Source organism: Arvicanthis niloticus, chromosome 12 (assembly GCF_011762505.2).
Source record: "Arvicanthis niloticus isolate mArvNil1 chromosome 12, mArvNil1.pat.X, whole genome shotgun sequence".
Lineage (NCBI taxonomy): Eukaryota > Metazoa > Chordata > Mammalia > Rodentia > Muridae > Arvicanthis > Arvicanthis niloticus.
Window position 1 is genome coordinate 3,351,604 of NC_047669.1, and position 142,561 is coordinate 3,494,164.

At 45.9% G+C, this 142,561-nt stretch overlaps 3 protein-coding genes and 1 pseudogene across 23 annotated transcripts; 2 read left to right on the forward strand and 2 right to left on the reverse strand.

Moving 5' to 3' along the window:
• The first annotated feature begins 4,561 nt into the window (after positions 1-4,561).
• Smpd4 (sphingomyelin phosphodiesterase 4) lies at positions 4,562-29,709 on the forward strand. Of its 6 annotated transcripts, XM_076942574.1 has the most exons (21): positions 4,741-4,918; positions 6,818-6,901; positions 9,521-9,607; positions 11,283-11,425; positions 11,504-11,579; positions 12,005-12,113; positions 12,218-12,270; positions 12,382-12,533; positions 14,042-14,171; positions 16,915-16,986; positions 20,215-20,301; positions 23,211-23,356; positions 24,026-24,116; positions 24,518-24,618; positions 25,120-25,283; positions 25,881-26,077; positions 26,367-26,600; positions 26,697-26,828; positions 26,933-27,061; positions 27,268-27,626; positions 27,956-29,709. In XM_076942574.1, the coding sequence occupies exons 1-20, from the start codon at positions 4,874-4,876 to the stop codon at positions 27,595-27,597; spliced, it is 2,562 nt and encodes an 853-aa protein (XP_076798689.1). In that variant the 5' UTR covers positions 4,741-4,873; the 3' UTR covers positions 27,598-27,626; positions 27,956-29,709. The 6 variants fall into 6 exon arrangements, with proteins under 6 accessions (XP_034371075.1, XP_034371079.1, XP_034371078.1 ...); XM_034515184.2 differs by lacking the exon at positions 4,741-4,918 and adding an exon at positions 4,562-4,695 and having other exon boundaries at positions 27,268-29,709; XM_034515188.2 differs by lacking the exons at positions 4,741-4,918; positions 20,215-20,301 and adding an exon at positions 4,585-4,695.
• A 1,553-nt stretch (positions 29,710-31,262) lies between these two features.
• Ccdc74b (coiled-coil domain containing 74B) lies at positions 31,263-35,633 on the forward strand. 4 transcript variants are annotated; one of them, XM_034515498.2, is made up of 8 exons: positions 31,268-31,562; positions 32,337-32,381; positions 32,812-32,871; positions 33,666-33,831; positions 34,613-34,796; positions 34,878-34,957; positions 35,032-35,088; positions 35,264-35,633. In XM_034515498.2, exons 1-8 carry the CDS (start codon positions 31,304-31,306, stop codon positions 35,505-35,507), a joined length of 1,095 nt encoding a protein of 364 aa, XP_034371389.1. In that variant the 5' UTR covers positions 31,268-31,303; the 3' UTR covers positions 35,508-35,633. The 4 variants fall into 4 exon arrangements, with proteins under 4 accessions (XP_076798703.1, XP_076798702.1, XP_076798701.1 ...); XM_076942588.1 differs by lacking the exon at positions 34,613-34,796 and having other exon boundaries at positions 31,263-31,562; positions 35,264-35,404; XM_076942587.1 differs by lacking the exon at positions 34,613-34,796 and having other exon boundaries at positions 31,266-31,562; positions 35,293-35,633.
• A 430-nt stretch (positions 35,634-36,063) lies between these two features.
• Med15 (mediator complex subunit 15) lies at positions 36,064-106,678 on the reverse strand. 13 transcript variants are annotated; one of them, XM_076942577.1, is made up of 19 exons: positions 106,505-106,677; positions 81,216-81,303; positions 70,908-70,959; positions 67,920-67,949; positions 64,751-64,963; positions 58,905-59,164; positions 57,552-57,896; positions 55,818-55,946; positions 47,464-47,583; positions 42,786-42,881; positions 40,421-40,548; positions 40,188-40,315; positions 39,888-40,022; positions 39,755-39,818; positions 38,776-38,842; positions 38,285-38,445; positions 38,069-38,208; positions 37,523-37,621; positions 36,064-37,090 (listed from the first exon to the last, which is right to left on the reverse strand). In XM_076942577.1, exons 1-19 carry the CDS (start codon positions 106,570-106,572, stop codon positions 36,954-36,956), a joined length of 2,460 nt encoding a protein of 819 aa, XP_076798692.1. In that variant the 5' UTR covers positions 106,573-106,677; the 3' UTR covers positions 36,064-36,953. The 13 variants fall into 13 exon arrangements, with proteins under 13 accessions (XP_076798692.1, XP_076798691.1, XP_076798694.1 ...); XM_076942576.1 differs by having other exon boundaries at positions 38,042-38,208; positions 106,505-106,676; XM_076942579.1 differs by lacking the exon at positions 64,751-64,963 and having other exon boundaries at positions 38,042-38,208; positions 106,505-106,676.
• Positions 64,970-66,969, reverse strand: LOC117717737 (small ribosomal subunit protein eS26 pseudogene; annotated as a pseudogene).
• Positions 106,679-142,561: the final 35,883 nt, after the last annotated feature.

Consider the following 142,561-nt stretch of genomic DNA (forward strand, 5'->3'; position numbering starts at 1 on the left):
CTATACAACTGGAAGATGCAGAATCCCAAGTTTTCAGAGAAACCCTCCGTCCTCATAGACATATTAGACTCTGTGATGGCCACTCATGAGCCCAGTTGGGGTGATGGCCAACAGCTGTCCCAGGTACTCTTTACCATGGAGGAACAAGAATGGGTGATAGCAGCAGCCCAGAAACTTGTTCTGTGTGCAAATGTTCAGCCCACCACTGTACAAGCTGATATTGATGTGACTTTTCCCATGATTTGTCCTGACTAGGATCCCAACAACCCTTTTGATGAGGAGAGGCTAAAACTCTACTGACAGATTCCTATGAAGGGTCTCTGTGAGGCCCCTAGGAGGCTCACAAATTTGTCTAAGATAGGACAAGTTATACAATGTGAGGAAGAGAGTCCAGGAGTATCTCTCAAGAGGTTGCTGGAAGTCTGCCACACCTGGACCCAGAGGTGAGGGAAAACCAATCTGCTGTGAACCTGGCATTTGTCAACCAGGCAGCACCAGACATCTGCTGACAACTCCAGCGGTTTGAAGTATTTGAAGGTAAGTGCATGGCTGAGCTCCTGGCAATAGCCAAACAATTTTTTAACAACAGGGAGGCTCTGGAGGATAGGCAGGCCAGGGGACTCTCCAAGGTGCTTCTAGAAGCTACTGGAAGAGGGAGATCTGATGTTGAAGAATATAGCATATGGAAAAGGAGGGGAGAAGCAGGCCCTTCCCAGAAAGGACGGACAATCTCATCTGTAGGGGAGGCCCCATCTCCAAAAGGATCGATGTGCATACTGTAGAGAAACAGGTCACTGGAAGAAAGAATGCTCCAGGAGACATAAAAGGAAAAATCAAAGGTGTTGGAGATAAAAGCACGGAGTGACTGAGGGTGTTGGGGCTCATGCCCCCTCCATGAACTCTGGGTAACTCTAAAGGTGGAGGGGAAGCCAACTGATTTCCTGGTAGATACCAGGACACAACTTTCATTCCTGAAACAACCCACAGGTCCCTTAGCCAATAAAAAATCATGGGTCCAAGGGGCTACTGGGACCAATCAATAATCATGGACTACTCGAAGAAAAGTAGATCTAGAAATGGGACATGTAACACACTCTTTTATGGTGATCCCAGGCTGCCCATATCAGCTCTTAGGGAGAGACCTCCTAACCAAATGGGGGCACAGACACATTTCAGCCCCGAGGGAGTACAGGTCCTAAACAAGAATGGCCCTATACATGCACTAACTGTGGCATTAGAAGAATATAAACTCTATGTCACACCTCCTCCAGACATTAATAAGGACCCATACCTAGAGAGGTCATGAGAAGTAATCCCAGGGGTATGGGTGGAGAAGAATCCCACAGGGCTGGCCAGACATCATGCCCCAATCCTGGTGCAGTGAAAGATCAATGCCAGCCCAACTAGAGTCCGCCAATACTTCATGCCTAGGGAGGTGAGATTGGGAATAGTGCCACACATAATTGGACTCTGGGAGCAGGGGATACTGGTCTCTTGCCAATCACCTGGCACACACTCAGTCTGCCAGTAAGAAAACCCCACTTCAAATGACTACCAGCTTGTACAAGACTTAAGGGAAGTCAACAAAAGGGTAGAAGGTATTCACCCCATGGTGCCCAACCCTTACACCCTGCTGAGCTGTCTGCCTCCCAAAGGAGACATCTATACAGTATTGGACCTTAAGGATGGCTTCTTTAGTGTGCCACTAGCAGTAGCTAGTGAACCTTTGTTCACTCTCTGGAGTGACCCAGAGCATCGGTTCAATGGGCACCTAACATGGACCAGACTGCCACAAGAATCCAAGAACTCGAGTACTATCTTTGCTGAGGCACTGCATGAAGACATGGGTGAGTACAGGCAAGCTCACCCCCAAATAACTGTCTTGCCATTTATTGATGACTTGCTCATAGCTGCCCCAAATGAAGATACTTGCTGTTTGGCAACTGATGCCTTGCTCAGAGAGCTAGACTGGATGGGATATCAAGTGTCTGCAAAGAAGGCTCTGCCAAAAGGAGGTTACATACCACCTCGGGTACATACTTAAGGGCAGGTGGGGGGCAACATCTGCTATCCCAGGCTAGAAAAGAAATGATTCTCAACATTTCTGTCCCCAAGAACCGGCATCAAATTCATGAGTTCCTGGGTACAGCAGGTTTCTGTAGACTTTGGGTCCCAGGATTCACAGAAATTACAAAGCATCTTACGAGGCTGCTAGGGGGCAGGAGAGTACCTTAAACTGGACTTCCAAGATGGACCAAGCTTTTCATAGGCTCAAGGAAGCACGACTTGAGGTCCCAGCATTTGCCCTGCCAGACATCTATAAGCCTTTCCACTCTTATGTAGATGAAAACAAAGGCATAGCCAAAGGGGTATTGACTCAGATCCTGGATCCTTGGAAGAGGCCAGTGGCCTGTCTAAGAAATTGGACTCTGTTGCACAAGGGTGGCCAGCTTGTCTACGTATTGTGACAGCTGCTACTTTGCTGGTCAAGGATGTAGATACAAACAATCACCATGGGGCAAGAACTGACTATAATCACCCCTCATGCCATCGAGGGAGTACTCAACCCCCACCCCCAGACCCCTGGATATCTAATGCCCAGCTGGTACATTATCAGTCCCTGCTCCTAAACCCTCCCCACATTAAATACCACTCTGCCTCCACCTTAAACTTGGCTACTCTGCTCCCAAACTCGGACCTGGACCTTATGCATGACTGCTCGATAGTGCTGAGCTACATCCAGAACCTGAGGCCAGACCTGACAGGCATCCTTTGGCAGGATACAAAAATGATCTTCTTCACAGATGGGAGCAGTTTCCTGAAAAGTGGAATCAGGTATGCGGGTGCAGCAGTGGTGGCTCCTGACTCTATAGTGTGAGCTTTGGCCCTACTGCCTTGAATTTCGTCTCAAAAAGTTGAATTAATTACCTTGACTCTGTAGGATTTCAAGTCTCAGTTCCAACTTAAAATTGAAAGAATCCCACTGTCCCAGGACACATCCCAGGAGGAGCACATTCCTTAGTCAGAGGACATTTGCTGGATTAACATTCAGAGGAAGAAGGGGGAGGCTGATTAACTTTCCTCAGACTACAGGGGAGGGAACCCACCTTTGGGTGAGGAAAGCCCAGAGCACATAGAAACATTCCAGGGGAACCAAGATGAGAGGCAATCAGAGAGCTGGGCCCTTAATGTGGTAAACCTGGGCAAATGGAAGACACTCATTGTCATAAAATAATGTGCAAACCTGAGTCACCTAGAGACCGGACCTGGGAAGAGCAGCCTTTGTGGTTGCCCTCGTGAACTCTGTATAAAAACTGCTCCCAACTTCGGCTCGGGTTCCTCTTACCTGCGTGCAAGAGAGCCTCAATGCACTGGCTAATATCATTAAACCTCATGTTTTTGCAGCGAATTCCCTGTCTGTGAGTGTTTCTTTGGGAGCACATCCCGTGGTTTTGGATCTTTGGGTCTAACAGTTCCAGAAAAGAAAAAAGACCCCCCCCCAAAACAACAACAACAACAACAAAACAAAACAAAAGCCTAAACAAACAAACAAACAAACAAAAACAACAAAAATAAATGGAGAGAGGAGGAGGGAGCAAGATCGAGAAGAGGGAGAGAGAAAACATGGACAGAGGTATGTATGGTAGTGGTGGTGGGGCTTTCTCAGAGTAGCAGATGAGGTTTGGAGGGGTCCCAAGCCAGGCTTGTCTGCAGAGAATATGATCTAGATCTATAGTCCAGACTTGCAGCCTGCCCAAGCTGGTACAGGTCTATCTCCTCGGTGCCCAGCATCTTCTTCCATTCATGCCCCAGCTTCTGCAGCGCCACCTCCTTCTGTCCACCAGCTGCCAGCTGAGCAGCCTGAAGTGCCCCCACACCCCCCACTTCACTTCCACCCTGTAGCAGCATAGCTGGTGAAGATTCTCCACAGCGCCAGCTACTGACCATCCATTTCCTTGCCAGGCCCTGCCGCACAGTCGGCTGCAGCTCCAGCACCCAGGGCAAGCATCCTGAGAGGTTTTTACATTAGTTGCTTGACTTGTTCTGAGTGCTTAATATACACCGGGCAGTGTGCTAGCCATGGGCATGTTGTGGTGCAAAGCTGTCCCGCTGCGTGACGATCAGATCCTTTACAGACCGATGGTTTAGGTAGCAGCACCCAGAAACAGTGCCTGGCATATGCTGGGTACTTGGTAAATCCTGTTGGATGATGGGAATTCATGATTGGGTGTACTTACCTATTTTGTGCAGGTTTCGTACTTGAAGTACTCTTTAAGGGCTCTAACAAACGGCTTTTAACATTTTTAATTAGCTTATGAAGTACGAGGATTTTTTTTGTTTGTTTGTTTTGTTTTTTTGAGACAGGGCTTCTCTGTGTAGCCCTGTCTGTCCAGGAACTCACTCTGTAGACCAGGCTGGCCTCAGACTCAGAGATCCGCCTGCCTCTGCCTCCCAAGTGATGGGATTAAAGGCGTGTGCCACCACCGCCCGGCTTATATCTATTTTTTTTTTTTTTTTTTGACGTATATTCCTGCTGTCCTCTGCATTTCAGACCTTACTTTGATCCTCTCGGATTCCCGCCAAGATAAGAGGGCGGCGCTCCAGGCGCAGCTTGATGACGACATTAGGCGCCGAGTGGCCGAATGGCTGCTCCCATTTCTGAGAACCTCGAGATTTGTGCTATCTGAACGGCAGGTGAGTGGCGGGAGCCGCGCGCGAGGCATCCCAGCACCGTGCGGTTTTCTCGGGTCCTCCCCGAGGCTGTCTCCGTTCCTCCTCGAGCTGTGGGACTCGGGCCTCCCGGCCGCTCGGCCTGAGCGGGGCCGGCCGGGAGCCCAGGGCCCAGCTGCACCCTCCACCGCCCTCCAGGGTCATGGCTTTCTGCCGCCTTCCTGCGTGGTCCTCGCAGACAGTCCGGGTAGGGGCCTGATGAACGCTCGATGCGGGAGTTGAGGGAGGGGGACTTGGAGGGAAATTTGAACCTTGGGCTCAGCTAACGATATTGGTCGTAGAACTCGCGGTAGGCCCGGGTTCTGCTTTCCTCCTCTCCATTGAAATAGGGTAGTCTCGAAATTTTGGCGGTATGGAACAGTTGTGATCAACAAATGAGGGCGAGCCGCAGCTTCTCAGAGGTCTTGACAGAGGCGCGATAAGCTTGGTCGGAGTGCGTTGACTCCAAGCTTGGCTGGAGCTCATAGTCATTAGAAACCTCAAAAAAAAAAAAAAAAAAAAAAAAAAAGTCGGAAGCAGCTCTTGAAGAAAATGGGCTTTGAGGGGTTGGCTGAAGCGAAGGCCGTAGGCACTGCAGGCTCACTGGCGTGGGGCGTTTCTGACAGGGCCTAAAAGTGAGTGTGTCGGTCGTTAGACATCTCTGGTCTTTCAGCTGCCTGCGGCTTGTGAGGAGGGACTTAATTACTTGTCTCCTCTAGAGCTCTGCCTTTATCCAGTAGTTCACAATTTTATGCTGCCCTGATCATTTCAGGGTAGTTTGCAATGTAGGACTGAAACATTTAAAATTTTCCTTAACACTGAGACTGAATTAAGAATTGGAAAAAAAAAAAAAAACTCTGAGAATTGTTTCTCTTGCCAAATGGCAAAGATTGGTGGTCTCCTTTCAAAACCACAACTGCCTTAAACTCCTGTTGCCAGCTTCTCTCCTCACAGACTGGCATTGCCAGCTTAGCACCTTTCCTCCTGTAGTGAGCAGAGCTGAGACAGAAAAGCTATCACTAGTCCATCAGTGGCACATAGGAGGCTTCCTCTCTCTCTGCTCTTTCCAACTCTGAGTATTTTGTGTTTCTCACCACAGGGACTGGGTGGTAGGATGCTGCAGAGCTATGCCTAATTTTTGGTGTCGAGTGCACATGCTTCCTTCATAGAATTTGCTTTTCATTTGTTGCAAGAAGCACACGTTCCTTGCTTTACCCTTACAGATGCGAGATTCTTAAGGAGCTTACTGAAATCTGATTGTTAGGTGGGTGTTTAGAAATCTTGTGCTGTTTCTTACCCGTTTCCTTATTTGCATCAGTCTTGTGGGCTTATTGTGAAGGTGTATTTCCTAGTCATGACTTTTTTTTTTTTTTTGGTTTTTCGAGACAGGGTTTCTCTGTATAGCCTTGGCTGTCCTGGAACTCAGTAGACCAGGCTGGCCTCGAACTCAGAAATCCGCCTGCCTCTGCCTCCCAAGTGCTGGGATTAAAGGCGTGCACCACTGCCGCCCTCCTAGTCATGACTTACCACTCTTTGTATGCTTTCTCATAGTTACATAGTGACTAGTCCAGACAGACACTGAGTTATCTGCTTAGGGTATTAGAAGGCCCAGATCAAGACTTGGTCTAGGGAAGAATATGCTTCCAAGCTTATTCAAGTTGCTGTCAGAATCCAGTTTCTTTAAGGTCTTGAATTCTAGCTAAGCTCTGCTGTATCTTAAAGTCCACTGACATTGTACTGTAGTTGGTTCTTTTAAAGTCTCTTTAGAATAGCACTTAGATGGGTGTTTGATTGAATTGATAAGCAAGGAGAGTCTTGGGGGATAGTCAGAAATTCTGCCTGTCACTGGTAATTAGGTAAGGAAATAAATGAAAAGTTCTCGGAGTCACCCTGGCATCTAAGAAGTGCATGTAAGCATTATCCAGGAGTTGCCACTACAAAGCTAGTTCTGAAGCTGGCTACTGTGGTCTGTATGAGTTTGCATTTTAGAAATCAAAGGAATATGTGGTGTGATTTGTGCTAAGTTCAACAAATGTTCTGGGCATCGTGAAATTGTATAATTTTGTGGTATAGACAATATTGAGATTTTGTCTCTGTTTTTCCACAGTGGTTCCCTAAGGCAGCCATTTCTTGCTTGCCCTGGAAGGCTACTATGGCGTTCCCTCACTTACAACAGCCTAGTTTCCTCCTGGTAAGTATCAGCTGCCTTTGGAAGTGTTGATGATAGTAATTCTATAGCTGAGGGACTTAGAACTTCTTCCCACTGATTTGAAGGACTCATTTTTAAGAGATAAGCTGCCTGCCCCCTATTTCTTTGATTTTTGAGATAGGGTTTCTCTGTATAACCCTGGCTGTCCTGGAACTCACTCTGAGACCAGACTGGCTTTGAAGGGATCCAACTGCCTCTGCCTCCTGAGTGCTGGGAGTATGCTACCATACCTGGCTGTGCAGGCCTCTTGAACTCAAGTCCCTGCCTCAGCTCCTCAGGTGCTGGGATTATTGTGGGCAGGTGCCACCATACTCAGCAGATTTGAAAACCCTTACTGGGTTTTTGGTTTTGTTTTCTTATAGGAAACAATCCCAGAATCAGCATTAGAATGCTTACCATGCCTTCTGTGAGTGCAGGGTACAGGGTATGTTCAGTCTCTGAGCTCTGATTTCATTACCAGGACTGGGGAGGCTGAGACAGGAAGGTCATTGAGAGTTCATGGCCTTGGTGGCATACACCTTTAATTCCAGCACTTGGGAGGCAGAGGCAGGTAGATCTCCTGTGAGTTCAAAGTCAGTCTGGTCTCAGAGTGAGTTCCAAGTCAGCCAGAGCTACACAGTCAAACTTCATCTGAAAACAAAAACAAAACAATAGTTGAAAGAAACCAAAACCAATAATTGATGCAAATGTTATTTTCCTTAGTTTCCAAAGTGAGAAAAACATTTACCAGAGTGATGCATAAGCTCTGTGTATGTATGAAATATCCTAATTATAGTTGTTGATGAAGCACAGAGGGGTGCTGCTCCCTGTTAGTGTAAGGCCCCCACGAATGGAGGACCTCACCCAAGTCTCAGGAATTCACGGCCACCCATTAACTGTAAGACACCAAACTTGATGTAATCAGCAGGAGGCATATTTTAATCAGTGTACTGAGGTCAAGACCCATGACCCACGCAGGGGCAGTGGGGTCTGACCCCGGGGCTTTGGAGACAGAATTTAAAGCCCAAAACCACAACTCAGGGGGGAAACCACAACCCAGGGGGAGTAAGGGAGGGCTATTGGAGAGCACCTGTGGAAAGTCCCAGCCCATTATTCAGTTTGTGACAGGGTACAAGGAACAGGCTATTCTCTAAGAGCCTGTTTGTAATCAGCCATCTATCTTGTGGTCAGCCAAGTTCCTGGTATCCAGGGTGCGCAGGCACGCTAACTTGAACTCCCAGCTCAAACCCTATTCAATCTATCTTATGGTCTGTTTTTAGTTTCTGGTACCCATGGTGCATGGTCACGCTGACCTGAACTCTCAGCTCTGAACCCCTATCTTACCTATTTTGTCTTGTGGATAGCTAGTTTCCTAGGACCCAGAGCGCAGAACAAGCTGATCTTCAGTCTTGACTCCATCTGTGGAAGGTTTAAAAAATTTTAACTCTTTCATTAGGGCTTTATGTTAAGTATTAGAGTATGAAGCTGGGGGAGCAGGTAGAAAGAGATTCTTCACCGCAGTTGCCAGAAGATTTATTTTTTGTTTTTGTTGTTTTTGTGTTTCAAGATGGTTTCTTTGTGTAGCCATGGCTGTCCTGGAACTCTCTTTGTAGACCAGGCTGTCCTCAAACTTAGATCTGCCTGGCTCTCACTCCTAAGAGCTGGGATTAAAATTGTGAGCCACCTTGCCTGGCTTTTTTTTTTTTTTTTTTTTTTTTTTTAAAGAATATTTATTTCTTAGTATACCCCTCTGGAGCCAGGTGGCTTGGCCCATGGCCTGAAGTGTCAGATTTCCCTTTCTGAGACAGGGCTCTTGCAATCCCTAGTTGTTTAGAGGTGGTCAGGGCATTAGGTACCCTTGGTCCAATCCTTCTTGTTGAATGACTAGCATCTCTGATCTCAGTCTGTTTGCCCAGATGCCACTTCTCCATTGAGTCCCATTGTGCCCACATCCCAGGACCTTTGGTAGATCTCCTTGGCTTCTGTTCTGAGTGTTTTGCTGGCTTATTTGTTATCTCAATGAATATTGAGTTGGCTGAGGCCATCTGTAGTTTTAGACTACCTTATATTTTGTGATTTTTAAAAAAATTATTTCTCTTATTTTTAGAGTTTATAATTATATCATTTCCCACTTCTGTTTCCTCCCTCCAAATCCTCTCCTGACTGCATTAGTTTTTAGGTGGTGATTCCTTTAAGTTGCTATGCTATGCGTTTTTAGCAGTCGTGGGTTGTTGAGGAGGTGGGAAGTTTGCACCTTCTGGGAATGAACTCAACACTTGAGGACTCAGTAAGGTTTCTCCATACAACAGGGATCCTGTCCTGACTGCAGGGCTGATCCTAGTGCTGACCCCTATTTGTTGGCCGGTGGGAGTCAATTTCCTTTTGCGGCACTTTGAGGTAACAGTATGCTTAAAGGAGAGCACCTGAGAATTTCTGGTCTAAACGTGATAGAATTATAGCTTCTCTCTTCTAGAAGCTTCCTGTGGGCCTCTGGCATATGCATGAAATACTGGAACAATGCAACATGTCATGTATTTGTGTTGCTTGTGCTTCTGTTTTGGTTAGCCACAGACTGCAGCTGCATAGCAAGTCTCTTCATGACTCTTTCACATTGTCTCCTAGGCTAGCCTGAAAGCTGACTCTATAAATAAGCCCTTTGCTCAGCGTTGCCAAGATTTGGTGAAAGTCATTGAGGATTTTCCAGCCAAGGTACAGCTTTGCCAGCGGTTCCCTCTCCCTCTCCATGTCACTTTTGCTTGTTATCTGTGGTGGGCAGAAGCCGGGAATGCTAGAAACATTCTACAATACACACGACAACTCCTTGCAACAATAGGAATCCAACTGAAAGCCTGGCAGAGTAGTGTATATTGTAGTCCCAGCACTTGGGAGGCAGGAAGATCTGGAGTTCAAGACCAGCACACACAGCAAGAGTACTACAAGGTTGTATGAGAACTTGTCTCAAAACAGCAACAACACAGTATCCAGCCACAAACATACATGGTGCTAAGATTGAGAACCTCTGATATAAATACTTTGAGAATATGTATTAAATATATATTTAGAATTGTTGAGCCTAAGAAATTTGCCTGGACAATGAATTAATACGCTGTTATGTTTCAGTGATTTGATTTTAAAAGATAGTTTTCCTTTTAAATAGATGTCTGTTAAGATCAGAAGGGTTTTAGGGAGTGGTGTTCATGTGTGTCAAGGTACACAGGTGTTTGTGTGTATATGTGTGTGGGAAGGTATACGTGTATGTGTGTGTGTGTGTGTGTGTATGTGTATGTGTGTGTGTGTGTGTATGTGTGTGTGTGTATGTGTGTGTGTGTGTGTGTGTGTATGTGTGTGTGTGTATGTGTGTGTGTGTGTGCGTGCGTGTGCGTGCGTGCGTGTGTGTGTGCGTGTGTGTGTGTGTGTGTGCTCATGTGTATGCCAAAGGTTTGTTGCTTATCAGCTGTCCATCCTTTTTTTTTGAGGTCTCACTGGGACTCGGGCCTTGCTGTTTAGGCCAGACTGGGTGGCTAGCCAACTCCTGGGATTCTCTTGTCTCTGCCTTCTTAGCACTGGGATTTAACACCTCTATTTTTGTATGGGTGCTGAGTTTCTGATCAAACTCAGGTTTTCATGCTTGTCCAAGCGCACACTGTTTTTCTACCCCACTACAAAAGTTTGTTTGTTGTTGTTGTTAGTGTTTTGTGATATGGGGACCTGATGCTGGGCTTCGTACATGATGTGCAAGTGCTCTGTCACTGAATTACATCACCAGTCATAAAAATGGTACACTTGGCTGGGTATGATGGTGCACACTAACAGTAGTCTCAGCAATTGGGAGGCTAAGGCAGAAGGATTTCTGTGAGTTGGAGGCCATCCTATAACATAGGAAGACTCTGTCTCAAAAAAGCAAAGCAAAATAAGACAAAACCATTGGTGGAGGGAGCGAGGGAGACTGAAGAGATGGCTCAGTGCTTAAGAGCACTTGCTACTCTTTCAGAGAAGTCTGCCTTTAGTTTTCAGTACCCGTGTCAGGCAGCTCCCAGCCATGTGTGACTGTAAGTCCAGCTCCAGGAGATCTGACATCTGCTCTGACCTCCACTGATACCAGCACTCATGTGCACACACTCATGCATATACACATAATTTTTAAAGTAATAAAAATATTTTTTAAAAAAGATTTTAGTCAAAGGGCAACTTACTTAGCACAAATATAAGGTTAGTATGTTATGTGCTAGTGGGAGAATTCAGTTATTCTTCACCATTGGAACAGAGCTTCTGTGAGTCTGTATCAGAGTGACCTCCAGTGGGCAGTGTGTGGTGAAACTGGAGCACCATCATGGATGGGCGGTCCTCGGTGAGCGTTCAGCTGCCTCACTGTGCATTGTTTCAGGAATTGCATGCCATCTTCCCATGGCTGGTGGAGAGCATCTTTGGCAGCCTGGACGGTGTCCTTGTTGGTTGGAATCTTCGATGCCTACAGGGACGTGTGAACCCTGTGGAGTACAGCATAGCAATGGAATTTCTAGACCCAAGGTATGTAGGTTTACTACTTGAGAAGGGCTGAGTGCTTCTTCATGTGACACACTCCTCTGTTTTAAATTTTATGTTTAGTGGCCCAATGATGAAGCTGGTTTATAAGCTTCAAGCTGAAGACTATAACTTTGACTTTCCTGTCTCCTGTCTTCCTGTAAGTAAGCCCTGGTGGTGAGTAGCACTAAGGGAAGAGGGCCCAGATGGGAAGCTGTGCTGCGTGGGTGAGCAGAGAGTATTGTTCTAAAAAGCTCATTAGAATCGTGGGCGGAGATGTTGCTCTGTGGTCTGAGGAGCAAGAAGCCTGAATGACTGCAGTGCTTTGCTTTCCTGAGGCTTAAGACCTTCGGGGCAAGTTGAAGTGTGATGCTCAGGAGGAGATAGATTCAAAAACCCCCAGTTCTTACCCTTGTGTGTGTGAAACTTTATGACTAGAGGAAAAGTTCTAAACCATTCTCTCCGCAGCGGATGGACACTGTTTCCATAAAGCAGGGTCTATGTGTTGGTGTCTGCCTCAGCAGCCTCCCCCATAGTGCCAGAACAGCTGAAGGTCACCGTGCTGTTAACTGCCTCTGTTTGCAGGGCCCTGTGAAGGCATCCATTCAAGAGAATGTACTCCCTGACAGTCCTCTGTACCACAACAAGGTCCAGTTTCCCCCAACCGGAGGCCTTGGTCTGAACCTGGCCCTCAGTATCCTTTGATGACCCAAGGTGTGGGAGGTTGTGAGGGGCCAGCATCCTGTGGATGGTGACTCACTCACTACCTCTGCGTTTGCCCCTTGACACTCTGATCAGATCCATTCGAATACTATATGTTCTACTTTGCTTTGAGCCTCATCTCTCAAAAGGTACAGAAGGGATAACTCTTGAGTGTGGCTTGTTGTACAGATCCCACAGTAAAGGGCCAGGGCCTGTGATGGCCACTGATTGGAGCACTAACAACAATGTTTGTTTACTAGCCAATGCCTATGTCCCTCCATGTTCGTACTTCGGACTGTGCCTATTTCATCCTGGTGGACAGGTACCTATCGTGGTTCCTGCCCACTGAAGGCAGTGTGCCTCCACCACTCTGCTCCAGTCCAGGAGGCTCCAGCCCCTCACCAGCTCCCAGGTAAGGCTGCCTTGACTATTAAGACCTGGTTCTTCTATAGGGAGTGGCCTCATTAAAGGCATTGCCCAGTTAAGTATTGGCATCCATGTTCAAGGTTCAATTCTCAACTTCTCTTGCCCTGCCAAAGACAGAAGTGGGTAAAACTTGTCTCTGGCCTCATTGACATAGCCATGAGCCCTCAACAGCGGATGGGGTCTGAGTCCTACCAAAGCAGTGAGTTGAGTGGAGGTGGAGGGATGATTGTAGAAATCAGTGGGATAGCCTGGGCTGAAAAGCCGTTTGTGCCAGGCCACACAAGATAAGCCTTATGCTGCATGCACAGTTGGAGACGTGTTACCCCTGTAACTGAGAGTGGCTCGGTGCCTCTCTAGCTGCTTGTTCTAAGCTTTTGGTGAGCCTTTAGCCCAGAGCCTCTAGGTCCATTCTCCTTAGGAACCCTTCTGCCACAACAGGAGTTGTTGAAGCTCCTCTGCTCCCTCCCTGACTTCACTGTCCCACTACCTGCTCTAGGAGGCTGTAGGCAGGCACTGGTGCAGGGTTTTGGTCCAGCCCATGTACCAAGCATGCCTTTATCTAAAACTCACTGTGTGTGGAGATGCCCTCAAAATATGGAGAGACACCTGGGAAGTGAGGCTTCTGAGGTGGTCATGGCCCGTAGCTGGTGACGTAACCCTGATACTCTGGTAGTGCTATAGCTGGGGAGGGGGGCTTCAACGTCAAGGCAGGAACAGAAGCACAAGCCTTGGAGGAACGCTTCTTACTAGCTTGCTCCTTGTGGCTTATTCAGCCTGCTTCCTCATTTACCTGAGGACCATCTGCATGGGGGTGGCACCCCTCACCCCAATTGTCTGGGATCTCCTGTACCAACTATTGAACAAGAAAATACATGACAGACTTGCTTTTGGCAGCTCGATTGGGGGCATTTTTTCACTTGAGGTTCCTCAAGTTGACGAAAACTCAATAAGGACAGAGGTCATCTTTGTGGTCCTTTGGTTCTTATTCTCCCTATACTTGACTGTGGCAGAGGTCCCTAGGCATGTTTGGCAGGGTGGGTGCAATCTCTCTCTCCTTGGCTATCTGCTCATGCCTAAGCCCAGCTTGGGCTGAGTAAGGAGGAGAGGATCAGTCACCACACTTGTAACTCCAAGCTCTTCCCAGTGTCCTGCCGGGTCTTTGCTGTTGCTGGACTGCATTGGTGGTGATAGGTGCTTAATCATCAGTGACCAGGTTTTCCTAATGTAAATTCAGATATGTGCTTTGTACCTGACTTGAGGGCTTGGTGGGAAAGAATGTCAAACCATCATTTATGTTCGCATCCTTTGTTCTCAGTTAGTTACTAATTGAGCATGTTGTAAGCTGTGACCTCATTGCATCCCCAATGTGGACAGTCTATAACCAGGATGTCAGGTGTACCGACAGACCTTGTGTCACTGTGATTCAGTGTGTTGTATTGACTGTTGGTGCCAGCAGAGGAACCTAATGAACTATTGTTCTGTCTGTCCTGTCAGGACACCAGCCATGCCTTTTGCCTCCTATGGCCTCCACACTAGCCTCTTGAAGCGACACATCTCTCATCAGACATCTGTGAATGCAGACCCTGCATCCCATGAGATCTGGCGGTCAGAAACTCTCCTCCAGGTAAGAAAGCCCAGTCCCTGCTTCTGTTTCAAAACAGACTGTTTAGCTACCTTCCACTCCGAGAGGCAGAATCCCAAATGCCCGTGACTGAGTCTAAATGGCATTTTCTTGCTGTGGCATTTAGAAAGCAGATGAGGAGACACTGGTGTACACTTGTAAGCTAAATGTCATGGTTAGTATTTTTTGTCTCGGCTTCCCTTGTCCACAGTAGTGTCCTCACAGGGTCTGGTCATTCAGCACTCCTCTGTCTCCCAGCAGACCCATCCATGCATGTGTGCCCTGCCTTGGCCTCCTCTGACTCTTCCTATGTTGCTAGTGTTCGTTTCCAGTGATTTCCATCTGCTAGGTGTCAGGTCCTGCTGCAGAAGTGTCTTGTGCTGGATAGTGAGGGCCCTCAGACCCTCCACTTGTGCTCAGCAGTGAGCTTCCACCCATTGAGCAGCGGATGTCTGGTGTCTGGAGAGAATCAGCTGGTTCCAGTGCTGCGTTCTGAGGCTGGTGTAGTAGCTAGTGTTGATCTTGACAGAGAAAACTGGATAGGCTGGAATTCCGTCCCCAGCTGTGCACTAGCTGGAACCCACCAGCCACCCTAGTGAAGACAAGGAGACTTTAATATGAAATCTTGGCTTGAGTTTGGTAGACTCTCAACTGTTGATCTAAGTAAACCCGACTACCTAGCTGTGTTCTGCCACAGACTTATTACCTCTCCTCAGTACTGGCACCTGTTTTCTTCCTCCATGTCTGGCTGACAAATCCCCCACCTCTGACTCTCTCCCAGAGTTCCTGGCTCTGCTGGGAAGTTCTGCTTATCCTCTTATTTTGCCATGAGCCATTCAACTTTTGATTAAGCCAATCAGAAGGTGATGGAGATGTTTGCAGTACACTGAGACAGGTGATGCTTCATAGAAATAACAGTACCAAAGTGGCCTGTACTTAGCTCAAAATCAGCATTTGAATAATGCAAAGATAGCCTTTATTCAGTGCAGGAGGTTATCCCATCGTGTACCTCTGAAGTGTGGGCCCTGCTGCACTCCCTGTAGGTCATTGTTGCCAGTATTCCCATAGGAGTCTATGTTGGCACAGCTGGACACTGTGTGGACTCTGTTGCCATGAGAACAGATAACAAAGACAGCTTGCAAAAAGGCCTAGAGTATTCTGTTTCCTGAAGCACAGCACCAGCCTGTTTGCTCGTCCTTCCTTCCTTCCTTCCTTCCTTCCTTCCTTCCTTCCTTCCTTCCTTCCTTCCTTTTGTTTCTTTTTCTTTTCTTTTCTTTTCTTTTCTTTTCTTTTTTTTCTAGACAGAGTTTCTCTGTGTAGTCCTGGCTGTCCTGGAACTCACTCTGTAGACCAGGCTGGCCTCGAACTCAGAAATCCGGCTGCCTCTGCCTCCCAAGTGCTGGGATTAAAGGCGTGTGCCACCACTGCCCGGTGTTTGTTTCTTTTTCAAGACAGGGTTTCTCTGTGTAGCCCTGGCTGTCCTCACTGTTAGACCAGGCTGGCTTCAGACTCAGAGATCGACCTGCCTCTACCTCCTGAGAGCTGGAATTAAAGGCCTGTGCCACCACTTCCCACATCTTAATTTTTTTTTTTTTTTTTTAGTAAAAAGTTTTTAGGGGGCTGGAAAGATGACTCAGAGGTTAAAAACACTGACTGCTTTTCCAGAGGCCCCAGGTTCACCAGCACCCACATGGCGGCTCACAGCCGCCTTTAACTGTGTTTCTAAGTGATCTGATACCATTATGGAGGCAAAACACCAATGCATGTGAAATAAAAATAAGTAAGTTTAAAAAGAAAAAAATTATAGAAAAGTATGTGTAGTATGAATTTTATCATCTTGACTTTTTTCCTTTTAGTTTTTTGAGGCACTCTTTCTGTGTAGTTCAGGCTGGCTTAGAATTTCATATTAATGTACCTCAGGTTCCTGTGTGTAGTGTTAAGTACATTCGATTGCTGTGCGTGTGTGTGCCTGTGTGGGTTTATGTGCACCACATGCATGCAGTTACCTGCAGAGTCAGGAGAGGGCATTAGATTCCTTTGAACTAGAGTTACAGATGGATATAAGCCACTATGTAGGTGCTGAGAACTAAACCACTGCAGGAGTAGCAAGTGCTCTTCACTGCTGAGCCCCTCCAAACTGCATTAAACATAGAGTTTTAGTTAGTTCTCTGAGAATTCCATATAAGCATATAATGCATTTGGATCATTTTCATCCCACCATTCCTCCCAGAGTCACTCCCCATCCCTACATCTCTTAGCTTCCTGTGCTTGCCCTTTCTTCCCTCCCTCTCCCCTTTCTTCTCTCTTCCCTCTCTCCCTCCCCTGTTCTTTCCTTTTTTTCCCTTTGTAACTCAGAGTCCAGTCTGCACTGCCATGTACTCATGGGTATGGGCTCTCCCTGGGAGCTCAGTTGACCTACCAGAGGTACAACGTTAAAGACCCTTACACACACACACACACACACACACACACACAGAGAGAGAGAGAGAGAGAGAGAGAGAGAGAGAGAGAGAGAGAGATCAATTGTTAGTTCCAGAGCTTTGCCCTGTGTTTTCTTCTGAGTGTTGTGGTTTCAGCTCTTGTCATTGTTCAGTTTTGTCTTGATTCTTGTGTGGGATCAGGTACTTTGCAGCTTTCTTTGGTGTGTGTGCAGCTTGGTTCCAGCACCATTTGTTGGAAAGACTTCCTCACCATTGCATGGTCTAGTGCCCTGCTGACAGTTTGATCAGTTACTGTCCTTTTGCAGGTTTTTGTGGAAATGTGGCTTCATCATTACTCCCTGGAGATTTATCAAAAAATGCAGTCCCCTCATGCCAAGGTATGTCTCTATGCTCATCATTCCTTCGGTCTTGAGCCCTGGCTAGCCTGCTGTATCTTGTCCTCAGTAGGAGTCACTTGTCTCAGATTGGATGGGAGGAAGCAGAATTTCACTGTTCACCTTCACTCAGATAATGTACAGAAAAGGTGACCCTGTCCTTTCTGAGGTCCTCCCTGTGCAGCTACACAGCCCCTTCCCGTCGCTGGGGAACGACTCAGGTCTGATGCTCTGTCGTTCTGGGACAAGGCAAGCTGTTGCTCCCTTTGGGATTCATGCCCAATTTCTTCACTGTCATCAGCAGTGCCCTGATACTTTCAGGTGGCCCTGAGTAGGCCCCTGCATGCTGTGTTGACCATATACCTCTTTGGCCTGCTTGCTGCTCTGAATTGTGGCCATTTGTGGTGTGTGGGCTCTGGGACCTTCCTGCATGTGGCCTAGCCTGCTCCCTTCTCCTCTCCTCTTCTTCAGCCTTTCCCTTGCCTTCCTCCCTGGGTAGCTCACTTGTTTGCAGAGATATGAAAGTGGCAGGATCCCTGGATTCTCCCGGTGGTGGTGTCCCTTTCTACTGGGCAGGTTAGAGTAAAACTGTTCTGTTCAGTTAGTGAATGGCCTGGTGGGTATTGAGAGTCATGACGGAGCCATACACAGGCGGCGTCAACAGACACTGCTGTTGTATCTCCTCACTCTGTAGACTGATCGTGTCACTGCTAGGTGGATTCTCAAGCACTTTAAAATGGAGTGTGCACATGATGCTATTCACACTGAGTCTGTGACTCAGTAGTGCACCCTGGCTTCTGCTACCACAGAGTCCCTGGAGCCACTGTGACTCCAATCTTTTGCAGTGTTGAAGATGGAGATTCTCTTCTACTCTGAGTGCAGAGCTCCACAAACCTCTAGTCATGGTGTCACAGTGGAGAGGGAGGGCAGGGAAAGGCTGAAGACTCCTGGGCCCTGTACACCACAGAGAGCCTGTGACACCCTTCCTGCTTTCAGCCAGAGTTACTCATGGTATGGGCTGGCACGTGGAAGTCTGGAACTGGGCTTCCGCAGGTTCCCAGAGCCCCCAAGCTGGCTCAGCCTTGTCCACGTGGCTTGACCTTGCTGAGGCGAGCTTGCTTTGCTGTTGCGTCTTCCTTGTTGTGCCTGCTGTCTTTCCAGTGAATGGAAGCCACACTTGCTTTCGAGAGTCAACCAGAAAGGCCCTTCAGGATGGTCTCCTCTGACAAGTCTGTCTTCTGTGGTCAGAGGGAAGGGTCAGTGGCTGTCTTTGTGTTGGGAATGAGGTACTTCCCTCTTGTCCCCACAATGCTTCCTCTTGGCCAGACCTCAGGTGGGTGAGGTGTGCTGGGAAGGTCGGTGCTCCCTGGCCAGACAGAACACCCCAGCCACTGGACACCAGGACAGATGGCTGCACAAATTGCCCTCTTCCACAGCACCCATTACTGGGGTCTGCATCGTCCCTTCCAGAGAGCCTTTCTAGCGCCCACCAAGCCCTGACTGCTACATGCAGAATAGTCGACACCTGAGATTACACTCTGATCAGACTGTGTGCAGGGTACGAGTTCACTGCCAGGACTGCGAGCAGTGCTAGGTGTGGCCTATGGGAGGCTGAGACCTGTCCTGGGTTTCTCTTAGCACTGCAGCTGAGCCTGGGGTCTGGCACAGAGGAACCTGTGTGGAAGGCCTTAGCTCCCCTCACTGGAGGATCAGTGTCTAGCCAGACTGTTCTTTCCTCTCCTGTTGCAGTTGATGGGCATGCTGGTAGGGCGTGGCCTTTGTGTGCTGGCCATGGGCTGTGCTTTGATGAAGGAACTTTAGCTAGCAGGCAGTGAGCGGTGCTACAGGGAGGTAGGGTAGGAGGTTCTTGAGTGGGGCTGGGAGGCTTGGCTGTTAGCTCTGCTGCCCTGGGCTGTCCCTGCCCCTAGGAGGATGGGACTGCAGGTTCTTGAGGGTTCCTTCCCTTGGGAGCCCTGTGTGCTGAGACATAAGAAGTAGCAAAGGCTGTCTTCCCAGTTAGAACTAGTAAGCACCTTTAGCAGTTTCCAGTGTAGGGACAGAACAGCCTGGTAGACTAAGCCTGTGCCTGGGCCCGTCTCCTTAGATCTGAAAGAGCCATTAATGGAGGGATATCTATGGATTTAGATGTATGACAGTTGATTCTTTCATATATTTACCCCTGATTTGGTCAATATATATATTCCCTCTTCTCCCTTTCCTGGTACTGGGAGTTCAACCTAGAGCCTCATACATGCTAGGCAGTCTCTCTGTCACTAAGCTATATTCCCCACAAATTTGATAAAAATTCTTGTCAGCCGGCTGACTGAAGTCCCTCAGTGCTCCTCACTCAGTATCTGAGGGATGGCCTCAGGGCCTGCTCCCTCGTACTCCCAGGTCTTTGCATCATTAATTCCCTTGTATAAAATATCCTGCACGTGACTTACCTGTCCTGCTTTACGGTTTCCCCTACATGGCCTGTAATCCGAGCACTCCAGAGGCTGAGGCAGAAGAATTAAAAGTTCCAGGCCCACATAGACTGCCATGTGAGACCTTGTCTGAAGACAAAGTCCTTCAAGATTACTTAACACCTCATCCATACAATCCTCATCGACACACTTGGGACAGATGCCTTTCTAAAATATTTTAAATTATGTTGGCCAGGTCCATGTGGAAGCTATGTATACATCACTATATATACTGAGGGGCAGCTGAACTTCTCTTCCTGCAGAGTCCTGTGCTTTATGCTCAGGTTTGCTCTCGCTCTTGTTTTTCTGAGCCTCGAGACTTCCTAGGCCTTGGTGGCAGCAGCATGTTCCAGTAACGATGAGATTCTGGGTTTTAGGCCCAGAATGTGTGACATTGTCATATATATAACTACATATTATTATCTTAGGGTCAGTGTTATACTTCTGGAAAAACAGACTTGGGCAGATTTCAGGGAGGCCGAGGTCCTCAGCCCCAGTAGCCTAGGAGCGCCTGGTGACCTTGAGGGCCCTCTCTCAGCTGGGGCTCACTGTGGGGCTCAGGGCTGCTGGGCAGTGTTTGTTGGGTATTGCCACTGATGAACTTTTGTTCTTGTTTTTTGTTTTTTCTCCTTTGTTCTTTCTCCTGGGCTCCTCCTGTTTTGTCTTTCCCTACCCCCCTTTCCCTTCCTTGTCTTATCCCTTCCCTTCCCCACCCTGTATGTCCTCCAATCTGCCTCTTGGCCTTTCTCTGTTTGTTGTCTCTCAGTTGGAGGTTCTGCACTACCGACTCAATGTCTCCAGCGCCCTCCACAGCCCTGCCCAACCCAGCCTCCAGGCCCTCCACGCCTATCAAGTACTGGCCTTTCCTTCCCTTCCCCTGCCCCAAGGTGGTCTCAGAGTGTGTGTTGGTACAGTGCCAGAGTACGGGTCTCCCAGAAATCTGCTATGGTCCTTAAGAGGCAAATCCTGAGCAAAATGAAACCCATGTGTTAGAGGCAGGCCTGATTGAGCCTGCGGATTGACTTGCCCTTCAGGTTTGCATGCTAGCCTCGTTTTGGTGTATGACTGTATATCTATGTTAAGGCACACAGCCTGGCAGGGCATAGATTATGGAATCTTCCTCTAAGCCCCTAGCCTGAAGAGCTGTCTCAGCTTCTCCAGTTTTGCAGAAGAGCCTTGCAGTGGTCTGACTTACCCTTACTCTTCAGAGGACTAATGTATGATATGGCTGCTGTCATGTTCAGAATTGTTACTCAGCCTGAAGGATGCAGCTGTATCACAAGATACAGAGTCCCCCAGAGTCCTTAGAGCTGTCAGTCCTTCTGGTGAGCTCAGCCACTTACAGACTTCTTCAGAGGCATTGAGAGCAAGTGGTGACCTCGTGGAGATTGCTACCAGCTTAGGCAGAAATGACCAGTGTATGAACATATTTGAGGTCAGTAGAGTGTCGGTCAGACCTCAGATATTTGGGGGAATGGAGTTAGCTGATTTGTGAGAATTCGAGGGAATGGGGGAGATGTGCTTCCAAACAGGGCTGTGTCTTATCCTGGGGAAGAACACATAACGGTTGAAACTGAATTTGAACAAAGATGAGAGACCAATGCTTGCACACTGAGTGTTGCTGGCATGGGATGGTAAATGCTTCTCACAGTGGGGTTTCTACTCAGAAGCAGCAGCTAGTGAGGAGATCCCATGCGAGGGTCAACAGTTACCCAGTTTCCTGGGAAGACCCCAGAGCAGGAGAGTTGTGACGATGACCTGGGGCTGGGCATAGTGGGAACTGCTATAGGTTTTGGGAGCACAGTCTTATGTCATTACAAAGTGAAGATGGCATTAGGGACACATGAGTGCCCCCACTCAACACTCTAGGAGAGGGGAGATTGATAGGATATTTATCTGACCAGGAAGAGTGGGCAGGGCTGGCCATCTAGAACCTCCATAAAAAGTTGGGTAAGATGAAGCAGTGCTTGTGGCTGGGGGAGTGGGGCTCCCATGAAGCTGCCACTTATTTCTAAACTGAGGGATTGAGCAGATGGCACTGCTCAGGAGAGATGCTGTGTGCAGAGAGGAGAGGATGGGTCGGCTAGCCTGGCCTGATGGTCTTTAGTATTGATTAGTCTGTGTGGTTATTGTATGTTCTAATCCATTTTCTATTAAGTGTCACAGACTAGTCAGTTATAAAGACAAAAGTTTTTTGCTTTTTTTGCTTTTTTTTTTTTTTCTCCTCAGTGCTGGTCCAGAGTGGGGGTGAGGGGTTGGATCTGATGACGGCTTTACTGCTGGCTGACATCATGGTAGGAGACAAGTTGTGTTGTTGAGACCAAAGTAGATCTGCGCTTCTAAGGAGGTTGTGGTCAGATTGCCATTCAAGGCCAGTCTGAGCTGCATAGTGCAACTGTCTCAAAAAGCACGGGGCTGTGGGTGTAGCTCAGTGCCCCAAGGCCTTGCAAACCCTACTCAAGGCCTGGTTTTAGTCCCCAGAGGCCAGACTGGCTTTATGGCACTCACTCAGGAGATGACCCATTAACCCACTGATTATGTGACGGGATTGATTCCCTCCTGAGGCATCCCTGATCAGAATTAAGTGGCACCACCTCGTAATACTGCATTGTGGGATTGGGTTAGCTCTCATGTGCAGAAGGGGGTAGGCTTTGTTACTGTGTTTAGTCTGTTCTTCCTTAGAAGCGGCAAAAAGTCCCTTCAGGAAGACTTTAAAGTTCCAATAAGCAGAAGAGGACAGGCCCTCCTTAGGTTTAGCTGGTGTGGTGCCACCTGGACCATAGGGCCTTTTCTCTCCCTTTCTTTCTTATGGAGCCAGTTTTATTATATAGCCTTGGCTGACATGCTATATAGGCTGTGATGGCCTGGAACTTATGGCGGTCCTCCTGTCTCTGCCTCCCAAGTGCTAGGATTGCAGGCATGTGCCACCATGCAAAGCTGTTAGGAAAGGAAGGCCTGAGTAGACAGAGCTCTGTGGACTCGTGTGTCACAGGGCCAGGCCCTTTACCAGCCCCACAAGTCATCAAGGCCCAACAGATGCAGGGGATGGGGATGTGTCTGACTGGACTCAGGCCTGCCTCCAGGTGGTATCATAAGGCATTCCAAGCACCACCTAAATGCATGCTCAACAACCTGAGAGCCCATAAAAGGCTCGGCTTGGCTCAGAGACCGTGTGGTTATGTATAAAGCTCAGCTGACAAGCTTGAGGATGCTCTTGTCCTAGGGACTCTGGGTCTCCTGGCAGTGCTGGGTGTAACTCCCTGGCTTCCTCATCAGGCTGTGACCAGGACAGGCAGCCGGGAGGGGCAGGGATTGTGGCTGGAGAAGGAACTGGGGAGGAAAACACTCCTGCTTGAGCAAGGTGAGTCCTGGTGAGCTTTTTGCACATGTTGGGAAGCAGGCAGACTAGGTTGGATCCAGAGCGTAAGTGGGCTAGGAGCCTACTCTGTTCTCACCCTCTGGCTTAGCAGGAGGCAGAGCCCTGAGGCCCAGCATAGCCTGCAATGTCTGCTGGTGTGTGGCCAGATGTTGCCAAGGTGGGGTATAAACTGCTCTTTGCTGACTTGTTTGCTCTCACCAGCCCACCCAGGGCAGGCACAAGGCCACATGTTCCCATGCGTGAGCTGGTGTCAGTTCAGATCTGGCAACATGAGGTGACATGCCTGGCCTGGTGCTTGTCTCCTGTGGGGCTCCAAAACCACTAGATATGAGCAGAAGGTACTGTAGGTCTCATCTGGCCATGACACCCTGCCTCCTTCCTAGGAGTCCTTCACGCCTACTGAGGAGCACGTGCTGGTGGTCCGCCTTCTGCTGAAGCACCTGCATGCCTTTGCCAACAGTCTGAAGCCAGACCAGGCTTCACCATCAGCGCACTCCCATGCCACCAGTCCCCTGGAGGAATTCAAACGGTGGGTGTGGGGTGAGTGGGGTTCTGGGCCTTGCTTTCCTTATGCCTGCTCTGACTGATCCCTATTGGCCTGTTTGCTTTTGGCTGCTTCTGCTTTGAAGACCTTCCCTCTTAGATCAGTGGGTCTCACCCTTCTTATTGCTGTGTGTGATCCTTTAATACAGTTACTCATGTTGTGGTGACTTCCAACCATAACATTATTTTATGTTAATATGTCACCATATTATTATGTGGTGACTTCCAACATATAACTATATTATTTCGTTGCTACTTTATAACTAATTTTGCTACTGTTGTGAGCTGTAATATAAATATCTGATATGCAATTTCTTTGGGGGTCTCGACCCACAAGTTGAGAGCTACTGCTCTGGGTGTTCCCTGTGCTGTGGAAAGAGCCAGCTGAACAGAGATTACAGCCTTGCTGTTCTATCTTATCCTGTTCCTTAATCAGGAGGAGGGCTCATGCCACTGACTTCACAGGCAACTTAAAATCTGTGTTCTTGCCCTTGTTGGTTTCTACTGGAGAATCAGAGTAGGAACAGATTTTACCCCACGGGAATGTGTTCAGGGTTCCCTACTGGCAGAACAGACTCACTAGCCAGAGCTGGTCCCTGTGAGCAGGCACACACTTCTGGGCAAGTAACAGCTCATGCCTCTTGTATCCCCACAGGGCTGCAGTGCCTCGGTTTGTCCAGCAGAAGCTGTATGTCTTCCTGCAGCACTGTTTTGGCCACTGGCCTCTGGATGCATCCTTCAGAGCTGTGAGCACAGACACCTGCTCTTGCCCTCTTCCTCACTCTTGTCCTCTATGACATGCTGTTGGCAGCCTATGGGGTGGGCTGACAGGACAGGGCAGGCTGTTATCACAGACCTTAGAGATGACGCCTTGGTTTGTCTTGTCATTCTGTTGGGCATACTCTGCCCTAAGGGGCTGGCATGAGGTGCTTAAGTTCCTGTAGGATGTTTTTGGGAGGTTGCAAGAGGACTTGTTCACTCACTGGCACCTACACTGAAGTCAGGGGGAAAGAGTCTAGAGCCCGGCATTGCATCAGCCCTTCGACTAGGGCGCAGATCGTTTTAGCCAGGTCCAGATCACCAGTAGGTGAACCTGAAAGTCAGGTGCACCAGCTTACAAGCTTCAGGGCACATATGTTCCTCATAGGTCTTGGAGATGTGGCTGAGCTACCTGCAGCCATGGAGGTATGCCCCCGAGAAACAGGCTCAGGGCAGTGATTCCCAGCCACGGTGTGTGTCGGAGAAGTGGTGAGTGTCCCCAGCCTGCCTGCCTCAGCGATGCCATTACCGTCTGGAGCAGAAGTTGCCTGAGCTAGACACACTGTGCTTCAGGTCTTGAGTACACAGGCTCCATGGTCACCCTAGAGCCTTGATGTTACCAGCACAGAGTAACTGCTGTGTTCCTATTTTCTTATACTCCTGTGGTACTGGGGTCACTGTAGCCTCTCCTTCCTGGGGTCCCAGGCTTGCGCTTCCCACCCTGCTCTAGCAGACCTTGCTGAGGTGTCCATGGCCCTCTGGAGAAAGGTCATCTGTTTGAAGCTTACTCATACATACCAGAGGACTGTGGTGTTCCCCTGCCAAATGTCCGTGACTCCCTTGTATGGCAGCAGAAGCAGGGGTAGGGTGGGAGGGGGCATCAGGAAGGGTCGGCCGTAGGGAATAAGGACCAGTGTGGCCCTGCCTCCAACAAGAGGTCTCCACCATGGTCTTACTCCAGCTGGCCCCCATCTTGCTATCTGTCTCCAGGGGATCCTTCATCCAGGAAAACCTGCTGATGTACACCAAGCTGTTCGTGAGTTTCCTGAACCGTGCCCTACGCACAGACCTTGTCAGCCCCAAGAACGCACTCATGGTCTTCCGAGTGGCCAAGGTCTTTGCCCAGCCCAACCTGACTGAGATGATCCAGAAAGGTGGGTCTTCTTTAGCTCTGGGCAGGCTCCACTGAGCGAGCTAGGACCGTAGCTGCTGAGAAGCGGCACACAGAGGAACCTGGGGATGCTGCATGCCTCAAGGAGGTTCTTTGCGGCTTGGAGACTGCACATTTGATGTAGTGACAGTGCTTAGTTTGTTCAACGTCCCCTCCTAGTGCTGTCAGGCAGGCAATGGCTGTACTGCGCTCAGACATGGGCATCAGAGCTCTAAGCTGTAGCTCTCAGAAGTGCTGTTTTCCCTATTGAAAGCAGTGGGCAGTGGCAGGCAGTGGCTGCTGTCAGTCTGCTAGCACAGTGTCTGCTGTAGGCCACTGCTGAGGCTCCCAAGCATTAGAGCTGGGCCCTGGAGTGCCTGCGCCAGATATTCTGGGTATGTCCCTCTGTGAGGGTCTCAGTCAGTGGGGCGAGGAGCTCTCCCTTCATCCCTTGAGATTGAAAGCAGAGGCCTTCCTCTCCAGCCTGGAGCCTGGGGGGCAGCATTGCCACAGCTTCTCAGAAGCCAGAGAACATTTTCTGGAGTCCCGCCAGGGGCCCCTGGAAGCAAGCGGCAGACTTAGCTTGCATCTCGCCTTCTAGGTGAGCAGCTGTTCCTGGAGCCAGAGCTCATCATTCCCCACCGCCAACATCGGCTCTTCACAGTTACAACCAGCTTTCTGTCACCGTGGCCCCCTGTTGTGACAGATGCCTCATTCAAAGTGAAGAGCCATGTCTACAGCCTGGAGGGCCAAGACTGCAAATATACCCCAATGTTTGGTCCTGAAGTCCGAACCCTGGTGAGTGGCCAAAAATCCTCCTGAAGCTGTGAGGACCAGCAGAACCAAGGAAGGGATTTTCAGTGCAGAGAAGAAGGGAGAAAGACTGGGTACTGAGTGGATGCTCTATGTAAAATGGCTAGTTTTTTTCATGATGAAGACTGTCCACCCTAATAAGATGTCCCTTTTCCCTCTGGGTGGGCATTTCTCCTAGAGCTGGTTCCTCAGGACCACCTTGCCCACATAGCAGTGACACCACCTCCTTTGGTGGGCACTTGAGCTATTTGTAGTGCCTGTGTCTTTCTTGCAGGTATTGCGCCTTGCTCAGCTCATCACACAGGCCAAGCAGACTGCCAAGTCTATCTCCGATCAGTATGTGGAGAGCCCAGCTGGCCGCTCCTTCCTGTCATGGCTGGGCTTTGGCTCCACAGACACGAATAGCTGCTACCCAGCCAATGACCTGGATGAAATGGGTCAGGACAGCATCCGCAAGACAGACGAGTACCTAGAGAAGGCCCTGGAGTACCTGCGCCAAATATTCCGGGTATGTCCTGTCCAGGTCCCTTTGTGAGGGTCTCAGTCAGTGGGGCGAGGATCTCTCCCTTCCTTTGAAATTGAAAGCAGAGGCCTTCCTCTCCAGCTCAGCGAAGCCCAGCTGGCTCAGCTCACACTTGCCCTGGGAAGTGCTCGGGACGAGAATGGGAAGCAGCAGCTCCCAGACTGCATTGTTGGGGAAGAAGGACTCATCCTTACACCCTTGGGCCGATATCAGGTACACCCTCTCTGTCACAAGGGGCATAGGATGGTCACATGATCTGTCCTTGCACAAGTCATTTGCAAAATTTTTGGAATTATTCCCACTGCTTGGATTTCTAGATCATTAATGGTCTGCGAAAGTTCGAGATTGAGTACCAGGGGGACTTAGAGCTGCAGCCCATCAGGAGCTATGAAATCACCAGTCTGGTCCGTGCGCTCTTCCGGCTGTCTTCTGCCATCAACCGCAGAGTACGTGAGCAGAGGGACAGCTGGGATGCCCCTAGACATAGCTTCCAGAGAACACTCCTGCTCTAGGCAGCATCTTCCCCTTCACTGCCCTGCGTGATCCTTCGAGACTTGGAGAGTGAACCTGTGAGAATCTATTGGTCCCAGAGGCACCCAGGAAGAGAGGGTGCTCTGTATCCCCAGCTGCTGAGTCCTTATTTGTTTTCCAGTTTGCAGGCCAGATGGCAGCTCTGTGTTCCCGGAATGATTTCCTTGGCAGCTTCTGTCGGTACCACCTCACTGAGCCTACCTCGAGCAACAGACACCTGCTGAGCCCTGTAGGACGGAGGCAGGTCACCAACCCTGCACGGGGCCCCAGGCTCAGCCTCCGTTTCCTGGGCAGTTACCGGACACTGCTTCTGCTCCTGATGGCCTTCTTTGTGGCTTCTCTGTTCTGCATTGGGCCCCTGCCCTGCTCCTTACTCCTGGTCCTAGGATACATCCTCTATGCCATAGCTATGACACTACTCACTGAGCGGGGGAAACTGCACCAGTTGTGAGCTAGCCATTCTCTCCTGAGCAGACTATGGTAGGTCATCTTCAGAGTTCTTGGGAGTGGTTTCCCTGCAATGGTTGGAAGTGAGAGTGATCCAGGCAGGCCTGACATGGAAGGAAGGGTCAGTGTCAGAAGGTTTATTATGAAAGACAATCAGTACTGGCCATGGATCTGCACCTTGTCCAAGGGCCCACAGCAGTTGAGCTAGTATTCAAGGACTTTGTGACCATTTCACGACTCTGCTGTACAGAGCTCAGGAACTAGTGTGCCCACAGCAGGCCCTAGTTCTAGGCTCTGTGGGAGCTGGTCCTGTGTAGGTCTCTCTGAGGTGGGCAGAATGGGTTGTGATCTTTTCTCTCTAGGGCATAAAGCACCAGGATGGCAGCTCAGTATTCACTCCAGAGGAGACGCAGTCTGCAGGAGACTGAGCTTCGGGGTGGAGCTGGGTGCCTTCAGGCTCTGGACAGAGCTCGGCGGCATTGGCTTTGCCTGTAACACTAAGGAGTTTAAGGGAACATCACGTTTGTAACAACACCCGCATGAAAGAAACACCTTCACATCAAAGCTAAGATACCAAAGGGCTTGAATTCACCCTGCAAGTGATGCTGGCAACAATGCCATCTCCATGGTGTTCTTAAACCAGCCCCTTGGTTTGGGTGTGTATAGCTGTTTTTAAAGAAATCAAAACAAAACAAAACTGTTTTTCTTCAAGCTTATCACCAGGCTTTGTATTTTGACGTAACTTCAGAATACATCATGGGACCCATGACCAAAAGTCAACCCAAAACACAACTGACCAAGGATCCGAATAAACCACTCTTGATTCGGAGGATTGGGCTGAATCTGTAGCATATTCAGCTGCCGAGGGACTCTGGGCACTTGGGAACTGTGGAGGAAGCTCCTGGACATGGCACCTCCTTCCCTTGTGATGCAGTTCTTTCTGACTGAAAGTCCTGTTTCCTGCCTAAGGCGTGTTGAATTCAACTGCAGAAACGAGCAGGCAGACTAACCCAGAGGTTGGGGCAGGCCCTATGGAGCCCGAAACTGACTTCCCTGTTCAACGCCTCAGAACTGGCTCTAATTGTTATCCAGAACAAATACCACGTCGGCTTCCAGAAACTTTTTAAAACGATGTCATTTTTATTTTATGTGAGTGAACGTTGCATGTGTGCGCTCATTACATGGATACATTGCTGAAGGAGGCCAGAAGAGGGAGGTGGTGGTGCTGGAGACAAACTCCAGGCTTCTGCAGTGCTCTTAACCAAGTGCTGAGCCGTCTCTTCTGCCTCCAGATCTATACTGGCCAGCTCCAGGCCAGCATCTTCCCAGGAGTGCAGCGCCCTATGGTGGGAGGGGCAGTTGCCATTCGAGACGCCCCCTGTTCCTAGTTCCTCTGCTCAGAGCAGAATGACTAGCTCCTATCAATAACCCTATCAATATTTATGTTTTGTGTGTGGGGTAGAGATAGGCTGGCCTTGAACTCAGAGACCCTCCTGCTTATGCCTCTCAAGTATTTGGATCAAAGGCTTGTGCCACTACTTTACCTGGCCTATCAGTATTTACGAGTCTTTTTTATTTTTTTTAAACTCTTGACAGTTTCTGTCTCTTTCTCGCTGTCTGTCACACACACATGTATTGGTCACATCTACCACTCCAAAGTCCCCCTGGATTTTAATTTTTTAGATTGACTTATAGGGGGTTGGGGGAATGCAGTGCATGCATATGTGCCATGGTATATGTATGTAGGTCAGAGTAGAAGTGGAAGGAGACAGCTCTCCTAGCACATGGGATTGAGGAATGTTAGGCTTTGAAGCAAGTCACCTGCTTTCACAGCTTTCAGTTGTCAACCTGATTTACCGAGGAAAGGGACCTTTTCTTGATGGATCCCTAGGCAGGTGGGTCTGGGCTGTATAAGAAAGGTAGCTGAAAGTGAGCTGGGGAGAAAATCCCAAGCAGTATTCTTTCTTTGGTTCCTGCTCAAGCTCCTGCCTTGAGTTCTTTCTTAGTGTCTGTCCATGATAGACCTGTAAGTTAAACCCTCTCGTGTCCATTTTGCTTTTCTTTTGCTCATGGTGTTTATCAAAGCAACAAAAAATAAAATAGGACACTCAACTAAGCCATCTTCCTGTTTTGACTTATTTTTAGGATAAGATCTCACTGATGTCTGTGGTGAAATTTTGTATCCTAGGCTAGGATTCTATAATGAGCTTCAAGGGTCAGTTTGAAATGATCGTTTTATTATTCTTTGTGTGTTTGTTTTGAAGACAGGAGGATCTCACTATGTAGCTCTGGCTGGCCTGGAACTCACTATGCAGATCAGGCTTTTTGCTATGCAAAGGATGGACCTCTGGGGCACGGACATGGTAGGCTAGTGCCAAACTCTGACCCATTGGGAGGTGACTTTTGCATAGCCTCTTAGAAATTTAGTTTCCAAATTCAAAACCAGTCATTAATCTCAGGATTTAGAAAGGAAATCAGAGGCAGATCTCTTGAGCTTGAAGCCTGGCCAATGTAGCTAAACTAAATAAACTATGTCTCAAACAAATTATGTCTCAAATAAATAAGTAATAAATAAAATAATCTGCCATGTCATAAGTAAGTAAATTGGCCTAGTTTTCAAGTGGGTAAGAGATGAGCCAGCAGTTAAGAGAGCTTCCTGCTCTCCCAGAGAACCTAAGTTTGGTTCCCAGCACACAACTGCCTGTAACTCCAGCTCCGGGGCTCAGTGCCCACACATGCACACCCACAGTATACACTCATACAGGTACACATAAATGAACAAAACAAACCTAAACCCCAGCAAGCTAGGACTTTCTTGTCAGATCCTGCTGGCTGGGTTCTCTAGGCAAAAGCAAGCACTTCCTTCAAAGACCCCTCCTGGGCTTTTGTTTTCTTGACTGTTTTGTTTTCTCTAACTGTTCTGGAACTATGTAGATCAGACTGACCTCAAACTCTTGAAGATCTGCCTGCCTCTGTCTCCAAGTACTGGGATTTAAGAAGTGCACTGGCCAGCTCTTGTGTGTGTTCAGACAGTTTCCTCTCCCCCTTTCTATTTATACCCACAAAGATGTTATGAGTGTTGGAAGGTTTTTGAAGCTATTACTATGTATCCAAAAATTTGAACTATTAAAATCAAAGCCTAAGACTCACTTTAAAAGCCAGTGCTTTGACATCCCGGTTTTACACAATGAATTCCAAACTAGCTTGTGCTATAGAGTGAGACCCGAGTTCAAAAGTACAAGCGGGGGTGATGGCTCAGAAGGTAAAGTGGTTTCTGCCTAAGCAGGAGGACCTAAATTCGGGTCTCTAGCACCCACATGAGAAGTGGGGAGGGAAGGCACACACCTGGGATCTTAGCTCTGGAAGCCAGGGAGATGCGAAGATCCTGGAGCTCACAGCCCAGCCCAGCTTGTGGCTACAAGACGAAACCTCTTCTCAAAAGCTATGAGGTGGGGAGCGAGACCCGACGTCGAGCGCTGGTCTCCGTTCACACACGCACAGGGACGCACACACCGCACACAGAGCACTGTAATTAGAACTACGGTTCCGACGGGTTCGTGAGTTAGGCGCCTTGGTTTCTGCCGAACGCGGCCACAGGCTCCGCCCCGCGGCGCGGCGCGCCCCGCCCACCCTGCTCTCTGGCGCGCCCGTTCCCACGGCGACCGGGTGCCAGGCTCCAGCAGCCAGTACTGAGCCGCGGCGACGCCTTCATGAGCGGGGCCGGGCTGGCGGCCGGGGCGCGGCCCCTCAGCTCCGCGGCCCCAGGCTCCCGGGGTGCGGCCCGCCTACGCCCGCGCCCTCCCGCCAGCCTGCAGCACGCGGGGACGCAGCCGCCTCCGCTCGGGCTCAGCGAGGCACAGAAGCGGATCCTGGACCTGGAAAAGAGCCTGCAGTTCCTACAGCAGCAGCACTCGGAGACGCTAGTCAAACTCCACGAGGAGATCGAGCACCTGAAGCGGGAGAACAAGGGTGAGCCTCTGGGTGCTGGCCCAGCATTTACAACCTGAAGGTCACGGCCATCAACTCTGAACAGTCTCCAGGTGCGGGGAGCACTGTGCACTCTGTGCAGGGTAGGGTGTGGTCCAGCTCGTTATTTAAAACCGTTGCCGAAGTTAAACAGCACAACAAATTCCAGTGAATGGTCACCAACTAAGCACATCCAGATTTTAGGGATTGCCAGGATGCTGTTTCACATCCCTTAAAGCCGGAGCACCCCTTTATGCTCCCCACCCCCAAAGCTTGGCCTACCCAGAACTTCAGGCTACCCTAAGACATACTGTGGTCTTCACATCTACATCTCAGCTAGGGTTCCTCTGCTTCCTCCCACTCCATGCCTGTGCCTCGGTTTTTCCCTCTTTCTGGTGCTGTCTTTACCTGGACTGCCAATGACTCTCTCACTGGGCATCTTACTACATTAGGACGCTGTTTGCTTGAGGCTCACCCCACGTCCGACTGGCCAGGCCCATGTCACACCCCATTTACCATTGCCAGGGGCTCCTGGAAGGCTAGCCATCCTGTGTCACTTCAGCAGCCTGCAGCCCTGCCCCTGCCTGGCCTAGTGGATGGGCACCTTGCAGGTGTTGGGGATGACAGGGATCAGCTAGACGCATTTCTGGTCTGAGATGCCTGAGGTAAAGACTGGGGTGGAAAAAGCTGGTGGGACCCATGGGAAGAACAGGCCGCACGTGTGCTCTGAGTGGCTTTAGTTTTGAAGTATGATAAGGAGTATTTGCTTGCTTTCAGATCTCCACTACAAGCTAATCATGAATGAGAAGCCTCAGAAAAAAGGTAGGACTCAGTTCTTGCAGGAAGTTATCACTCATGCCTATCTGGCAGCACCGAGCCCTGCATGCTAACCCAGAAGGGATCAGTTCTGGGCACTTGGACTGCTGGCACTTTCCTCAGCCACAGCTGGCTGGCTTGCTCTCAACACCAAAGGCATGAGGTCTGTGTAGTAGGGACAGTGAGGAGGGTGCGCACCCTCCATGGAGCAGAGCTCCTGAGATAGGAGTGGCCTGGGCAGCCCCATCCCCTGGGAGGCTGATGGCCGCTGTGGTGCCTGTCTCTGGGTCCCCAGCCCTGTACCACTGATTCCTTACACTTGAGTGAGGTGTTTCTTAGCATACTCCCTGTGTGGAACACAGCCCTGCTTGAGCACGGAGTGCCAGGTAGCAGGCAGAAGCCGGTTCTCAGGCTGAGCCCTGCATCTTCCCCACAGGCAGCACCTCCACTTGGAGCCTTCACTCTGGCAAGTCTGCCTCCAATTCCACAACGTCCGGTGAGCCAGGGCCCAGGCTGGGCAGTCAGCGGGAGGGGGCCGAGAGCTGAAAACTCTCTCTCGAAAAGGGGGTGGCCCTGATATCCTATGTACAGAAACAACCAAGAAGGAGACTGGGCCAGGAGTCCTTGAGGGGACGCTCTACAAGCAAGACAAGGCCTGGCTGTCAGTGTAGCGCAGCCAGATGATGTAGCAGGCCCACCCAGGTAGGGTAGTGAGTGAGTAGCTGAGCCGTTTAACAAAGGAACTCAAGTACCTTCCAAGTCTTCTCCCCATTTTTCTCCTGGGAGGAGGGTATGTGCTCCACCAAAGGCCCCACGCCCTACCCATGACATCTCCGGGACAAACACGCCCTACCCATGACATCTCCGGGACAAACACGCCCTACCCATGACATCTCCGGGACAAACACGCCCTACCCATGACATCTCAGGGACAAACACGCCCTACCCATGACATCTCAGGGACAGACTTGTCCCCCACCAGCTCCTATGGGAGGGCACACAACTTCACTAGCAGCAGCCCCAGCTGACCAGCAGGCCAGATGCCAGGCCCCTAGTTTGTTCTGCCCCAAATGGAAGGCAGCAGCCCCCACTGTGGCTTTTCTGGCCCAGGCAGCCGGTGCCGGCACAGGCTTCACTCCACTTGCTTCTCTGCAGCCCTCCTGAGAGTGCTCAGTACAGCAGAGGGAACTGATACAGGGTCAGGGCCTCTTGGGGACATTGGTTGATTCTAGAGAATGGGTCTGTGGCTCCCAAGGCCTTTAGTGATAGCTCTGTTGGTGTGCCCTGCAGCCAACTCTCAAGGCAAGACCAGGCCCCAGCCCAGCTCCTTCAAGAAACAAGAGCTGAAGTCTGACGCCCTCCAAAAGACAGACCTGGAAGAGCAGTCACTCAGCAGTGCTGCCCTGTCCCACAGCAGCAAGCTGGACAGAGTCCCTGGGGCTCAGGGACAGGCCAAGTAAGGCCTGCTTGCACCTGAGGACCAGGCCTGCACCCTGAGGGCCCCAAGCTTACCCTTAATAGGTTTCCACCCTGGGACCAGCAGCCTACCTTATTTCCATCTTGATGGACCTGACTCCATTATGATGAAAATGGGGTTCAGGGAGCTGCCAGGTTGCTGTCCATATGCTGGGTACTACTTTGCTCTCTCTCCTGGGAGTCCTGCAGAGACCCCTGGCTAACCTCACCTACAGGGGACCAGCGGAAACCCCTAAGTTACTGTTTTCTTAGAGAAGAGACCGAGACACAAAGTGACTTGGTCTTCTGTTTGCTTGGCAGAGGGCTGGAGGGGCGACCAGGGTCTCAGCTTAGGATGCGGTCCTGGCGGGCTTGGAGCTTCCTCCTGAGGCTTTTAGCCTCAGCAAGTCACCTGCCTTTAAAACCCAAACCAAGACCAGAGCTGAATTCCTGGGCTGCCTGTGTCTCATCAGTCTGTCTGTGGGAGGCACGGGCTTCCTCAGAAGTAACCAGACAGGCTCACACTCTGCAGTCCCAGTTCCGAGAACTTCTCTGGGCAACAAACAAGCTGGATGGGGTTGCCTGGCAGCTAGCTGGTTGCTTCTTCAACATAGAGGGCAGAGACAGAGCCAGGCTACAGCTGGCTCCAGAGCACCCTGGCTAGTGGGCAATGGAAACGGGCCTCTTCCACACTGGCAGGCATGGGTGCTGCCCCAGGGAGGTGGTGGGTGGGTGATTAGACCACTCCCACAGTTTGCCTCTGGGCTGCTGTAATGTTTCAGAGACGAGGATGCAGAGGCCTCTAATTCAGGGGCCACGTTGGTGGGGGGCAGCCATGGTCGGCAAGGGACAGGGATGGCCCGCTTAATGAGCCTGCCCCCGCACCTGCGCAAGCCTACCACAGTGCAGCAGTGTGAGGTGATCATCCGTCAGCTGTGGAATGCCAACCTCCTGCAGGCCCAGGAGGTGAGGCCCTGGGCAGGCACATGACCCTGAATGCCTGTGGCACAGGACACTGTACCCACCCCGTCTCTCCCTGCCTTTCAGCTACGGCACCTCAAGTCACTCCTGGAAGGGAAGCAGAGGCCCAAAGCTGCAGCTGAGGAAGCTGGGCTGGGCTCTCCAAAGTGAGTGCCCTGTGTCCAGCGCCCTGCCCCAGCCCAGAGGGGGTGTGGGCCTCACAGCTAACTTCCTTTCTCAGGGACCAGGACTCCATGCAGTTCCCCAAGGTCACCGCCAAGAGCCTTAGTAAGAAGTGGTGAGTCCCAGGCACAGGGAATGGGTGTCGACACAGCTTGGTGCTACAGGAGGAGCGAGGGACAGGAGGAGAGGGTGCTCAGAGAAAAAGCCAGGCAGGGCCTGCTCCCAGCCCAGCCATTGGTGCAGGGCACTGTTGAGGCAGCTGGCAGACACTATCTTGTCCTCCACCCTAGCCTAATTCTGAGCCCAATGCCTGCTGCAGAGCGTGGCATCCTGCCTGCGTTGAAACAGAGCCTGAAAAACAACTTTGCTGAGCGGCAGAAAAGGCTGCAAGTGGTGCAGAGTCGCCGCCTGCACCGCTCTGTGCTGCTGAGCCGGCGCCCTGGAGCCCGGCCATCCTCTCTTGATAGCGGCTCACATCAACCCTATCTTGCAGCCACACGCAATTCCAAGACAGACAGAACCCACGACAGATAAAAGCACTTGCTCTCAGAAAGGAGACTATTTTCTCTATTTTACTATTCCTGCATTTATGCAAAGGCACATAATAGAATGTTACTGTCCCTTCTACCTGTAGACTGAAAATAAAAATTGTTTCTCCAAGTCCTTTTTCACGGATATCAGATGTCTCCTAAGCCAAGCGTCCCTGCTACTCTGGAAGTGCCCTATCTAGGCAGCCAAGGCTGGTGGATCCTAGGAGTGGTGTGCACCAGCTATTCTAAATGGCATTCTGGGGCCAGCTGGCCTGAGGGCTGCCTTCTACTAGGCACATGGGCACCCAATGCTACTGACAACAGTCATGCTGGACTGAACTGCTTGAGGCCTCACAGGATGACAACTGAGAGACCTGCCGTCCACAGCTGTGCACCCCTGGAAGGTCAGTCTGTGCCTACTCCTCTGGCAGCACAGGTCTCACACCACTGCCCACTTCTCAGTAGTCAGACCAGGCCTGGGCAGGAATCATGTTGTGATGTCAGAGAGGGGATCAAGTCCAACGTTCCCAGATGGACAGGGGGACATGCAAACAGGTAGATGCAGGAAACTCCTGACAAACACAGGAATAATAAATTTATTATAAGAATCATATGACAGAGTAGTGCACATATAAAAAGGGGAACTTATTTTCACCAGAGTGCTACCCACTGCCACCCAGTAGGCAAGTGCCATCTGGCAGCATTCTGAAGGAAACTTTCCCCCACTCTTGGTGGTGTACAGAGAATAAGAGAATATGGTCTTGAGGCTGGTGGGTCCCAATGACAGTATCTGGCTAGCTGCCTGTGTCTCATAGTACTGACGCCCCCTGCCCCAGCTGGTTCTCCTCCTCACATGATTGGGAAGAGGCCCACACAGTGGAGGTTCTGCTGGAGGCAGAGATGCCTTATCACCCTTTCTTCCAAACTGAAATCTGTGCCCTAGATTCCTCCGTATTCCTGTGATGTGTTCACATGCCTTAGGAGGTACAGCCTGAACCCCAGTGTGACTGGAGAACTGTATACAGAGTGAGGGTTCCCTATGCCCTCCGCATTCTCCAGATATGAGGACAATGCATTGTAACACAGAGATGCTCTGATGGGACCCTGAGTTCTCATGCTGCTGAGTGGACATGGAAGCCCAGAAAGGCTGTAGGAAGAAGCATGGCCTTAGGAAGGGGGTGGGGCTGATCTCTAGAAAAAACGAACCAACAAAACAAAAACAGTGGAAAATCTTCCGGGGAACATCCCAGGCCCTCATGCAGCCAGTTCCACAGCTGCCCGGTCAGTAGTGCACAAGAATGGGGAAACAGCTGGCAGGTCCCCAAGAAAGGAGAAAGCAGGAAAGCTAACCTAACCCAGGCCCTCTAAGAAGCCAACACCTAGTAATGTCTGGTAAGCGGTGTGAGATCTTCAGCCGGAAGGGCTGCTGCTGTCCGGAAGTTCAAGTTTGCTAGGCAGCTGAGAGGCAGGCCTGCCGGATGCTCTGGGCCCAGGTGTTGAGCAGGGCTGTGACCGAGTGCTTGTCAGGGAGCTGCAGCAGCCTTGAGGTCATGCACCGGTGCACTGACTGCAGAAAGGGGTTGGCATCTGCAACACAGCAGCAACTGTGAGTGCCAAGCCTGGCAAAGCAGCAGCCGCCAGGGCTGGCTCTTGGAGAACTTCTGGGAAGGCACACCACTGCTTCGTGTCCTGCACTCTACAGTGGTGAGATCTTCTAGTCAAACTTTTCAGTTAAGAGCTGGGATTTCTATGGGGTCTAGGGCCCCAGATGGGCTCTGCTATGTGACAGCAGAACCCAGGTACTGTTCCCGCCTAACAGACTATCACACAGACAGACCTACATGAGTTCCTGCTGGTGGCCCTGGGACACGTTGTAGACCTTCAGAGGAATGTCATGAACTTGACTGCCCTCCCCCACTTGACAGGTGTCCTGGAGCAGTTGTAGGCAAAGGGCAGAGGACACAGTGGCTCTTCTATCTGTCCACTGGGTCCCTGGATGGCTTCTCTAGGCTCACCTACCATATTGCCACTGACGGTCGATCCACATTGGGCTCTGGGCAGGGTAGTCAGCAGGCACACTGAGCTCCAATGGCGGCACACTAGGGAGGTCCTTGTCATCTGTGACACAAAAACTGCTCACGTGACCTGACTGACAGCCTGGCAAGCACCAACACAACCCTGCCCGCCTCACCCCTGCTCTCTACACTCTATAGCATTCCAGTGAAGCCTGCTACAGACCTAGAGGCTTCTCATGTCCTCAGGCTTCCAAAGGCAGGAAACACCTTGTGCAGACAGGATGCTGCCAATGGTTGCCCCAGGACCATGGTTACTTTTGTGGAGAAAGATAGATAAATGTACAGGGTCAGGGACTGGGGGATCTGGGGAGTTGGGGGAGGGATACCCCATGGAATGACAAGTGAGGGAGAGCAGCAGTGAGCAGGCCATGTGAGCATAGGACAAGCTGTGAGCGTGCAGGCCCTGGTGACGGGCCTCCAGCATGGATGGCAAACTGCCCTACCCCCAACCCTGGCCACTCACCCAGCTTGCAGATCAGGTGGACAGTACCGTTGTTGCTGCAGTGAGAAGGGTCCAAGTTCACCAGGAATTTGGGATCCAGCCTTGCCACTTCACCTTGCAGCACATTGGGTATGCTCTGCCGGTCATCCTCCTCAAACCTGCGCTTCCGGGAACACACCACTGGGGACCTGGAGGGAGGGAACCAAGTGATTACACAGCCTCTGGGCTGCTGGTTCTCACTAGACTCAACCTGAGTGTACATACGTGATAGGTGGGCCATGGATGGCCATCATGGCTGGCACAAACGTGCGGTACAGGGAATGGTTGAAGACAGGTGAACGGATGTTAGCCAGGACTGCATCTAGGAGTGGTTGGCACAGGTCCTGCTGTTTGGTTGGAAGAACTGGGGGTGGTGGAGGTGTGGGCTAGAGACAAAACAGAACAGGGTCAGTGGTATGAGCTCAAGGCCTCATCTGTTCTGAGGAGTCTTCCAAGGCTCAGGTCTTTCTTAGTGCTCATGCTCCCGAGGCTTCGCCTACAGCCTCCACCCTGACAGTGCACACACTGGCGGCTGGTTTGGAATGGATTCCCAGCCTTGCAGCCTCTCTCCTGAACACGACTGCAGATGCAGGGGATAAGGTGGGGTGCAGAGTGACTTCTCCCCTCCACATCCCCCTGGCTAGACTTGGTCAGGCCCTGCCTTTAGCAGTGCTAACAACTCCTTCCAACAGGGTGGGTCCTTGGCCTCCACTCACCACTGCCATGTCATTCTTGAGCTTCTCCAGGGCAATCTCACACTTCTGCAGGGTCTTCAGGGGACACCTAAAGGGAAGCCACATGAGCTGACATTCTGCTGGAGGGACAGGGTAGGTAACTCTTGTCCCGACCACCATCCTGGTAGCTTTTTGGGCCTTAGACACTGAAACCATCCCAAGAATCCCAGCTACCTCACCACCTTCTTTCAGAACAGCCCGGCCCCAGCAGGCGTCATTCTCATCAGGACCAGCTCTCAACACATCTTGGCCCTGTGCCTCTAAGGATCTAACCTCTGGAGGCCTGGAAGACTGAGCAGCTGTAGCAGGCCCACTCTGCAGTGGCCACTAGACATCTGGGAGGACTTTCCTGAAGGACAGCAGAACCTAAGGTGTGCTGAGCTGTGACACTCGGCAGGTGTGGAGACACACCCATGTACAGCCCCGAACACCAGTGTTAGCAGCATCTTATGGCTGGTGGGTAGGAGTTGGAAGCCTGGCAGCTCACTGTCATCCGGGAGCTTCTCACAGGCTCCATTTGGGTTCATCTATACAACTAGTGCACACAGCTACAGCTGGGCCTAGAGCCCACGGGGTGAGTGAGACAAAGCTGTCTGCCAAAGGCCAGTGGGTAGTCAGGAAGAGTCCAGGGCAGACTCGGCTAACCTGTCATGTGCAGCTGAAGGGATGAGACACTACAAGCTAGCACCTAGCATTGTGACCCAGGAGCCAGGCTATGACAACCACAGGTCAAAGTGTGAGGACCACAAATCCTTGAACAGGGTTGAAAGGTGGGTTCTGGAAAGGTGTAGGCAGGGTGGAAGTTTCTGCGTACACCTTACTTGTAAAGTCATCTGAGCCTCAAGCACGGTCACAGAGAGCTGCTGGACCTTTTGTTAGACCCACACCGTCACCATGTCTTGGGGACCCTCTGAGTGCTGTGGCACGACAGCCCTGCCCAAGGCCCTGGGCCAGTGCTCACCGCTTAGAGGGATCAGTGAGAATGTCCAGTAGACTCTTCATCTTACTTAAGTCCTTTTTTCTGTCTGGGAAAGAAAGGGACACTAAGAACAGGCCCTGGGCATCCGGCCCCACCCTGCTCTTGGCCAGCCTACCTTCGTTCTTGTCAATTTTGTTGATCATGCGTCGCAGGGGCTCAATGTACTTGGACAACTGCTTCAGCTTGTCCAGGTACTGCTGTTCCTCAGCATGGCTGGAGCCAGCTGGGCTCATGACGGAGCTGGGGTTCACTATAGGGGACAGGGTGGGTAAGATGGATGGCTACAAACTGTGGGGCAGGTGTCACAAGAGGTCTGAAGGTTCCACTGAGCCCTTCACACAATCTGAGCCCTTGGGAGGAGAAAGGGGATTTAGGCACCTTGTGAAGCTGTCCACCCAGCCCAGGCCCAACTTACCAGGGGTGTTTAAAGGTCCAGGGGAAGGGACGCTGAAGTTCTGTGGGGTGCGTGCTGTCACTGGGCTCTGAGAGGGCTGTGGTGAGGGGCTAGGCAGGAAGCTGCTGGGAGATGGGGCAGGGCCGGAGCTGCAGCCAAGTGAACAAAGCAGGTATGAGGCCAGAACACGATGCCAGCCCTGAGGCCAAATGGGGTAAAGGAGGCTGGGGAAACCATGCATCCCAGCAGCCTACCTGACATTGGAGTTGGGCTGTGACCCAGGTTGTGGGGATGGCTGTGGGGGAGGGGGCATTGACTGTGGGGTCTGCACCTGCTGGCCTGGTGACGGTGAGGATAGCATGGTGAGGCTGCTCTGGCTGACCTGGAAGTGGAAAGACTTAGCCAGCTTCATGCTGCACACACCTTCACAAACCCCACTGCTCAGACCTCCCATCTTATCCACCCCGACTTCCTTCACCCAGGCACACGCCTCATCTCTGGATACACACAACACATGGCATCCAAGGGGCCAGAAGAAAGGCCAGGTGGGCAGCCTGGCTCCTTGGTGGGGGCCCACAGGATTTCAGGTTTCTGGGCTGGTATAGATATGGTAATGGTCTGCTTCTCAAGCACTGGTGTGTAAGGAGGGTCGGTAAAGCCCCCCCCCACCTCGATAGCCCAGTCTTCCTCTATGCCTTCATCGGTCTCCCAGGAGGACAGCTCTAAGGTCAAAGTGGCTGTGGCATGTGCAGGCTGCTGCCTCACCTGATCCTAATTGGGGCAAGGTGCCCAAGGAGCCACACGCACATCCATGAGTGGCACTGCACCAACTCCACAGCACCCGTCTAGTCTGGCAGAGCTGACTTGAAGGGGTGAATGACTGCTATCAAAGACCCCTGGACTCAGAGCACCTACAGCTTCAGAGGCTTGGCGCCGTCACAGAGCCGGCGATGGCCCCCTGCTGTCAGTGTACTTCAGACCACAGCTAGCAACTCCAGGGCTGACATCACAGAACCAAGCAAAGGGGCAGGGTGTGTGCACAGGGTGTGTACACTCCCAGCCTTCATCAAAGAAGGGTATGACTGAGCTCTAGACAGAGAAGACAGGTGCCTGTTGGTATCTTGCCATCCTGGGACACCCTAGAGGCCATACCAACTCCAAAGGTTCCTAAGTATCCAAGGTAGCCCCCCGTTCTACCCGAGTCAATCACTGTGTACCAAGCAACCCCTTCAGCCTGCCTTTCATGGCTCAGCAGCCTGCCAGTTCTGCAGAGCAAGTCACTCAGGTGCCTCTTCCAGGGGACCAGGCGCTGGTGCCATGTGGGGACACACCTCCACATCTTCCCACACCATTTCTGAGTAGGCTCTTAGCTTCTCAAATTGAGAACAGGTGCAGATTCAACAAGGAAAAGGACACCTGCCCTCTCCACCTGCTCAACCCCACACTGGCCAGGCCACGGAAGACATGTGGCTTGCCACAGTGGCCTGCTTGGCCATTCAGAACACAGAATAACTTCACAGACCCACCTGGAGCAGCCCACGCCCACCTCTACTTCCAGCTCCAGAGGACCCAATGCCACCTGCTGGTTTCTATAGACACTGCCCTACACACACACACACACACACACACACACACACACACACACACACACACACACAAATAGTTTAAATAAAAGGTGGATTGGACAATGCCAGATCTGCCCGTGGGAAGGAGCCTGAGTTCAAGCTCTGCCTGTGGCGTGGTCATGCCAGCCTCTCTTCTTAGCAGACTGATTTTTTAGTCATCCTGAATGAAGGCGCTCAGGATGGGTTGGATGAACACATGTGCAGGTCTCTCCTATCCACACCCAGCAGCACACTTTTAGTCCTGGGATGCACTCATGATACCAGGGCAGGCACATGTTACACACAATATAAAACCTGCTTGGATTCATCCTGTGTCCCAAAGTTCCAGTACCATACGGTTCCATGCAGACTACGGATGGTACCAATAAAGGTTGGGTCTAAGCCCTGTCCTGTTGGCCAGGCCTTCCCTACAGTGGGTTCTTGCCACTTATACGTTCCCAAGAAGCCCTGGAACCCCTTCTCTTTGTCTGTCCCAACTGCCTACCTGTACCTAGTACTGGTTGCAGAAGCTTTCCCTGGCAGCTGTTCCTTGGCTATAGTTTAAGACTCAGGTCTACATTAGGCACCCAGAGGTCCACAGGGCCATACAGTAGGAAGACATGTCACAGTTCATGTTCTACTTTAACACCCATACTTGAGCACAGGACATGGGCTTTGATACCATCTGTTCTTGTTGAGGACATAGCAGAGGTCAAAGCAGCTGTCCAAGAAATGCTACAGTGGTCTAAGACAAAAGAGCAATAACCAGTGGAACATGGGAGACAGAGAAGCCTGGGATATATGGAACATGGACCCAGGCAAAGGGTCATGTTGTTGGGGACAAGAGAGTCTCTCTCTTATAGGGAAGTCTGGACTCCAGTGTCATGATTCTTTTCCCTTAACAGTCTAGAAACTTCTTCTTCAAGGTCTCTGGAGTCCAGACTACATGCAATCTATTTATACAAGAGGCCCATCCAGACCCATCTTAAAAAGCATGTGCCCCAGCAAACCTCACCAGCATTTCACTAGGTCTGGGACTTCCAGAAGAAGACCCAGTATATAGGTCTGTCTGAATTCTTTGGCTATCCCAGGACAGGTCAGCTGGCATGCCCTATAGGACAGGGGCAGTGGAAAGATTTAGAACAGTAAGAACAAACCAAGGCGAGGCACCTTTCACCTCTATGATCAGGAACGCCAGGTCCTAGAAGAACCTTCTAGGAACCAGTGCGAGGCTGCTCAAGTCCTAGGCACCACAGATACTCCTGGTATAAGGAAGCAGCCCAAAGACTATCTCTACAGAGAAGTGACCTAGCAAGAGCAGGGTGTGGGGAAGAACCAGAGTGGGAGGGGAGTTGCTGGCTCCTGGAGCTTCTGCTGTTGGGGAAGGAGACTCTTACAGGGAGGCTGTGCTCTCAGACCACATCCTATGGCCACATCCATGGGCACATCACAGCTGCTATCAAATGCCAGAGTGGTTCACCTCAGGGGAAGAGCTTCTGATAGAACCCTTGTGTCTTAGTCAGGGTTTCTATTCCTGCACAAACATCATGATTAAGAAGCAAGTTGGGGAGGAAAGGGTTTATTCAGCTTATACTTTCCACATTCCTGTTGTTCATCACCAAAGGAAGTCAGGACTAGAACTCAAGCAGGTCAGGAAGCAGGAGCTGATGCAGAGGCCATGGAGGGATGTTACTGGCTTGCTTCCTCTGCCTTGCTCAGCTTGCTTTCCTATAGAACCCAAGACTACCAGCCCAGGAATAGCACCACACACAATGGGCCCTCCCCACTTGATCACTAATTGAGAAAATGTCTTACAGCTGGATCTCTGGAGGCATTTCCTCAAGGCTTTTTTTCTGAGATAACTCTAGCTTGTATCAAGTTGACACACAAAACCAGACAGTACAATTGATCCCTTGACACACAAACACACCACTATTAGGCCTCAACCCTTACTTTCTTATTTATCCTCAAGATCTAAATAACTTTAAAAGTCCCACAGTCTGTACAAATTCTTACATATTAAAATTTCAATCCCTTTAAAATATCCAATCTCTTTTAAAATTCAGTCTTTTTACAACTCAACATCTCTTAACTGTGGGCTCCACTAAAATACCTTCGTCTTTCAAGAGGGAGAATTTCAGGGCACAGTCATAATCAAAAGCAAAATCAAACTCTAACTGTCCAATGTCTGGGGTCCACTCACAATCTTCTGGGCTCCTCCAAGGGCCTGGGTCACTTCTCCAGCTTTGCCCCTTGTAGCACATGCCTTGTCTTTAGGCTCCACCTGCCTGTACTCCACTGCTGCTGCTGTTCTTGGTGGTCATCTCATGGTAACTGGCATCTCTAAAACACTGCTGTCTTGTGCGGCAACTAGGCTTCACCTATAGCCTCTTATAGGCTCTCTTCATAGTGCGAAGCCTCGACTCCTTTGCATGACCCCTTCAGTCTTCAGCCATCAACTGCAACCTTCACCAATGGCCTTCCATGGCTTCTCACAGGGCTGAGCCTCAGCTGCTCTTCATGACCCCTTCATGCCTTCAAAACCAGTACCACCTGGGTGACTCTTACACATTACTAAGTACAGCTGCCAACACGAGGTACAACCAGGGCTGCCTCTAGAACACAGCTTCTCTATGCTCTCAGGAAACACTTCCCAGAAGATTTCACCCTAGTGATACTGGTCTCTTCTTATATGTTTGGTTGTGAGCCTAGCCTTTAACGGCTGAGCCATCTCTCCAGCCCATACTGGTCTCTTCTTAATCACTGCTAACTTCCCAGCTCCAGCTAACCAGCATCAATCGTCCCAGTAATGCAAAGGTTTCACTTTAGTAGTTCTGGTATCTTGTTAACCACAGCTGATTCTTCAGCCCCAGCTAACCAAAACCACAGAATCTTCACAATCAAAACAGCAATGGCCCTGATAAGAGTCTTTATTCTTCCCTCTGAAATTTCACAAGCCAGGCCTCCATTTTCTGCACTGTCCTTAACATTATCTTCCAAGCTCCTACAGAACACCCCACAGAGCTCTTAACACCAATGGCTCTTCCAGCCCGAAGTTCCAAAGTCCTTCCACAGTCCTCCCCAAAACATGGTCAGGTTGTCACAGGAAAACCCCACTATGCTGATACCAATTTAGTTTGGGTTTTACTGCTGTGAACAGACACCATGACCAAGGCAACTCATACCTGGTTAGACAGCCAAAGAAAATGGGAACTCAGGGGAGCCCCAGCTGGGGAAGAAAGGTAATCCAAGGAGCCCCAGAACCTCAGACAGGCTGGCACCATAGATTCTGCTCCCCTCTCACCATCTACACGCAGCTAGCACTTATGTTCCTAACCCAGAACTGAGCATGAACTGTGAAGTCCCAACCAGAGAATCAAGGAACACTCTTGTCATTGTCTTGCCTGCTTACGTTCACCAAGTATCACAGACAGACAATGGTGCTGTCTTGGCCTTTTTGAAAGTGGGGAGTTCTTCACAGGAAGAGTTGAGATCAGACAGCTATACTGTATGGCCAAAAGGGAGGCCTCCAGGGTTTCTCCACTGATATCTTTCCCTTAAGTCTCTCAGGGCCTCTGTCCTCTGAGTAGACAAGCACAAGTGAATGTGCTTAACTAAACAAAACTAAACAAAACAAAACCCAACCCCCCTCCCCCCAAAAAATCCAGCCAGGCATGGTGGTCCACACCTTTAATCCTAGCACTCAGGCGGCAGAGGCAGAGGAAATCTCAAAGCTAGCCTGGTCTACAGAGTGAGTTCCAGGACAGCTAGGGCTACACAGAGAAACCCTGTCTCAATAAAACAAAAACAAAAAACCCAAACAAACAAAAAATAAAATTAAAAAATCCAAGTGCAGCCCAGTGCTTGTCTATCTTTCTGCTGTCACAGTGCTCTGGCCAACGCAGACCCCTGACGATGCTGCAGTTGTCTTCACCACAGAGCCCAAAGCTTCAGGGACACAGGACACATGCCCTACCTGCCAGCACTTACCAGGAGATGATGAGGCCATCTTAAGCTGGCATGTACCAGTGACCACTCCATCAACCAAGCCACAGCATTCTTTGAGGTTAACCCCAAATTTCCCATGTACCATTTATTTTAGCATTGATCTTCCCCCCATCTAACTTCCTCGTCGTCTAGAGTCAGGAAGTACTATAGATCATAAGGCCTACTCAGTTGACAGTGCAGAAACTACTCCACAGAGGCAAGATGCAGAAACTAGTCAAAGATGCAGACAGGTTCTGTCAGTCAGGAGAAAGAGCAAGGTTGTCAGACCAGCAACAAAAGCAGGGCTGAGGGGTTTGAGAATCTTACTGTCTGACTTTGAATTCTGACCCTCAACGTGCTCCCTTCCAGCTCCTTCCCATTTGTAAACGTAGCTAAGTGCTGGAATGATGACCTGCCACAGCGAGAACTCACAGGACTCTACATGAAGAACCTAGCTCAAGACCTGACATACATCATACCCTCAAAATGCTGGGGACTTTTAGTTTCTACAAAAAACAATCTTCTGTGCTGTTAAGTGGCTTACCCTCACAATTCCACCCAGCCTGTAAAGCCAATGTGTACTGAGCTGAAGGGCTCTCTTTTTGAAGAAAGCTACACAAGTGTACTGTGTCTGACTATGCAGAGAGGATAGTTCCTATTTGTGGGCCCTCAAGGGATGCCATCTGCTAGAATCATAGATGTACTTTCCTGTGTAGGAAAAGGAATTTTAAAGATCTTTCAGCTATCAGGGTTTTTTTGTTTGTTTGTTTGTTTGTTTGTTTTGTTTTGTTTTTAACAATAAAGCCCCAAAAGAGAGAGCCCTGTGATGATATCTTTGAACATCGCCTGGCACATGGCATGCTGTTAAGCAAATAAATGAGCAGGTATGGGCGACGGTAACACTAAGCACATTCCCATGAGGTCATCAAGTGTACAGAGCAGTCTATTCAGTTTCTATGTGGTGATGACTCACTCCTCCCAGGAAGCTGACCTGGACAGTGCAGTTCAACAGCAGTGTGTACTCCTGAGGAGCTGGGTGCCGCAGAGTGCTATAGCATTAGACAGCAGAGCCCTAGAAAGCCACAGTTTATTTTCTTCTGAGCTAGTGTCTCAGGCAGTCCAGGTTGGCTTCAAACTCTCTTCAGGAGTTCTAGAATGACTGCCACATTCAATTTTATACATGTAAATTGGTGATCAAACCCAGGCCTTATACATGCTAGGCAACTACACTCAGCCCATGTCTTCTGTTTTATTTTACCATGAAAACAAAAGAAGTACGACAGTTACAGTAGAGGAAAAGCCCCTCACGACACATCAGCAAGAGCTGGACAACTGGGCACACACCTTTAGTCCTAGCACTCAGAAGGCAGATCAAGGTCAGTCTGGGCTACAGAGTGAGATCTAGAACAGCCAGGGCTCCACAGAGAAATCCTGTCAAAAAAAAAAAACAAAACAAAAGCCAAAACAAAAATAAAAAAAAAAGGAGGTGGGGGTTGGGGGGGGTGGGGAAGGGAGAGACAGAGACAGAGACAGAGAGGAAAGAAACACCAGCAAGGCCTGGCCTCAAATAAAGTTAGTGTTTCTTTGCTGCTTTGAAAGCCACCCTGAAGAAAGTCACTGACAATGAGAGGTATGTTTCATGGGGGTGTTCAGAGGAACCCCAAGCTTTTGGGCCAAGCCCTGTATGAAGCCCGATCTGTAAATACCTGTGCCGTGGGCTGTCCGCCCAAAGAGATGGAGCTTGACGGGCCAGCAGACATGGTGGAGGTGGGTGGGAACCGGGCTCTTACGTGCATCCCGCTTTGGGCCAAGGCTTCAGTGATCATCTTTGGGGACAGAGGGACAACAGACAAGGTAATTGCAACAACAACTGCAGTGCATGGCAGCTGAGGGTGTCTGCAACCTCACGGAGTGATCCAGAGGGGAGGCCCCGTCAATGGCCTAGGTGTGCAGGGGAGGGGGTGCTTGACGATGTGTTCCAGCATTCTATGCCTCCAGACTCAGGGAAGCACCTCAAGTCTAGAGACACCAAGAAAGTAAGCCAGACCTTTCTATTCTATTAGCTAGCATCCTGTGGTAGTTGTCTTGGACATACCTCTGACCTGTGGACACAAGAGACCCTATGGCCTGTCACATAGGGTCTGACTGTGGTGGCAAACTGCTCAGGTGGCAGTTTGAGGAGACCAAGTTCTTGGGACAAACTTGAAAAGAGGACAAGTCAGCCAGGTTTACAAAGAACAAAGTCAAGTGCCAATGAAGCAGCAGCTTGCTAATAAGCACTGCATTCTCTTAAGAGTGCACCCAAGAGGGAGCCCAAGGCACACTGACCTATCTGGCCTTGTGGGGTGGTGCTTCTGGAAGTGTGCAGGAATGTGGATGGGTGACAGAGAGGCTGGGGTTTTCCTAAGGAGCTTCCTTGCTAATGAGGAAGGGCTCTCCACAGGGACAGAGCCGAACAGAGACCTTTCCCTTGGTTAACTTGTTTCTTAATTCATACAGGCAGCCAAGGGCAGGCTGTTATTGTCATGGCTTTGAAGATGGCGACCCTCTATGTTCTGAGGTGGCGGATGGAGCCCAATCTGACTCCTGGAAAGCAAGGGTTACATGGACTTAGAATGTTACAAAGAAGAACAAAATGACATGGCCTGGTATAGAACTTATGCACCAAAACAAAACAAAACAAAAACCTAGTAACAAATTACTAGTTACTTCAGCTCTGAAGTTAAGAGATAAGTGGGGGTAACATGGCAAGACCCCAGTTAAAAAACAAAACCATTGAGACCTGGGAGGTCTCAGTGAGTCTAACTCATAAGTTAGTCTATCAGCCTGGGACCTTACTGCAGATTCAATCTGTGCAGCAAAGTGTGCTAGAGAGAAGGCTCCCCGAGGGAGAGGCCTATGAAGACTATGGCATCACACAGAGGCTCACGATCAAACACAGCAGGTGCATGCATCAGGCACCACACAAGACTCCAATGAGAATATCCTAAGAGCCAAGAAAGGGGCAACTCTCACCACTTCTGCAGCCAGCCAAACAAACTCCTTGGTTCTGATGGTGGTTGTCAAACTGGAGGTGCTGTCTCAAACAGCCTATCCCCCAACAGGTGACTGGCAGACAGACATAAAGAGGGCTAATGTTTGAGGGCTCTCTGTTTACTCTGGGGGAGGGAGATAAAAGATAATGTATTTCAGGGTTCTTGATAGAACTGGGGGTCACTTAGGGAGGTCCATCACAACCAGTGCCTACCGTGCCAACTTGTCTCCAGGAACAAGAAAAGCCGTAAGGAAGGAATCATTCCCTCTAACTAGTTTTTAAACTTATTGTATTTTTTAATTTTTTAACGATTCCTTTTTATTTTATGTTTATGACTTTTGCCTACATGTATGTATGTATATGTACCATATACATGTCTGGTAGCTGCAGAGGTCAGAGGAGGATGTTGGATCCCATAAAAGTGGACTTACGGATGGTTGTGAGCCATCATGTGATTGCTGGGAACTAAACCCATACTCTTTGGAGGAGGCAACAAGTGCTCTTAACTTCTAAGTTGTCTCTACAGCTCTATTTATTTTAAAGACTCATTTTTACTTCCTGTGCATGAGTGTTTCCCTGCATGTTTGTTTGTGCACCATGAACACGCAGTGTCCCTGGAGGATGGAAGAGAGAGTTACACATGGCTGTAAGCCACAACACAGGTCCTTAAAAGTAGCCAGTGCTTTGTCTCCTTTCTTGTTTTTGTTTTTCCTCTGTGTAACAGTCCTGGCTGTCCTGGAACTCACTCTATAGACCATGATGGCCTTGAACTCACAGAGATCTGACTGACTCTGCCTCCAGAGTACTGGGATTAAAGTCATGCACCACCATCTCCTGGTGCAGCCAGTGCTTTTAAAACACTGCAGTCTCTCCAGGCCCTGACTAGTTTTCTTTATGAAGAACTCCTGACAAAGAAAGCTCTTCCCTCCTGCCCCCCTAGGCAGAAACCTCAGAGAAAACCACTGAAAATCTTTACAGGATCAAATGAGCAGTTACCAAGTGTAACTTACTGTCAAGGAGACTCTTCTATACCTCTCCATACACTTTGACCTGCAGAGGAATTCTAATGCCAGTTCCCAACTGTGGCAACCATCTGGGAGGGCTCACAGGGACACAGGCCCTCTGAGTCAAGGTTTGGTCCAAGAGCACTTCTAAGTCAGCTATATTGAGTGTGCATACATGACAAATGTCTGACTTGGTTGACAATTCTTTGTCACCTATGAGTTTGCCTAGTTTTATATTACTAGAACAGAAAGTTAAAGACCACTGTGTAGGAAAATAGAGACATACTTCTGGGTTTTTTCGGACCCCAGAAAATTCCAATGAAGGTGATTTCATCTCTCAGAAACATGAGTATAATGAGATAAGAGAGCCACAGAAAACCCACATCTTGGGGCTGGCCGATCCTTCCAGAACACTTAGTCCAGGTGAAAAGTCCTGCCATGGTTACCACACAAATCACCACACCTAGCACTCTAGCATGGGTAGAGGCTCTACCAGAATACCTTTACTGAAGGTACACTCCAGGAATGAGGCTGAAGGACTGCCCACTTAGTGCGTCCATGCCAGCAACTCGCATGGAAGCCGCCTGGTGGCCTACTCTGTGGTGTGTGGTATTTCATATGCACAAAGCTGCAGCATGTGGTTTCTGCAAACTGACAGAATAGGTGGGCACAAGGTAGGAAATGCTAATCTAGGTCTTTGAGCTACTGATTAGATAACTCACTGCCACCGAGCAAGGGCCCTCAAAGCCAGCTGTGACTCACTCCTGACAAACTACAAAAAACCAGTCTTGAACGTATCCACACACTTAAAAGATTACTTCAAGATCCAAAAACAAGGCAATACTTGAGAGCAGCAGCAAGTATTGTAGTCACTCAAAATAAGGCTCCCCAGGAGTTTCTGCCTGCAGAGGGTACTTAGAAGCTTGGCTGTGGGCTCCAGCTCAACGGTAGAGCACTTGCTTATTTTATTACCACAGCCCAAGTTTAAACATCTTCAACACTGCAAACAACGTTCTCAAAGCTCGCACCACAGGTTAGCACTATTGGAAGGTGCTCAAAATGTTAGTAAGGGCTAAGGCCTCAACTTTGGGCCAGTGTGTGTGAAAGTAATAGTGTTGTTAACTTGATGGTCTCTAATCACCAAGACAAGCTTCCAGTCAGTATACCTGTGAGGGATTATCTTAACTAGCTTAACTGAGGTTAGTAACAGTACTCCATGGGCTGGAGTCCTGAACTACATAAACAGGAGAATGTAATCTGCACACAAGTGTCCACTACTCTCTGCTTTTGTTTTGTAACTAGGTCTCTCTATGTAGCCTTAGTAGGTCTGTAATTTGCTAATGTAGACCAGACTGGCCCTGAAATCACAGAAATCATCCTGCCTCTGCTTCCAGGAGTGCTGGGATTAAAGTCTGCACCAGCATGCCCAGTTGCTCCCTGCTTCTTGGCTGTAGACGAAATGTGTCCAGCTGCTTCAAGCTTCTGCAACCTCCACTCCTCGACATTATGCATTGAACCTTGACTATAAGTCAGAAAATTCCTTGTCACATTTTTTTTTTTTTTTTTGTCAGAGGATTTTATTACAGCAACAGGAAAATTAGCTACTACAGGATTTGGGTCCCTCCGTCTCTTTTATGTCCCAGTTGCCTGGAGTGGCAGCTGTGATCTACAATATGCTACCTGTCATTATGAGCTGCCCCACTTATGGACCCAAACTATGGACCAAGCAATGGGGTCAAGCAGCTGTAGGCTGAAACCTTCACACCTGTGAGCCAAAATAAACCTTTCCTCTATGCACCCATTACCTCGAGACTTTTCTTATTTTAACAGAAAGCCACTAACACACAATTAATGTGGAAAACATCATATATAAAACTGCACAGGGTCTAGGAATACAGACGATAGAGTGCTTGCCTAGAATTCAGGAGGCCAGAGGTTTGTTCCATTAGTACTGCATACACTGAGTGTGGTGGTGCATGGTTCTAATCCAAACACTCAGGAGGCGGAGGAAGGAGGATGAGAAGTTCAAGGTCAGCCTCAAGTATACATAAGTTAAAAGCCAGCTAGGTCTACAGGAGACCAAGTCCAAATAAATCAATGTGCACAGACAATACAACTTCAGTGACATGAGAAAACCAAAAATGATACCACACCGCTTCCTGCTCTGGGTGTTTCTCTTACATCTCTCTATTTTCTGCAGTTATCAAAGCTTTGTTAAGGTTCACAGATCAGACAACTACAGCCCTTTTCCTGACCACTGAGGAAACCTGGATTTCAAAGAAGCCTTGATTCCAGGGCCCTTCCCTTCAGAAGGGCTTGTCATGGCCAAGCCACCCAGTCACACTCCTTTGCCCAATACTGCCAGAACAATGCAATAAGACCAGCCAACCAGCCCACAAAACCGTAGGTAAGACAGAAGGAGGTGGGAGAAGGGTAAAGGGGACAGCAGGATACAAGTGACCTATCCGGTAGGGGGAATGGGAAAGGAGGGGCTCTTTAACAAGGAGGAGGGAGGTAAGTAAAATAACAATAAGGATGTCTAAAAAGTCACAAAGAATCATATTAACTATTTACTGAAAAAAGATACAAAATAAAAAACCTACAGTTAATCTCAGGAATGAATCTATATCTGTATATCTATATCTATATCTATATATCTCAACACATACAGTTTTAATGAACTTTTCTCATCTGAGCTTGTAGTGCTCTAAGACCCAAAGACCACATAAGAAAACACCAACAGCAGACATAAGAAGCCCTCTTTTGAGTTGTTGGCCAGGGCTGCCTAAGAGATTCCCAAACATACAGCCTATTGATGTTACCCCTGATTACCCACCCCAACCAGAGGTGGAAAATAAGCCTCTACTGCTGAAGACACCATGCTATTCAGAAACAGCCCACAGATCCCCAAACTGGAACTGACCTGAATGCCCCCACTGTCTCAGGACTAGTTTTCATGATATCAGAAGGCACTGTGTAACGCCTTCCAAAGGAGAGAGACAACCAACAGCCCTACCTGGTTATGTCTGTGAACCGTATCAAGGACCGGCAGCTAGATAACCCTCAGAGTGCAGCACCGGCATACATACCCTGACAGCAACCAACGGTTTTCTAGTTGGGCTTAAGACCCACTTAACAAGAGGGAACCTCGCCACCACTCAGAGTAAGTGAAGTGTAGTCCTTCCCCTTATCAAAAAATTTCTCTTTGCAACAGATCAAGATTGTTACAGAAAACTACAACCAATCAATACGAAGAGTTGTGAAACCAGCCCAAATGGATACATCTACAAAATTCTCCTGCACCTACGGTTAAGTGAGCACTGCAGAAGGGGGGTGGGGGGGTGGTGGCACAAAGACTGTAAGAGCCAGCCAGAGGTCAGGGAGTTTGCTGTGAGGCTGTGTCTCCTAGGAACAGCATAAGCCATGCCTATAAAGACTCACCAACATGACTGCCCAAATGTAAACTGACTGAGGTGACACCAATGAACATGTCAAAGTGGAGGAAAAGCCTATGAGACCTCAACCCTACATATAGGCAACTGGAAAAAGCTGGGAGCAGGAAAGGTAAGTCTTCCCCAGGGAAGAACATACCAACTGTTCAGCGCTAAATTATCAGCCCCTAAAACAAACAAACAAACAAACAAACAAACATACAAACATACAAACATACATATAAACAAGCAACACTATAAAGACAGGAGATACTTAGAAATACATGAATTTACATACACACACAGACAGAGTAACAATTAGTGAAAAAAGGTCAATATGAAGGAAGGTGGGAAGAAAGGCAAGGGAGTAATGTAATTATATTAATCTCAAAAAGAAAGAGGAGAAAGATAGTCAGCTGTGGCAGGCCTGATTCCTAAGGCATGAAGTCTGAGCTGAGGAGCACACATGAACCAGGCCTGGTAGTTCATGCCCTTAATCCTGACACCTGGGAGGCAGAGGCAGGTGGATGTCTGAATTTGATGCCAGTGTGGTCTATACACAGAGTTCCAGGATAGCCAGGGCTACACAAAAACCCTGTCTCAAAAAATAGGAGAGAGAGAGGAGGGAAAGAGAGGAGGGAGGGAGGGAGGGAGAGAGAGGAAGGGAGGGAGAGGGAGAGAGGGAGGGAGGGAGGGAGGGAGAGAGAGAGAGAGAGAGAGAGAGAGAGAGAGAGAGCGCGAACGAGAACACACACACGGCCTAAAAAAGGCACTGGAGGCAAGGGGGTGGCACTTCTGAAAACACTGATCTGAAAACACTGATGGCACAGTACTCAAAAACCAATTCCATGAGGAAATCAACCAAAATGTCAACCACTCCCAGGTAAGACAATGTCTCATTGTTCCATCTGATGAGGAAGGACCTGTGCCTGCCTTACTGCAGCTGCCAGTGATCTTCACTGGGGTAGAAGGGACACTGACAACCAAGCTGCATGCTGCAGGTGACTGTGCTGACAGCTGGCCACACTCCCACAGGAGCAGAGAAGGGCAAGGGACAACAGGGAGCTCTGTATTCACCACAGCGGCTCAGCTCACTATGGAGTACTAAGGACATGTTGCCACACCCTGCCTCTGGTGACTGACAAAAGCTAGCAACAGGACACACATTTCCTCCAGCAAGAAGCCAGCAAACAATCTGAACAGCCCAAACCAGTGGCATCTGTTGTCCTTCCATGGCTACTTGCTGTGCAATGCAAGATGGATGAAGGGGGACAATCTCCCTTCCTGACTGGGCTGAGCCAGTGATGCAAAGGTTTATCTCTTCAGAGTCCCAGGTCAGTGGAGAGAGGGTCATAAAGCAACAAGAAAAATGGCTTCCATCATCAGGGCAGTCACTGTGTCACTACTGCGCTGATTCTAAGCCACAGTTCCTCTACACAACACAGTACAGAAGGAGCCACCAGAAGCCTGATGGGGAAATGAACTGTAATCCCACTAAGTGTTCAGGTTCCCCAAGCCACACACAGGAAATCATGGTACAATTTCACACGAGGTCACGTCTCAGAATATAGGTAGTTCAGGAACCCTGGACCCAAGACAGCTGGTGCAGTGACCAAAGAGGCCGGTTAAACATCTCTCCTCATCCCAGATCTGACGCTGTTGGGGGAATCTCCTCCACGGAGTAAAATGATGTCTGACACATCCTAAAGCACCTAACCCATGCTGCCATGCAGCTGGACACTGAACTCACCTGGCTCATGAACCAACCAGTGCAGGCCTTCTGAGGGTACACAGGGTACTCACTCATAGCATTTTTTCTGGATAGGATCCAGCAAGAGCCTTGCCATAGCTCCTAGCTAAGCCCCAAATCAGGACTCTCAGTGTGCCCACTTGATGGGAAGAATTGTGGCACCACAAAGATGAAGCATATCTTTGACACAAATCACAAGGATCCTAGCTGTCCAATTCCTCAGACACAAGAAAAGCTAGCCCAGGCGGCCTGCATGCTGGCATCCCACTGAAGTCTGATATTCAGAGAGTGGCTAGGAACTGTCAGTGATAGGGACATTGTATGTAAATGCTTTCCTTGCACAGCACCCAAGGCCCTGAAGGTATGGCTCTCTTCCTGCTCCTGCTGTAGCACATTCCAGAGCATAAAAAGACAGCTACTACTGTTCCTGCCCTACAGTTCAGCCTCCTGTGCTCAGAGGCCCCAGGGGAAGCTGATGTAGGAGGGAACTCTGGAGCTTTTCTCTCTAAAGCATCTCCTCCAAGTGCTATACAGCAGGAAAAGATGAGGAAAACAGAAACAGCACACACTAGACAACGAATAGGTTCTAGCAATAACCAGAGACAACCACCCTGAGGGCCTCAGGGTAGCCGTGTGTGTGTGTGTGTGTGTGTGTGTGTGTGTGTGTGTGTGTGTGCGCGTGTGCGCGTGTGTGTGTGTACACGTGTCCAAGCGATAGAGGATTCCTATACTTACCGACTTAACCTCTAATCCAACCGGAACTCTCATCACAGCGCTTTATGCATGGGCCAACACGCACCTACTAATGACTAAGGAACCCCTGGGCTCCCAAGGCCCTCACCTGAACGCCGGGAGCTACCATCTGGGCAGACTGTGCTGTCTGCACGGCTGCCTGCGGCTGCACCTGGGGCTGCACCTGCTGCACCTGGGGCTGCACCTGCGGCTGCTGGACCACCATCGGAGCACGAACCTTGAAGGAGGAAGGAAAAAGCAACTTGGAACCACCTGCAGGAGAACAGAGCACTCACTATTTGAGTGGGAGCTTTATGGAACTTACATAGCTATTGAGATGATTGAGTGGGTAAAGGTGCCTGCCACCAAGCCCGAGGCCCTGAGTTTGAGCCCTAAGACCCATGTGGCAGGAGAGAACTGACTCTTGAAAAGTTGTCCTCTGAACTCTACACTCGAATTGTGGCATACACAAAACCCTCCTCCCCCAAACCAAAAAAAAAAAAAAAAAAAAAAAAATTTTTTAAACAAGAAGCTTCCTCTTGGGATGGGGGAATGAGACTATAATGACACCATGAGCTGTCCCTGGTCACAAAGGGTCATAAGAAATACCCCACACCAGCCTTATCTGTGGGTTGGCAAAGCCAAGCCCCATCTCCTTCAGCTCTATCGAGAAACAAGACAGCCCTCCCATGCACACCAACTGCAACCACAAGCTAGGCAACAACTTCCAAAGCTGAGCACGCAGCCTGCCTGCTCAGTCTGTAAGTATTCCTGAGAGCCCAGACTCACTAGCAGGCGGCTTAGCTAGAAAGACGACCTTGGGTGATGGAGGACAGAGGAAACACTCATCACTATGGGACTACCATGTGGAAGACACCACTACAGAGACAGGGCAGGCCTTGACCAGATCCACATTGGGAGCTTTTCCTTATATATCTCCAAGCTGTCAGGCCCAATCCTAATAGGCACTCTGCCAAGGAGTACACAAAGTTTCTGGTCCCAGTAGGCTGGTTCTGGGTAACAGTGTCTGTACCTGCAACTCACAACCCTCCCAGCAACCTTTCTTCATCCTGACTTTCAGCTCAGGTGAGGTCCCTGTCCCCACATGCAACTCACGACCCTCCCAGCGACCTTTCTTCACCCTGACTTTCAGCTCAGGTGAGGTCCCTGTCCCCATGTCTTTTAATGTATCACAGGTAGAAAAGGCCACAAAAAAAAAAACAAACAAACAAACAAAAAAAACCAAAAACCCATAGGAGCAAAGAAGATGCTCAAATTGTTTCTTTTCGTTGTATCTAGGTTTTGTGGCACTATTCCATTCTTTGTAAATATTTTGACACTTTAATCAAGATGCACAATGAGGCAGGAAATAATTAAGTTATATATATACCATCTGTTTCAGAAATATGGTAATGGTGAGGCTAAAAGGGCTGGGACTGGAGATCGCAGTAGACTACATGTTTAGTTTGCATGAAGCTTCCAGGGTCATTCCTTGGTACCAACAGAAAAAGAAACGCACAGAATAGCTGGTGGACGCAGGATATCCTTCTACATGGTGAGATTACCTCTTAATCTAATTGTGTGTAGCAGACATGCAGCAGATGCTGCTGCAATCAGTGTAAGTTTAGAAGATGTGACATCCCTACTGTGTGGAAACAGCTCTAGGATGCATGCTCCCTCACCTACCTGTGCTATGGAGCTACATAAGACCGGCATAGGAAAGGATGCCTGAAGCCAGTGCATAAAGGACACGCTACCTACATCCAAAGGGTCTAAGAAACTGCCAAGAGCACACAACACCGTAAGAGCTGCAACTGCCGCTCTGCAGGCTCTGGGTACTCACAAATTTCAGCTGCTGTTGGGCAGCATACAGCATCGGTCCAGGGAGGGCTTGTGCTTGCGACACCAAAGGCTGGCTCTGTGACTGTGGTGGGAGTTGTGGTGGTTGGTTCTGAGCAGCGGGGGACTGCTGAGCCTGAGGTGGTGGCTGGTGATGCTGCGGATGATGCATCTGTGACAGCTGCTGGGGTAGGGCCTGAGAAGGGGGAGGCTGTGGCTGCTGCATTGGTGGCTGCTGCATTGGTGGCTGCTGCATTGGTGGCTGGGCCTGCAAAGCCTGCTGCTGTTGCTGCTGTTGCTGTTGCTGTAGCTGCAATTGTGCCATCCTCTGCAGTTGCTGCTGTTGTATCTAAGGGTAAAATAATAACAGTTACCATATCCACCCCTGGGGTGCCAGCCTTGACCCCATGAAGCCTGGAGAAATGAAATGAGCACATCCTCTGTGGAGACTGACCAGATGGCCTCGCACACTGGGAAGAGAACATGGCAAATTCAGCACTCAGAGCCCTCTAGACCAACAAAAGCTGTTTTCTAGACACTAAGAACAAACCAACTTTGTTCTTGTACCCTGGCCACTAAAGGCTGGTTCACACCTAGTGACTCAAGTGAAACAGGTTCAAGGAGGGTCCAGAAAAAGGTAATGAGGAATAGTCACAGACCCACAGCAGATAGGCCTGAAGTTCAGGCAACTGCATATGCTTGTACCTCTCTAGAAAGGCTCTTTGTCTCCTGGAGTGGTCAGCAGTGGTCAGAGCCATGACCCTCATGAGGATGGGCTATAAGGAACACATGCAAGGCTGAAGACCAACAGTTAGCACGAGAAAAGGAGATTCCTAAGCTAGGGGAGGCCAAAAGATGGGGGAAGTTTCCTTGGGCTTTTTCCCCTCAATCAACACTTGCTAGAAAAATGGATGTGAACATGTCTACATTCTTCTTGCAAAACACAGGAGGATCAAACAACTTCTGACTAGTAGTACTTGTAGTGTGGCATACCACTGCCCTACTAACAATTTTAATTCTGACCAAAAGAAACAAAATAGGAGTTACAGGTGTACTCAAAAGAATGTGCCAAGAGCACAGCTCAAGCACCCCAAGTCTTGGAGTGTCTGCCTCCCTTCTTTATTCTGTTAGCTACATGTACTGTTTATAGACACTGCTACGCATAGAGGGTCTGTACTACAGAGTCAAGAACCCACCTGACAGCCCTTCCTGCTAAGCTAGGATCTACTTTTTCCACCTGTGGGGAAACCCAAGGAGGAGGGCTAGCTTAGCCTTGGACCTCACTTGACTGACACTTGTTCCCAGGCTCGAGGACTATAGGACTAAGGCCAAGTGTAGTGACAAGGGAACTTGGTACCTGTTGTTGCTGGCTTTGGTGATGTAACTTAATCAGGTGCTGCTGCTGCTGCTGTTGCTGGAGCTGCTGCTGCTGCTGCACTACTGCTTGGAACTGTTGCTGCATGGCATTCTGTTGTGCCTGGAACTGCTGTTGCTGTTGCTGCTGTTGCTGCTGTTGCTGTTGCTGCTGCTGCAGTGCTGCCTGCTGTTGCTGGAATTGCTGCTGCTGCTGCTGCTGCTGCTGTTGCTGCAAAGCCACTTGCTGGAGCTGCAGCTGAGCTGGAGAGGGCATCCAGACTTAGGCTGTGCCACCCTGCAGGTGTCCCAGAGCAACATGACAAGGGAGGCAGCGACAGCCAGTGCCTACTGACAAAACTATCTCTGATGGCTAAACACAGTACTAGAGGGAGACAGGTCAAGTAGGAAGTGGCATTTGTGTTGATTATGGAATTTGCCATCATGAATTACTCTCAAACAATCAAATAGGAAAGGGCCAAGTGATTCTTCTGGATAGACCAAAGGTATCCAGCCTCTGGAAAGCAGTAATCTACTGTTATCTAAGGGTCTGGCTTTCTGAGCACTGCACACAATGGCATCAGAGAGCATGTATGAATTCCTTTTGCTTGGATAGCATCTATGAAGTACACTCAGATTGTGGAAGGGTGTCAGCTTCATTGACATTATTTTTATTGCTAAACAACATTCTACTGTACTCCCATATTCGGGCTATTCATTCATCAGTTGATAAACATTTGGGTTACTTCCATGCTTGAGCTACTGTGATGACAATGTTCTAGAACAGATTAGGATGACAGCTGTAAACTTGAGAACATACAAAATGCCACTAATAAATGAGTGAACTATGTTAATAAGAACTGTATTTCAATAAAGCTAATAGGAAAAAAATAGCAGAAATCTTTTGTATGCTTAGCCCAACGGTAACACTGTATCAAATTACAAGATCACAACCAGATCTGGATGGGTTCAGTCACCATCATTGTAAGACACTCAATAGTTCCAACACAACTACTCCTTGACCTCCCCTCAGCATCTCACCTGAGGTCTCAGGATTATCAACTCCCAGAAGCTGGAAGGAGTATCAACTCCCAGAAGTTTCATTCTGACTTCCTCTCATACCCTGTGGCATGTATACTCTTCCCCCAAATAAATAATTTTTAAAAATGTACTATAAAATCGAGACTCCATCTGAGAGGCCTTCTTCCTAAGCTAGGATCTACCTTCCCACCTGTTGGGCAGCCCTAGGAGGAGGGCTAGCTTAGCCTTGCACTTAACACCTTGACTGACAGATAAAAAAATTAGACACACACACAGACATACTGAAACCCTGTCTCAAAAAAAACAAATTATATATACGTATGTATGTATGTATGTATGTATGTATATATGTATATAAAAAATTTTTTTGAGACAATGTTTCACTGTATAGCCCTACCTATCTGGAATCTGTAGACCAGGCTGGCCTCACACTCATGGAGATCCACCTGCCTATGCTTCTCAAGTACTGAGAATAAAGTCATGAATAAAGTCATGCAACCACAACTGCTCAGAAAAAAAAAAATTTAAAGAGGCTAGTATGAACTCTTGGTGATTGGCATTTACCCATCTCATGACTTTCTGGTAACCCAGGTGCAGTGGTAGTAGCATCAGTAGTTCCTTCCCTCTATCTGCCAAATGGTTTATCACAGTATGGATACCTCCTAGCATGACTATTTCATGGTGCAAGATCTGAGGAGACAGCAGATTCAGGCTATTATAAATAAAACTACGACAGTTTACACACGGAGTTTTCATATAAAAGTTCATTCTTCTGTAATGAATGCCCCTCAAAGTGTAGCAGTTGCGCCATGGGCTTCATTTTTATATGTATAAGTATGTGGTATCTGGATTTGTGTATGCCACATAGGCATAGGTGCCCACCGATGCCAGAATGGGCTACTAGATTCCCTGAATTTAGAGTCGTTAAGTGATTATGAGCCACCCAATGTGGTGGTTGCCTAGCAACTAAACTCAGGTCCTCTGGAAGAACAGGAAGCACATTAACTGCTGAGCCAGATCTCTAGTCCCTGTACGCCTAACTTTTAATGTTTTATTAATTTTTTTAATTTTATGTGTATGGATGTTTTCCTTGCATGTATGTCTGTAAACTTCATGTGTGCAGTGCCTACAGGCAGAAGAGGGCATTGGATCCCCTGGGCCCAGAGTTACAGATAGTTACGAACCACCATGTGGGTGCTGGGAACTCTACCCAAGTCCTCTACAAGAGCAAAACGTGCTCTTAACCACTGAGCCACCCATCCCTCCAGCTCCCACATGCTTCATTTGCAAAGAACTATTTTATTTCCATTGTCACCTGAAATACACGAATGACTGTTTCTCCATCACTAACACGGCTGTCACAATTTCTTTTAGCCACTGTTGGTAGGTTTGAGAACTCTTAAAATTTATCCTTTTGTGTTTCAGACTTCTAACTCTGATACTCAGAAAAGAAGTACACCACAATACTCTGAAATTACTGAGGCTTATTTCATGGTTATATACATAACCCCTTATTCTACCCTGTACTTTAATTATTCATTACATCATTCAAATCTTTTCTAATACATGGCTCAGTAGTTAAGAACATCTGTTGCTGGCATGAAGTACACAGTTCAGTTGTGGAAGCTCACAACTGTGGTGCACAAGTATACATGCAGGCACTCGAACACATAAGAAAACTTAAAACATGTTTTCTTGGGACTTAGGTAAGTAATACATTTTTACTCTCTATTTTCATACTTTTCTGGGTCTTACACTACAGCCATGTCTCTTAAAATGTAATAGAACTTACTAGTCAGCCTGGTGACATGAGTTTAAACCCAGAACCTGCATTTTGGAAAGAACTGTCTTCTATAAGTTGTCCTCTGACCTTTATGTGTGTGTCATTGCATGTCCCATCAAGTAAATATAAAAAGTTTAAAAAGTATATTAACAAGCTTTGCATTTTAATTATGTAATAAGTTGAAAATTATTCATAAAATGATAGAAATAATTTATAAATCTATTTTCATCTTTTATAGAAAAACTTGGGGATGGAGAGATGGCTGAGCAGTTAAGAGAGCTCAGCTGCTCTTCCCAAGGACTTTGGTTCAGTTCCCAGCACCGGTTGTGGCCAGCTCACAACTATCTGTAACTCCATTTCCAGGGAATCCAATGCCCTCTTCTGGTCTCTATGAACATATATACACATGAATGTGTGCATACATGCACACACACACACAAACACACACACACACACCAAATATTTAAAAAGAGAGCAAACTAAGTTCATTTAATTACTTCTATTTTCAGCTCAGCCTTACCCTTTTCTCTTCTGCCCTCCCTGTAAGTTGAGAATGCAGGACATGCACACTAGGTGGGCAAGCTTACCACTGAGCTCATCCCAAGCCTTTCTCCCTCATTTTGCTAAGCTTTGGCTTTACTGTTTTGTTTTAAAGATTTATTTTTAATTTTGTGTGCATGGGGTGGGGGTTATTTCTGAATGCAAATATCTGCATAAGCCAGAGGCATTGGACCATAAGCCAGAGGCACTGGACCCCTGCAACTGGAGCTGTAGGCAGCTGTGCGCTAGTCCACATGACCTGTGGACTGTAAGAACAGCACATGTCTTAACTGCTGAGCTGTCTTTCCAGCCTCTGCTTTTCTGAATTTCAAGGGTCTATCTGGATAATTGTACTGAACTTTATGTGATGCTCAATTGTTTGTTGATCTTTGTTTCTTACTCAGTTTTTTCCTATTGCTTTGAAATTTATAAATTATTTCTACTGTTTTATGAATAATTTTCAACTTATTACATAAAATTGGTAATATACTTTTAAAATTCTTTATATTTATTTAACGGGGGGTGTGTGGGACACACACACGCATACAATGGCACACATGTAAAGGTCAGAGGACAACTTACAGAAAACAGTTCTCTCCAAAATGTGGGTTCTGGGGATTAAACACAGGTCACTGGGCTTAGTAATAAGTTCTTCTTACGAACACTTTAACCTCCCCCCTCACACTGCGGGGGGGGGGGGGGGGGCCTGATCCCAGGGCCTGATGACTTTAGGGGTTTTCTAACACTGAGCTGAGCAGCAGTCTCTATTTCTGGCACAATCTCTGACCCAGGCTCTGACCTTTTAGTGACACTGGTTGAAGACCTAAACTTGTCTAAATACATAGAAGTGCTTGCAGCAGGCATAAGGAAGAGGCGTGGGTCAAGGGCAGAGGGAAAGTAGCTGTCAGAGAGTACTATGGGGTGTAGAAGTGGAGTAGACCCACCCAAGAGACTAGCCCTGGAAGCTGTCAATCGAACGTGGGCCAAAGTCAGATTGGAGAGAGGACATTCTCAGGACACCGTAGCCTCTCCACTGAATGTCTGAAAAATCATTTATTTAAAACAAATTCTTAGGAGTGGATTACAAGACAAATCACAGGAGCACTCCAACCCCAACATTCCAAAGCAATCTCCTACTGTAGAACAGCCAGGAATACAGCACAAACTTATAATCTCAGCAGCACTCAGGAGGCAGAGGCAGCAGCACTGAGCAAGTTTAAGGCCAACCTGATTTACATGGCAAGTTCCAGGTCACCTAAGACTATATATATAGTGAGACTTTGTCACAAACAAACAAACCCACAATGTAGCTGGCTGTAACCTAAGTTCCAGCCAGGACAACTGCATGTAGAAATCAGGGCAGATAATACAGAGAGGTATTAATGTAGTGAGAATTTTGGCTTCTTTAAAAAACACAGAAATATCATGGGAATATGCTTTCATTTTAATCTCAGGTGTGTGCTTCAGATTGTCCATAGCAGCTGACTCTGGTGTGCCTTGTGCTCTAGCAGAGGTATGATTTTGCCAGCTGCAGATAGTCTTTTCAAGTATATGATGTTTGGAATCCAGGGGACTTTTCAGGATACATAAATGCTAGAACTCCATAGGTGGCTGGCTGGCTGCTGGTTGGATGCTGTTGGTTGCTGTTTGTGAAGTCATTCGTACAACAAGAAGAAATTAGATATCCTGGTGATGAAAATTAAACTTGCCCCAAGGAACTCAATGCCCCTAATCAGCAGGAAGTAATCTTAAATTGCCCCCCTTCCTACCCCTGACTTTATTCTGGGATTTCTTTCTCCTCTCTCTCACCTCTATCCTTTCTTTCTTACCTATAGGGGGCTGAAAAAGAGGAATGGGAAAGGGTAGAAGAAAAAAGAACCAACAAAGAGGCCAAAAGTTCGATACACGTGAAGAGGGCAGAGCACCTCCTTCAGGAAAGAGGAGTCCAACAAAAGAATGAACGAGTATAATGCACAGTCTAGACTGACCTTGGGATAAAAGTAGCCGCAGATACCACAACCTCAAGGCACACCATGGGGCAGACAGTGCAAACACATCACTTATTTGTGTCCATGAACCTTAACAAATAGTTCCTATTTTACTGATAAAACACACCTTGCTAGTGGTGATGGCATGCCTTTAATCCAGCACTCAGGAGGCAGAGGCAGGCTCAAGACCAGCCTGGTCTACAGTTTCATGACAGCCAGTGCTACAGAGAAACCCTGTCTGTACAAACCATAACCAAAACAACCCCAAGCAAAGAAAAAACCCACAAGCTTCCAAATAAGTCAGTCTTTCCTCCACATCATTGCCTCAGCTAGTAGGTAGGTCAGCACTACTCTGAACTTAAGAGAAAGCTTGGAACATTTTCCCTGCATACCTGCTGTCCACGATTGAGCTATCTGGGCTCCTTGACACTTTTCCCATTAACACTGAGAACACAAGAATAACATGCAGTGTCACCTGCCAAGAAGTGTAGTACTCACTCTGTGGAGTTGCTGTAGACACCACAGCCATGCCATGAGGGGCCATTCCAGAGGTTCCAGGGGGTGGCTGCCCGGAGAGGGGCAGTGGTTGTCCCATAGCGCCAAGGCCACCCATCCCACCCAGGGACTGTCCTGGGCCCCGAGGAGGCATGCCAATCCCAGCTGCTCCTGGGGTGGGTCCACCAGTAAGGCTTTGCAGTGCATTCATGGGGTCTGTGGGAACACAAGGGCACAGTGTCTTGAGGAAAGGAATCCAAACTGGGTAATCTCACAGGTAAATGGCTCCCAGAACATAGAGGACCACCTCCCTCTTATGTGCTTGACTCATTCAAATTCCCAAACAAGTAGGAGCCAGAGGCCTGAAACTTCCCAAATTGTCTGGTGCTAAGACTTGGAACTGTTGGAACATGAGGCTTAGAACCAGAGAGCATGCTCCACATTTCAGTCTAGCCTGTGTAAGTGTCCTAATGTGGATCAAAACGGAGCCCTGTGCACAGCTGCACTGGAGCTGCTGAGCCCTCAAGCTCACCCAGCAACCAGATTCGTCTTCTCTGTCCAGATCTCCTATGGAGTAAGCCCACAACAGACTTCCAGAGACACCAAAGTATGAGACCCTTCTTCCCAGTAGGCAGGAACAGGTGGCTAGATTAGAGAAGCAGGGGGTAAAGGCAGATACTGCCTAGGGAGAGCAGAGCAGCAGGGGGTAAAGGCAGACACTCCCTAGGGAGAGCACAAGTAGGATCCACGCAGCATTTTTGCAACTGGTTCTCTGTAGAACAGCAATGAAGTAGAAATTTCTGGTTTCTTTAGAGCCTCAGTTGTGTCATTTGATGCTTTTTTTGGAAACTCTTTTGAGAGGATGTTTTGCTGAGGCAGACACTTGAGCGGATGTATGATGTTTATAAGAATAACCTAGTAGACAATGAACAGTGCTCCCGCATTGGTTCTCCTTGCAATGCTTTGCTGGTCTTTAGTGATCTTTGCTTGTGACTTCATAAGAACTTCTCGTGGCATTCCAGCTGTTTCTTGTCACTTCCATGGACTCCTGCCAATTTGGCTGAGCCTTGTGGTTTCTTTTAGATTGAGTCATTGCTACTGACTCATGTTCGGTGTTCGCTAACTGGGCTGGACTGCCACTACTGATTCACATTTGATGTTTTGGACTGGACTGTTGATATCCTGACAACAAAGACTAGTATTGCCCCCGAGAACTACTTCTAAACAGGTCCACATCCCCCTTGTCCTATAAACCATCTTTCTTACCTACCTTTGGTCAGTGGGCTAGAAGGAAGGCTAAGTGTTTAAGAACCCTTATTAAGGTAGGATTTGAAAATCTAAGCCCACGCACCACTCCAACACAGATCTGAGGCCAGGAACAGAATATCAGAGCAGGTAAAGGAGTATGAGAAGGCTCCACAGAGTGCTAAGAGGCAAAGCCACGCCTACTAAGCCTCACAACAGCAGTTGTAGTTCACTGAGCAATGCCACAACCAAGGACAAGGGGCCAGATGCCATCATCACAGTAGTCTAAACTCACAGCAATTACCTATAGACAGGTATTGCCTGGCTAGTCATCTGGCCATAGAACTGGGTCGTGCCCAATGAGCCTATGCTTCAATACTACAGAGGCCAGGCAGTCTCCAGGCTACATGCATTTCATTAGTCCCGGGCTGGGAGCTACTTAGGCTTAGGCACTTACAGCTCCAGGCCTAGGGTAGGCCACGCAGCCACACAGTCTACGATGCTAGTGTATACTTTTTTTTTTTTTTTTTTTTTTTTTTTTTGCCACACAAAGTAGAACTTCCGTTTTATTTTTCCCAAAGCATCTTTCCCTTTGCCCTTATGAAAGAAACCACCTCTTTACATGGGCTTTTGGTGGAGGTCGTGGTGCAGTACCAGCAGGTCTGAATTGTGGTGGTGGTGGTGGTGTGGGGGGGGTCCTTCCGGGCTTCACGAGATCGATTCCTGACGACCTTGCTATGAATGGCACAGCTCACACAGGAATGCAGCTTGACATAAGCTTGGGAAGAACAGAAGTGTCGAAGATGCTTGCTTCAGATATGTACCTGACAGCAGCAGCTTCTACAATGTTCCGAATGACAAACTTCTTAATGGCCTTATCCTTGGGCACGCACTGGGCGCAGTTCGTGCCAGTTCGTGCAGTGAATTGGCTGCACATGGCCACAGCCCTTTTTGGCACGACTGTTGTTTCTTCTTTTTTTTTAGTCATCTTGGAGCCAAAAACTTGAAAGAACATTTTTTTTTTTGGATGGTGCTCTGTAGATGGAGCTCAGTCCCCTGCACATGGTATGCACTCTCTTGCAGAACCTCACATCCTTTCTGACCGGCTGAAGATCAGCTGGCCAGAGATCAGCAAACCCCATGATGGCAACTCAGAAGGAAAAGCCCAGGGTTCAATGTAATGAACCCATTTCCCCTTATATGAAAAACCTTGAAATTAAAATAGAAAGATTTCTGAACTCATAAACAATTTTGTAACTTAAGAAAATCAAAATGTTGGACAATGGTGGTACACTCCTTTAATCCCAGCACTCAAGAGGCAGAGGCAAGTAGATCTTGAGTTCAAAGCCAAACTGGACTACAGGGCAAGTTCCAGGACAGCCAGGGCTACACAGAAAAACCAAAACAACAAAAAGAAAGTGAATACAGTTGGCTATGGTGGTACACGTCTTTTGTCCAAGCACCTGGGAGGCATGGGAAACAGATTTCTATTGATGTGAGGCCAGCCTGATCAACAGAGAGTTTCAGGACAGCCAGGGTTACATAGAGAGAACCTGTCTCAAAACACACACACACACACACACACCTCCCCCAAATGAGAGAAAATAGAGAAAGTGAATTCCCACAGCTGTTATCTGTGACAGATTACTATGGGTTGTCACACTATGCCACAGTGGTTCTCCTGGTAATGTAGCAAAGCCTTCTAAATGAAACAAGATGGAAAAGCACTGGGTTGACTTCAGTCTGCAAGAAACCAAAAGGTGGAGTAGAGGCTGGGACACAGCTCATCAGTGGCACCTCACCTAAGATCTTTTGAATGTTCCTGTCCAATAAGTGGCTGACCCGTGCACACGAGGCATGCACTATTTCATTTTTGCTACACCATTCTCAAGGCTGGAAATAACTGTATCTCAAAAGGAAAACTTACCACTGACAGAAGCTTGGGATTTCTTGTTATCTACAGAGAAACACAAACAAAAAACCCCAATGTAAACAGTTTTGCATGAACAAACATTTTCCCTGGGTAGGTCAGTTCTGCAGGCACCTGACCAGAGGTCATTTGTTAAAACTAAACTGACCTTACATAGAAACACATAGAAACAAGGTCAACAGAACTTAGAGTCTCAATCCCAAGGAGCCACTGGTGCCCTAATAACTAGAGAGGAGAGATCTACCCCAGCACTGTTGCATACAAAGGGAGTCTGGGAGCAGAGTGGGCAAAGAAACTTAGGGTCCATCTCAGTGAGCTGTGCCCAAGGCTAGTCCACCCTGAGCTTGAAGACTCTGAGCTGGTCCTGTCTTCCAGGACTCAGATCCTGAATCACAAACAGGAGTGACAGGAATCCATGCCGGGGCTGAAAGCATAGCTGAGAACTCAGGCATCTCCACTTTCAGCTCACTCTACCGTGGGTGACACTCTCTCATTTTCAAGGTGAGGGACCTACAAGTTGCTATCTCAAGTTGCTCAAGGCTGGGAACCTTACCTCCCAGAAGGAGTACCCAAACAACCGGTGGTCCCTCCAAGTGAGCCTGTAGGCTGTGTGTATCTCAGGCCACCATCCTAAAGAGCTGGGCATGGAAATCCAGGCCAGAAGATCCAGCTAACTGTTCTATAGACTCTTAAGTCTTTCTCTTCCCCTACATGTCCTAAGTTCTTGTGGAGTCTACCTTGCTGGCCATTGTGGTGAAAACTTAGTGTGGAACTGGGCTGGAGAGACAGTTCAATGGTGGTGCTGGCTAGTTTTATGTCAACTTGACACATAAGCTATAGTCATTTTGTTTTGTTTTGGGAGAAGGAACCTCAATCGAGAAATTGTTCCCATTAGACTGGCCTGTGGGCAAAGCAGTGATGCCTCTTTTTTTTCTTTTTCTTTCTTTCTTTCTTTCTTTCTTTCTTTCTTTCTTTCTTTCTTTCTTTCTTTAAGATTTATTTATTTATTTTAGGTGCATGACTACACTGCAGCTGTCTTCAGACACAGCAGAAGAGGGCACCAGACCCCATTATAGATGGGTGTGAGCCACCATGTGGTTGCTGGGAATTGAACTCAGGACCTCTGGAAGAGCAGTCAGTGCTCTTAACCTCTGAGCCATCTCTTAATTGATGATTAATGTGGAAGAGCCCAGCTCACTGTGCACGGTGCCACCCCTGAGCTGGTGGTCCTGGGTGCTTTAAGACAGCAGACAGCAGGCTGAGCTAGTCATGAGAGCTAGCCAGTAATCAGGACTCATCTACGGCTTCTGTTTTAGTTCCTGCCCTGATGTTCTCAGTAATGATGTTACCTAGAACTGGAAGACAGAATAATGCTCTCCTCCCGAGTTACTTTTGGACGTGTGTTATCAAAGCAGTAGACACTGACTATGACAGTGTTTAAGAACATGAATTGCTCTTTTTCTCTATTTTGAGACAGGATCTCACTGTGTATTTCTGGATAGCCTCAAACTCACAGAAACCCTCTGCCTCTGCCTCCTGGACTTCTGCCTCCTCCTCTCCTGGGACTTATGGCCTGAGCTACCAGACCTGGCTAAGAATGCACTCCACTAGCAGCAGACCAGAGTTTGGTTCCCAGCTCCCATATCTGGCACCTCACAATTGCCTCCAGCTCCAGCTCCAGGGCGCCTGACGCCTCTGGGCTCCATGGGCACCTACACTCCCATACCCCACACAGATACTCACACAGACACAGACACACACACACTATCACACAGAACTTAACAAATAATAAAACAATCTTTTTAAAAAAGGTTGTGTGGAGTAATTACCACTGAGCCTTGGAATTCAGTTTCCTCCCTTGCTCTCAGTGGCCTGACACTGAAGGTGTGACTGCAACTACCACCTACATTCTGTCCTAAACCATGCAGGAATTAGGATGGGTCCATCAAGGTAAGCCTGACTGATGCTTATACAACAGAGAGGAGCACTGTCAACTGGCCATCCTGAAGCACTTGGTATACCTCTGTCTAACATAAGTGTGTTAAGAATCTTGCCCCAGGAGGTTATGGCATCTCACATCTGAAAACCCAGGGACCTGCCTGCCAACTAACAGCACCACACTGAATCAGAGGAGTCAAGAGAGGGAATAGGGACTTAGGAACTGACTTTAAAAACTTCCAGTTTCGGGCTGGAGAGATGGCTCAGCGGTTAAGAGCACTCACTGAGGTCCTGAGTTCAATTTCCAGCAACCACATGGTGGCTCTCAATCATCTGTAATGGGGGAATGGATGCCCTCTTCTGGTGTGTCTGAAGACAGCTGCAGTGTACTCACATATATAAAATAAGTAAATCTTTGCCAGGCAGTGGTGGCACACGCCTTTAATCCCAGCACTTGGGAGGCAGAGGAAGGTGGATTTCTGAGTTCGAGGCCAGCCTGGTCTACAGAGTGAGTTCCAGGACAGCCAGGGCTACACAGAAACCCTGTCTCGAAAAACAAAAAACCAACACCACCACCACCACCAAAAAAAACCCCAAAAACAACAAAAAACCACTCCTCCAAAAAAAAAAAAAAAAAAAAAAAAAAACCCAAAAAACAAAAACAAACAAAAAACAAAAATAAAAACAAAAACAAAAAAACCTTCCAGTTTCATAGAAACACACAGTTCAGGCTTCCTAGGGATTGATAAAATCAACTTTTAGGGAAAAAAAAAAAACCCCTGTTACAAGGTAAACTGCTTACTTAAGAACCACCCAGAGGCAAATACTAAATCTTAACAAAGGAGATGGAATAGACCAGTGAGAACAGCAGCCCACATTAAATCACTTTGAGACTCACAGTTGAGGCCTAGGAAGGTGGGGAATCCTGAAGCAGCATGCAGCGTTCCAACTCAGGTGCTGAGGCCTACCTTGAGAGTTCCTATACACACCCACAAAGCAAGCTTGTCGAAGCCACCACAATCACCCCCAAATAGAACTCTTACTTACGAATATCTCGGAAATGGATAATGAGTCGGGCCACAAGGGAGAGATATTCATCCTAAAAGTCAAACAGAAGTACTTTATCCCAATGGAAAGGCAAAGATCGTGACTGTCCCTTGCCACCCTCGACAGCCCAGCCACCCAGCAGTTTCATCCTTCAAGCCTCGGCCTCTGAACCTGCCTGAGATGACCACAGCCACTCAAGCCCATCGGCTTCCTCTGGAATCCATCTCTTGTAGAGGAGCTGTCAGTGATTTCCCCCCTCAGAGGCACAAATTAGGAAGGGTGTAAAGGGCTTTCCATCCTAATGTACACAGCATTTCAGCTAAGAAAGTCCCCTCTTGTAGGTGCATAAACGCCAGGGGCCTGCATAGCCACAAAGACATCTCCTGCTGGAGGACCTAATTGAAGACTGCCTAAGAGACCAAAGATTGCTGATACAGACAATGCTGGCCAATCAGAAACTTCTGTTTAGAAGTGATACTTTCTTGGGACCAATGAGGCACAGATGGAGGGTATTAAAGGAGCTTGTGGCGTTTCTCACTTTCTCCCAGAGTCAGTGTAAGAGTCTGTGTCGTTGATTTCATGCTACCTACCCCCTAACCCCCAAGGACAGGTAGGGTCGGGCAGTGCCCTGTTATTACAAGGTAGTCAATGTGCAGTGTCCGAAGCCTCGGCCCAAGGTCACAAGCATGCACTGTTGGTATGTCAGTGCTTTTGCTTTCTATGACAACACTGTGGTAGCCTTTCCCCTGCTGATGAGACAGGTATGCATATACAAATCTGCATGCGTGTTCCAAAAGAAAGATTAATCGTTCCTTCTTCTCCAAAGCTCTCTAAACCTTCCAGGACTGAGAATGCTCCTGTTGGTTGCATAGATGAGAGAAAGATCAAAGCCCATCTCAACTGTGACAGATGAAGACCACTGCTTGAACAGGCCCTCTCTCTGTGCTGTCCCATTTCAGAAACTGCCTAGGGGACTTGCTACTGCTGACTGTCTTCTGTCCATCTAAGGACTCACTCCAGTGCTCTTAGATGGACAGAAGACAGTCAGCAGAAGCAAAATCACTACTATGAGTCTACACTGAGGCTAACAAAGAGATGCCTGGTTTACAATCCCATGTCATCCACTTCTCCCTGTATTGAAATGTCCTCAGTATCGACTGTGTGTATGACTACTCTTCAAATCACTGTTTCCCAACTAAAGGAATCAGCAGAGTAAGGAGAAGCCAGGGAAAATCAGTCACTAAGGGGTACGGTCAGAGAGGGAAAGGAGGTACAACTGGAAGAGAGGGACATGGACGAGGTTCTGTCAGCAAGAGGTTCTGGGTACATTTCCAATGGTTCATCAATTTCTGACTGAAAAAAACAATGGTAAACAAAATCTCCACAATCAGAGGTCTGTTGAGGCTTAGTATCCAAAGTACCATCTTGTGGTGAATGGGGAACAAAGGATGTTTGGGGCTGAAGAATCAGGAATGGAAATTGCCACGGTCCAGTGGAAGAGAACCCTAGAGCCAGGCAAGTGCTTTTTGTTAAAGGCCTGTATTATCTTCTCATGTTATTTTCCTATGGCCATGAAAGACATGACTGGAAGGAGTAGGTTCCAGAAGGAATGACCTATGTTTCCTCAGACCCAGAACACAATAATAGATCAAGCATAGAACCATTTCCCCAAAGTCTTTTCTACACATAGGCTGGGACAAAAGAATAAAACAAACCCTAATTCTTGGAGCCAGGTGGGTAGATGTTGGGGTAAATCTCCAACCCAAATAGGACCGATCAAAGAAAACACAACTCAATAATTATGAACAAACTGCAGGCCTAGATTGGGCAGATTTACCACTACCCTATTTCATTCCCCATCTATAAGATCATAACTTGCGGTTTTTCCAGGCTGCATCCTTCTCTCCATTGTCCTTCCACCTCTCTCTCCTCCAGTTGTCTCTTATCCCTTCTCTCCAGTCGTTTCCTCCCCTTCCTCTTTTTCTCCCCTCCCCTCCCTCTCTTCTTCTCCCAGCTCCACCTCCTCTTCTACTGCCTAATCACCGAGCTCCACAACGAATACAGTGTAGCAGAATAAATATCCTGCTACAGGTAGACACACCATATTGAGATGTGTGTTGAGTGTGGTGCCCAGCACCACACTCCTGGCCTACAGCATGACAGCCATTGAGGTCCAGTTCAGCTCTACAGACCAGGAGAGAGGGATGGGACACAGAAAGCAATTAGTTACAGAGCTTTCTCACAAGCAGAATATATTTCATTCATCAATCAAGGACTGGGCATCTAGGAACATGCTGGGGCTGTGTATGGGTGAGCTGTCATGGAGACTTTCCACCGGAGACCTCAGCTACTGTCACTGAGCTCTTGACCCCAAGGCCTGGCTGCCTTTTGTTCCTTAGCTGCTCACCTTCAGTTGTTCACCACTGATTGGTGGCCTAACTGACCTTCTCATAGGTGTGACCATTCCCAGCCTCTGTCCCTTCATCTCCAAAGTCCTAAAAACTTCCAGGATGGCTGAGAAATGAGGCTGAGGGTTATCTCTATATCTCTACTGCTCATCATCCAAAATTGATGTGTCCAGGTTACACCCAATGCTGGATATTAAGAGAGTATAAACAACAACACCAGAACCAGAGTACACATACCCAAAAGGTACAAAGTACCAGGCCCAGGTATACTGTCAACTCACAGACTTTGAAAAATGCCCATTAGTCCTATAGAAAGAACAAACAGCAGTGGCCTAGAATGAGCTCCCATAAGAAATCAGAAGGGAAATGCCAACATCGCCCACCACTCTGCATCACATGCTACTGTGAGAAAAAGAACCAAGAAATCTGAATATAGTTAAAAAATCTGCACAAGAAATACTCTAAGTTAGACCAAATCACAGGAAAGTATCAGGTACAGGAACCAGACAGTAACAGCCTTTTCTAAACATATAACATTACTGCTTTGTACTCAGAAAGCACATCAAAATTTCAAACCTGAGAAGATGAAATCAAAAGAAACACTTAAAACTCAACAGAAACATGAATATCAAGTTGTTGGCAGAATACTATAGAAAAAGAAAAATCTTTTAAGTGGTTATTTTTCTGAGAGGAGAAACCAACCAACCAACCAACCAGAAACAAAACCCCAAACTGCATCTGTTCTCTGTGGAAAGGATATGGACACAAGCAAAGCATCTTAAGTTTAACACAGATCATATTTGGTCACTAGTGGAAACTATGTGCCAATGATAGAAGGTTAGGCATTCCTATTATCCTAAAACATTTATGGTCCAAGATGAAAGGCACTTTCAAACAAGTCTGTAGGTTAATCTCAACTGAGAGCATCAGAAGGGAACTATGGAGCTTTACTCATTATTTCAAAACCTCACTGTTTCATGGTTCTGTTCACAAGACAAAAATTTGTGGAGCAGGACAGAAGAGTGAGTTCAAGATAAGACTGATCTACTAAGTGAGACCCTATTAAGAAAAGAAGGAAAGGACAGAATGCAGGCAGAAACTAAACTAAACTAGCCCAACTAAAAACAAGAGAAATAAAAGTCAGCCCACAAGACAGAGCCATGGCACTCACACCAAAGCCTCTGGATCTGCAGTCATTTATCACGCCAGCCACAGGAAACTGGTAATTCATCATCAGTCTGACTACTACACATCTTATCAAAATACAGTTGTTGGGTTTTGTTTTGTTTGACACAAGGTCTCTCTGTGTAGCTTAGCTGGTCTTGGGCTCAGAGATCTACTTGCCTCTGCCTCCTAAGTGCTGGGATTAAACGTGTGTGGTGCCACCACTCAAATGCAGTTCAAAATGCTCAAAATGCACTTCTTTGTGACTGTTCTGCTTCACATATAGACTGTCTATAATGTTATTAAGACACACTTTGTGTTAGTATGAACATTTCATACTTTATACGGTCAAACAATATTGCTAGGTATGAACATATTCTGTTTATTCACCTATCAGTTGATAGGCATTTGAGTTGTTTCTATTTTGGGCTTTAAAAAGTTATTACTTTAGTTTATGTGTGGGTATTTTGCCTGCGTGTATGTAGTGTACCATGTGCATGCAGTACCCAAGGTGGCTACAAGTGGGCATCAGATGCCCCGGAATTGGAGTTACCAGTGTTGTGAGCCACCACCCAGATGCTGGGAATAGAGCCCTAGTCATCTGGAGCAGACAATGCTCCTGAGCAATGAGCCGTCTCTCCAGCCCCCCTACTGTTGCTTTTATCAATGATAATGTGGACATATCAGCACAAGTTTTTAATGGACATGTTTTATGTTAAATACCACCTAGGAGTAGTACTCCTATTCTCTGAGAAATCACTACAGTGCTTTCCACAGCAGCCGCACCATTTACACTCCTCCCAGCAATGGATGAGGCCCTGCTCTCTATACTGTTAGCACTGCTTCTAGTCTTTTTCAGTTTTTAATGGGGCCTTATAATATTACCTTGCTTGTCTCAAGTTATCATCTTGCCGAAGGCCCCAAGTAACAGGGACAATAGGTACATGACTACCAGCTATAAATTTTCTTTACACACACAAACACACACACACAGCCATCATAATAGTTATGTACTGGTATCTCACTATGGTTTGGAGTTTTGCTTTGTTTTTGAGGCAGGTCTCACTATCTTGGAATCCTTGACTGGCCTTGAACCTGTGGCAATCTTCCTGACTCAGTCTCTCCTGTGCTAGGATTCTAAGAGCATGTCATTATATCCTCTCAAAGCATTTATCTTTTTAATGTATTTTATCTATTACATGCGCATGTGTGGGCCCTTGTGTCACTGCACACTGTGAGGGCCAGAGGACTTTTACAAGTTGATTCTCTTGCACTGCTTATATCAGCTTTTACCCACTGCGCCGTCACTAGCCTCAGCCACTAGTGGTGCTGAGTATCTCTTTATGTGCACACTGGCCATCTTATATCTTCTTTTGAAAACTATCTATTTAAATCTTTGCCTATTTTTTTTTAGTGTTGTTTATAGAAACTAGAGAGTCAATACTCATCAAATTTTATTCATATTTTCTCCTATGCTAAGTTCTTTTTATTTATTTTTTTATTGGATATTTTATTTACATTTCAGATGCCATCCCCTTTCCCTATTTCCCCTCTGTAGAAAACTCCTATCCCATGGCTCCTTCGCCTTTTTGCTTTTATACAATTTGCCAGGTTCTTTTTGATGTGTCCTATAATCCACAGAGAGTTTGTACTTGGGTGGACATGGCGCAGACATGCGAGCAGAGAACAGAGAATTAAAGGTGTGCACTACCGTGCCAGCTTTATTATCTTAAATTTATGTTAACAATATACACTATATAGAGAACCTAATGAATAAACCTCAGAATTGTTAACTCTAAAATTGTCTTCTCTCCATGGAATCCTTTTCCTGTATTAACATTCGTCACAGCTTAAAAACAGAGAACTGACAGAGCAACTAGTGGTCAAGCACTTGCCTAGCGTATGGACACAATATGAGGGAGCATGACAAACAGACTTTTAAATTACTGTCACCTTGCCTCCTATTATTACTCTAAGTTCCAAAAGAACCCATAGTATCTCTGATTTTATTTTTAATTATGTGTATATATGAAGGGTGGTGCACATGAGTGCAGTGCCAGCCAAAGCCAGAAGAGGATATTGTCTTCCTGGAGCCAGAGTTTAACAGGTGGTTGGAGCTGTGGATGCTGGGAACTGATCTCAGATTTTCTGCAAAAGTATTACATGTTCTTAATCACTGAGCTTTCTCAAAACCCTTATTTTACATTAAGTGTCTCTCTGTGTTTATGTGTACACAAGCACAGATGCTCATGGGAGCCAGATGAGAATATAAAATGACCTAGAACTAGAGTTGTAGGCAATGAGCCACCCAATATTGGGGGTGGGGACTGAACTCAGGTCCTCTGCTGCTGGACCATCTCAAGCCCCTGTTTCTACCTTTTTATTTTTTTTTTTTTGAGAAAGAGAAGAGAAGAGAGAGAGGGAGGGAGGGAAGGAGGGAGGGATAAAGAGAGAGAGGGGGAGGAAGGGAGGGAGAAAAGAGAGAGAGAGGGAGGGAAGGGGAGAGAGAGAGAGAGAGAGAGAGAGAGAGAGAGAGAGAGAGACCCTTTATATAGCCCTGCTTCCTCTGAAACTCACTACAAAGATTTTTTTTGTTTTGAGTCAATCTGTGTAGCCCTGGCTGTCTGTCCTAAATTTCACTCTGTAGACTAGGCAGGCTTCAAACTCAGAGACTGCCTGAGACTTTGCCTCCTGAATGCTGGGATTGAAAATGCTCCACTTATGGCTGGTGCTTTTTTATTATTTCTAATTTTTTTCAATGAAAGATTATTTTGACTTAGAATATTTAAATTAAGGGAGTCTTACTTTTTCCAGGTAGTTCAAGAGAAGTCTGGTGCTTTCCATAAATGCTGTTATTTGAGTGAGTTTCTTTTTGGATCTCTGAGTTCAAGGCCAGTCTGGTCTACAGAGCTAGTTCCAGAACAGCCAGGGCTACACAGGAAAACCCTGTCTCAAGGGAGTGGGTGGGTTGGGGAGTCTGAATTTATGACCTTGGTCTCTGAAGGAAATGTAGGCATAAATCCTTATGGTCTTGAGTTAGATAACAGCTTCTGTTTATTACACAGCCAATAGTGACTGCATTTCTTTTAAAAACATGATAGATATCTTATTATCTTTAAAGATGGTTTATCCAATTCATAATTTCTGCAAATAGTATAAGCCATGGAATGATCTGGTCTAATGTATTTTAGTAAAATAAACGTACAGATAGAATTAAAAACATTTCTTTTTTTTTTTTTAAAGATTTATTTATTTATTTAATGTACATGATTACACTATGGCCCAGCCCAACTCCTAAAGCAGCCACAAGAAGTCAGAAGTAAGACCAGGAGAAGTGCCCAGCTAGGAAACCCCAACCACCCCAACTTCAGACCCACAGACTCAGGGAGAACCAGAGGGTTACTCCTTTAAGTCACTAAGTTTTAGACTGCTATAAGCCAGCTGAATCAACAGTATTTACATTTTGGAGCTAAATGATTCAAGTATGGTTTTTGTTGTTGTCGTCTGGTCCTGTCTGTCTGTCCCCACCTCCTAGGCCCAGCCCCAGCAAACATACAGTGTCTTACTATGTAGCCCCAGCTGTCCTAGAACTCATTATGTAGACCCAACTGGTCTCAAACTCACAGAAAACCACCTGCCTCTGCCTCCCAAGTGCTACGATTAAAGGTATGCGCCATTACACCCAGCTTCAATTAAGTCTTTACCAAATTCCTTTAACTGTAGAGTACAACTTTAATCCCAGCACTCAGGAGACAGGCAAACAGGTTTCTGTAAATTTGAGGCCAGTCTGATCTACATAGCAAGTTCCAAGACAATGAGGGTTACAGAGAGAAACCATATCTCAAAAACAAAAGAAAAGTCATAACAGGGCTGGGGATAGACCTCAGTGATAAGAGTACTTTGCCCAAGTACCTGGCAACAGCAGTAATATCACACACAAACACACACACACACACACACACACCTAAACAATAAAAATATCCCATCTCGCCGGGCGGTGTTGGCGCACGCCTTTCATCCCAGCACTTGGGAGGCAGAGGCAGGCGGGTTTCTGAGTTCGAGGCCAGCCTGGTCTACAGAGTTAGTTCCAGGACAGCCAGGGCTACACAGAGAAACCCTGTCTCGAAAAGCCAAAAAAAAAAAAAAAAAAAAAAAAAAAAAAAAAAAAAAAAAAAAAAAAAAAAAAAAAAAATCCCATCTCCCAGATATTTGCAAATTAGTGATCTAGGTATCCAAATATATAAAAAAATCACTAAAAAGATCAACTCAATTAAAATATGACCAAAGGATAAAAATGGACATTTTTACCACAGAATGTTTACAAATGGCTCCAAAGCACTACAGAGACATGTAACATCATCACTACACAAACAAAAAGCAATCAGAAGCACTGGTGACCACTTCTCACACACTGACCTAGCAAGACAATGGCTAATGCTGGGAGCAACAGAGCCTTACGCTGCTGGTAGGCTCCATGCAGTTTAGAGGACAAACCTACTCCATCTTGGGACCGGCCCCCCATCTTAAAAGAAAAAGGGCCTGAGAACTTGACCTGTGGCTGAACCCAAGCTGCATCCAAGTCCCAGAAAGGACCCCACAGCTTGTCCTTGGCCCATATCCCAGAGTTACCCCCAGCTACTTCCGAGCAACAGCCAACTAAGATTAGTCTGACTGTTTGAGGTTTTACTTCAGAGCACCACCTGTCCTCGGCTGACAGTAGTCATTCAACCAGATGCGTGCCAGGCTGGAAACCCCTCTCTTGCTCCCCATTTCCTATAAAACCTTGTCCCACTGAGGGCTTGGGGCTTCACCAGCTGGTCCTACTGCATCAGTCAGTGGGGAGTGAGTCCAAGCTTGAATAAAAGAGACCCTAGTGCGAGTACATCAGAATCGGCTCCTTGGTGGTCTTTTGGGGCTTGTGAACTGGCACAACACAGCTACTCCAGAAAACAGTTTGAAAACTTGAACCCCAAGTATGTATGGATTTTTTGTTTACCCAAGAGAAATGAAATAAATCTTAAAAACAAACAAACAAAAAATTTAGTAGATAAAGCCAGGTGGTGGTAGCACACACCTTTAACCCCAGCACTCAGTAAGCAGAGACAGGCAGATCTCTGAGCTTGAGGCTCCTAAACCTGCTCTACAGAATGAGTTCCAGAACAGCCTGGGCTACACAGAGAAATCCTGTCTTGAGACAGAAACAAAAAACAAACCAAAACAAAACCCTAGTATAAGAGTATTTAAAATAAGTCATTATTCATGACAGCCCCCAAATGAAAACCACTCAAATGAATAGTAACTGATTTACCAATATACAGAAATATACAATATGCAGAAAATGATACAGCCATCCAAGATGGAATATAACTCAACAAAGAGAGAGTTCAGGGATGGTCACAGTGGCACACCCCGTTAGTACAGAAGCAGGTGATCTCTGTTGAGGCCAGCCTAGTCCACACCGTGAAATGTTGCCTTGAAAAGAAGACAAAGGAGTCAGGTATGCACTACAGCATGGCTGATGTATCAACCCTGACAAGACTGCCATGTGAAAGTAAGCAAGCACAGCAAACCAGAGCATGCAATGGCGCTGACAGAGCACTTTCAGCTGGGAAAGCCCAGCAATAAAGTGGGTGAGCGGCCGCTGGTGGCTGGGGGATGGAGTGTGACTGCTAATGCTACTCCCCATGACTGAATTATATACCTCCAGTGAGTGAATTTGATATTCCTTACTTTAATCTCAACAATGCTTCTAAAAGATGTAGTCCATGCACAGAGCAGCTCTGGAAATCTGTGATCCATATACTTGTACACAAAAACACACTGCCCATCTCTACACAGTTTCACTTCATTTCTGCCATTTTTCATCACTTGTTTTTTTTTTTTTTTTAATAGACTGTTTATTTTATGTGGAGATGGTCTCACTTGTAGCCCTGACTAGCTTAGAGTTTGATATGTAGACCAGGCTGGCCTCAAATCCACTTGCTTCTGCCTAAGTGCTAAGATTAAAAGCATGCACCCAGTTTTAAATTAAAATTGTGTGGTTGTAGGGGTAGGGGCAGAAGTGGGCTGGGTGGTGACGTGCATGGGAGTGCAGGCGTCTATGAAGTTTTAGGCTGTTGTGAACCATCCTACATAATAGGTGCTGGGAACTGAACTTGAGTTCTCTTCAAGAATAGTATGGTCTTGTAATTGCTGAGCCATCTTTCAGCCTCTTGTTTCACTTCTAATCTCCATTCCTGAGAACTAAGACACTGAAAGAAGGTCACATAAAGGCCATGGTGCTGTACTAGCCTGAAAATTCTTCTCTGAATTCTACCTGGCTGGAAGTTCCAGCCTTAACTTTTCCAGCATTGGCCGCATCCCTGAACAGAGAAACCAAAGATGACTCTAGACTTCTGCCTCAGGGATGTGTAGCACAAAGCCAGCATTTCTTTTATAGGGTCAATGGGATCCAAGGAACTCCCTATGGGAATCACAGGGCCAACTACACTTATATGACATGGTCAGTAATGAGGCCAGGGTCAGAGGCAGGGCCTGCAGCCACAGTGCCAATCTAGGAGTCTTGACTTTTCCATGGACACATGGGAGGTTCCAGAGTGCTGTGGGGAAGCCAGCTGTATCTGAGAGCAGCAATCAAGCACTCCCCTTTCCAGGATCCAAGTAGTAGGAGCTTAGTACTAGCAACACACTCCTCCTGGAACCACTGTGCTGGGGACTCTGGCCAGCAGGGTCTTACCCGGGTCTTGGCCTTCAGGAACACATGACTCTCCATATCCTTGCTAGATTTACTGTGGGCCACACCAGCTTTCCTCATGGCATCCTCACTGAAATACAAAAGAAGAGATGTTTACAAACACTAGCATGTCTACCCTGGTAGAGAGGTACTGTCCCTGGGGAACCAGCCTGGCTGAAGTCCTAGGGAGGAATCAGGGAGAGGCACTCAGCAGGGCAGTGGCTAGAGCTAAGCATCAGAGAAGAAGGGCAAGGATCAGAAGAAAGGTGAAAAGAAAAGGTAATTACCATAAGGAAAAGAGAAGCCCCTGGGCATGAAGGACAGGGGGGCTGCCCCAAGAGATTGCTCACAACCAGCACTGTTGATTAGGTCAGTGAGTGGCTAGCCAGCCTCTACTTATAGGCCTGTGAGTACCTTGAGCCCCTATTCAACTCTACATCTAGGTACTGTGAGACTGCAGCTCTACATTTCTCACCTATAAAATGAACAGTCCACACAAATCACATCCCATGCCCCACAAGGCAAGAGTCTGTGTATGAAAAGTCATGCCTTCCTAACAGGACCAAAGAGACCAGCTCCAACTTCTAACTAGTAAGAACAACGGGAGATAGTATACCAATGTAAAACCACAACAAAACATTGAAAACACATTTTATATACAGATATAAAAAGGACTATCCTAGTAAAGGTTCTATTTTACTCTCTGGGAAAGAGCTATGCATATGGCCCAAACAGAGCCCTGACAGCACATGCTGCCTCCTTCTACCTGCACACACAGCACAGAAAGAACAGGTATGGGGGCTGAAGAGATGGTTCAGTGGCTGAGAGCACTTGTTGCTCTCTCAGAGGACCGGAGTTTGACTCCTAGCATCCACATAGTGGCTCACAACCACCTGTAACTCCAGTTCCAGGAAATGTCTGCCTCTGAGGGCATTGCACTCAGTATTGATGCATTCATGCAGGCAAAACACTCATACACATAAAAGAAAATAAGAAAATAAATAGAAAGAACAGGTATGTATCTGCTAGAAAGAAGCATATTAATTGGAGCTATGGGTCTGAGATACTGGCTACTCTGGTTGGTCTTCTTGTAGCACTGGGTTTACTGGCAAACCAATCAGAAAATTGGGGACTCTGGGCTTCAATTCATAGTGGGATAAAAGTCCAGTCCAGTTGGTACTCAAAAGCATTCTGACTCCCAAAACACAAACTGACTCAGTAGTTACTGAAAAACACGTGTGGACTACAACACTGCACCTATTAAGTCACAGCAAAACCACAAGTAGAAATAAGATAGAATAAGACACACCAAACACAGCATGGGCAGTGTGAGGTGCTCAGTAGTTAAAATCACTTGCTACATAAGCCTGACAACGTTAGTTTGACCCTAGATCCATGTAAAGGTGGAAGAACTGGTACCATAAAGTTGTCCTCTGACCCCTACATACATGCCATAGCATACCATACTCTTTCTACCCACAGTAATTAATAGATTAATATAAAACATCACATTGCTGGATCCTTTATTAACAGCATGTCTGAAGTTCTGGCCTCTTCTATCTATTTTCTGAAGTTCTAGCTCTGGCTCTGGCTCTGGCTCTGGCAAGATGGCAGCAGCAGGTACCTGCTTGCAAGGCATACAGGTGTGGCACAGATATATGAGAAAATGTCCCTGGAGCCACAGGAGACATGAGAATAATGAAGTAGAAGAGTACCAAGAACCAGCCCAACCCACAGGAAGTACAGGAACAGACAGCAGGAGCAGGGCCGCTAGAGACCCAGTGCAAAAGTGCCTAGGCTACAGGCTTCTCACTGGAAACGGAAACATCACCTGGTAGATGATGAAAACCACTGAGATGAAACAGACCTGAGTCTCAGAAGGCCTACTGTTTCTCTTCCTGACCTCTGGCAGGTACAGAAAAGGTAAAGGTAAACAGAACTACAGTAGAATTTAGAGATGCAGAACAGTCTACGAATACCCGGTCCCAAGGGAGGGCAGCAAGTCAATCAAGCACTTGTTGATGAGCAGCACACCCCTAACATTCATGTGGACACAGAAAAAGGGGAGCAGGCACAGGCATCTGACAGGGATGCAGTCGCACAGATAGGCTCTGTGTCATCACCAAAGGCTGAGCCAGACTCCTAAGAGGGTCCTCACAAACTGCTGCCGAGTACTTTTGTACTTTTTGGGCCCAGCACAACCTTAGCTCAAAGAACACCAGGTAGCATCATGCAGGGAACAGAAAGATCCAGGACATAGCATACTGTGACTGCTTTGAGACAGTAGGAAAACAAAGCACAACCAGTGACCTGGACAAAGAAATGTGCTTGGTGAGCAGTAGGCAAAGTGTACCAGTGATATGCAATTAATATGCCTTTCCAGTGAGAAATCACCCCGAGTGATTACTCAGGGATTAATAAAGGAAAAGGGGAAAGGATCTTTAGTAACAGCACATGACTGGTTCTGGCTAGTGCACAAAAGGGAACAGAACATTTTACCTGCTTATATCGGCCTTAGGCTTATAACATTCCACACATACTGTCATCCTTAAATCTCCCTCAGGTTTCAGCTTACACTCTGAACAATGTAAACAAAGAGAAGAAACTACAAGTCTGATCACTTGGGCAGATGGCATATTTGCAGTGCAGAGGTTCTGCCAGAATTCTTTCTTGAGTATATCACTGTTGTTCTTTTCATAATGGTTACCCAGGGTCAGAATTATGGCAGGAAGCCCAGCAAAAGTATGCTTCTCCAGAAAAGAGCACAGGGAGCTTAATGGTGGATCAAGACTTATGAGTGCTTGAGACCCTTTGCTGCTCCTGTGAGCTGTCCTTCAAAAGCCTGCCTTTGATGTGGAGACAGGCCTAAGGGCCAGTGGTAAATCGGGGTTTCTCCTTTTGTTATGGAAATAGAACCTACATGGAGCTCAATTTCAAAGAAAACACATTAGCAGAAACTTTCTCAACACCCTGCACTTGAATTATGATACAGACTTTTCATCCCTACAGTTCCTAACAAGTCTCTGCTCAGTGTATTATTGAGCTTCCAGTAACACTGGAGGCAGTGTTCCTCAGCACGTGCTTTACTTTTCTTACTTTCCTTCTCTCCCCAACCCCACCATCGGGTTTCTCTGAGTAATCCTAGCTGTCCTGGAACTTGCTCTGCAGACTAGGTTGGCCTCAAACTCAGAGCTCTGCCCATCTCTGCTTCTGTGAGTGGTGGGATTAAAGGCAGGCATCACTGCTGGCTTCTCAGCTAAATTCTTTATTGCACCAATGTTATTCCTTCAAGTTTCTTCTGTATCACTAGATGCCAGGGGACATTGCCAAAGGGTAAGTTCTACCCTCCCAAAAGAGTAATATTACATGATACAGATGGTGTGAGCATCGACTATTAGTGACCCAAAGTTTGAAGTGTATAACCTAGTTAGAGGCCAAAGACAATCCGCACCACACCACACACCACACACCACACCACACCACACCACACCACACCACACCACACCACACCACACCACACCACAGGGATGGGACAAGCTGTGCAGGGCAATTCAATGCTCTGCTAATCTCGCATCCCAGTCGCAGTGCCTGCAGACAGTCTCTTCATACTTAATAAACCCCGATGCCTTGATTGCTGTTTTTGCTCCTATTTCTAGTCTGAAGATCCCTCTCCATAAAGTAAAGCTAACGAGTGGAATGGAAAGCAGAGGCACTTGGCCTTCCTTTACCTCCCTCGCACTTGGTCCCTAACAAGCACATTACCCCTTCAGGTCTTGGGTGTGGCCCCCAATTCAGACTCTTACTTAGTCAGGTTCAAGTCCTCCCTTACTGTAAGACCACAGAGACTGTGTATAGTTCTAGTCCACCCTGGAATAGACCTGGCTGCTATCTTATCCCTTTTGACCCCCCCCCCCAATCTACCCCCAGAATGCTCACCACTTTGACACATATAGTCCCTCCTGCCTCCCTTGTGGCAAGGCACTGCCCCCCCCCCCCCCCCCCGTTCTTGCACCACCTAATTCTTCTGGCCATGGTTGCCTTGCTTGGTTTAGAATGGAGCCTAGTGGGACTGATCAATCACTTTGGCCTAGAACTACCTTCACAAGAAGGGCTTGGGGGGGGGGGGGGTTAGGGCTGGAAAGATGGCTCAACAGTTAAGAACACTGACTACTCTTCCAGAAGTTGAATTCAATTCCCAGAAACCACACTGGTGGCTCACAACCATCTGTAATGGGATCTGGTGCCTTCTTCTGGTGTGTCTGAAAACAGCTATAGTGTACCCACATACAATAAATAAATAAATCTTAAAAAAAAGAAAAGAAAAGAAAAAAAGAAACCCTGCTGAGACTTGGGCATGGTAGCACATACCTTTAACCCAGCAGTTCTCAACCTGTAGGTCTCAACCCCTTTCCGGGGTGAACTGACCCTTTCACAGGGATCACATATCAGATATTTACAATTGATAACAGTAGCAAAATTAGTTATGAAGTAGCAACAAAATACAATTTTATGGATGGGGGGGGGAAGAGGTCAGCACAACATATTAAAGGATAGACAGCATTAGGGAGGTTGAGAACCACTGCTTTAATCCTAGCATTCTGTGAGGCAGTGGTGGGTAGATCTCTGTAAATTTGAGGCTAGCCAGATCTATATGGTTCCATGCCAGCCAGAGCTACTTAACTGTGCAGTGCGATGGACTCCTCTAATATTTCCACCACACAGAAATATTAGTCTGCCCAGATGAGGCACCATAGTTCCTGCAGCTCCTTCAGGCAAGGCTGTCCCCATTTGGACTCTGATTCATCTGGGGTACCCTCAACAGTGGACAGTCTACCACTCCAGCATAAAGGACCCTCCCATGGCTGTGCTAATAAGAACTAGTCTTTCCTCCAAGTCTTCCCTGATTCTCTTTTCCATGCCATGTTCTTAGGGCCCTAGTCATCACCCAAGGACCCCTTCATAGCTCTCAGTTAGGACTCTTTGACTCTGCTTTCTTCATCACCATCCTCCATCCCAGGCAATGCCAGGCTCCTTCCTTGGCCTACCTTCTTTTACACTGCTGAAGGGAAAGAATACCCACTCCTCTGGTCTCCTACAGATGTTTAAGGTAGGTGTGTGCGTGTGTGAGCGTGCTCTTCGTTTTGCTTTGTTTTGTTGGTAGTGGTAGCTTTTTTCAGACATGGTCTCTCTATGCAATTCTGAGTATCATGGAGCTTACTCTGTAGACCAGACTGGCCTTGAACGCAAAAGACTCCCCCCACCCCCCCACCCCCGCCTCTCCTTTTGAGTGCTCGGATTTCTTGGCTTTGTTTGTTGTGATTTGTTTGTTTTGATTTTGAGACAGGGTTCACGAAGCCCAGGCTGGCTTTGAACACACTAAATAGCTGAGGATGACCTTGAATTTCTGATCCTCCTGCCTCCACTTGCCAAGTGCTAGGAATTTCTGCCCATACCTATTATGTAAGTGGTCTGTTGGCAAATCACTACCTGTGTACACTGTTTGATCGATCACCCACCTAGGGTAGAAGCCTACAGTTTGCATGTGAGACCCCTCACCCTGAATGTTTAAAACCCAAACCACTAGTAATAATCATGAGGAGACAAGTGAGGAAGAAGTGTAGGCTTGTTACGAGAGAACTATTCCACACGTTTGCTATCATTTTTACCACGATCTCTAAAAGAGATAAGGAAAGGTGTCTCTGATGCTTCATGCATTCAGAGCATCTGCCCACCACCCCTATCTCCCTCTTCACAGTGTGTTAACAGTCCCACGGAGACCACATGGGACTTACTCTTTGGAAAAGCCCTTAATGCCTATCCTTATCATACCTATAGGCTATAGAAGGTATGTCCCAGGGAAAAAAAAAACTAACAGAACATGAAGCCCAAGGTTAACTGTGCTGAGATACAAGTCAAAAGGCATGGGAAGAATTAGCAACAAATACCCAGAAAACCAGCCCCCTACCTGCCCAAAGGCAAAAACAACTATCAAGTGCAGTATGCTTCTGTGCTTAGTGCATAAAATATGGACATTCATTACTGATTTGCTCAGTCAAACACTGGGAGCAGCAGCAGAGACAAGAGAATGTACAGCTACAGAGTAAGTCATTCACACAACTCCTAAGGTAGCAGCATGTGCAAGCTACTAAGAACAGAGACACACGCCAGAAGACACAGCAAGAGTCAAAGGTAGCTGCTACTTTTGAGAAGAGAGAGTAAAGGGCCAATGACTTTTGCATTCACATACATTTTAAACTTAAATTTCAAGGGGCTGAGGAGATGGCTCGATAGTAAAGCACTGGCTTCACGAGCACAAGACCCTGAGACTGACTCTGGTACTGTGGGCAGCTGCAGCAGCACTCAACTGTAACCTAAGTGCTGAAGTACACAGAGAGGCAGAGTCTGGGCCTTGCTGGCCTCCAGGCAGTGAGAGACCCTGTCTCAAGTAATAAAGCAGAGCTGTGACAGAAGACACCTGATATGACTTGCAGCCTGTTATGGTTGGTTGTACATGCTCAGTCCAGGGAGTGGCACTATTAGAAGGTGTGGCCTTGTTGGAGTAGGTATGTTACTGTGGGTGTGGGCTATAAGACCCTCATCCTAGATGCTTGGAAGTCAGTATGCTACTATCAGCCTTCAGATGAAGATGTAGAACTCTCAGCTCCTCCTGCACCATGCCTGCCTGAATGCTGTCATGTTCCCACCTTGATGATAATGAACTGACACTCTGAACCTATAGGCCAGCCCCAATTAAATGTTATCCTTATAAGAGTTGCCTTGGTGATGGTGTCTGTTCATAGCAGTAAAACCCTAACCAAGACAGAAGCTGGTACCAGGAGTGGGGTATTTCTGTGATAGGCCTGACCTTGCTTTTGTTTGAAAGAATGTGGATTTTGGGACTTTGGATTTGGAAAGCAGTGGAATGCTTTATATGAAGCTTAATGGGCTATCCTAATACGAACATGGAAGACTTTGTTATTGAGAGTGATTTGAATTGTACAGATCTGGCCCAAGAGATTTCAGTGGAGAATTTCAATATGTGGCCTAGAGACGGTTTTTGTGGTATTTTGGTGACGATTGCCGCTACTTTTTGCCCTTGTCTGAAGAGTCTGCCTGAGGCTCAGGTGAAGAGACTCAGATTAATTGTACTGACAAAGGACGGCTCAGAAACACCCATCATAGACTTTATTCTCTGGTTGAGTCTCATGAAGAGCATTTTAAACAAATGTAGCAAGTTGAGAAAGGAAAAATACAAAATATATGGTTCGAGTATTAAAGGAGCACCAGGAAGTGAATGGAGCTGAATCCTGTGTTCAAGGATATTAAATTGAATTAAGGCAGTAATGACCTTGGGGCAAGATCTCACCCAGCTAAATTTAGGTCCAGGCATGGTAATACAAACCTTTAATCCCAGGAGGCAAAAACAAGCAGATTTCTGAGTTCAAGGCCAGCCTAGAACAGAGCAAATTCTAGGTGAAAAACAAACAAACAAACAAACAAACAAACAACAACTTAAATTCAGGCTTGGTGGACCACACTTTTAATCTCAGGGCTTATGAGACAGGCATGCAGATATCTGAGTTCAAAGTCAGTCTACAAAGCAAGTTCCAGGACAGCCAAGCTTAGGCAGTGAAGGAGTTGGAAAGCAGAAAGCTGATGATAATGTAATAGAACAAGGGGCCATGTTTCATCTCCTGCAAGCAGCAGAACTCAGCGTGTCTCTGGCTTTATAGTCAAGAGGAGAAGGAGACTACTGGGACAATTAAGAAGCAATCAGCATCACTGAGTTGAAATTTTCTGGAAAGTATTTTCTTAGAGCACAAAGAAGCTGTGTTCCAGAGGTAGCCAAGGTTGTACCTCATGCTGTAGCTGTACTTGGTAATGTGTAAGAGTCACCCAGGTGGTACTGGTTTTGAAAACATGAAGGGGTCATGAAGAGAAGCTGAGGCCTGGTACTGTGAGAGGCCATGAAACGCCATTGGTGAAAGTGCAGCCTCAGTTGCAGTTGATGGCCCAAGACTGAAGGGGGTCATGCAAAGGAGCTGAGGCTTGGCACCATGAAGAGAGCATATAAAAGGCTATTGGTGAAACCTAGTTGCAGATGCCAGTACCATGGGATGATCACCAAGAACAGCAGGGGCAGTAGAAAGGATCAACCTGAGCTTAGAGTGCTAAAGAGGGCAGAGCTGGACAAGTGACACCTTTGGAGGAGCCCAGAAGGTCATGTGTAGATCTCAGACATTGGAACAAGAAGCTGTAACACTGAAGTTGCCTTGGAGACCGCAAGATGTTAGAGATGCCAGAACCATGGGCTATCTGCTGAGGAAAGCTGCTAACAGCAAGTGGAAACAGCCCAGGAAAGAAATTTGTTACAGTCAACATAGATGAACATTTTAACATTGTTGAGACTGCTACAGACTAGGAGGATTTTTGAAGTTGGATTAAATGTATTTTGCATTATGCTATGTTTGGGTATTGGTCCCATAGACTCATATGTTTGAACAAGTCTATGGGCCAGGTTTGTAAATGCTCAGTCCAGGGAGTGGCACTATTAGGTGTGGCCCTGTTGGAGTAGGTTTGTCACTGTGGGTGAGGGCTTTAATACCCTAGTCCTAGCTGCCTGGAAGGCAGTATTCAGCAGCAGCCCTCAGATGAAGATGTAGAACTCTCAGCTCCTCCTGTACCACGCTTGCCTGGATGGTGCCATGATCCCGCCTTGACAATAATAGACTGAATGTCTGAACCTGCAAGTCAGCCCCAATTAACTGTTGTCCTTATAAGAGTTGCCTTGGTCACGGTATCTGTTCACAGCAGTGAAACCCTAAGACACAGCCTCTACACCTACATACATACACATGCACCCACTCACTTGCGCACGCACACACACACACATACAAGTATTTTTTGAGACAGTGTCTTGTTATGTAGCCCTGGCTAGCTTGGAACTATGTCCATTATGCTGACCACATTGGACTCAAACTCAGAGATCTGCCTTATGTCTCTGCCTCCCAAGCACTGGGATTTAAGGTGTGTACTCCATGCCTATTCTAATAAATTTATTTATTTACTTTTTTGGTTTTTTGAGAGAGCCTCACCATATACCCTTGGCTGTCCTGCAACTCACCTGATGACCAGGCTGGCTTCAAAGTCATAGAGATCTGTCTGACTTTGCCTCCTCAGTGGTGGGACTAAAGATGTGTACCACCAAGTCAAACCACAAAAAATTTTTAGTCATTAGAAATTAAATTGCCTGCTGTAATGGTTTGAATAAAAATGGCCCTCATAGGCCCCTATGGTTGAATGCTTCGTCATCAGAAAATGGCACTATTTGGGAGGGACTAAAAGGTGTGGCCTTGTTGGAAAAAGTATGTCACTGGGGGTGAGCTTTGGGGTTTCAAAATCTCAAGCCATGCCGGTGTCTTCTCTCTTCCTGATGCCTAGGGATCCAGATGTAGACCTCTGAGTGACTTCTCTGGCACATCTCTGTGTACTACTACCATGCTCCCTCCCATGATGATAACAGACTAAACCTCTGAGACGGTACGCCAGTTCCAAGTAAATGATGTCCTTTACAGGAGATGCTATGCTATCTATGGTCATGGTTTATCTTCATAGCAATAAAGCAAAGACTAAGACACCTGCTCACCTAAACTCTCTAGAAAGTTGTACTTCCACAACTTTCACTCTGAGAGAAAGCAATTAAGGAAAACGAGTGTCTGACATAGACATAACAGCCAGAAAAGCAGGCAGCAAAAAGGGAACCAGGAAGATTCTGGACGATCCCTTTTGAGAAGTATTGGTATGATGTGAAAGCTCCAGCAGTGTTCAGTATTAGAAACACTAGAGAACGGCAGTCACAAGGACTCAAAAAGCCAAGATTGCATCTGATGACTTCAAAGGCCATATGTTTGCAGTGAACCTTGCTGATCTACATTTCAACACAGTTGCATTTAGAAAATTCAAGCTAACTACTGAGAATGTTCAGGACAAAACTGTCTATGTTCCTCAGCATGGATCTTACCCAGGACAAAATGTGTTCCACGACTTAAAAAGGGCAGCCATGATTGAAGCTCATGTTGCTGTAAACAGAACAGATGGTTATTTGTCCATCTCTTTTATGCTGGCTTTACTACCAAAAAAAAAAAAAGTGTTAATAACCAGGTAGGTAAGACCTTCCATGCTCAGACCCGCAGGTCCACCAAAGCTAGAAGAACACAGAAATCATGGCCTGAACAGTGCAGACACGTGACTTGAAATAAGTGATAAGTTGAATCCCAAAATTGGGAAAGACAAAAAAGGCTTGTCAGTCTTTATTCTCTCTAAAAGCAAATGGTGAAGCAGCGAAAGTTTGATCTGGACACAGGTGCACTGGTGCAGGGGAAGCTCTGCAGAGCTGCTGGTGAAGAGACACATGGGGCTGGAGCTGAGTGAGCTGACAGGGAAAACTACCAATCTTAGAATCTGCTTAAAATCCAGATTTTTAATAATGACAAATGAAGTTATTTGTGTGTTTGGGGGGGGGGGATACCAAATAATGAAAACCAAATGTGGGGCTCACCCTTATCACCTCAGTCCTCTGACTAGTAGCTGATTTCCAGGAGCTTTAGGCCAGTCTGCCCCACAAATTGAATTCCGGGTCCACCTGGACGACAGACTGAGATACTGTCATTAATAATAATGAATCAGCAGGGTATGATGGCTCACAGCTGTAAAACAAGGCAGCTAAAGCAGCAAGATCAAGCAAGTTTGAGACCAGCCAGGGTTACAGAATGAGACCTTGTCTCAAAAAGTGGAGTGGGATGCTGGCCTAGGCTGTGTATGATGTTACACTTTAAACATCGCATTCAGGAGGTAGAGGCTGACAGATTTCAGAGTTCTAGGTTTATCTGGGCAGCAATAGTGAGAACTTGTTTCAAAAAGGGAGTGTGGTGGTTTGAATATGCTTGGCCCAGAGAGTGGTACTATTAGAAGGTGTGGCCTTGTTGGAGTAGGTATGGCCTTGTTGGAGGAAGTGTGTCACTGTGAGGGTGGGCAATGAGACATCCTAGCTGCCTGAAAGCTAGTCTTCTTCTAGCAGCCTTCAGATGAAGATGTAGAACTCTCAGCTCCTCCTGCATCTTGCCTGCCTGGACACTGCCATGCTTCCCACTATGATAAATGGACTGAACCTCTGAATCTATAAGCCAGCCCCAATTAAATGTTGTCCTTATAAGAGTTGCCTTGGTGATGGTGTCTCTTCACAGCAATGGAAACCCTAACTAAGGGGATGGGGGGTAGGATCTACAGAGATGGTTCTATGGCACTTGTTGCTCTTACAGAGGACCCATGTTCTGATGGCCTCTCTGACTACTATAAGTGCCAGATGTGTCATGTGGTACACCTATATTCACATAGACAAAACACTCATATACATAAAGTAATTATTTTTAAAGAGAGAAAATGTGCATAATGTAGCACAGAAACAGAAGACTCCTGGGGCTAGAGAGATGACAGAGGTTAAGACTCTGTACTGCACTTTTAGAAGAGTTCAATCCCCAGCACCTGTGTTCAGTGGCGTGCAACTACCTGCAACTACAGCTCCACATCTGACACCCTCTTCTGGCCTAAGGCACCAGTATGTACAACACCCTGAAACACAATTTAAAATAAATCTTAAAATAAAAAACTTCTTAAGGTTTAAAGCTAGTTCAAAAACTTAGAAATCAGCTTGCTCATGTTGAGTATAAGCTAGAATGTCTTTCTGTTCTTAAGAAGAGTGTATGTCACAGAGAGGTACTCAGTGAACATCAGCCACTGGGGAGGAAACTCTGATTCACTGTTCTTTATGCTGCTCAAGATGGAATCCGTGTTGTGCATGCTAGGCAAGGCTGTTGTTCCCTGCTGATTCACATTTCTAACCCTTCCTATGTCAGTTAAAAGACATGGAGCTTCTCTTCTATCAACAGACCATGCAGTTTTCAACTTACAAAGCTCAAGTTGGTAAGGACTTGAAGGTAGGCAAGGACAAAATTCTCATATAGCTGAAAGACACCTTCTGGCTGCAGCTCCAACATGTCACTTCACCCCAGGTGAAGGTCTGTCTGTCCTTCCCACACAGGCCTGGCTCTCATCTAATCTTCTGACCTCCTCAGGCTCTTTAGAGTAGCCAGTGTCCCACATCACTGTTCACTTCCTAATGACACAGCCAGCAATTCACTGTCTCAGTATCTAGGTGGTATCACCTTAGAAGGAAATTGTGAGACATCAATTATTTGGCCACTAAAGTGAACACCTGGGCTCTAGACCTCACAGGTAGCTGAGGCACATCTGCCAAACTCCACTACAGCTTCTTCCTTTTCAAATATTAGCAGGTTCCCTGACTTTAGAGTCATTCATTCCTGTATATGAGCACATGTGTGTAGGTATACACCTGTGCATGCAGAGGTCAGAAAGAGTGTTCAGCTCTTCAGAGCTGGACTTACAGGTGTGTTTGTAAAATACCTAGCTTGCTGCATGGGTGCTGGGAGTAAAACTTCAGTAAGCACTCCCAACAACTGAGGTATCTCTCCAGCACCAGGTTTACAAAAATAATATATTTCAGAATTTAACTATTCGTCTACATACAGGAATGGACATTTTGGGCTTCAAGAGAGCAGAGACTTGCATGTTTTCTCTTCGCATTTCTCTCAGCTGCTCAACTGAACTCTCCTGCCCCCAGGAATGCCAGTGACTGAAATCAATCAGGGTTAGTCTGAAGAAGAGCCTGTCAGTCACCTTCAAACTCTAAGATCCCTCAAATGACATGAGCCTCAGCTATTTTCAACCTGTTGGTTTAACCTCAAAAGAACTAAGAAAATGGGAGTGGTTGTGTAGGACTTTAGTTCCAACACTCAAAGGGAGACATGTCTCTGTGAGTTCATAGTCTACATAGTAATTCCAGGACAGTCAGAGATACGTAGTGAGACACAACCTCAAACAAAAATGAACAAAAAAGAACCAAGATCTGGAAAGACCTTTTGATCCCTGACCTGATGTTAGCCTGGGGCTCCCACACGTCTCAACTGTCATCAAGCAAAAAATCCCACAGCACTCTGCCTACATGGTTTTGTAGTGCTGGGGCAGGGAGCCCTATCTTTAGAGATCAGCACTCACAGCTAAAATTCACACGGCATCTTGGGTGTAAGTTAAAATAGTCCAGAAGGGAATAGAAAATGCACATGAAAGAACACTGGCCATACATTGTTGTTGGGGGCCGACTTTTAGCAGAAAGCGGCTATCAGCTTTGCAGCCATCTTGAGCCATATACCCTGACATGAGACTTGTATTACAATAGCCTACAACAGCTGAGCACACTCCGATAATCTTGGTTTAGATACCTTGGGTGTGTGAGATTAAAGGTGTGTAATTTAAGAGTTTGACTTAAATGTAGAGATCAGATTTAGAGACAAGACCTAAGGGCATGATTAAAGGTGTGACCAAAAGGCATGGCTTAGAAGAGAGAGATATAAAAGGCAGAGGCAGACAGAGATCAGGGAATCAGACAGAGGAGACAGAGAAGAAGACACTTAGAGGAAGAGAGACTGAAGAATAAACGGGATTGAAACACACTCTGGTCTCCATTCCTCGCAACTGCCCTCACTCTCTCTCTCTTGCTGAACCCCGACCCGTGGACTGGAGCGGCAGCTTGGGCCGGGATACAGTGGCCGCCAAACGCGGGGCAGCCCGGGCCTCAACATTTTGCTTGGGCGGCGACACATTGTTACCTCCCAAAGGAAAAAAAAATCCTATTCTCTACTTCTAGAAATGCTCAACAATCCATAGAACTCTTCCCCAAAAGAGCATCAAATGATGTTTTTCTTAAGCAGGTGGGAGGGCTATGTCTGGTCTGTGCCCTTTGTGAATGGAAGCTGTGGGCACACAGGGACCAGTCAGAACCAACTGAGGCAGAGAAAACAGCCTCAGGGAAGAAGAGAAAAACTACAGCTCAGAACTGGACTCGGAAAAGTATATGTGTACGCATCTACCAACAAAATAGACATCTAGTCACATTACAAGCTACGGGTCTAGGGGAAATGTTTCCTTATGTCAATAATGACCACAGCTGGCAAAGAGATTACAGAAACACTTTCCTGTTTTCAATCCCCTATAACGTTATCTGGTAGGGAATGAAGTGTTACACCCAAAATTCTAGCTATACTGACCAAAACAGGAGAAAGAGGCAGGGCTGAGGCTGCTGCCACAAAGATACTTCTTTGAGGCCAAGGGCTAAAAGTCTGTATCCCCTCATCCCACAATCCTTCTCTGGGAAAATAAACAGAGGAGATTTATTAAGGGCAGTAATGAGCCTCTGAGGCACTATATGTTATAGGTACCTGAGAGGTGATTAAGCCTGGGCCCCTACTTCCTTCTCTTCTGGCCCCTAAATTAGGTATTTGTTTTGCTTACCAAACTACCTTAAGTGATCCATCCCTCTTTGGTCATAATAGTCTATTTTTTTAAATGAAAAACAAACTCTTACTGTGTATATGTATATGGGGGGAAGAGGGGAAGGGAGATAGGGAGAGAGAGACAGAGAAAGAGAAATGTGGGAAGTATGAAGGTTAGATAGAGGGTGACTTGATAAATTTGATTTTTCCTTTCTCTTTTATTTGAGTCCCAAGGATCAAACAGGTCAGTGCCTGAACCACTCACCCCGCTTTTTAAAAACTACAGTGTTTACTTCTACAGCATGCCCATTCTATGCCCCTTTCAGAAGAGTGCTTTTCCAGGCTGCTGTTGGGACATTTCTCCTTGAATGTACTGGCACTGACACCGGCAACCCAGATCACCTTACACCTATCTCAGAATCAGTATAGTGTAAGGCTTTTGTTGAGAACCGCACTACCCCACATTTGGGGGCCAAAATGTTGGAGATCGCTCTGTCAATGTTGGAACCCGCACTGCCAAAAGCCTTGGGGGTTAAATTGTTAGAGCCTGTACTGCCCCAAGCCGCCCCAGTCCGAGGGTTGGGGTTCAGCAACAGAGAGTGAGGATGGACACAAAGAATGGAGACCAGACAGAGTGTGATTCAATCCTGTTTATTCTTCAGTCTCTCTTCTTCTCTCCAAGTCCCTAGTTCCAAGTCTCAGGTCCCTAGTTCCTAGAACCAAGTCTCAAGTCCTAGTCCTAGTTCTAAGTTGCTAGTCTTTTTCCCAGTTCCAAGTCTTCTTCCAAGACTCAAGTCTCAAGTACTAGTGCCTGTTTTCTGAGTTCTCTAGTCCAAGTACAAGTGTCTAATAATTTCTTCTGTCTGCCTCTCACCTTTTATATGTCTCACTTCTAAGCCACACCTTTAAGTCACGCCTTTAAGTCTTGCACCTTTAAGTCTCACACACCCAAGGAAGATCCTGGGTATTTAAAACAAGATGTTATCAAAGTGTGCTCAGGTGTTGTAGGCTGTTGTAAACAAGTCTCTTGTCAGGGTATATGGCTCAAGATGGCTGCAAGGATGATAGCCGCCTTTTGTTGGCTCCCCACAGCTTTCTCTGCAGGGATGGATATTTGACTTCTGCTGTAGTGAGTTGGTCTGGTGTGGCTATATGCTCAAATGCTAAATTCTGTACCCCAAGATCTGGTTGCTCCAAGACAAGCAGATCCTCACATATATCAGCTTTTGTTGTGTACACGTTGTCCCCCAAGTTATCCCTGATTGCTTAATACTTACAGCCTGGGCTGGGCAGAAGAGAAGGGGCAGAGCGAAGTTCCCAGGCTTGGGGTCTCAGGCAGGGACAAGTAGGAGGAGAGAGGACACAGGGGAAGAAAGAAGAAGCCACCATGAGGTAGGTGGATTGTGAGCACGTGTCCATGAAGGCCAGGCTGTTGGAGTAGGAGCAGCTCAGGTGGAACATGGCAATGATATCTCCAAGTTACTGACATGTAAGTAGACAAAATAGCACAGAGGGTTGATATCAGCCCAACTCTGGTGCTTAAAGGCTTATTATAAATATAAAGGTTTAGTGTCTTTTATTGGGAACTAAATGATCAAAGGTGGGATAGAAACCCCCAAAAACTATTTACCATAACACTGTGCCTCCTTTCTTTCCTCTGTGTGCTCATGTATACAACCACACTCACACACACACGTAAATCCAACCCCTCCTTCACAGGATTGTTCCTGAAACCAGCCCGTTGAGTCCTACTGTCCCTGAGAGGATCTCAGATTTAAAGAACTGCTTACTATAAAGGTAGATGCTTTGAAAACACCAGGTGCAAATATCAAGTCAGTGCTACTTCCTGACACTGTTGTAAGGATGTAAACTGCTACCACAGGAGAGAGTGCTACAGGCCACATCCAAATCCAGCCCTGACTCTTCCTACATGCAGAGCCCAGAAAGTAAAGTCACTACATCCACCTTGGAATAGGCTTGCAGTACCCACACGGCAGCTTACAACCACAGTAACTCCAGTTCTGGGGAACCTGGTACCTTCTTCTGGCTTCCATGGGTACTGCATACACATGGTACACATACATATACGAAGATACATACACGAAGATACATACACGAAGACAAAACACTCATACACATAACATAAAAATAAAGCTGAGCGGTGGTAGTGCACTCCTTTAATCCCAGCACAGGGAGGCAGAGATAGGCACTTCTGAGTTCAAAGCCAGCCTGGTCTATAGAGTGAGTTTCAGGGTACAGAGAAAAACCCTGTCTGGAAAAAAACAAAATAAAAAAAATTTGAAAAAAAAGAAATTAAAAAGAAAAGAAGTTTTAAGAGCAGAATAGAAGCCTAGGCACAGTTGTAGATACCTATAATCCCAGCACTCACCAGCACTCAATAGACTGGTGCTGGAGTATTTTAGGTTTAAGTGCAGCCTGGGCTACACAACAAGACCCTGTCTCAAAAGAAAAACAAAAAGATTTGAGGATGCAGCTTTGTAGGATTGCCCAGCACACTTGCCTAGTCTGGACTCCATTTCCACTATGCCATTCCTATACTCAGGAGGTGGAGGTAAGAGGTTCAGAAGCTCTTGGTCATCCTGCTAAGGTATTTTGAAAAAAAAAAAATATATATATTTAATATTTATTAAATATTTATATTTAATTTAATTAATTTAATAAATAAATATATTAAATATATTTATATTATATAATATAAAATAAATAAAATAAATAAAAGATGAGAGATATATTCATCATGAGAGATATCTTTAAAAGTAAAATAATGTAAAGAGGAAAAAGAGGAACTAATTGATAGTTGAAACCAGCCCTTTTGATCCATCTATGGAACACACAATGAGTTTATACTCTGCTTGATTATCATTTTTTAAAGACAGGACCTAGTAGTTGTGTGTAGCCCAGGCTAGCCTTGAAGTCCTGGAATTGCAGCAAGTACTGAAATTACTGACAAACATTTCTCGATAGGTATGGTGGAACACATTCAATAATGGAAGGACTTTTTTTTTTTCCAAGACATGATTTTTCTTTGTAGGCTTAGCTGTCCTGGCACTCACTCTGTAGACCAGGCTGGCCTCTGCCTCCCTAGTGCTGGGATGAAAGGTGTGTGCCACTGCCGGGTGGTGGTGGCGCACGGGTGGTGATGTAATCCCAACATTTGTAAGGCAGAGAAAGCAGGATCCAGAATTCAAGGCCAACCTGGGCTGCATGACTTTCAACCTGCCCCCCCCCACACACACAACAAAAAAGGTATTAGGGGGTTCATTCTCCAGTCTGTAAGGCCTATGGAGACTTTCTTTTTTTCTAAAGAGTCTTTTTATTTATTTATTTATTTTATTTTTTAAATTGAGTATTATATTTACATTTCAGATTTTATCCCACTTCCTCCCACCACCCAGAAACCTCCTATCTCATTCCCCCTCCTCATGCTTCTATGAGGCTGTGCCCCCACCTACCCCCCCACTACCCCCTCCCCACCCTCACCCCCCCCCTTGTTCGTTTCTCATGGGACCAAGAATCTCCTCTCCCACCTATGCCCGACAAGGCATATACCCTTACATATACCGCTGGAGTCATGGGGTCCCTCCCTATGTGCTCCCAGGCTGGTGGTTTAGACCCTGGGGGGCTCTGGTTGGTTGGTATTGTTGCTTTCCTCATGGGGTCATAAACCCTTTCTGCTCCTTTAATCTTCTCTCTAACTTCTCCATTGGGAACCCTTGATCAGATCAGTGGTTAGCTGTGAGCATCGTCCTCTGAATGTGTCAGTCTCTGGCAGACCTCTAAGGAGACAGCTATATCATGTTCTTGACAGCAAGCACTTCCAGCCATCCACATCAGTGTCTAGCTTAGGTGACTGTACATGGGATGGATACCTAGGTGGAATGGTCCTATGGAGACTTTCTAAAATTATAAATTGAAAGCTCAGTAGCAGCAGGCTAAAGCTAAAGGCTTCCACTTCACTTGGCTGTAGACAGAGTATCTTCTGACTATATGGATGTAGTATCTGTCAACAATAAATTTGGCCTATAGCTTAGACAGGAAACAGGAGATGGAACATCTGCCAAGCAGAAAAAAAAAAAAAAAAAAAAAAAAAAAAAAAAAAAAAAACGAGATAGTACCAGGCACCAGGCACGGGAGATTTGCCAGGAAGATATGACTAGACAAGACACATGGTACCTGAGCACAGGTAACCAGCCACCTGGCAGAATGTAGATTAGAATAAATGGGTTATCTTAAGTTATGATAGTTTGGGTCTAAGTCTTTTTGGGAGCATGGGGCTGAGATGTAGGACCAGACCTAACTTCTACACTTAGCTGGGATTAATTCTGAGCTTTCCCTTAGCCAGTTCCATGAAACGAACACAACTTTATTCTCCCAAATATTAAAAGGTAATTTGCCTCTAATATAGAATGATCTGATAAGCATCCATTTGTACATGGAGAGAACTAACTAAAAACAGCAATGACCTCTTCCTAGGCCTGCTCCCTCATCTATCAACTGGAATACGTGCACCCACCTGAGCATGCTGGCTGCCCATGCCTACAACCTTAGCATCTCAAGACCAGTTCAAATAACTCCTTCTACTCAGTGCTATCCTCTCAAGACCAAAAACACAAAATAAAGGAAAAGAAAAAAGAGGTGCATGAAGACAAGATGTATCAACTCAACACAGCTGGTATGGTGCATGCACTTGGGAGATAAGGCAGGAGGAGCATGAGTTCATGGCCAACCTCTACTACCCAATGAGTTCAAGGCTAGCCTGTGCTACATGAGATCCTTGTCTTTTTTGAGACAGGGTCTCTATAGTGGTTTGAATATGCTTGGCACAGAGAATGACACTATTAGGAGGTATGGTTTTGTTGGAGGAAGTGTGTCACTTTGGGGCTTTGAGAGACTTTCCTCCTAGCTGCCTGGAAGCCAGTCTTCTGTTTGCCTTCAGAACAAGATGTAGAACTTTCAGCTCCTTCTTTAGCTCACTGTCTGCCTGGATGCTGCCATGCTTCCCACCTTGATAATGGACTAAACCTCTGAAGTTGAAAGCAAGCCCCAATTAAATGTTGTCATGTATAAGAGTTGCCTTATATGGTGTTTCTTCACAGCAGTAAAACCCTAACCAAGACAGTCTCTCTATATAGTTCTGTCTGTCCTGAAACTCAATGATATGTAGACCAGGCTGGCCTCAAACTCACAGAGATCTATCTGTGTCTGCTTCCCTAGTACTGGAGTTAAAGACATTCATTCTCCCATGAATAGTGAGACTTTGGTGTTGAGGGCAGGAGGGAGGGGAGAAAGAAAGAGGGAGAGGAAGAGGGAGACAGAGAAAGAGAAAGAATACCACAAGTGCCTGTCAGCCTTGGCCATGCTCTGCTTGGCCCTCTGTCAGAGGACCAAATACAGACTACTTTTCACCAGCTACAGCTACTCCTTCCTGTATGTTTAGAAATGTGCTACATTAAAGACCACCAGAGATAAAAGCCCCAAGAGTTAAGATGAAAGACCTAGAATTCGTCAGCAGGGGAATTTTCCCTTAACATAAAGTTTATGATTATTTTGCATATATTTATTCTATCAGTTTTTATGTTCTCAATAACAGTGTTCAGTTTATTAAAGTTTTTGCCTAGAGGAAGGAAAAAGAATAGCATAACAGGAGAATTAAGAACAGGGAATGGGCTAGGGAGATGATTCAGATGTTAAAGCCTTGCTGCACAGCACGAGGACCTGAGTTTGATATCCAACACTGAGGTACAAAGGTATGGTCACGTACGTAATTCCGGATCCGGGAAGGTGGAAACAGGGCTTGCTGCCAACCTGTCCAGCTGAACCAGTGAGCTCCAATTTAGTGAGAGATCTTGTCCCAAAAATATGATAGAGAGAAATCTAGAACAATATCAATTTCTGGCTTACACATACACACAGAAAAGCTGAGAAATGACTGATAATGCTCTTGCATTCGCTTACTGCTTATGTATTTGTATTTGGTGTGGCCCTACTCGATGTTAGGCCTGGACAAGTGAGAATAGATGCATACTTGTTTTCCAAGAGACTGAAGACCAGGGACAAGCAAACTTCAATACAAAACCCCCTCAAGGAAAGCTCAAGCCCCACGACCCCCCGCCCCCAAGCAGGATCTAAGAATGGTTTGTCCTGTGGTTCTCCAGGAAGCACAGGTGCTTCATTAAAAGTCAGTATGAACCAATCAATCTTTTCCTACCTACTCTCCTCTTCTGGGTTCCTTTAAATGTCACTGCATTCCACTATCTGGACTTAGGGATTCCACCTTCACCAACCCAAACCATAGTATCTCCTATCCTTGCAAGACCACTGAACGGGTTTTCTGCCCAGTCCCCAGACCCTACAAAGCTTACACAGAAGTCTCTTCACTGTCCCTCCCAGCATCCTTGTGAGACAAACTAGACAAGTATTATTTCATAGATGCAGGACCTGATTAGAAAGGTCAAACAGTGCCCAAGGTCACAAAGCCAATGAGAAGGGGTAGATTCCAGAGTTTCACAACACATAATGGTCACTGAAATAGGAGAGGTTGATAAGTGGTCCCCAGGAAAATACTGCCTCCTGTACTCTTCATGCTGCAGAGGACTAGAGTTCCCTGAGACACTAAGAAGGGCTGAATTAAAGTTGGGTGACCCACTTTAGATGAGGGGCAGGGAAGGATCTGAAGGATGTGATACCAAAGCAGACACCTAAACATGACAACGGTGGAGAGACTCTTTAGTCACAATCTTCTCAATACCCTAAGTACTCAGTAAGAGTTGTTTTAAAGAGACAGCAGGGGCTAAAGGTCAGGAGCAAAGCATATGCTGAGCACATGCAAGACCCTGGTCTCAGCCTCCAGCAAGTAAAAACAAAGAAACGAAGGAAGAACTTTCAAAGTGACAAGGGAAACTACAGAACAGTCAGCCAGACTACAGGACAGTGGACTGCCTGATGAAGGCATCAGGCTACTCCTGCCCTCATTTATGCAGTCTAGGAAAGGCTAAGAAGGCTAGACTCCAGTTAGAATAGTCAAACTTGCTTTTTCCTCAATGAGAGATGCTTCCTCTCCACTGAAACTTTCCTGAACCTTAGTGTTTTGGCAGCTCCCTACTCTCCAACAACTGAACCAGGGCTTCAAGAGGACTACACAAATGATCTTTTCTACTGAGCTACCCTCTCGGTCCTAGGCTTCCATTATCCCTCATCTAATATCAATCACTACAGTCTGAAGTGCTCCCCAAATTTAAACAGCACCCCCCCCCCCCAGGAAGTTGGAACTAAAGATGTGTGGATTAACCCAGAATAAATCTTCTTAAACTCTATTAACAGAGGAAATCAAGTCACCAGCAAAGTAAACCCTAAAGAGAAAACAAACAAACCAAAGAAGTTAAAACACCCAATAAGCTTGGTTAGTTTTTAATGTCTACTTGACACAGGTGACAGTCATCTGGGAAGAGTAGAACCTCATGGAGAATATGGCCTGCAAGCCTGTGGGGAATCTTGCTGGTTAGTAATCGATACGGAGGCCCAGCACACTGTGGGCAGTGCCACCACTGGGTAAACGGTCCTGGGTTGTATTTAAAAAAAAAAAAAAAAAAAAGCAGTCTGAGCAAACCATGGAGAAAAAGCCAGTATGTTCTTTGCTTCAGTTCCTGCTCAGAATAAATATGTATGATTTCTTTTGCTTTGAGACAGAGTCTCTCCACATAGTCCTGGCTCCAGGAATTCTTTCTGTAGACCAAGCAGGCCTCAAATTCACAGAGATCTACTTGTCTGCCTCCCAAGTGCTGGGATTAATGGCATGCACCACCACAGCTGTCTGGTTTTTATTTACTTTTTTACAAGTACAAAGGTTTTGCCTGCATGGATGCTGATTGCACCAGTTTATGCCTGGTGCCTACTGAAGTCAGAAAAGGGCTTTGGAACCCTTGGAAGTGGAGTTATGGATGGCTGTGAGTCACCTTGCAGGTGCCTGGAATCGAACCCTGGTGCCTTTGTAAGAGCTACAAGTGGTCTTAACCACGGACTGAATCATCTCTCCAGCCCCTCAAGCCTTGCTTGAGTTCCTAACTATTCTTGATGGGGGTTGGGGGATCGGTGAAAAGTGTAACATGAAATAAACCCTTTCCTCCCCAAGATGCTTTTGGTCAGGGTGTTTTTCACAGCAACTGAAAGCAAACTAAGATACCTTTTACTCTAAGAAAGTAACCTTTGAAGGGCTCACCCAAATGTTGCCCCCTCCACAAAGATACACAGACCCCAGCCCCTGAAACCTGTGATTATCTTTCACCATCTCTCTCTCTCTCTCTCTCTTTTTTTTTTTTTTTTTTTTTTTTTTTTTTGAGACAGGGTTTTTCTGTGTAGTCCTGGCTGGCTGTCCTGGAACTAACTCTGTAGACCAGGCTGGCCTCGAACTCAGAAACCCGCCTGCCTCTGCCTCCCAAGTGCCGGGATTAAAGGCGTGTGCCACCACCGCCTGGCTTCACCATATCTCATAAAGGACCCCATAGATGTGATTAAAGATGCAGACAATAAGATTATGTTCCATTATTCCAAACTGATCTGTGAAATGCACAGAATGTTCTCTAGCTAAATTTGGAGAGTGTCAGAAAAACCAGCCAATGTTAGAATAGGCCACGAAGAAAGCACAAGATACAGTCACTCTTCAGGAACAAAAACTGGCCCCTGACAAGTGGGCAGGAAAAAGGATACCTCAGTCTTACAAGTGTAAGGAGTAGAATTTGGACAGCAACTTGAATACAACTGAAAGTAGATTCTGTCCCCAAAGGCTCCATCAAGAAGTGTTTATTGCCAACATCTTGATTTCAGCCCTGGAACTAACACTCACCAAATCTTACATGAGCCTCTGACATAAAGAAATGATCAAATATAAATCTGTGTTGTTTTAAGATGCTAAATGCACGGTAATTTGTTACTGTAGCAAAACAAAAGAATATACAAGCAGCAATATCTTACAAAGGTAGCCGGCACCTCAGTATTCACAAGGCAGTTCCATTATGGTGTATCCAGTACACTTCAGTCTTCCCCCAGATCTCAGATACTTCTGCAGCCCTCCCCTACTGTCTGTGATGACAACTTGTTCTTCCAGATCTACTGTACTGGGCTTTCCCAAAGAATCCTTGCCCTGGGGCTCAGATCATTTCTCAAGACTTCACTTAGAGATAACTCAAGTATATCAATACTGCACTTGTGGGCTGGAGAGTTGGCTCAGAGGTTAAAAGCACTCAAACACTGCTCTTGTAGAAGACCCAGGTTCGATTCCCAGTACTCACAGGGCAGTTCATAACCCCCTGTAGCTCTGGTCCCAGGGAATCTTATACCCTCTTCTGACCTCTGAGAGCATCAGACATACATGATTCACTTCTATACAGGCAAGCAAAACACTCATACAAATAAAATAAATCTAAAAAAATAAGAAACAAAACACTTGTTTGCTGAACTGTTTGTTTACTTTGTGGTAGTACCAAGTCACTGACACAGTACCCACTCCTTCCACTGTACTGATGCATCCCTGCTTTAGCTCAGCTTCCTTCCCCACCTCTTCACCCCAACCCACCCCACTCCACCCCCTCCATCTAGTTAGTCACTAGTTGTCCACATATTCATTCCCCTTTCTCTGGAATCTGTCTTCCTCTTTCAAGTTCCATCATCTAATGTTGGTCTTTATGATCTCTGCCAACTAAATCTTCTACAACTAACTCATGAGACCCTATGCTAGACAGTGATCTAAGTGAAAAAAGATGGAACCTCCGCCAACCACTCCAAAGGAAAAAACTCCCCAAATTGTCTATTTGGCCTCTCTTGGGTCCCTAATTCATCTCCATGGCCTCAGAGGCCTTCCCAGCACTAATGCTGCACCACCTCAAGGCAGACCACATATAAAACATGGGTACAAGTTGTTTGCCCAAAATACCCATCACTAACCATGCCAGCATCTCTCCTCCTCATGATGTATCCTTAATTACTTTGCTTCAAAGACCCAGAACTCTCCACTTACAGCAGTCCTTCGTGATGCTTTCACAATCATCTGCTGGTAATGGTCGCCTGCCACCCTCCTGCTTTTCTCTGTAGAGCTCAATCTGTCACCTACTCTACAAGGCTGCTCCAGTCTACTCAACTAACTGACACTTTAGCACCCAGAAAAATGACTGAGCATCGGCACAACTGCACTGTTTCTTTACCGACAGACAGTACCAACCCTCAGGGGACAGGCTGTGCTACAGACAATTTTTAAACACTTCAGAACACTCAGTAAAATGGCTAAGTGAAACACTCAGCAGTGCTCCGTAGGCAGAGGACACCCCAGCCCTTCACTCCCTAAGTTCCCACAGCTATTTCCTGATACCCTTTGGCCAGGTTGACACACCTTGTGGAAGAAACGGGAGCACTCTTCAGTTCCCATTGCCTACAACCCAAACACAAATCAATCTTCCAATTTTATCTTCCTTCCACCCTCCTCCAACTCATTGATGTGGTTTTCGTTTTGTTTATTTTTTGTAAAAGAAGCCACGCGGCACCCGGGTAAAATCTCTGGCTCCCTCTTTCTCTGTCTATATTCGGTGCGAATCGAAGCAAAGAAAAATCTGCACTCAAGCTCACAAATGACGAGGCGGCTCAGGACGATGACTCACTTAGCCAGGGCTGCTGGCTTTGCAGAGTTCGACCCCAGAAAAACTAGCCAGTAGTCCCTCTCTGCCAAGAAAGGCTAGAGAGAGCACGGGAGGACCCTTGCACGTCTCCGGCACCCAGCGGACGCAGCAGGTTCTGGCCAGGGTCAACAGCGGGTCTTGCCCGGCCTCACCCTCCCCGCCCGGAAGGTCCGACCACCCGGTCCTTGTCCCTGGCCACACTCACATTTGGCTGACCAGCTTCTGCCGAAAGGCGGCGCTACGCCAGTCGGTCTCCTGTCCCGAAACGTCCATGCCCGAAGCCCCTACTCCTGTAGTCCGAGTCCCTACCGGACACCCCCGCCGCCACCGCCTCTACCACAGCGACAGGCCCGAACGCGGAAGCCGAGCGCTCCCGCTATTGGGCCACGCCGGAAGTACAGGGAGAATTGTGGGAAATGGAGTCTCGCTTTTGTATACGCATGCGCCACACACACACACACACACACACACACACACACACACACACACACACACACACACACACACACACACACACACACACACACACACACACACACACACACACACACACACACACACACACACACACACACACAATCTATGCGCCACACACACACACACACACACAATCTATACATATGTTGTTGCCAGTGTTGGGATAATTGCTAACGTATCTTTGTATCTTTTGGTATTTTAAATAAATTTGGTATTTTAAATAAATTTGGTATTAAAATACTGGGATCTTAATATGTAACATATGTTAAGTGCACATAAGTATATGTACATTCTACAATCATCAAAATAAAACTAGTATTTCACCAACAAGCAATGTTAGGTTTAGGATCTCTGCTCATTGAATCATTAAGCTCCATATTGAAAAGAAAAGCAAAAGCCAATTTTTGTTAACGCTTTCTCTGTGGTTCATATTCCTTATTTCTTAGTGGTTCATCCCACAGTTCAAGACATTTTGACCTAGCTGGATAATTGTTGCTATGCTTATGTGTCTTGAGTTCACCTTTCAGTGTTTGTATGATTTAAGTTTAGAGTAGCGATTATAGGGTAACTAACCAATTTTGTAAGTCTTTGTTTTTTCCAACAATGTGTAAGGACTCATTTAAGAACTTTGTCCCAGCACTTGGGAGGCAGAGGCAGGTAGATCTAGGTAGAGTTCAAGGTAGCCTGGTTTACATACTGAGTTCCAGGACAGCCAGGGCATATGTAGAGACACATTGTCTTAAACAAACACCCATAAAGAACCTCAAAATAAATAAATTAATAAACAAACAAAGAAAGAAAAATCCATGTGTTTATTTTTATAGAAGAAAACACCTTTTTTGACTTTTGGTCTTGGAAAAGTCTTAAATACATATGAATTAAAACCTGAGTGTGGGGGCTGGAGAGATGGCTCAGCAGTTAAGAGCATTGACTGTTCTTCTAGAGGTCCTGGGGATCTGTTGCCCTCTTCTGGTGTATCTGAAGACAGCTACAGTGTACTCATATAAATAAAATAAATAAGTCTTAAAAAAAAAAAAAAACTGAGTATGATAAACCTGAAAAAGAACATTTAAAACTGCCAAGCATGGTGATGCAGGCATGGTGATGCAGGCATGGTGATGCAGGCATGGTGATGCAGGCATGGTGGTGCAGAACTTTAATCCCAGGCCTTGGGAAGTAAAATCTGACAGCACAGATTAACAAAGCTAATGCAGGTTATTTATTCAAATCTTAGATTCCCCAAGCCATGTGGTCAGAGACTGTCACACAGCACGGAAGTGTCACACAAAAAGTGGAAGATGTCTTGTACCCACAAAGATCTCAATAAAGCATCACAGAGATGAAGGCAGCTGCTGACCCATGACAAAATCAACCTAACCACATGGGTCAGCATGGGTAAGCTCATGAAGATAAATAGAGGATAGTTATAGCTCAACAATAATCAAGCCGCCTTCCACGTAGTGACCTGGCACAGCATGGTGAGCACATGTGAGCCTATCTCCAAGAGGTATAAGAGTGAGAAGAACGAAGACTTCTCTTACATGGTGTATAGCTCCCAGGTGTAACTCAGATCTGCATTAGCCGCATAAGACTAGAAAAACCTAAAGTCTGTTAAGCCCTTACCAAAGTGGTGGGGGGAGGGCCACTCCCAGTAGAGTCTAGTCTGCTCGCCACTTGTAGATGCACACAGGCACTCACCTAAGGTATTAGGAATTCCTTGTCAGGCAGAAGCTGAGCTCCATGTAAACACAATCAGCTTGGAAACTCATCTAAACTAGGCTATATTGTTTTCAAACTTTGAAAAGTTAAAATAAAATACTTCACACTGTGAGTTGCCAATAAAACAAACAAACAAACAAAAAAAAACAAAAGAATAATTTCACAAGCCAACCTTGGTGGTATGCACCTTTAATCTCAGCACTTGGGAGGCAGAGGCAATGGGGTCTTTGTGAGTTTGAGACCTGCCTGGTCTATAAAGTGAGTTCCAGGGCAGCCAGGACTGTTACACAGAGAAACCCTATCTCAAAAAAATTAATAATAATAATAATAATAATAATAATAATAATAATAACAATAATAATAATATGTTCACAAGGTACAGTGGTTTCAATGGCAGTAGTTTGCCTACTCTGGTAATCCAAACACAGATTTTTGTCCCAGGCTTAATTGCCAAAATGTATTCATTTCACACAGTACCTAATAAAATACATACACATATGTATATGGTTACAGAATGAATACAAATTCAGGTACAATAGAGTGCAGGAGTTTTCAGGCGTGGACTATCTTTTCTCATAGAAATGTGAGAGAGAGTTGAGTCTACTGATCAGATAACAGACTCTGAGTAGCCTCTGCAAAGAAGCGAAGAAGCCAGGCCTTGGGAGGGCGAGGGTTGTAAATGTCATCAGATATATACAGCATGGGAGGGAGAGCTGGGGAGAGGTACTGTCGAGACTGTCAAGCAGGTGGGCAGGGGCATGAGGAGCAACACCGACAGAGGCAACCAGATTGAACAGGAGCTCCAGGAACAAGCAGAAGTGCCCTGCCCTGGTGCACACATGGGTTATCAGATGGATGAATCCTTGTGTAGCCCTGGGGTGCTGCCATGGTGCTGAAAGTTCGCCACTTCATAGAGTTCAAGGGTACCCTTTTGTTGGTTTGTCTAATGTGACTTTAACATTCCCATGTGCCCCTGCAGTCTCATTTCATCTGGATGCATTTATAGAATGCACTCTTCTGTTCCCAGCAATAAGTAACTTCTCAGTCTGCACTTCAAGGTAGATGAAGCTTACTCTATCCACCTAGGAGCACTACCGTCCTCCACCCTCTGAATAGACCAACAACTCTCTTGAGCACAGCAGTTAGGAGACAAAGAGGCACTCAGAAGAAAGTAAGCCACACTTCAACGCGTGGGTGGGCACTCCTCAAAAAGAAAACTGCAAAAAGTAAGACATAGCCAAGTGTGGTATAGGCTCTTCAAGAAAGAGTCGGGATGAATTGCCTTAGTAGTGAGCACTGTGAGGGTGAATATTGGCTGCCATCTTGACAGGATCAAGAATTACCCAGGAGATGAACTTCCAGGCGCAGCTGTGAGGAAATCATATTGACTAGGCTGGCTTCTGGGCGTACCTGCGAGGGACTATCTGGACGGTCGAACTGAGGTGGGAGGGCCCACCTTAACTGTGGGCAGCGCAATTCTGTGAGCTATAGTCTTGGGCTGAAGAAAATGGAGAAAGTGGGTGAGTGTATTTATTGCTTTCTGTTTCCTGATTGCAGATGAAGTAAGAGGAACTGCCTGAAACTTCTTCACTATAACTCCCTCATTATGGCTAATGATACCAATTTGGAACCAAAACAAACTCTTCCCTTAAATTGCTTTTGTCAGGATATTTTCATCAAAGTAGGTGGAAAACTAAGACAAATGTTATTGTTTTAATGTCTCTGAAGTTACATATTAAAAAGCTGCAAGGAAAACTGTAGTATTCCTTTTCTCTTTCTCTTTTGCTAAGTGGGATTATAGGGTGGCACAGGGGCCAAGGTAAGTAAAGCTGGCAGTTGTATCTGCCAAGAAGTTCAGCACCGTCCTTTCCCTTTGACTGGAGTCTCTGGTGAGATTCCTAGACACCTGCAGGTTCCCAGCAGGAGAGCAGGCCCAAGTCCTTGCTAACTGTGCTGGAACTGATTGTTTTGTCAACTGGCAAAGGCTTCAACCAGACTCCTTCTTCCTATCCTGCCTCAGTTTGTTATTATTGAATCTTCCGAACATATTTGGGGAATTCTGTCTGCCTTGATCACAAATTTAGACCAAGAATAAGGAGAGAATTAGAAACCCACACCCAAACATGAAATCTGTTATGTAAATTAATGAAATAAGCTTCATCATTAAAGAAATGTTAATGTGAAGATATGAAGATACCGACATAAACCAGTAGCTATTCCTGCGTTCAAGGCAGCAGGGCCTTTTTGAGCCTCCCCTTTTTCTACTTTTTAAAATTGAAAATCGATTTTTAAGTACAATGTATTCTAATCATGATTTCCCCCATCTCCTCCCAGATTTCCCCCCCCCTGCATTGTTTCTCCCTCTCCTTCTCTTTCTCTCTTTCTTTTGAAAACAAAGAAACAAACAAAAACAAAACAAACAAACACAAAACAGAAAAAAAGTAAAAAAGCTCAAGAAAAAAAGGTAAAGGTAAAAGTACACTGGATGATCAAAAGACATGTTAAGTTTTTATTTAAAGTTATGAGTTATGAGACAAAGAGTCTCCAAAGATATCATTGAGTTCATTTTGTGGTGACTGTCGACTGCGGGGCGTAGGTCCTGTGGGAGGTATGGTTTGTATGTCCAGTGAGACTCTGTTGAAGAAAACATTTTCCTTGGGCAGCAGTTGTTAGCAAGAGACAGCTCTTTGGGTAGGGATGGGGCATGTGTCTACTTCCCTCTCACTGAAGGAGTCCCAGCCAGCTTAGACCTGTGCAGGCGACCTGCCTTCTTAAAAACAATGTTCTGGAAAACAACAACAAAACAAACGAACCAAATCAGAACTCTGCTGTTAGTAACATTTACAAAAGTGAATTGACTTAAAATACATGAATTTATGTTTTGTTTTGAAAGGAGAGTATGTTTGTGGTTTCTATTGTCTACCAGTGGACTACTTAGGGAATTGTCTTAACAAAGGCAGATTTCATTTATGTATCTGTTCTGGACCTGTAGGGATGGCTCAGCAGTTAAGAGCACTGGATACCCTTCCAGGGGACCCAGGTTTGATGCCCAGCACCAACAAGGCAGCTCACAACCACCTGTAACTCCAATCCCAGCCCCTATATGGCCTCGATGCCTGATGCCAAGAAAGTCAAAAGAGGGTACAGGGTCCCCTGAATATAGAGTAATGTGGTTGTGAATCACAATGTGGACATTGTGAACTGAACCCTGGACCTCTGCAAGAGTAACTAACACGTGTGCTTAACTTTTTGAGCCATCTCTCCAGTATCTCTGGTACTTTTTAAATGGTGTTTATATGAATATTTAGTTTGCGTGTATCTATGTACACCTGCAGATGATAGAAAAGAGTGTTAGGTCTTCTAGAACTAGAGTTATACCTGATTGTGTGCCGTCGTATAGGTGCTATGAATCAAATCAGGGTTCTCTGGAAGAGCAGTAAGTAATTTTTTAAAAATGTGTTAAGTGCTCCGTCTGCATGTATACCTGTAAGCCAGAAGAGGGCATTAAATCTCTTTATAGATGGTTGTGAGTTGCCACACGGTTCCCGGGACTTGAACCCAGGACCTCTGAAAGAGCAGCCAGTGCTCTTAACTACTGAGCCACCTCTCCAGCTCCCAGTCTGCTATTTTTAATCCATGATATGTGATGAAAAACCTACCACTTGGGGAATCTTGCTATTTGAAACTTTTGCCTATATCTACTTGCCCTGACAAAATAAGTATTTCAATATTTCGTATGAGATATACTTATACATTAGAAAAAGGAGTTTGCTGAGCCAGGCGTACTCAGTCCTCCCCATCCTCCCATTCTGACATTCTTCCTGTCTCCTCTTCCTCAATGGTTCCTGAGCCTTGATAGAGGGGAATGTTGATATCGGTATAGTGATACTGATAACTGGTTAAGTCTTAACTGTCAATTCGACAGGATTTAGAAAAGCCCAGGAGACAAACCCCTGGAAATTGTCTTTGAGTCTGTAGAGAATGGAGATGAGAAGGAGCAGGAAGTGTGGGTGGTACCATCCCCTAGGCTGGAGTCCTGGCCTGAATAAAGGAAAAATAGAGCTGAGCCCCAGCGCTCACAGCTCTCTGCCTTCTAACTGCAGATGCAATTGTAACAAGTCTCTTTATGTTCCTGCCACCAAGCCCTCCTCTCATGGTGAACTATATCCTTACATTGTGGACCAAAATAAACCCTCCCCTCTATCAAGGCGCAGGAACCATTGAGGACAAGGAGACAGAAAGAATGTAGGAATGGGAGGGTAAAGGGTAGGGCTGTGAAATTTTATTTTGTTGCGTATCTTGTCATAACCCCCTCCCAAAAGTATCTGCATTGTGGTAGAGCCTAAGAACAGAAATTCCTAGAAAGAAGCAGCACCTGCCTTGAATACTCTACAAAGGCTGACTGACTGATTAGAACTTCAGTGAGTACAAAATGTTGGGAAGCTGCAGATCTGGAGCCAAATCCTCTTAGGCTATTTTGGCTCCTTGAGTAGTAACTTATTACTTACATCTGTATGTGACTTAACATCCTCTGACTATTAGGTAAATCCTTTGGAATGTTTGGGTGACAGACTGCTAACTTCTACCAACCCCAGAACTAGAAATGATATCATCAGATAATAAGTGAGGTTGATTGCCAAGTTTCCATCTCTGCTGTAACCTGCCTACCTAATGTACCCACCGGCACACTTAAAAAGTGTTTTGATTTCTGATTTTCTTGTTCAATTACTATAAAACAATTCATGAAATTTTTACTTCATTGGAATGCAGGATTTGCAGGACCTGTAAGTCTGAGAGCCAGGACCACGGTTTATATGTGGCTCCAGAACAACGTGTTCCTTATTATCCTTGAAATGAGAGCTGTGTTGTTTGTTTATTTAAAGATATATTTATTTTAGGCATATGAGTGTTTTGCCTGTTCTATGTATGTGTGCCACATTCATGTCTGGTACCTAAGAAGCTCAGAAGAAGCATTAGATCCCCTGGAACTGGACTTACAAATAATTGTGAGTCACTGTGTGGTGTGGGGACACTTAGCAGGAATTCAGCCCCAAGAACTGTGGAGTTTATGTTGGCAAAACTTTGTAGTTTATAGTGAACAATGAATTTTCATTCCTTCTTTCTATGTTAGTCTGGATAAGACAGCAGTTCTCAACTTTCCTAATGCTGGGACCCTTTAATACTGTTCTTTATGTGTGGTGACCCCCAACCATAAACATAGTTTTGTTGCTACTTCACAACTGTAACTTTACTATTTTTGTTTGTTTGTTTGTTTTTGTTTTTTGAGACAGGGTTTCTCTGTGTAGCCCTGGCTGTCCTGGAACTCACTCTCAAGACCAGGCTGGCCTCGAACTCAGAAATCCTCCTGCCTCTGCCTCCCAAGTGCTGGATGAAAGGCGTGCGCCACCACTGCCCGGCATAACTTTACTATTATGAATCGTTATGTAAGTATTTGTGTTTTTGATAGTCTCAGGGAGCCTCTACGGGGTTGAGACCCACAGGTTGAGGACCACTCAGAGAAGAAATCATGGATAGGTGTCACTTGGACCCTGTGTTGTAAAACTAATATTTTAGCATAAGCATTTCCCCAAGAATTAACGAGTTTATGAACTGAAAATTTTTACTGTAACAAGATTCTCTCATACAGTCGGGCTGGAGAGATGTTTATTGGTTAGGAGAGATTGCTGTGCAGTCACGAGGAGCTGAGGATGACCTCCAGTTCCTGTAAAACAAGGTGGGGGTGGCTGCATACCTACCTCTGACCTGGCACTGATCAGGGTGCACACAGGAGGATTCCTGGGGTTTGGTGGATGCCAACCTAGCTAACAGATTCTAGCTTCAAGTTTATGGAGAGACCTCACCTCAGTGGAATTAGGAAGAGGGTAAGAGAGGAAGACACCCAATACTTCTCTGGCCTCCGCAGGTGTATATACAGGTAAAGGAATGCACATTCATACATGAATGCACAAACAACACATACATATCTGTGGGGCAGGACTGTGCCACCAGACAGAACACCTGGTAAGGTCAAGCAGATTCAGGAACCCTAGCAATTCTCATATCTGAGAACAGTAGGTGTTTAAATATACTCCCAACCAGGTTCCTGTCCTGGAGCAGGTGACCATGACACCCCATTAAGAGGACTGTGACAATCAGCCATGTAGGGACAACACCTGAAATCCTTCCACATGCAAATGAGGCATCCCTAACATCTCAGACCAAGCCAATAGAAAGCATCTGCTTCAAGATCCCAACCCACCCCAAATGTTTATAAGGTCCTATGCACAAGGAGCAAAGTGCATGAGTTATTTCACCAAAGATCATCTGACACTGCCTGTCTTACTGAGCTGTAACATTCCAGGGGAGAGTTTCCTCTCCTGAAGCATTTGTCACTGGACCTTGACCCAGGGTATGTGAGCTTGACTGCAGCCACTTCCTGCTCGGTGACCCCTAGCTTACTGCTTCTTCTCAACACCTGCCACCAGAAGAGGCCTAGCAGCCAGCTTTGCTCTGGCTTCCCCTTGGAGAGCTGTAACACTTTGGTTATTCTGGCCATGCCCAAGAGACCTTTTAATCTTGTGGGCCAGGCTAAGTATTCCCCCAGTATGCAGACCTACATAGACTGCAGACCTGTACACACCGTTCCCTCTCCCTCTGCCCCCTCTCCCTCTCCCCCTCCTTCTCCCTTCTCTCACTCTCCCTCTCCCTTCTCTCCCTCTCCCTTCTCTCCCTCTCCCTCTCCCTCTCCCTCTCCCTCTCCCTCTCCCTCTCCCTCTCCCTCTCCCTCTCCCTCCCTCCCTCTCCCCTTCCCTCCCTTCTTCTCCCTTCTCCCTCTCCCTCTCCCTCTCCCCTCCCCTTCCCCTCCCCTTCCCCTCCCTTCCCTCCCTTCTTCTCCTCTTTCTCCCTCTCCCTCTCCCTCCCCCCCTCTCTCTCCCTCTCCCCCTTCCCTCCCCTTCCCCTCCCCTCCCCTTCTCCCTCTCCGTTTCTCCTTCTCTCTCCCCTTCTCTCTCCCTCTCCTCCTCTCCCTCTCCCCCTCCCCTCCCCTTCCCCTCCCCTCCCCTTCTCCCTCTCCCTTTATTCTTCTCTCTCTCCCTCTCTCCCTCTCCCTTTCCTTCTCCCTCTCCCTCCCCCCTCTCTCTCCCTCTCCTCCTCTCCTTCTCCCCCTCCCCTTCTCCCTCTCCCTTTCTCCTTCTCTCTCTCCCTCTCCCTCCCCTTCCTCTCTTCCTCTTCCTCTCCCTCTTCCTGTCCCCCTCTCTCCCTCCCTGTCCCTCTCTCCCTCTCTCCCTCTCTCCCTCTCTCCCTCTCTCCCACTCTCCCTCTCCCCATCTCCTCTCTCTCCATCTCCCTTTCCTCCTCCCCCCCCACACACATATACACACACACACAGATTTTTATCACTGGGACTGGAGAGGTGGTTCAGTGGTTAAGAGAAACTGCTGCTCTTCCAGAGGACTGGAGTCAATTCCCAGCCACCACATGGCAGCTCATAAACATTGGTAACTTCATTATCAGAGGATCTAAGCCTTCTTCTGGTCTCCATGGACCCTAGGCCCATAGGTGGTGCACAAATGTACGTGCAAGCAAAACCCATACATATTAAATAAATAATTAAAAAATTTTAAAGAACTACATCATGGCAATTCTTTACATGGACAACTTCAATGGATGTAAAAGATGATTTTTATGCATGTGTCCTGGTGTTCAAACCCAGGACCTTTTACATGCTGTGATGGCTATTTGTGGTTGTCAACTTCACTACATCTGGAACTAAAACCCAAAGATGGAGGGCATATCTGTGACAGATTTTGCTTAATTGGAAGCAGGAAGATCCACTTGTAATCTAGCTTTGAGTTAAGAAAACAGGCCTTTCTTTAATCCAGAGCTTATGAGCTGGGAGAAAGATAGGCCTTTAATACTGATCTTTAATCCAAATCTAGTCTAGGCCATACCCTCTGCTAGAAGCCTATATAAATACACACGAGAAGGAGGTTTTTGCTCTTTGCCTGCTTGCCCTTGCCCTCTTAGCAAGTCCACTCCTTCACTGGCATTGGAGCCCACTTCCTCGGGATTCCAGCTGAAGACCAACCGAGACATCCAGCCTCGTGGACTGAACAACTACTGAATTCTTGGACCTCCCATTCACAGGCAGCCATTGTTGGATTAGACCAATTGCATCATGTAAATCATTCTAATGACTCCTCTTCCTGTATATATACAGATGCATTCTATAAATTCTGTTATTCTAAAGAACCCTGTCTAAAACACATGCTAAGCAAGGACTTTACCATTAAACTATTTGTTAATCCCTTTGGGTGAGAATAAGACCATTATCACAATTTTGAGTCAAATGTGAAACAAGCTTTAATCAAATACTAGGCAAGATGATGAAGTCTGGCCAGGTCCATTCTTGGGTTTCCAGAAAATGTTGCATGAAATACAAAGACACACCATTTCACGCTAACGCCAGCTACTCTCTGGCCCCTGCAGTCTCGCCACCTCCATGCGGTTCTCTGGCTGCAGATTCTGCTCACATTCCCAGCCATCCACCCCATGGTTAGCTATCACAAATCCCCGTAACCAGGTAAAAATCAAAACTCTAGAGGCTTGTAATTTACCAGTCAGATTTATATTAGTACATTCTCAACCCACAAAATGCCCACACAATGAACTCAAAACTGATGTAAACACAAGCTAGACACCTAGATGGGGCAAACACACCTTACTTTTTAATCATCTATCTAAGAAATCTCCAATACTTATGACTCCCAGGACTGTGTGGTTCTGGCTCCTCTTTCTCTCCTATAGATTCCATCTTGTCTCCTCCTCTCTGTCCCCTCCTCTCACTAAGAACTAAATCTCTAACTCTCAGGCTAAGAATCTTACATTTCTAGTGGATTCTTGCCTGCCAAGAATCTGTTTGGATGGGAGAGATGAGCATGGAGGCCAAAATGTAGTTAGCAGAGGCCCCCCCAGTTCAGGTGGCAGATCTGTTGGGATCCACTACTGGAGGATTTATAACTTAGAATGGTTTACAAATTAAGATGCTAGTTACCGTGCCCAGCGATTGTGTTGCCTTTTGATTCTAAACTAAGATTGTGTGGTGTTTTCCTTCAGGCGGCTGTTCAACTGAGTTCCAGAGAAAAGGTACGGTAGTCGGACACCCCAGCCAACCATGGGAAATTGGAAGGGTGGGGCTGGCTTAGGGAGCTGGGTGGAGAGATTTTGGAGCTCTGAGAGAGAATCTGCCAGGCTGAGGACAGGCCAGCCAATCTGCCAGTGCCTAGCGTGGCAGTAGCGTGGGTGTTTTTTTTTTTTTTTTTTTTTTTTTTTTTTTTTTTTTTTTTTTTTTTTTTAACATTTCATGCTACAGAAAATGGCAGCAAGTCACATTTTGCAGAGACTTAAAAAGGCAACCCTATAAGGCCACCGTATTTCCCATCAGGTCCGATCATGAGCAAGCAGACATCCTGACATACTTCCTGCCTGTATATCTCATGTGATCAAGCATATTCAGTGCAGTTGGGTCAAACAAGTTTGTTTAAGGGAGAAACATGTGCCTTGCTATCTTACATAAGACAGCCTCCGGGATCTCAGGAAGTATCTGTCCTTAGACAAGGGCTTTAGAGGCGTTTTGTTTCTTGGGTGTCTTAGGCACAGTAATTAAAACTTAAAACCTAGCTTTGGCACTCACACATATCCCAGAACCCAAACTCTGGCTTTGATAACAATATTATGGTAAACTGGGAATCTCTCCTAGGGTCTGTCTTTTTATCATGTTTCTGTAAGGAGGTCAGTGTTGTTGTTTTTTCTGCTACGCTTAATTTATAACAAACATCCTTGTACAAAGATCTCTGTTAAGGCAAAAAGAAAGGGGTACTTAGTCTGATCTTAAGTGAACCATGGTATGGCTAGGACCCCCCCCCCCCCAGACCCAAGTTCTCAGCACAAAGGAGATTTACCCCAGAGAGACACAGGGCAGGGAATAAGAGCCAAAACAGGAGACAGAGGACTAAGGAGAAGGGGAAGGGAACAAGGGGGAGAGAGCAGGGATATTTGCTCCTGAGGAGGACAAAGGACTGCCTCTGGATAGAGAGAAGACAGCCTTGGCCCATAGGTAAATGATGGTTTATAAAGGTAAAGACAGAAAGCCTGTGTTAGGATGAGGTGTTTAATTTTAATTAGATATGTGAATTAGGTGAGCCAAAGGAGGTTTTTGATTGCTGAACTTCAATATTTTAATAGTTGGACATTGGTATTCAGTCTCAGGAGGAGGAAATAACCACATAAGAGACTAGACCTTCAGAAAAGTAATCCAGGCCACCCTAGGCTGAAGAGTAAGATCTTGTCTCAAAGCAAGCAAGCAGGCAAGCAAGCAAGCAAGCAAGCAGAAAAGAAAGAAAGAAAGTAAGAAGCAGACTCAGGGCTTGAGTATGGGTAGATTATGGGGCATTTGTTGACTACCCACAAAGCTTGGGGTTTAACTATTACCACTGTAAAACCAAAAGAAGCAAGTTTTAAAAAAGTATGAATTATTGTGGGTGTTCTTTTGTGTAAAAGAAAAATGAATAAAACTATATAAAGGAAAAGGAGTTTCAAATATTTAGGAGATTTTCAGGGCAGTTTTTTTCCAGTGTCCAGCCCATGAGCCTCTAGTGTAGCTGTCCAGCAGCCACAGGAGAACTGGGTTTGCCTGAAAGAAGAGCTGGAAATGAAAAAAGGTAGGGTGGGTGAGAGAAGAATAAAGCCAAGACAAGGTTCTGATCAAGGCTCCAAGTTTAATAATAAGCACAGCATATATAAAGGGGAAAACCTCAAACCCATCCCCCACTTCAGCTAGAGTATGTTGTAGCACAAGGTCAGCACAGGCAGCCAAAACAGCTAAGTTCCCATGGGAACCTGCAACTGCAGCCAAGGCAGATGCCTCTGTCCAGGTTGATAAGACCTGTCGTGGCAAATGTTCAAGGGCTGGGAAGGGCCTACTCAAGGCTGGGAAGGCCACAATCCACCCCCCTTTGTTGTTTTTTTAAAGATGAGCAGTAGCAGTTGTTGGACCAGGGCACAAGATTTACTTGTTTTTCATAATCCTGTCTAGAGTATAGAGTAGCTAGGCAACCATGTCTGTCTTAGGTTGGTGTCTATATTGCTCCTTCTTACCTGTCATGGAAACATAAATAGCACTGATGTATGTCTCTGTCTTAGGTCAATAGGAGCTCAAGAACACTCTTACCCATCTTTGACTAACCAGTCCTCTATAGCTCTCTTTCCCAATCAGACCAAAGCCATGAATGGCATATCAAACAAAGCTGCATATACACTTAATGCATTTTTTCATAGCAATGAATAGCTGCCATTGTGAATAGCTGAGCTTGTTGAAAGCGATCTTGTATGAAAGCAACCAATTTGTTTACAATACAAGGTCAAAAAGTTAAAAGCAACAAGATTATAATTAATGGTCCAAGCAATGTAGAAATTAAAGTTGTAAGCCATGGAGAAGTAGAAAACCAGGACTCAAACCATCTCTGATTCTGTTCCTTTCTCTTTTCTTTTTGGCTAGTTCTTCTCAAACTTTAGCCATAGAATCATTTACTACTCCTGAATGATCAATGTAAAAACAACATTCTTCATGGAGGGCTGCACATAATTCTTCTGAGTATACAATGCCATGAAAACATTTCTGGATACATCATATACAAAATGAGCTGTTTGAACACTTTGGGATAGGGCAATAGACATTTAGAAGTGTTGTTCCACTTTGAAAAGCATATGGAGGCACCAGTTCCCAATCTTTGGTAATTAATAAAAACAATGGCTATAGTACATAATTTAATTATTTGTGAAGCAGGGGAGAAACTCAAGAGAATAAACATGCAATCCAATTACATATGTTTCCTTCCCATTAGATGAGGTGTCTCTAAATACAGTAAATGCATCCTCTGTCAACTGCATGTGTAAATTTACAGGAAATACAAAAGTATGTCTAGATGTAAATTCTAACAACTTGTCTTTTGGATAATGATTATCAAATTTGTCTAAAAAGTTTGCACATGTAATAGGCCAAATATCAGTAATCTGCAATAGCCAATTTAATTGCTGTTTAAAATAAGGAATAAATATTTCATCAAGTTCTTTCCCAAAATACTTTTGTGATTTTATCCTATAATTTTGTATTAACATAGCAACTGCTTCATAATAGGATGTTCAAACTTTATTTGGAGATGAAGAAAGATGAATCCATATTAATGGTTCCTCTTGACTGTTGTGAAATAGCCAACAATTGATCATAGTCTATATAATGTATCTGTTATTGGCTAATAGCTTCCTCTACTTCCTGCAAAGCTATTTATTCTTCATCAGTTAATTGTCCAGGGGAAATGGGATTTGTACTTCTTGTGAGAAATAACAAACAGAGTTTTAAGTTCTCCTGTGGCAAGCTAAAGGTAAGGTCTTAGCCAATTAACATTTCCTAAAAGCTTTTGAAAATCATTTAAAGTAAGTAAACTATCTTTTCGTATTTAAATTTTCTGTGTCACAATATGTTCAGGAAATAACTGATGGCCCAAATATTGAAAAAGATATTGTCTTTGAATCTTTCCTTCCCCAAGATTTTAAAGCTCTTTGTATCAGAGCAAAGGCTTGTAGTAAAACTGCTTCAGAGGGATCAGCTAATAATATATCCATCTAATGGATAACATATACTGAAGGACTCCAAGTCCTAACCTCTTTTATTGAAACAGAAACAATTTTTTTTTGACATAATGTAGGGCTATTGGCCATTCCTGGAGACAAAACTTTCCAATGATATTGCTTTGTGGGTTATTTAAAATTAAATTACAACCATCAAGATGCAAAGGAAGTCTATAATAATTTTATTCGTATTTTTGGAACAGCAGCTGGAGTAGGTAAACCAGGTTGTAATGCCCCCATAAGTACCCAGTTTTATTAACCTCTCATAAATCATAATTTTGGACTTTGCTTTGGATTAATGGAATAACCAATCCCTTGAAGGTGAGTGAGTATATCAGCTCCAGTGTCCTTACAATTAGTAATTTAAGGTTGGGTCTCACCAGGCAGTGGTGGCACATGCCTTTACTCCCAGCACTTGGGAGGCAGAGGCAGGCGGATTTCTGAGTTCAAGGCCAGCCTGGTCTACAGAGTGAGTTCCAGGACAGCCAAGGTTATACAGAGAAACCCTGTTTCGAAAAAAAAAAAAAAAAAAAGTTACGTCTCTTATTAGTAATAGATTGGACCCAGTACACATCAGAGGAACCAAAGCCATCTTGTCCTCTCTCACTCTTAACAAATTTGGAGCGTAGTAGATTCGAAGGAACTAAAATAAGTTGAACAATTCTTTTGTAATTATCTTAAGTCATTATCTGCAATTTCTGGTTAAATTTGTAATCCTTTTATAATACTGCTGCTTTAGCCTAAAAGTAACCCCCAGGTCCCTGGAGCCAAGGGCCCAAAACCTCCTGTAGGAAGTGTTTGAATTCCCATTTCTGGGGTTAGCACTGTGTAGGTGGTGGAACTGAGGTCCAATTCTGTGCCTCCTGAGGCTGCTCTGATAAGTTCAGAAATGGATTTCCCTGGCTTGGCAACAGCTTCATGGCCCCATAAGCTGTTTGCTGTGGACATCTGGGGACCTGAGGCTGACCCCTCTGCCCATTTCCTGACAAGGGACAGCCCTGATTATCTGTTTTAGATCTACATTCTCTGGCCCAATGATTATCCTTTCTGTGCCTATGACAAATTCCAGGAGAGTGCTAATTTTTGGACAGTCTTTCTTAAAATGACCTATGTCCCCATACTTAAAACATCCTTTGTCACCTCAGCACTGTGAAAACATAGCTTGTACTGTAGTCTCTTGTAAGGCAGCAGCCACAGCCAGACCCTGTTTGATGTTAGAGAAACTCCCACTGAGATCTTCTTCCCAATCTTAGGGGCTTAAATTTGCTTCTACCCCTGTATGCAATAAAGCTTGTGTTAAAGGCACAGTAGGTGGGTGCTATGCTACAGCTGTTCTTAACACTTTTATTACTCTTGCAATAATCTCCACTTGCTTGATTTTTTTAAATATATGTGAGTTAAAAATCTTGCGATTATGATGGAATTGTAAACTGTAGCTAATGGAACATTGGCAATGTAAATATGCATATACATATATACATATATATGTTTCTTTTGCAATATTAAAGCATAACCATACTTTTGAAAAGCAAAACCCAGTTTTAAACAATCCATTCTCTTGAAAAATCACTACCAAGAGCATTACTTTCACATTACAAAGTTTGGCTGCCAGTTCTTATATATGAATGCATGACAGTGCAGCTTTAATACCTCATTAAAGAGGCATTGTTTTTAAATTCTATCCTTTTTAAGTAGAGTTTCTAAGATAAGAATTACATAAAATATTATCCCAATTTAGAGATATCTTTAGAGACCTGTTTTTCTGGGCTGGCTCATACCATGTGTTATATAGAATGACTTCAACCCTGAGTTTCCAGGTTTAAGGTAACTTTCTATTACCAATGTTACAAATTTTTAACCATACCCAATAACTTATAAGCCAATACTCTATAACCAAGACATGCAGAACAATATTTATACTTTTAAGACCAGTCAGAAACAAAAATGAAGTGGCTACGTACATCTTATATATTTAGACCAGATAACATTTTCTTACTTTTTCTAGCTGTAATTTCAAGAGAAAAGCACCTTGTCACTTGTTGAACACAATAAACACAATTACAGAGATTTTTCTAGGAAAAAACAGCCATCAGCTTCCTTATGAAAGATGTAGAGAAGCTGCTGGCCCCTTTAAGAGCAGCATGTGTAGATAGTCAGCCCCTAGCAGGGCTTCTCCAGCTGTGCTCAATGCCCAGACTCAGTGCAGGGTAACTTATCAGTTTCTGCTGTGCAAATTGAGACTGCCTTTTAAACAAGTTATACTAAATCAAAGGGTGGATAGCCAGCAGATAAAATTTTTTGCCATTTTTATTATTTCAACATGGAACACAGAACAACAGTCATTCAAACAATGAAACAAAAACTTACAGACTTAACATAAAACAGTCAGTTTTGACAGACATGGACAGTTTGGTGCACCAAAGACAAATAGACAGAGAGGGAAGAGAACTTAATGTCCCAAAAGGGACCCAGATATCTTACCTAAGAGACCCAGAACCAGAACTAAGGATCTGTCCAGTAGGAGCCAGAGAGGAAGCAGGATGTCTCCCGATTTCCTCCTGTCTCTAGGAAAGCTCTGAAATAGCTTATATTCTTTTCCTTCTCTTTGGCTAAAGCGTTCTGGACAGGGGACAACTACTTTTCTGAAATTCTTTCTCTCATATTCTAAGTCTAACTCTTCATTTCTTTCTTCCTCTGGGAATTCTGCCAGAGAAGGGAGAGGAGGCACAGTGGCAGCTACCGATAGTTGCTCCCCAGTGCCCTGCTTTCTTAACTTCCCCAATTCCTCCTCAACTTGTCTAATTAATTCTTTCATTTGTATATTTACCATTTCTACTTCTGGGAACCAAGCACAATATAAATCTACTTGAGCTAAGAATTTTTCTAACTTCTGTTTTTTAAACCCTGCTTCTCTCACCTGAAGCAGCTCCTTCAGGCTGCAGACGAAGGCATGCTTTGAGTTCCCCTGCTCCATTGTGCTGTCACCCCCAGGTGAAGTCAGTGTCGGGCCAACACATCTTCAACCTAGCTAGTATCCTGTTTCATTTTTCATTGCACTACAACAACAGCCTCCAAGACACAAACTTTATGACGACTTGCGCTAGCATTGATGCTGCTCGTTGCTTAACGATACTGTTACTTGTTCTGTTCTCTGTGGAGCTCCACACAAGACAGCATTTCTTAGTGGGTCCCCCATTTTCAGGCCCCTCTTTCAGGTGCCACCTGTAGCCATCCAGCAGCCATGGGAGAACTGGGTTTGCCAGAAAGGGGGCTAGAAATGAAAAAAGGTGGGGAGGGGATGAGAGAAGAATGAAGCCAAGACAAGGTTCTGATCAAGGCTCCAAGTTTAATAATAAGCACAGCGTACATAAAGGGGAAAACCTCAAACCCATCCCCTACTTCAGCTAGAGTATGTTGTAGCGCAAGGTCAGCACAGGCAGCCAAAACAGCTAAGTTCCCATGGGAACCTGCAACTGCAGCCAAGACAGATGTCTCTGTCCAGGTTGATAAGACTTGTCGTGGTAAATGTTCAAGGGCTGGGAAGGGCCTGCTCAAGGCTGGGAAGGCCACACTCTGGGATCATCTCAGGAGTGGCAGCCAATCCAGATGTGGGGCAGAGGTATGTGAGGAACTTAGTTCTTTCCTCATCTCAAAGAAAGAAAGCAACAGTGAACTAGAAGCCTACCTTGAAAGATCACAGTGGTTATGGAACCTTTCCATGCCTGCCCGCGTTCCCAAATAATAACATGGAGGCTCTTGCACTGTTTTGGGTAGATTCTGATCTATTCTAACCCAGCTATGCTAGCCTGGCCTACTTTTCAGCTATGTGTCCCATTACCTGCTGCCTCAGCCTCTCCCTGGCCTCCTTCTTCATTCATGCCCTTATGGCAACTCTCTGGACTTCCACCTGAAACCCTCACTCTCTCCCTCAGGCCACGGAAGTCCCACCTGGCCCTTTCCCGCCCAGCTACAGGCTGATCAGATCTTTATGGATCAATCAGAAGATAACAGAAAACAAATGGTTTACAAAATACTGAGTCAGGAAATGCTTCAAAGTAATGACAACACCAAGTTTGGACTGCATCCAGATCTCCCAGTATGGAAATCAGCATTCAAGTACACAGTGCACAAAAACATCTCCCAACACAGTGGAAAGGAGAGTGTGGGGCACTGAGCTGAGAGACAACCAGGTGTCTGGTTGAACGAGCTTCTGAACCCCGGAGACCCTTTAGGGATGGTAGGACATTCAGCTCTGTTCCTGGCCCCCTGGCTCTCTCAGCTTTCGCCCTTCACAGCTCCTCCCACAGAGAGGTTGGGAGGTCTATGACCATCGGGTCACGTAGGAATGGTGCCCCAGGCTCTCCTCACATGCATATGAGGCATCCCCCAAAACCTCAGACTAAGCCAATAAGGTTACCTGTTGCTAAAACCTTCACCCACCCCAAACTGTATATACTGAGCTTAATTGAGAAGTAAAGCACACACAAGAACCATCCTGTTGTCTAAGAGCTTCTGTCGTGGACCCTCCCCTCCTTGCCAGCTAGCCGGCTCCAGAGCTGTTAACACTGGGCAAGGGATCTACCACCTTTCCCTGCTACCTGGCTGGTACTTCCCGGCTTAGCAAAGAGCTGTAACACTTCGGAACCTGCCGGCTCTCCCAGAACCTGCCTGGGACGCCAGGCTGCCTCCTTGTCAGCTAGTCAGCTCCTTATCTGCCTAGCCCAGGCCTGGACCGGTTCAGCGCGGAGAGACAGGGGCAACACCTGGGAGAGACCGGTCAGCGACAGCGCGCCAGAGGCAACGGCAGGGGGCAGGCAGTCTCCCCTCCCTGCTCGCACCCTGTCCCCAGCCGGGAGATCGTCGTGGGACACCCTCCAGAACAAGGGTCTTACAGGAGAGTGTTCCTAAAAGTCTCCAGAATTGTTCCCTGAGGTCACAAGATTTATTCATGACATGGGAAGCAAGGCAAAGACTCTGCAGAGCATTCAGGTCTTGGGACCAGAGGCAGACAGCATGGTGGGTAAATGAAACTAAGGACACAACCACTCCCAGGTGTGGCTAAGGAAATGGTAGATTGTAGATAGGAGGGAGAGAACAGAAAGAGGCTATGAGGGTCCAGAATGAACATGGCCAGAAAACACACTGGGCCATGAGAGGAGAGAGAAAGTGGGGGTGGACCAAGAGAGCACATGGGAACCAACACAGACAGTAGTCAAAGTGATGGAGTTGAGAAATGTCAGGGTGAAAAACCCTGGCAAGAGGCACGGGTACTGAGAACTGTCCCAAGTTCTTCAAGACCTGATGGAGCTGCAAGGGAGCTTCCTCTGAAGGGAGGAAATCAGAACCCACTGGCATACGTGGGAGTCTCTTCCTATACTTTTCTACAGAAGGAGGGGTGGACAGAGCTCCACAGCACAAGCAGAAGTCAGGGAAGTGGATGGGGAACAGGATATATAGCGCCAGTCGCAAGGGCTCTAGCCCTGGTTATCTGTGATCGAGGTATCATGGCCCAGCAAAGCTGAATGTAACCAGGGCTACTTAAGCAGCTATTGTTCAAATAAATGAATTCTCAGAGGGTTTCTTCAGGAGATAATAGTTACCTGTAGTTCTGTTTTATGAAACGGCAGTGTGAGGGGGTGCCTTAGCAGGTCCTACCAAGGTGTCCCCATGAACAGTCAAGTCATGAGAAAGGCCTAATATAATAGGGAGTGTATTTGGGACCTGGGGGAGGAGGTAGAGGCAGAAAAGGGAGGGAGACAGAGAAGGATAGAGAAGAGAGAGAAGGAAAGGAAGAAGGGAAGAGGCCAACCAGGGACATGTGGAAAGAGAGAAGGAGAGAGTAGTAGGTAGAGTGAGGAGAGAGGGGGGAAGGGGTAGAGCCAGGGGGAGAGAGGAAGGGAAGGACAGGGACAGGGACGGGTAAGGGGAGGGAGAGGGAGGAAGAAAAGGAGAAAGGGAGAGGAAAGGAGGGAGAGGAAAAAGGGAAGGAGGCAAGAGAAGGAGGAAGGGGAGATCAAGGAAGGGATGGAAGGAGGAAGAAAGGGACAGGGAGAAGGGAAGAGAGAAAGAGAGAACAAACTGTCCTTTTATAGTGTACCAGGCCTTACCTGGGTAGAGCCTAGAGGAAATGCTAACACCTGTGATCTCATTGCCACTAGTAGTTCTATTCTGTTGCTTAAGTGCAGGTCAAGTCTTCCAGTAGTGACAGTAAACCTGCAGAAGGGCTTAGTTGTCCCCTAAAGCACTGGTTGTTTTTACAGAAATGGTATGACTGGATATGGTGTTGTGTTCCTTTACTCCCAGCACTTGGGAGTCAGATACAGGAGGATCTCTGTGAGTTGAAGGCAAGCCTGGTCTACATAGCAAGTTCCAGGACTGAGAGGGGTTCTCTGCATATACTCAAGCAAAGAAGTGAACCGTAAAGAGGTGAGCATGCAACCTCAGTTCAGACTGACTTCATCAACCTGGCTCAAGACTTTGTGGGTTTCTGATGATTGATGATTCATTGTCAGCATATTTAAAACACAGTACACTTTGGAGGAAAGTTTGCCAACATTCCCTGGTGCAAGAGGAAGTGAAATTACATCAAAACTCAGGGTACATGTCAATTCTTTCAAGAAGATGGAGTCTAGAGATAGGTTACCTATACTAGCTTAAGGGCCTAGGGAAGGAAGTCTCTGGCCTGGTCTTGGTCATACAGACAATTCGGAGGTCATCTGGACCTTTAGCCTCCTCTGGTCCTGGTTGTTGGAGCTTGGGGGAGCCTCTGCTTGTAAAGGTCATGTAGATTACTCTCCACTTCCGATTCTGATTGTAGGAGCTGGATGTGACCTGACCCAACTGACAGCAGGTAATGCAGATGAGCAGACAATTAATCATCCCTGATTCCCAGCTTTCTGGGTGGAATTACAGGTTTTACATTTTTCCCTTTGGAAAGACATAATCCTGAAGATATGTGACACAAGGACCTTTATGCTCCCAACACAGGACAGCCACGACTACACCAAGAGATCCTGTCTCAAAGCGGGGGGTCTTTCTCTTTGTGGTGATAGACATCACAAAGTCTTGATGTTTGCTAGAAAAACTCAGAGTGCCTTGCACATGCTCTATGTCAGTTCCAAAAGAAACTCAGGAAAAATGGCTAAGTGTAGCATCTATTCACACACCAAATGCATGTTGGCCTCCAGGCTCTCTCAGGATAGCAAGTGCCTGTTATAGACTCCATCCAGGCCCTCTCAGTTCATTCTCAGCCTGTACCCTATGACTGAAAAAAGAAAGGACATGACTGCTCATGTATGTATGTGTAATGAGCATAGTAAAAAGCATGCCTTTTAGGCATGTAAAAAAAAAAAAAAAAGAAAAGAAAAGCTTAGTCAGCAACCCTACAACACCCAAGGCTGTTCCTGATAACCAGACTCCAGTGATATCACTCACTCAAGACAACCAAATATAGATGCTGTGACACCTACTGGACAGTACATAAGCAGAGAACAAGAGCAATGCTTTGCTCTGCACATCTGGAGATACTCTACCTTGATCTTTCCTGAAGCTGGAGAATCTCCCCAGGATCCTGCTTCTGGAATCAGAGACTTCTGTTGGAGATTAGACCTGACCTTCAGCTAAGATATGTTTCACTGGTGAGCAGCCTTGGAAAGACAGGCTTCAGACAGTTGTTAGTATAAAGGGTCTGAAAATCGTTAAAGGAAGACCCCAGACTCAGATAGTATGCAAAAACAAAGAACATTTATTCTGCAGAAACAACTGGGGGGGGGGATGTTCAAACATTCTTTGAAATGGTGATCCCAGACGAACACAGGCCTTCTCATAGAGAACTAGGAGAACTCTCTAGAAGAATTAGGTAATCTAAAATCTCATTGTTGAGTGCTAGGGGGTCACAGGTGATCAGTGGTCTACATTTCCATGTCATGAATGTTCAGTCATGTGTGGTCAGTGGTCTACATTCCTATGTCACAAATCATGTGATGAAATAGGGCTGCCCAGGGCAGATGGCTCTTACAGATGGCCCATTCTGAGCTAAGATATTCCCCCATTTTTGTGGTTATCCCTAGGCTATTCTTTGGGAGAAGATTTTATGACCTTGTTCTGGATTTTGCTTCTAGAGCTGGCATCATATGACCTGGTTTCTGGAACTTATGGTCTATTCCTGAATCTGGTGCCTTACAGCCTTTTTTTTTTTTTTTTTTTTTTTTTTTTTTTTTAAATCAGGCCTGGTTCTTAAATGGAGACAAATGGGGTTTATGTTGTCCTTTCATTAGGAATTTACAGTGTGAACATTGAGTGATGATCCTTGGCATAATAAAATATAACTTTTGTTATACCAATGACAAATATCTACCTTCTTGCTTGTGACAGTATGGAATGAGGGGAAGGTTTCTTGTAGATGGGAGGGAGAGAACATCCAGAGATATCTGGAAGGGTCTAGACTGAGCCAGGCCGTGAGAGGAGAGGCAGGAGGAAGGAAAAGGAAGAGAATCGAAAGGGAGCAAAGAGAATACTTGGAACCCAGAGACCAAGAGACCACACAGCCAAAATGGCTGGGTTCTATAGGAATCAGAAGCTGGGGAAAGCGGAGTGCAACCCTTTGGCTGGAGAGATAACAGGTACTAGTGAGTAGGGACTGCTGGGAACTGGGGCCAGAGTTTGCTTTGAGATGTTAGTAGGTACCTCAAGACCTAACATTCCAGCCTTTGTTTATGATAAAGGGGCAGCGATGTAATCTCTTATAAAGCTACTCTCTGCTGAAACTGGGGCATCCCTGCCAGGGGCCCAGGGAGGCTAGAATGGTGGTCATGACTCCTGAGAGAGGAGCACAGGCTGGGGACTTCGCTTTCACTTATTTCCTGTGTTCTGTGGGACCATGTGGGGGTAGGGAAGTTACCAGCTTTGGGACAGTTTGTATCACAGAGGGTCAGGCTAGTCGAAAATTCTATAAGAAGCACCCAGGGCTGGCATGTTTGGAGCAGTTTGCAGTCTGCAGTCAACTGAAAGTCTGCTAGGACAGATAGAGACTTGGGGCAGAAGGTAAAGTTGGGGAGCTTGGGGGAAACTTTTTGTCTTGGTATACACTTGAAACTTCCAGACCCATGAGCCTAGTAATTGGGAGAGGGGACTCCCAAGACCAGAGAGGGAGGGAAGGGAAGATGGGGGGGGGAGGCCCCACCCTCAGGAATTGGCAGTAAGCAGCGATGTTGGTTGACAGGGGTACTTACCTGGAATCTGACCTGTGAGAGGTGGATCCAAGTCAACTCTGAATTGTTTACATTGACCAAAAGAGATAAAAGTTTTAGACATATTTGCATTACTACTGTTTATAATCTGTACTGAAATCATATTATAGAAAGAATAATAGACTTTGAGTCATGGTAAAAGCATAGGAATCCAAAAAACTTTTTTTTTGTGTGTGTGTGTCCCTTAAATCATTTCCTCAGACCTTTACAACTTTCATCTACATACCTTAAAACATTTTATTAGACCCTTGAAACTTATTTAAGCTTGAAACCTTTTGTTTTTATCTAATCATTTACTATGAGACACAGGTGGCTGATAGCTGGGAGCAGACATTGCAAATCAAATCCCTTTAAATAAAGGAATAGTAAAAAAGTTACTTTGAAACCTGTTTTGTTAAGTTTATCTCTTTAAGGGTAGAGTCTATCAGCAAGGTAAACTGCATTTGCCTTTCTTGGCAGAAGATCTGGTAGCTCTAAAAAAGGTAAGGCCTGGGGGACTAGGGCTTGAAATGAACTGAACAGGCAGCTGAAGCCCTTGCGGGGGAAGAGCTAGTTTGCTGGCTGCTGTTAGTCACCAAACAGAGATCTGAGAAGGGTCCATTATAGCAGGAAATACAATCCAAGCGGCCTATGTATCCAGTAAAATGACAGAGACCCACTACCTAGATGGTTGCCCTAGGCTCCAGTGGTAGTCTGGGTGGCTTCACTGGTGGCTGTGGTCATAGGTCTTTGGCTGTCACACAGGACAGCATTAACTCTTCTGCTTGCTGTGCAAGGGCTGTATCAGCCCTCAGTATGGCAATACCCAAGCCTGAGAGATTTTCCTGTGGAGGAGGAGCCTGGGAAGACTGACCTGCTGAGCCAGGAGAGCAGGGCAGTCAATCCAACAGTGCCCAAGGCACAGCCCTGTCTGCAGGCAAGGCATAGAGCAGTTTTCCCAGTGATTAGCGTTATTGCAGTTCAGCAGGTGGCGTGGCAGTGCTCCAGTTTCTTCTTTAGAAACTAAGGGTTCTCATTAAGAGCTAGCATTTCTGTCTATCATGGAAAGCCTTTTCACTGAACATTTTCAGAGTCATATTTAGCAGATCTCTGATGAGTTTGAGGACCATAATCTATTAAGTAGACCAGCCTTTAAACAAAATTTACTTGTTTTCAGTTATTTGCTTTAGACTTAACCTTGAAAACACATACAGAAGGCAAAAACAACAAAACTTGTCACTGAATGAATCACATCTGTACTTAGCATAACTCTGAGTATAGTTCTGAGCACATTAAATAATCTGCTTGTTCATAAGGTAACTGAGCGTTAACCTACATGTTTTAATTATCTAACAGTTTACAAGAAGTTGGTAGGTTTTTGGTTGTTTTGTTGTGTTGTGTTTTGAGACAGCGTGTCTATGTGTAACAGTCCTGGCTATACTGGAACTTACTCTGTAGACCAGGCTGGCCTGGAACTCACAGAGATCCACTTGCCTCTGCCTCTCAAATTCTGGGACTAAAGGCGTGTACCACCACTGCCCAGCATCAAGTTAGTAGCTTTTTATAAGACTAGGATTTTACAGCTTTATCCCTGTTAAGTTTGAGCCTTAAAATTTTGAGTTGAAGATTTAATTAAAGATCCTTTAGCATCAAAATAAAGCTTAACCATAAATTCAGTCCGTTGAGAGACTGGGAATGTTATCCTTTTATAGTGCACCATTATAGAATGTCTCAGTTTCTTGTGTTACTCAGTTCATCCAAGTAGCAAAAGCTTAACAAAGTTAACAAAGACAAAGAGACTAGACATATATTTTCAAGTCAGTTACTGTTCACTTGAGTAAACCTTAGGGATTTATAAACCTTATTAATCATATATATGTGTATATATAATATCATATATTAATCATACATATATATGTTTACACACATATATGATTAATATATGTTTACATATATATAGATATATATTTACCAAACATATGTTGTTTCTTACCTAAAATTTCTAAAAGCCTGATGTTGAATACAGTTCGCAAAGACATAAGTAGTTAGACAGTTTTTGTTAATCTGAGTATACCTTTATAACCTTAGGAATTTATTGTCATACAAAAAATTCAACCTAATCCAGGATATCTTGGAGACCTGCTATTGCTTCCTTAGACTAAAAAGGAGATACAATGATAAACCACAGACTCAGTGTGAACAAGATATTTAGTAGGCGCTGCCTTAGGTAGTTTCTACCACATGGGTAGCTAATCAAGATTGTAAAATTACATTGTATGTCATCAGTTAAGATGGAGGTGAGCCACCTAGGTGATATTTAAAATATCAAATTTTTTAGAACTATTTTTTAAAACAAGAGTTGAATCCAAGTTACATAAACAGTATACTCTAAACAAGAGTTAAATTACATATATAGTAAGTTGTAGCAAATTAAGATTACCTATGTATAGATTTTTAAGCTATAAGCCTTTTATCATAAATTTTAAGCTAAACTTTGTTATACTGAGAGTCCCAGCTCCCACTAATCAGAATTATGATTGATAAATAAAGATGCCAGTGGCCAATAGCTGGGGAGAAGAGACATGGACAAGGTTTAGGTTTCCCAGGTGGGAGACAGTGAAGATGGAGCAGGAAGGGAGAGAGCCACCATACCTTAGAAGAGCATGCACAAGGGGAACAAGAGCCTTGATGGGACCGGAAGAGTCGCCACCGCCCCTGGGCCAAGAGAGCATGCCCAGAGGTTTTGCCTGGGCAGAGCTACAAACAGCTCAGATGAAGCATAGTAAGTAGTAACTTGGGTTATCAATGGGAAAGTAGACTCTAACAGCATGGAGGGTAGGCAATGCCCAGATATTGTGCTGCTTAAGACATATCAAAATATAAGACTATATGTGTGTGTCTCTTATTCAGGAACATAAACCATTGAGGTGGGTAATAACCTTGAGCAGAGATTTATTAAAATATTCCAACTACAACAGAGATAAAAAGGATTTGTTAACTCATTGTTGATTCTTTGTGAATTTCACATTATGCACCCCAATTCTACCCATCTATCTATTCCTTTGTATTTGCTCTTGCAACCTCTCTCTCAAAACAAAATAAAAAGTTAAAATTAAAAATCAGATCTTGCTGTGGAAGCTGCTATGTCATAGTATGTCACACAGTATGTCTTTCTGTCCAAACATCTTTACTTGCAAGTGTTCATTGCAGTGAATCATTGATCTGCTTTGATGCCTCTGGCTTCTGCTACACTATCAATACTGGATCCTCACCAGGACTCCTTTCAGATATCCTGTTGTTGTCCTGTGTCATGAAGATCCTGTAGTCTGGATCAGCAGGACTTGACTGTTCATAAGCTCCAGCATTTCACAGATGGGGTGAGCCAACTCAGACCCCTGGGTCTGGGCTTGGAGGTAGCCAGCCCTCCAGCTCTCCCATACTCATACCACCAGGGTGACCTTTACAGCACTGATCTATCTAGCATGGTAGTGGGTCAGCTTCTGAGATGAAAGGATTTTAAGAATGGTAAGTAGGCCTGGCACATGCCTTTGATTCCAGCACTCCAGAGATGGATATCTGTGAGTAAAAGGCTATAGAGAAAATTTAATCCAGCAACATTGCTGCTCTTTCAAAGGATCACATCCAAAGACCTTCTGTTTTTTTTTTTTTAAAAGATTTATTTATTTATGTATATGGGTATTTGTATGTATGTGTGAACACTAGAAGAGGACATTAGATCCCATAGGACTGCAGTTAGAGACAGTTATGAGCTGCCATGTGGATGCTGGAAATTGAACTCAGAACTTCTGGAAGAGCAGCTAGTGATCTTAACCACTGAGTCTTCTCTCCAACCCTGACCTTCTAAAACATTCCAAAACAATGAAGGCAAAGTTAATTTGTAGAAGGATGTAGCTATGTTTGAAATTGACATTTAATTAAAGGGCAAAGTGATGAATCAGAGAAAGATTTGACAAAATGAGTCAGAGATAGGATATGCCCAACTGTTATGAGAACAGCACAGGAAAGAGAGGATACTTAAAAGCAGAGCAAGGAGGTTGCAGCAAGTTGAGCTAAGTGCAATCAACATAGGAGACATGGCAGTGGAGTTGAGTTCGCTTACATTCAGTTCATGAAGCAAAAGCCGAAGAATAAGAAGGAACCAGAAGATTAGAGAAATTGCCAAAGTTAGCTTAAGGCCAAGTAGAGCAATTCAATGGGAAGCCAAGAGAAGCCAGATTGAGTCAGTCAGCTTGGAAGATTAGATTGTGTGGAAGCTAGAAGCTTTCAGGCCTCAGCCTAGGAATAGTTAGAACAGAGAAAGAAATACTCTAGGCTTGGCCCAAGCCATGTATTTGTAAAGCTTGGGTATGGGTCTCATCTCATCACTTCATCTAAGGAAATAAAAGCAACATTGACATGGGCCAGCCTGGTGTAGTAATATTTTTGAGAATTCTGAAATTTTGGGTTTGTGGTTTTTCTTAAACACAGAAATATTATAAGAATGTGCTTTTGCTTTAATTCCAGGTATAGGAAGCTGATTATGTTTTGCCTCATGCTCTAGTAGAAGCATGGTTTTGCCAGCTACAGTTTCTGTGATTATGTGGCATTTGGAACTCTGGGAACTTATTAGAGGATCTATAAATGGTAGGTCCCCAAGAGGCCAAGAGGTGGTGTGTGTGGTTGTGGTCATTTAGGGAAGTTGGTTGAGGTTTGTTAGTAGCTGTGGTCAAAGAAAAAACAAAAGTAAAGAAATTAGAATCATGAATTCTCCCCTTATTTCTCTTCTAGCTATTGTTAGGGGAAGAAACTGGGGAGTGGGTGTTGCAGTTCAGGAGTTGCCTCACAAACCACATGAACACTGATCTCAGTCAGACAGGTGTAGTTTATTGAGCATATGCCCCAGGACTGGTCAACCAAGGCCATGGTCCAGAACTGAACTACAACCCCAAGTTAAGATCCTACAGGGTTTTTAAGCCCAAAATCCACAAACATTTGTGTCAAGTTATTTCACCAATCAGGGTTTATGGATAGGGGATTTCGTTAGGAAGATGTCTTTGTTGTATACTTATCTTGTTTCCATTGGTTGGGGTATTCAACAGTGGCAGAGGACTTGCCTTGTCTAATTATTCCTGTCCTAAATTGTATACCAGGATGGGATTTGTCTAACATTCATGTCTTGTCAACTAGGATGTCAGTTACTCACATACATGTCTCTTTCTGCCAAGTAGGGTGTCAGTTCCCAGGAAATTCTTGGGATTTTAAACTTTACTAGTCAAAATGGAATTCTTATTCCAAATAGTTTCTTATATTGGTGCAGGTGTCTCTCATTTTGGGGTCCATCCCTGGGGCAGCTTACAAAGACAAATACCATAAAAGCTTATACATAGATGCAGGACATGATGTTGTATGGCTGGTTCAGGTCCAAGCATGTTGTGAGTGACTATACAAAACAGTTGTACTGACTTCTACTGGTTTCCAAGAGCACAGAACATAACAGAATATGTCATCAATCTTGGCATTAGAAAGTTTCCTAGTGGGGCAGGAGATGGCTTAGTGAGTGGTTAAGAGCACTGACTGCACTTCCAGAGATCCTGAGCTCAATTCCCAGCAACCACGTAGTGGCTCACTGCCAGGAACCATCAAGAAGCTAAAAACTGGCAGGTGATCTTCCTGAGATGGTTTCACCCATGGACTGTTAAAGTTGTTGATGGATTTGCTTCTCTAGGCGAGGCTGAGAAGATTTCATTTTAGGAGAGATTAATGCTATTAATATGCTTTTCTTGTTATTATTAAATGTATATAACAATCACTAGGTAATTAGCCCACCCTTTTAAGCAGATTTCTGCAGAACAATGAAGATATGCTGTCTTGTAGTGATGCTATATAGACAAATAGATGATTTATTAATTCTTAATGATGGTCCTGTAAGAATTCTTAAAATTATATTAGTAATAAACTCTTTTATAGCCAGGCAGTGGTGGCACACGTCTTTAATCCCAGCACTTGGGAGGCAGAGGCAGGCAGATTTCTGAGTTCGAGGTCAACCTGGTCTACAGAGTGAGTTCCAGGACAGCCAGGGCTATACAGAGAGAAACCCTGTCTCAAAAAAAAAAATCAACAAAAAAACCCCTCTTTTATAATAGGACTGCTATTAAGTCCTGTCTGATGTCAAAACTACAATGAGAACTCTGCTAGTCTTCTTAGATAGCAAGCAGGCATCTACAACTTAGATTGTTGTAGATGCCTGCACATTTCAAGAGCTTGTAAAACCATTAACCAAAGGTCATAAGAAGGAATCTAATGATTTACTATAGGTGCAAGGACAGAAGATAAAATATTGACTGGGTTTATCTATACTTTACAAGTATAGATAAGTAAGTCACAAAAATTATGATTTTTAACTTTCAGTGAATCTGTAGAGCTAGCAATAGATAATGAATGTTTAGCCAGACAATTACTCTTAATGGATATGCATGTAAACTTTCTCTGTTCTAAATGTCTTATTCAATTTATGGCTTGAATTTATGTGTTCACTTGTGATGAGCTTTTTACAATGTGATCATGTATTCTGAAAGATGTATAAGTGCTGAGGACAAAGAAAGGAGACATAACTGAACTCAAGAAGAACTTAGCAGTGAAGGCATTTGGAGAAAAAGGCATTGGGAGTAAGGAATTCGGAGCAAGGATATTGTTACCTCAGAGCAGGGGAACAAGCAAGATTAGAAGAGAGCAGAAAGAACCTTTTAAGGAGAACTGAAGAAGAATTTTTTTAGAGAGAAGAGCTTTTTAGAAGAACTTTCATAGAAAACTTTTTAGAGAGAACTTAAAAATAAAGATTAAAATCACTTTTCAAAGTGTACTTCTTTTCTTCCTGAGACTTCAGCTTCTAACTTGGAAGTTAGAGCCCCACAGCTCCTGCAGAGATAGAACAAAGGCTACTTTACTTAAGCCCCTGCTGTTTTACAATGAGGTGCTAAATGCCACCAGAGACTGCAGTTTCTGGTCTCAAAGGAACTCAGGCAGACCAAGTCAACTAAATATCAAAGTGACTTAAATTTGAGATAGGTAAACTCTAACCATTTTATTATTCAACAGAACCCTAAATATCTCCAAAGACCAAGTCTTGCCTCCCCCCGCCTTCCCCCCCCCACATTCTTCCCCCTCCATTACCTCAAGAGGAACCAAGAAAGAAGTGTTGGGGCTGGCCTCAGCAGCTCACAACCATCTGTAATGACCTCTTCTGGTGTGTCTGAAGACAGCCACAATGTACTGATATAAATACAATAAATAAATCTTAAACAAAACAAAGTTTCTAGAAATATCAAAAACATATGAGAAAGTTTCCTTATAATGGCAGGCTAGCCAGGTGACAGTTACTTAGGCCTTAACATTTTACCTAGGCCTTAGTATTTTACCTAGGTTCTAACAAGGTTGGGGAATAAAGGGTGGGAAAATAAGAACCTACAAAGTAGCTAAGACCGACTACAAGTGGCACCCAATGTGAGGCTTGGTAAAGAAAAACTTAGAAAATTGATTTTAAATGCCATAGAGGAAACATCAGGAGATGAAGCAGTGGATATATTTTTTTTTCAAGAGGCCAGGAAAAGAAATATATTACTCTTGCTATTGCTGTGATATCTCCAGTTTTGCTCCCAAAGGAGATTTTTCTGTTTTTCTTTTTTGTTTATTTTATTTCAAAAACCATTAAGGGATTGACTGAACAGTTGGAAAGATTGCAGATGAAAATGGAGGGGCCTGAGAAACAACAATAACAAAATGGCTAAAATAGGAAAACAAAAGTAGTCACTCTGCTCTCTCTTTTCTAAAAGGGTTGCAGAGCAGCCTGTGCAACTGGAGGGGTTGGAAGTAGAGGTTAAAACACTTGGAAAGCAAGGCGCACTGGAGAAGGGAGAACCAAAAGGCTCCATTCCAGTGACTGAGCAAGAGAATGGGAGTTTCCCAAAGGAGGAAAGAGGGAAGGAAACTGCCAGAGGGCAGTTGGGTCAGAGAACAGCTGAAAAAGCAGGAGACTATCTAATGAAACACCCATTTCTAAAGAAAGGGTCAATCTCAAACCAACTGTACTGCCAGAGCTAGATGTAGCCCAGGGTTATGAGATCACCATCAGCTTTCCCAGTAGTCATATAACATATGCTTGCTAATGGTGTAGAACAAGGTTATGACAAGATAGGATGGTGTCCCATAGGAATGATAGCTCTAACGTGTTTTTTAAAGGGGCCATGATTTCATATAAGATGCACTCACCTTATGTGAAACAAATTCTAAATACCTGGGCTACTCAAAAATTGAATTATTCCTGAAGACTGAAAGGGAATGGTAACAGCTGTACTAGAGGCTGGTCTGCAGTTGCAATGGTTAACAAGGTGGAGGAAAGAAGCCTCAAACAGCAAGAGGCATGAACATAGTAAAAGACCAGCTGTTGGGCAAAGGGCAGTACTCTGATAGACCAGAACAGATTCAATTTGATGTTACTATACAACAATGTCACTTAGCGCCTTTAAAAGCTTGGGACAAAGTTGGGGAGCCTAGGAGAAACTACACCTTATTTACAAAGATCATAAAAGGCTCTGGAGAAGCTTTTACTGATTTTCTACAAAGATTAGTCTCACCTATGAAAAAAGTCATATCAGACCCTGATACAAGACAGGTGTTGACAGAGACCTTGGTGTTTTAAAATTTGAATATTGAATGTAAAAAAGTGTTTAGACCATTAAAGGTGTGGGCCGTATCTATGGACAACTGGATAAGGGATATGACTGATGTTGGTTCTAACAGGTACCATGCTAATATAATAAGTCAAGCTATAGCTAGAGGTCTCCAATATCAAAATGTCTGGTACTTAAATTTTGGGAAACACAATGATTTGCAAAGATATTATGACCAAACCAAAAGCCTCAGACCTCAAAACGCCTGATGGGTTAACTGTGAGAAATACAGTACATTGCACTAGAAAGGCAATGGTTTTCCTAAATCTCACACAGAAAGAATTCTGCCTAGGTTTCCGAGGGTATGAATATGATATTGCACAGGCTGCTATTGGGTTTAGAAGTGCAGACCCAAAAGAAATATTCAAGGTAATTTCTTACCATCAGGAAATGGCCTTGGGGGCCTGGCTTGGAAGAGCTCCACAGCAAAAATTACAAGCTGTTTCAGTCATGCAGTGACATGCAGACTGAAAAATCTCCACTCAGCGTTGGACACTCAGTGCACACTACTGCAGGCAGTTCTGCTGTTGACTTGGCCACAGATAAACATCTTACTCTACCCTCAAAATCTCAATGTTAAAATAACTACTGCAGTTTACAATCCTCAGGGACAATAGATGTGATGATGTTGGGGCAGAGTGGATTGGCTTCTCAAGGATTCATTGTGCATCAGGATTTATTTCAAACATCCAGATGAATATTCCAAAGGAGAAATTAAAAGTATGGCCTATGTAAAAAGATAGATGCAAATTAACACAGGTGATAGGCTTGCTCAGCTGCTACTGTTCCCTGCATCACAGGCAAAGCTGTGCCAGTAGAAAGAACAGAAGGAATGTGAGTTCTGGAAACAAGTTATTAATGATCAGAGGCTAAAATTAAAATTTCAAGTAAATGGTATTGGAATAAAAGGTCTGATGGACACAGGAGCTGATGTAACTGTCATTTCACAAAAATCTTAGAATTTAGAATGGCCGCTTTTAAAGGTTCACACCCAGTTTCTGGTAATTGGAAAGTTATCTCAGATAAAACAAAGTGCTTCAGTTAAAAAAAAATTAGAGCTATCTGCAATTTTTATGGTATTATTAGATTTTCCTGGGGCTGGAGAGATGGCTCAGTGGTTAAGAGCACTGACTGCTCTTCCAGAGGTCCTGAGTTCAATTCCCAGCAACCACATGGTGGCTCACAATGGCTCACATCAGATCTGATGCCCTCTTCTGGTGTGGTTGAAGACAGCTAATATATATATATATATATATATATATATATATATATATATATATATATATATTCTGGAATCTTTTACTATAACTACTAACTCTCACTATGCAGAAAGAGTTGTTCTGCAAATACAAACTGCTTAATTTATTTATGATAATTCAGAATTAACCTTGTTATTTATGCAACTGCGACAGGCAATCAGAAATAGAAAGTATCCATCATATATCACCCATACTTATTCACACACAAGTTTGCTAGGTCCCTCAGCACAAGGAAATGTAGAAATTGACCAGTTGTTAGTAGGAAGTGTATTAGAAGCTTCAGATTTTTTATGAACTGCATCACACAAACAGCCAAAGCTTTAAAAAGATGTTTTCCATTATTTTGAGACAAGCTAAAGAAATTATAAAAAATTGTCCTATGTGTTCCTTATATAATCAAGCCCCATTGCCCACTGAAGTTAACCCTAAGAGTACCAAAAGGAATGAAACCGGGCAGGTGGATGGATTTCATTTTGCAGAATTTGGAAAACTAGAGTTTATACACTATACCATTGAAGAACACGCTCAGAGTTTCAAAGGACAAGTATTTTGTATTCTGAAAAGGCTAATTCTGTAATTACACATTTACTGGAAGTAATGGGTATAATGGGGTTACTGTACAAATTAAGACTGGCAATGCCTCTGCATATGTATCCAGTAAGACAGAGTAATTCTTTACATATTATAATGCAAAGCACATTACAGGTATATCACACAATTCTATAGGAAAAGCAGTTGTAGAAAAATCTAATTGCACTTTAAAGAAAATGCTTATAAAACAAAGAGGAAAAAATAAAACAACCCAGAGATAGACTGAATAGTGCTCTGTTAACTTTAAATTTTCCGAATGTTAACGAGAAAGGAACAACAGCACCCTAGAGACACTGTGCTATAGACAAAACTGTGGAGCTGAACCAGCCTGTATACGATAAGGATGTGTTAGCTCCAAAAGGAAGCCAGTGAAAGCCTTGTGTTTGGGACATAGATTTGTTTATAGTTCCACAAGGAATGAAAACCTGTGGATATTATCAAAACTGATCAAGCTCAGAATTGAGCAGGACAGGACTTCTGAAAACCTTGGCCGCTGACCCAAAAAGTACTTATTTCATTGAAAAATGTCCCTGTTTATAACACCCCACTACACACAGCACAAATAGTGGCTTAAAACAGAAGGGGAAATATAGTGATATTACTGAGGATTGTGGAATTTTGGTTTCTTTAAAAACCACAGAAATATTATAAGAATGTGTTTTCATTTTAATCTCAGGTGCAGGGATATGGGGCTGCCTTGGACTGTCCAAAGCAGCTGACCATGATTTGCCTAGTTCTCTAGCAGAAGCATGTTTTTGCCAGCTGTAGATAGTTTCTGCGATCGTGTGATAGTTGGAATTCTGGGAATTATTCAGAGGTTATATAAATGCTAGAACCTCAGCGGCAGTGTGGGTGGTTGTTGGTCATTTAAGGAGGTTGGTTGAGGTTTGTTAGTAGCCAGGAACAAAATTAGTTCCAGGGGTCTCTCCCTTCTCCCTTCTCCCTCTGTCCTTCTCTCTCTCTCTCCCTCTCCCTTCTCCCTCTGTCCTTCTCTCTCTCTCTCCCTCTCCCTTCTCCCTCTGTCCTTCTCTCTCTCTCTCCCTCTCCCTTCTCCCTCTGTCCTTCTCTCTCTCTCTCTCTCTCTCTCTCTCTCTCTCTCTCTCTCCCTCTCCCTTCTCCCTCTGTTCTCTCTCTCTCTCTCTCTCTCTCTCTCTCCCTCTCCCTTCTCCCTCTGTCTCTCTGTCTGTCTCTCTCTCTCTCTCTCTCTCTCTCTCTCTCTCCCTCTCCCTTCTCCCTCTGTCCTTTTTTCGCTCCTATTCTAGTGTTAGGGAAATAAATGGGGGTGGGGAAGAAGAAAGACTCACTAAGCAGCCAAGAGCAGCTACAGCCTGGCCCACAGAGTTCCAGGACAGCTAAGGCTACATGAAGAAACCCTGTCTCGAAAACCAAAAAATAAAAGCACATGAACAAAAAAGAGTGGTAAACATAAAACCTTAGAGATAGGAGACTTTTGGACGTGCAGAGAAAGCTTAGGTACAAGAGATTTGGGGATTATTTGTGTAGTGTCAGAAGTTGTCACCACATGAGAGAATTTGGAAATTGAGCATGCCATTTAGAATTTTTATTAATTTATGTGTAT

What these genes read in the sequence shown, in the direction of transcription:
- Smpd4 (XM_076942573.1), top strand. Translation starts at nt 4,874, where the DNA reads ATGGCTTTCTGCCGCCTTCCTGCGTGGTCCTCGCAGACAGTCCGG. An exon ending in GGTCCTCGCAGACAGTCCGG is followed by an intron (nt 4,919 to 6,817) that starts GTAGGGGCCTGA and finishes GTTTTTCCACAG; the next exon opens with TGGTTCCCTAAGGCAGCCAT. An exon ending in CTTCTGCCATCAACCGCAGA is followed by an intron (nt 27,062 to 27,267) that starts GTACGTGAGCAG and finishes TTTGTTTTCCAG; the next exon opens with TTTGCAGGCCAGATGGCAGC.
- Ccdc74b (XM_034515498.2), top strand. Translation starts at nt 31,304, where the DNA reads ATGAGCGGGGCCGGGCTGGCGGCCGGGGCGCGGCCCCTCAGCTCCGCG. An exon ending in CTCCAATTCCACAACGTCCG is followed by an intron (nt 32,872 to 33,665) that starts GTGAGCCAGGGC and finishes TGTGCCCTGCAG; the next exon opens with CCAACTCTCAAGGCAAGACC. An exon ending in GGGGCTCAGGGACAGGCCAA is followed by an intron (nt 33,832 to 34,612) that starts GTAAGGCCTGCT and finishes GTAATGTTTCAG; the next exon opens with AGACGAGGATGCAGAGGCCT.
- Med15 (XM_076942576.1), bottom strand. Translation starts at nt 106,572, where the DNA reads ATGGACGTTTCGGGACAGGAGACCGACTGGCGTAGCGCCGCCTTTCGG. An exon ending in CAGCCCAACTCCAATGTCAG is followed by an intron (nt 40,316 to 40,420) that starts GTAGGCTGCTGG and finishes ACTTGGCTGCAG; the next exon opens with CTCCGGCCCTGCCCCATCTC. An exon ending in ATCCATGGCCCACCTATCAC is followed by an intron (nt 38,209 to 38,284) that starts GTATGTACACTC and finishes CCCTCCCTCCAG; the next exon opens with GTCCCCAGTGGTGTGTTCCC.